The 140731-nt window shown below is 35.1% G+C and overlaps 14 protein-coding genes, 4 long non-coding RNA genes and 5 other non-coding genes across 39 annotated transcripts; 16 read left to right on the top strand and 7 right to left on the bottom strand.

Annotated features, from left to right (window-relative positions):
- Positions 1 to 12981: 12981 nt before the first annotated feature.
- On the top strand, positions 12982 to 14370 carry LOC142538039 (peroxidase 27-like). The gene is made up of 3 exons (XM_075643481.1): positions 12982 to 13258; positions 13329 to 13517; positions 13659 to 14370. The coding sequence occupies exons 1-3, from the start codon at positions 13049 to 13051 to the stop codon at positions 14232 to 14234; spliced, it is 975 nt and encodes a 324-aa protein (XP_075499596.1). The 5' UTR covers positions 12982 to 13048; the 3' UTR covers positions 14235 to 14370.
- A 4572-nt stretch (positions 14371 to 18942) lies between these two features.
- Positions 18943 to 20951, top strand: LOC142538038 (peroxidase 1-like). Its single transcript, XM_075643480.1, has 4 exons — positions 18943 to 19214; positions 19316 to 19504; positions 19909 to 20074; positions 20435 to 20951. The coding sequence occupies exons 1-4, from the start codon at positions 18993 to 18995 to the stop codon at positions 20842 to 20844; spliced, it is 987 nt and encodes a 328-aa protein (XP_075499595.1). The 5' UTR covers positions 18943 to 18992; the 3' UTR covers positions 20845 to 20951.
- A 2982-nt stretch (positions 20952 to 23933) lies between these two features.
- Positions 23934 to 24019, top strand: LOC142538171 (small nucleolar RNA Z157/R69/R10). Its single transcript, XR_012818709.1, has one exon. It is a non-coding gene; the product is annotated as a small nucleolar RNA Z157/R69/R10 (small nucleolar RNA).
- Positions 24020 to 24104: 85 nt separating this feature from the next.
- On the top strand, positions 24105 to 24189 carry LOC142538172 (small nucleolar RNA R11/Z151). Its single transcript, XR_012818710.1, has one exon. It is a non-coding gene; the product is annotated as a small nucleolar RNA R11/Z151 (small nucleolar RNA).
- Positions 24190 to 24213: 24 nt separating this feature from the next.
- Positions 24214 to 26347, bottom strand: LOC142536760 (uncharacterized). Its single transcript, XR_012818448.1, has 2 exons — positions 25574 to 26347; positions 24214 to 25416 (listed from the first exon to the last, which is right to left on the bottom strand). It is a non-coding gene; the product is annotated as an uncharacterized LOC142536760 (long non-coding RNA).
- LOC142538173 (small nucleolar RNA Z152/R70/R12) lies at positions 24238 to 24333 on the top strand. Its single transcript, XR_012818711.1, has one exon. It is a non-coding gene; the product is annotated as a small nucleolar RNA Z152/R70/R12 (small nucleolar RNA).
- LOC142538179 (small nucleolar RNA snoR80) lies at positions 24453 to 24576 on the top strand. The gene has a single exon (XR_012818716.1). It is a non-coding gene; the product is annotated as a small nucleolar RNA snoR80 (small nucleolar RNA).
- On the top strand, positions 24872 to 25009 carry LOC142538185 (small nucleolar RNA snoR137). Its single transcript, XR_012818722.1, has one exon. It is a non-coding gene; the product is annotated as a small nucleolar RNA snoR137 (small nucleolar RNA).
- A 1117-nt stretch (positions 26348 to 27464) lies between the features above and the next one.
- Positions 27465 to 34203, top strand: LOC142536758 (zinc finger CCCH domain-containing protein 13). Of its 2 annotated transcripts, none has more exons than XM_075642080.1 (11): positions 27465 to 27708; positions 29064 to 29174; positions 29267 to 29297; positions 30240 to 30381; positions 30499 to 30555; positions 31426 to 31523; positions 32117 to 32188; positions 32293 to 32504; positions 33043 to 33227; positions 33480 to 33722; positions 33927 to 34203. In XM_075642080.1, the coding sequence occupies exons 1-10, from the start codon at positions 27591 to 27593 to the stop codon at positions 33483 to 33485; spliced, it is 1032 nt and encodes a 343-aa protein (XP_075498195.1). In that variant the 5' UTR covers positions 27465 to 27590; the 3' UTR covers positions 33486 to 33722; positions 33927 to 34203. The 2 variants fall into 2 exon arrangements, with proteins under 2 accessions (XP_075498195.1, XP_075498194.1); XM_075642079.1 differs by having other exon boundaries at positions 33407 to 33722.
- Positions 27943 to 28957, bottom strand: LOC142536759 (uncharacterized). Its single transcript, XR_012818447.1, has 2 exons — positions 28054 to 28957; positions 27943 to 27976 (listed from the first exon to the last, which is right to left on the bottom strand). It is a non-coding gene; the product is annotated as an uncharacterized LOC142536759 (long non-coding RNA).
- Positions 34204 to 36258: 2055 nt separating the features above from the next.
- LOC142536756 (histone-lysine N-methyltransferase ATXR2) lies at positions 36259 to 42449 on the bottom strand. Of its 8 annotated transcripts, XM_075642071.1 has the most exons (16): positions 42296 to 42449; positions 42149 to 42221; positions 41744 to 41829; positions 41360 to 41646; positions 40846 to 40958; positions 40703 to 40734; positions 39728 to 39876; positions 39186 to 39273; positions 38638 to 38686; positions 38488 to 38542; positions 37908 to 37977; positions 37761 to 37830; positions 37567 to 37643; positions 36936 to 36992; positions 36700 to 36760; positions 36259 to 36612 (listed from the first exon to the last, which is right to left on the bottom strand). In XM_075642071.1, exons 1-16 carry the CDS (start codon positions 42380 to 42382, stop codon positions 36575 to 36577), a joined length of 1392 nt encoding a protein of 463 aa, XP_075498186.1. In that variant the 5' UTR covers positions 42383 to 42449; the 3' UTR covers positions 36259 to 36574. The 8 variants fall into 8 exon arrangements, with proteins under 8 accessions (XP_075498186.1, XP_075498185.1, XP_075498187.1 ...); XM_075642070.1 differs by lacking the exon at positions 36700 to 36760; XM_075642072.1 differs by lacking the exon at positions 36700 to 36760 and having other exon boundaries at positions 36259 to 36538.
- Positions 42450 to 43275: 826 nt separating this feature from the next.
- Positions 43276 to 48853, bottom strand: LOC142536755 (peroxisome biogenesis protein 22-like). The gene is made up of 9 exons (XM_075642069.1): positions 48735 to 48853; positions 48444 to 48654; positions 46840 to 47076; positions 46713 to 46760; positions 45549 to 45605; positions 45368 to 45469; positions 44499 to 44564; positions 43817 to 43918; positions 43276 to 43570 (listed from the first exon to the last, which is right to left on the bottom strand). The coding sequence occupies exons 2-9, from the start codon at positions 48534 to 48536 to the stop codon at positions 43313 to 43315; spliced, it is 963 nt and encodes a 320-aa protein (XP_075498184.1). The 5' UTR covers positions 48537 to 48654; positions 48735 to 48853; the 3' UTR covers positions 43276 to 43312.
- Positions 48854 to 49295: 442 nt separating this feature from the next.
- On the top strand, positions 49296 to 52545 carry LOC142536754 (zinc finger protein CONSTANS-LIKE 12-like). Of its 2 annotated transcripts, XM_075642068.1 has the most exons (7): positions 49296 to 49721; positions 49910 to 50570; positions 50730 to 50960; positions 51203 to 51525; positions 51604 to 51784; positions 51963 to 52085; positions 52161 to 52545. In XM_075642068.1, the coding sequence occupies exons 2-5, from the start codon at positions 49935 to 49937 to the stop codon at positions 51728 to 51730; spliced, it is 1317 nt and encodes a 438-aa protein (XP_075498183.1). In that variant the 5' UTR covers positions 49296 to 49721; positions 49910 to 49934; the 3' UTR covers positions 51731 to 51784; positions 51963 to 52085; positions 52161 to 52545. The 2 variants fall into 2 exon arrangements, with proteins under 2 accessions (XP_075498183.1, XP_075498182.1); XM_075642067.1 differs by having other exon boundaries at positions 49296 to 50570; positions 52183 to 52545.
- A 576-nt stretch (positions 52546 to 53121) lies between these two features.
- On the top strand, positions 53122 to 59876 carry LOC142536753 (uncharacterized). Of its 6 annotated transcripts, none has more exons than XR_012818446.1 (4): positions 53122 to 53973; positions 54414 to 54947; positions 55026 to 55256; positions 57489 to 57615. XR_012818446.1 is itself a non-coding variant. In XM_075642066.1 (4 exons), the coding sequence occupies exons 1-4, from the start codon at positions 55160 to 55162 to the stop codon at positions 59636 to 59638; spliced, it is 1185 nt and encodes a 394-aa protein (XP_075498181.1). In that variant the 5' UTR covers positions 55132 to 55159; the 3' UTR covers positions 59639 to 59876. The 6 variants fall into 6 exon arrangements, 4 of the variants coding, with proteins under 4 accessions (XP_075498179.1, XP_075498181.1, XP_075498180.1 ...); XR_012818445.1 differs by lacking the exon at positions 57489 to 57615 and adding an exon at positions 56180 to 56730; XM_075642066.1 differs by lacking the exons at positions 53122 to 53973; positions 54414 to 54947 and adding exons at positions 57975 to 58511; positions 59510 to 59876 and having other exon boundaries at positions 55132 to 55256; positions 57489 to 57910.
- Positions 59877 to 80180: 20304 nt separating this feature from the next.
- On the top strand, positions 80181 to 85025 carry LOC142538037 (uncharacterized). Its single transcript, XR_012818634.1, has 2 exons — positions 80181 to 80265; positions 84778 to 85025. It is a non-coding gene; the product is annotated as an uncharacterized LOC142538037 (long non-coding RNA).
- A 1541-nt stretch (positions 85026 to 86566) lies between these two features.
- On the top strand, positions 86567 to 89212 carry LOC142538036 (uncharacterized). Its single transcript, XR_012818633.1, has 2 exons — positions 86567 to 86655; positions 88964 to 89212. It is a non-coding gene; the product is annotated as an uncharacterized LOC142538036 (long non-coding RNA).
- A 3867-nt stretch (positions 89213 to 93079) lies between these two features.
- On the top strand, positions 93080 to 96614 carry LOC142536752 (putative monoterpene synthase 8). The gene is made up of 7 exons (XM_075642061.1): positions 93080 to 93238; positions 93439 to 93706; positions 94741 to 95107; positions 95220 to 95438; positions 95553 to 95691; positions 95819 to 96070; positions 96175 to 96614. The coding sequence occupies exons 1-7, from the start codon at positions 93095 to 93097 to the stop codon at positions 96472 to 96474; spliced, it is 1689 nt and encodes a 562-aa protein (XP_075498176.1). The 5' UTR covers positions 93080 to 93094; the 3' UTR covers positions 96475 to 96614.
- Positions 96615 to 105880: 9266 nt separating this feature from the next.
- LOC142536751 (beta-amylase-like) lies at positions 105881 to 109688 on the top strand. 2 transcript variants are annotated; one of them, XM_075642059.1, is made up of 8 exons: positions 105881 to 106258; positions 106425 to 106490; positions 106566 to 106964; positions 107295 to 107459; positions 107555 to 107818; positions 108412 to 108621; positions 109031 to 109270; positions 109367 to 109688. In XM_075642059.1, the coding sequence occupies exons 1-8, from the start codon at positions 106112 to 106114 to the stop codon at positions 109562 to 109564; spliced, it is 1689 nt and encodes a 562-aa protein (XP_075498174.1). In that variant the 5' UTR covers positions 105881 to 106111; the 3' UTR covers positions 109565 to 109688. The 2 variants fall into 2 exon arrangements, with proteins under 2 accessions (XP_075498174.1, XP_075498175.1); XM_075642060.1 differs by having other exon boundaries at positions 106123 to 106258; positions 106429 to 106490.
- Positions 109689 to 112375: 2687 nt separating this feature from the next.
- LOC142536749 (formin-like protein 3) lies at positions 112376 to 118123 on the top strand. Of its 2 annotated transcripts, none has more exons than XM_075642057.1 (8): positions 112376 to 113166; positions 113961 to 114666; positions 114748 to 115110; positions 115221 to 115350; positions 115429 to 115628; positions 115765 to 116000; positions 116628 to 117510; positions 117899 to 118123. In XM_075642057.1, exons 1-7 carry the CDS (start codon positions 113029 to 113031, stop codon positions 117483 to 117485), a joined length of 2631 nt encoding a protein of 876 aa, XP_075498172.1. In that variant the 5' UTR covers positions 112376 to 113028; the 3' UTR covers positions 117486 to 117510; positions 117899 to 118123. The 2 variants fall into 2 exon arrangements, with proteins under 2 accessions (XP_075498172.1, XP_075498173.1); XM_075642058.1 differs by having other exon boundaries at positions 114748 to 115181; positions 115292 to 115350.
- A 1188-nt stretch (positions 118124 to 119311) lies between these two features.
- LOC142536748 (STOREKEEPER protein-like) lies at positions 119312 to 120792 on the top strand. The gene has a single exon (XM_075642056.1). It carries the CDS (start codon positions 119438 to 119440, stop codon positions 120443 to 120445), a length of 1008 nt encoding a protein of 335 aa, XP_075498171.1. The 5' UTR covers positions 119312 to 119437; the 3' UTR covers positions 120446 to 120792.
- Positions 120793 to 122556: 1764 nt separating this feature from the next.
- On the bottom strand, positions 122557 to 123784 carry LOC142538035 (protein VASCULATURE COMPLEXITY AND CONNECTIVITY-like). Its single transcript, XM_075643479.1, has 3 exons — positions 123555 to 123784; positions 123242 to 123444; positions 122557 to 122966 (listed from the first exon to the last, which is right to left on the bottom strand). Exons 1-3 carry the CDS (start codon positions 123651 to 123653, stop codon positions 122786 to 122788), a joined length of 483 nt encoding a protein of 160 aa, XP_075499594.1. The 5' UTR covers positions 123654 to 123784; the 3' UTR covers positions 122557 to 122785.
- Positions 123785 to 124851: 1067 nt separating this feature from the next.
- Positions 124852 to 125841, bottom strand: LOC142538034 (uncharacterized). The gene has a single exon (XM_075643477.1). The coding sequence runs from the start codon at positions 125839 to 125841 to the stop codon at positions 125005 to 125007; it is 837 nt and encodes a 278-aa protein (XP_075499592.1). The 3' UTR covers positions 124852 to 125004.
- An 870-nt stretch (positions 125842 to 126711) lies between these two features.
- On the bottom strand, positions 126712 to 140462 carry LOC142536747 (histone-lysine N-methyltransferase ATXR3-like). The gene is given in 20 exon segments (XM_075642055.1): positions 126712 to 127047; positions 127228 to 127527; positions 127623 to 127731; positions 127807 to 128054; positions 128214 to 128267; positions 128347 to 128472; positions 128554 to 128721; positions 128917 to 129012; positions 129084 to 129183; positions 129829 to 129929; positions 131073 to 131183; positions 132523 to 132594; positions 132705 to 133761; positions 134062 to 134162; positions 134273 to 134785; positions 134929 to 135287; positions 135599 to 136741; positions 137342 to 137398; positions 137696 to 138530; positions 138532 to 140462. Coding segments are annotated over 20 exon segments (7095 nt in total). The 5' UTR covers positions 139900 to 140462; the 3' UTR covers positions 126712 to 126870.
- Between the last annotated feature and the right edge of the window lie 269 nt (positions 140463 to 140731).

Below are 140731 nucleotides of genomic sequence, written 5' to 3'. Positions count from 1 at the left end.
ATGGGCAAGGGACCGAAAGAAATGGCGACAATCATTTAAGTTGGGGGGACCAATTAAAAGAATGAAAAAAAAACGTGGGTGATGCAGAAGGAAATTTCGTTTTGTTTTCAGAAAACGCGTTTTTAACGCGTTTTCACACTGACAGAAGGCTCTATAAATAGAGCTCCCCCCTTCATTCTGAAATCATACCTTCTTCGAGTTTTCTCTCATTTTATAAGCATTTGAGTGCTTAGTTCTATAATATTGTGAGGTGTTTTGTTCTCCTGTATTAAGAGAGTGTGTGTTCTCTTTGGAAACACAGTGAGTGAGTTGTACACCACAAAATATTATAGTGAAAATCTTTTCATCTTGCCCGTGATTTTTACCCTAATAATTTTTAGGGATTTTCCACGTAAATCTCGATGTCCATTTTATTCTTTATTTTCGGATTTTATTATCTCAAATTCCGTACGTGAGACCAACAAGTGGTATCAGAGCCTTGGTTTAAAATTTCTTAAAATTCTAAGTATGCTCTGTGGTTGCAGCCTAGATTGATATTCCACATCAGAAAAGATTTTTTGAGATTTTTTATTTAAGGCGGGATTAATTTTGTCCAGTCTACTAAATTGTTGTAGACATAATGGCGGGAAGGTATGAGATAACAAAGTTCAACGGAAGCAATTTTATGCTGTGGAAAATAAAGATACAAGCAGTTTTAAGAAAGGAGAATTGCTTGGCGGCTATTGGAGATAGACCGGTGGAGATTACAGATGATGGAAAGTGGAACGAGATGAATGATAATGCTGTTGCCAATTTACACTTGGCTATAGCTGACGAAGTTTTGTCAAGTATCTCTGAGATAAAAACAGCCAAAGTTATCTAGGATACTCTGACAAAGATGTACGAGGTCAAGTCGCCACACAACATGATTTTCCTAAAGAGAAGGCTTTATACTCTTCGGATGGCGGAATCTTCATCGATGACCGACCATATCAATACACTAAATACTCTATTTGCCCAACTCACTTCCATGGGGCATAAAATAGGGGAAAATGAATGTACTGAGCTTCTACTTCAAATTCTACCAGATTCATATGATCAACTTATCATCAACATTACCAACAATATTCTTATGGGCTTTCTAAGATTCGACGATGTCTTAACTGCGGTTCTCGGAGAAGAAACTCGGTGCAAGAATAAGGAAGACAGGTTGGTAACTTCGAAGCAGGCAGAGGCTTTGCCGATGATAAGAGGAAGATTTATGGACCGTGACTCCAGTGGGAGCCAAAGGCGAGGTAGATCAAAGTCGAAAAGTAAGAAGAAAAATATTTACTGCTTTAAATGTGGCGGTAAATGGCACTTCAAGAAAGAGTGTACGGGTATCGATAAAAGCTCTCAAGAAAATGTGGCCAGTACTTCAGGCAGTGGTGAAATATTATTCAGCGAAGCAGCAACTGTTGCAGAATGCAGACACAAATTTTGTGACACATGGATAATGGATTCAGGTGCGACGTGACACATGACGTCTCGGAGAGAATGGTTTGATCATTATGAACCAGTCTCAGGAGGATCTGTATTCATGGGAAATGACCATGCCTTGGAAATCACTGGGGTCGGTACTATCAAAATTAAAATGTTTGATGACACCATTCGCACCATACAGGAGGTACGACATGTGAAAGGACTGACGAAAAATCTTTTGTCCTTGGGGCAATTGGATGACATCGGGTGCAAAACTCGTATCGAGAACATGATCATGAAAATTGTGAAGAAATAAGATGTTTTCCAGATCTTCAAAGATTTCAAAGCGCGGGTTGAACTTGATTCTGAAAAGAAAATAAAGTGTCTGAGGACTGACAATGGAGGAGAATATACCAGTGACGAGTTTGATGCATTTTGTCAACACGAGGGCATCAAGAGACAGTTCACGGCGGCTTACACACCTCAACAGAATGGAGTGGCGGAGCGGATGAACAGGACGTTGTTGGACAGAACAAGAGCTATGTTGAGAACTGCGGGTCTAGAAAAGTCATTTTGGGCGGAAGCAGTCAAAACCGCTTGTTATATTATCAATCGTTCTCCTTCAGTGGCGATTGATCTGAAGACTCCGATGGAGATGTGGACCGGGAAGCCGACATATTATTCTCATTTGCATACATTTGGAAGTCCGGTGTACGTTCTGTACAATGAGCAAGAAAGATCAAAGTTGGATTCGAAATCCAGAAAATGTATCTTTTTGGGTTATGCTGATGGAGTAAAGGGGTTTCGCTTGTGAGATCCTACTGTTCACAAGCTTGTCATCAGTAGGGATGTTATCTTCGAGGAAGATAAAGTAAAGGGAGACAAAGGCACACCGAATTCAGAAACTACTATTTTTCAGGTGGAAAATAAGACGGACGAATGTCAATTTTCTTGTGAAGCAGTACCAGAGCATGAAGAACAAGAACATGTTGAGTCTGAGGTTTCCAATGTGAGGCAGTCAACTCGAGACAGAAGACCACCAGGTTGGCTTTCAGATTATGTCACTGAAATCAATATTGCATATTGTCTATTATCAGAGGATGGTGAGCCATCGAGTTTCCACGAGGCTACTCAAAGCTCGGATGTATCCCTGTGAATGATAGCAATGCAAGAAGAGTTGGAGGCATTAGACAGGAATAAAACTTGGGATCTTGTTACACTACCACGAGGAAAGAAAGCCATTGGAAACAGATGGGTCTATAAGATCAAGTGTGATGGCAATAACCAAGTGGAGCGGTATCGTGCTAGATTGGTGGTAAAAGGGTATGCTCAGAAAGAAGGCATTGACTTCAATGAGATATTTTCTCATGTGGTTCGGCTTACAACAGTCAGAGTGGTGCTGGCATTGTGTGCGCTATTTGACCTACATCTAGAACAGCTAGATGTGAAAACGGCGTTTCTTCATGGAGATCTTGAAGAAGAAATCTATATGCTCCAGCCAGAAGTTTTGCGGAAAAAGGCAAAGAGAACTTGGTTTGCAGGTTGAAGAAATCTATGTACGGTCTCAAACAGGCGCCGATGTGTTGGTACAAGAGATTTGATTCCCATATCATGAGCCTTGGATACAACAGACTGAGTGCAGACCCTTGTACGTATTTCAAGAGTTTTGGTGATGATTATATTATTTTGCTGTAACGTCCCAGATTCGACGACTGTCCTCATTGTACCAAGACGAGTCTTTCCAGCGTGCTTATGTCCTCACTCACACGCACCCTGGGAACACTTCCCAGGAGGTCACCCATCCCAAAATTGTCCCAAGTCAAGCACGCTTAACTTTGGAGTTCTTATGTGATGAGCTACCGAAAAGAAGATGCACCTTCGTGATATGAGTAGTACAAATCAAATCTTTTAAGCCATCTTCAACTGTACAGTCCATTACATTGAACAGTATCGGAATCCCTCTCATTCAGGTGTGGGATCGGTTCATTCATGTTTCCTCCACCTAGAAGCCTGCCAGGAGCCGCTCATTGTCCGTGCAACCTCATGGCACCGGCGATCACCCCCCGCCCTCTTCAGCCCCGGGCCTCACACAGTTGGCTAGGGAATTTGATATGAAGGACTTGGGACCAGCAAACAAGATTCTAGGGATGCAAGTTCATCGAGACAGAAGTAACAGAAAGATTTGGCTTTTCCAGAAAAATTATTTGAAGAAAGTCTTGCAACGCTTCAACATGCAAGACAGTAAGCCAATATCGACCCCTCTTCCTGTTAACTTCAAGTTATCCTCCGAGATGTGTCCTAGCAGTGAAGCAGAGAGGATGGAGATATCTCGAGTACCGTATGCATCAGCAGTGGGAAGTTTGATGTTCGCCATGATCTGTACAAGACCGGACATTGCTCAAGCAGTGGGAGCAGTTAGTCGGTATATGGCGAATCCTGGAAGAGAGCATTGGAGCACTGTTAAGAGGATCCTTAGATACATTAAGGGTACCTCGAATGCTGTATTATGTTATGGAGGATCGGATTTTACACTCAGGGGCTATGTCGATTCAGATTATGCAGGTGATCCTGATAAGAGGAAATCTACTACTGGTTATGTGTTTACACTTGCAGGAGGAGCAGTAAGCTGGGTTTCAAAACTGCAGACAGTTGTGGCGTTATCTACAACAAAGGCAGAATACATGGCAGCTACTCAAGCTTACAAGGAGGCAATATGGACTAAAAGGTTATTGGAGGAGATTGGGCACAAACAAGAGAATGTTCCTTTGTTTTGTGACAGTCAGAGTCCCTTGCACATCGCAAGGAATCCAGCCTTTCATTCCAGGACTAAACACATTGGAGTACAATTTCACTTTGTACGAGAAGTAGTAGAAGAAGGAAGCGTGGATATGCAGAAGATCCATACGAAGGATAACATGGCTGATTTTCTGACCAAGCCAGTGAACACTGATAAGTTTGAGTGGTGTAGATCCTCAAGTGGCCTAGCGGAAACGTAAGCAGCAGGAAATGGCAAAATTGAAAGGATGTGTGGAGATGTGTTTGATTTTCAATCAAATCTCCAAGTGGGAGAAATGTCGGCAATCATTTAAGTTGGGGGGACCAATTAAAAGAATGAAAAAAAAACGTGGGTGATGCAGAAGGAAAATTCGTTTTGTTTTCAGAAGACGCGTTTTTAACGCGTTTTCACACTGACAGAAGGCTCTATAAATAGAGCTCCCCCCTTCATTCTGAAATTATCCCTTCTTCGAGTTTTCTCTCATCTTATAAGCATTTGAGTGCTTAGTTCTATAACATTGTGAGGTGTTTTGTTCTCCTGTATTAAGAGAGTGTGTGTTCTCTTTGGAAACACAGTGAGTGAGTTGTACACCACAAAATATTATAGTGGAAATCTTTTCATCTTGCCCGTGGTTTTTACCCTAATAATTTTTAGGGGTTTTCCACGTAAATCTCGGTGTCCATTTTATTCTTTATTTTCGGGTTTTATTATCTCAAATTCCGTACGTGGGACCAACAAGAACTTGGAGTGGGGATCCACCACGTTTTTAAGGGAGCTCCAAAGGATCAATTTGCTATTGTTGAAATTTAAATAATTATTTATTAACTTTATTTTGCTTGTACAAATCCGTTTGGGAAATTAATCTCCTGACGTTAATTTATAATTTATCACATTTATTCAGGTTCCAAGATATTATCTTGCTGAATCGGATCAAATTGGAGATCTTTATCACAAAATTGATCGTCGAGACGATCTTATAAGAGTTTTGTGATGTTTGACTCGTTTTTTTTTTCAGATTGATAAGATCGTAATAGTTCGTATTTTTATTATCAAATTTTTCATTGTTTTCACTTTCAATATGTTTAATTGATATATTTTTGTGTTATTTTGTTGTCGTGGGAAGTTTTATAATCTTTCGTCCAATGACAAGCGATACAGTTGAGTAGTGCAGCCATTTGAATCAAAACTTGGTAAGATTGAGTTTCTTCTTTAGTAGATTCATTTTAATTAATTAATTCTTTTTAAATTTATTATTTTTCCTTACTTGATAAATTTAGTTTTATGATTTTATTTTGTCATTATCCAACAAATCATCAATTTTTAATTATTTCTTCTCGAAAGAAATAAATCTTCTGTACTTTGTAGATCCAACTATACTCAATATTAAACTCATTTTATTTAGAGAAAATGAATTTAAATTTAGTGGCTCAAGTACATCACATCACATATATTAAAAATTAATTATAAAAAAGTTTACAAACAAAAATTATATTTTGTTTCTTATTTCATATTAAATAAAAAAACGAAAAGAATTTATTTTAAATATAAGAATTAAACTATATTTTGAAACAATCGAAAAGCCATAGAAGTGAGACAGAAATATTACATAAATTCGGGTATGGAAGGGATGTGGATGAGATTAAGATCGGAGATATGGGACGAAATCGACCCACACTTTAGAATAATTTAATGTTAATTCTAAAACGATTCCGATCTCGGGATCTGAAATCTGGCTCGAATATCTATGCATGACGATTAAAAATTGAGTCTTCCGAGGAGGAATTCTATGTTCTGCTTTGAAACTTTTATTTTATCCTTCTCTGAAACCCAAAAAGGAAAATTATATAATTTTAGAAAAAAATCATGCGTCATATCTTCTTCTCGCAGTTCCCAAGAGATCGAACTTTTACAAATTTTTAGACGAATTTGAATATTTACAAGAAATAATCCATATGACTTCATCGAAGTACAAGTGAGTGTTAAACGATTAAGATTTGCACAAATCAATCCTAATAACTAACTCAATGGAAGATGAATGGTCGGGATAGAAACTAAATCGTTCCAGCATGTCTTCAAATCATAATCAGCTACCCAAAGTCCAAACTCCTTATTGTTTGAAATTGCATGCATCATACCGAAATCACACTGCAGTTTCCGATCCCCTGCACAAGCAATGCGATGAGTGATGCATGCGTGGATTCTTGGCTGCTGGTTTTCTCGTCTGTTACCACCAGAAATCCTCAGTGCGTAACTAATAAACAATCATTTATTGATCAGCATATTCCCATCTACTTGATTTTATTTTTTACCAGCAGCTCGAACACATGCATCTTGTTCGTGATAATTAATAGCGGCCAAATATTAAATTTAACGTCATGAAATAGACAAAAACATACCAAGTTAAAGGAAAAAAACATGCTCAAAACTAACCATCTTTACAATTTTCTTTTTAAGGTTCAGGAAACTGGATATGATCCATTATCTATGTGAGGAAAAGTGAAAGGAAATGGAAATTAATTTTCCTCTTTTTGTCCAACAGATATGTTTAGATCTACGGAATGTTGAGAAAGTAACATTATTTTGTGAAATATATGTTTTTTGGTCGTCATATTAGGTAAACGCAGCGCATGCAAAGGGAGTTTTAATTAGTTATCTATTAGGGTATTATAATTAAGTAAAAATAGTCTGTGTCCATTTTTTTGTCTTGGTCCATTGAATTTTCAAAGTTTGGTTTTGTAAATTTATTTTTAGTTTTCAGCTATTTTAGTTTAATTGCCGATGTGATACTGAAAAATGATTTTGTGACACAAAAAAATGATGACTTGTTCAGAATAATCGTAAACTAAAAGTTCAGTGTATGAAAACCAAAAGTTTAAAAGTTAATAGATAAAAAAAAATATACAAAAAAATTATTATGCTTATAATCAAACTTAATCTAGCGAACACACCCCCAAATCGAAGCAGCAGGACCACGGTACCATATAATATAATCTTATATGTTACTATGTATTCACGATCAAATTTGAAATTTGATCAAGTTTTTATGGGCCTTTCGTTCGATTTATCTGGGCCGCTTATCTAATGATTTCGGTTTTATTGGGCGTTTAATTTCATACTTGTAAATTAGTGATCTTATAACAATCTACAGAATACATACATACGATGAGCAGCTTGCTAATGCTTGAAAAATCAACCGTGGAGATGGTAAGATTTAAGAGCTTGTATATTTTCGAGTTTGACAACGACATTCGATCACGTCTTCGGATCGAAACAATATGTTGCTAGCTAGCCGTTTTTAACTTTAAAGTTCTAATAAATCCATGCATGTTAGAGATTGGGCACAGATGGAACTTTTTCTTTGCTAGGACTGGACTTGTGAACTCGAAAAGGTTCAGACACCGGAGTACCCGCACACGCCTGTATATATTCTAACTAGTTAAGTTTTTAAATATATATATATCGTGTGGGTCGATAGGTTTGGAGACGATATTTAATTCATCCGAGACGTATGTGTTGTGAATAAATAGTACAAAAACTCTTCTGAGACGGTCTCACGGATCAATTTCGTGGGTCGAATATCTTATTTGGGTCATCCATGAAAAATATTACTTTTTATGCTAAGAGTATTACTTTTTATTATGAATATCGATAGGATTGACTCGTCTCACAGATAAAAATTCGTGACACCGTCTCACAAAAGACCTACTCAATAAATAGAGATTCTATAGATTTTTTTGTCCTAATTAAGACATGTTAACCACAAATATGACTTGATTAATAACGATTATTAAAATAAGCATTTAACTGGCTCCATTTTTTTTTCTTTGTATTGCTCCATCAATATCTGATGCGATTTCCATATCACACGTACGTTTAGCATTATAAAAACTTGTGGAAATCGATGTCCTAACTATATATATATATAGGGTGTGTTTGGTATAAGTGATGAGATAAATAAATGATTGATTATGCTATAGATAACAAGATTGATATATTATTAATCAAACATTATGTGATACTATTAAGATTGTTTGGTTCAACATTTTGAATATGTAATTAACTTTTAAATATTAATAAATCTACTATTATACCCTTGCTAAGTTTACTTATTTGTTGTACACATCTGGAAGCAATACATAATATTAGATAATAATAATAATGTTAATAATAAAGATATTAATAATTTTTGAATTAATAAGTGTAAATATCCTAAAATTATATATAATAAAAATAAAAATATTATTGATAAGCATAACCAACATTAAAATTTAGTTTTTATTATTTTATTAAAATATATACAAATAAATTATTTTTTCAAAATAAAAATATATCTTTATATTTTTTAACGTTTAAATCAAATTAAAAAATAATTATTTATATTAAATATTAGTATCGACATTTAACGTACAACACTCTAAAATAAACTTTTTATTCAATAAATAACTTAACCCACTACTTGGATTCAATAAGAGGAGAAAAATGTAATTTATTGAGTTTTGATAGTGTATCCCACTTGATTTGTTAGATTAATAATCAAATAGTTATCCACAAAATTGGATATTAAACCGGGTCAAAATAATTATTAAAACATCTTAATACTATTTATCTATTCTTGTTTAATCTACTCAACCAAACACACTTTATATAGTACAAGGAAGTTCCCTAGACCCTAAAAAAGTTTACAAATATGTGGGATATTGATTTGAATTCAATTTACTTATTACTTATGTCCAAAATTCACATATTATTTATTCAAAAATCATTACTTTATTTGACGTAGAAAATTATTTATATTTATTAACTATCATCCCTTATACAAATGACAAAAACTTATATGAGACGGTCTCACGAGTCGTATTTTGTAAGACGGATCTTTTACTTGGATCATCCATGAAAAAATATTATCTTTTATGCTGAGAGTATTACTTTAATTTTATTGTAAATATCAGTAAGAATGACCCATCTCATATATAAAGATTCATGAGAGCGTCTCACAAGAAACCTACTCTATACAAATTACTTTTGATCATTGGAGCGATAAACCATTTCATTCACTTGATAACAAGTTTTTAATAAATGTATTGGCCACCTATAACCACTACCTCCATACTTTCACAAATTTATTAATTCGAATTTTCAAAATTATGATAGTATTTCGTTTTCTTTTTTTCTATGAATAGTGTTTAAATTTAATTATGATTTTATATGTATAAAAACTAATTGGATTAATTACAAGTTATGCAAAAAATTAATCGGACTCGATCAATTTTTCATTTCGGTTGGTCGGCTCGTACGGGATCCCCTAGCCCTGTTTAATTATCTTTCTAGCACAGTTCTTTTCAAAACTTAATATTCAAAAAATATTATTTTCCAATAAGGATCCGAATCATGGACAACCCAGAACATTAATTGAATAGCGCGAACCATAGTCAATATGCATAGCACTTTCCTTAGCATTATTCTCTCCACGGGCAGTCAAGAGTCCGGGCTCTCATGCAAGTTCCCGGGATCTTTCCACCTGGACTACCTCGAGAATTGCACCACACTCGAGTATATGGATATGATCAATCTTATATGTCAGAATAGTATGGGTTTTGCGTGTCATGGAAGTTATCAGAAAGTATGGGCAGCTAACATGCCATATTTAGTAGGTAGGCACTGAAAACAATATGCCTACCACATTTTCTACTATAAATACCATGTATATTTCTCATTTAAGGATTCTAAAATTTTCTACGCTCAAGCACACATATATTCTCACATATATTGCTGGTGTGCTTCATCTCCTACCTGATGACTTAAGCATCGGAGTGGCTACGTCGGACACTCCTTCGGCGTCCATTCACGAGTTCCTTTATTGTTTGCAGGTATCATCGAGACCATTACCTTCACTCAATTTCCTAAACATTTAATTATTTTCGTTATCCTATGGATTGCCCAGTTATAGCGTACCCGATTCATTCGGATAATATCATATATATATATATATATATAATATCATATATATATATATAACTCAAGAAATATTTTGTTTTTATTATGGACAAAAGATATACAATGAAGGAAAAAATTCAATATATATGTAGCTGGTAGCCGACTGACGAATGGGGCTGAACCAGGATATGCATATTATTAGAGACTGAGATCTCATTATTTGTCCCATGTGTGCTACAGCTTTGCTAAAGATTCCTCGAGATTTTAATCCTCACTCATTTTTTGTCTCCTATTTTATTAATTCATATACTAGTTCAAGAATTAATACTATAGAGTTATTGAAAGAATAAATTATTAATTATAAACACGAGTTAATAAAAGTTTTGTATAATCAAATATTAAATATGAAATCTCGAGATACCATAGATAACAAGAGTTTTTGTATAATCTGTTAGAATATATTATTATTAGCTCTCAAAGGATATATATATTATGCATTTTATTCTTTTTTTAGTTTAAGTTAGCTATATAAACATCATTTTTTGTAATATTTATTATTGAATTTGTAGGACCGAGCGTTTGCCGCTTTACCAAAAGCTATAGCTGGTGGTAATGGTGCAACTCAAATCTTTTAAACCGCACAACAGTTCAAGCACCACGGTTCGATCGCTCTACCAAGCAGAGACAATTATTGCGCCCAACAGAATTCATAAGACGTGCAACTTGAGTTTTCACTCTCTGTTTTTTCATGGTATCAGAGCCTCTATGTAACGATCATAGACCATTAGACGGAACCAACATGAGCCTCGGTCCATATCCATGCACCACTACTGGTCATGGGTCGTTAGGATGGTCCAACATGAGCTGTAGCTCATGCCCATGCACTGTCACTCATAAAATATCCACTTCTAGATGCCCTGAGTTCAAGTGTTGGGGGAGACGAAAGAAACCATTTTCCAAGAGTGATATATTTTATGAGTGACGTTGCATGGACATGAGATCATCCTAACGACCCATGACAGTAGTGGTGCATGAGTATGAGCCGATGCTCATGTTGGTTCAGTCAAATGGCCCATGATCGTTACACTCTATCTCATGGATTTGTCAATTGTAGAGAAGAACGGTTAATCACTTATCTTTGTAATATTTATTATTGAGTTTATAATACTGCAACTTGAGTTTTCGTCCTCTGTTTCTTAATAATCTACATTAAGTATAAAACATCGAGAGACCATATATAACATTAATTAGTTTAAAATGCTCTCACATGTTACTACATAGTAATAAATTAATAAAAATTGTTTAAACATCAAATTTCATAGATGATATTATTAAGAAAATTATTCGAAGAGAATACCGTTGCCCGGCGGCTCTTAAAGTATTGTAAGAATCCTCAACCACTTTGTTCTTAAACTAATATCTGACAACTATGCTTGTTAAGCAAATATGTGCTGTCTTAATTTGTCGTGGCTTTTTAAACTAAGCGTAATTATTGGAGAATAACAACTCGAATATTACCAGTAATTGAAAGTGATTGTTTAGGCCTTAATTAATTAATTGGCTCCCCTCGTGTCCTCTCAGTAATTGTAAATTAAAATATAATCAATATAATTTCTTAAAAAAATTGTCCAATTCATTGATAGGACACCAAAAACAGAACAAATATAGAGAAAAAAGGTAAATGTCAGAAGAACAATCACAAATGGTATCGGGAACGTACATATTATTTTGCGAGTATAAAAATTAATTATACTGCGTTATATTTATTATTTAGTTTTACTGTGTTTAATCTTGTAACTTATAAAAGTTTGGATTTCAAGTTTGATTTTTTTGGGTTTTAGTCACTTTTTAATTTTCTCGAAACCACTAAATCTACCGAATATTGTTTATTTGAAACCAATAATCTTCTAGGTAGCTCATGTACACAAATAAAGCTTGTATTATGTATATTAAAATATACAAAAACAAAATAAATGAAAACGACAACTTGAATTTTTCTCCAAATTTTTAAGTATTGGGAATTGTTTTGCTATATTTTTTCCTTTATTTTTGGTCAGATTAATTTTAATTTAAGTAATATATGTTTAATTCTTTTAACATGTGCCACATAGGAAACAATTGGTGCCAAAGAAATCACATTTGATTGATTTAATAGTTTCAGGTATAAAAAAGGCAAAAAAAAAAAATCAAATTATTATATTAAAACTAAACTTTAATAAGTTATATAACTAATTAAAACCTAAAATATTTCAACTTACTACAAGACTAAAATTCTAAATTTTCTTATACAACATTTAGAATACGTACAAAACCTTAATTTAGTTTCAAGCAAAACATATTTTTTAGACCAGAAAATCGGACTCCAGTAAATTAATTTAGGAACAAGGCTTGCGTGACACTTACCACCCATTTTTATGCCTCAATCAGGGCAACATTGCACGACAAAATAAGATTATTTTTCTTGCATCACATATTTAATAATGTCTGCCATAATTATTTCAACCGATGTAGTATATTAATATACTATTACATAACCATGAATCTTACATTTTTTTTTAAACATGATCTCAATCACCATTTTCTCACAAATGTTAAAATAAAGATTATATCCTGGCGTGCCAGTGCCACAAGGTTTATATATATATATATATATATATATATATATATATATATATATACTGGCAGTACTTTCACTAATTAATATCTTTTAGTTCCTTGATTATTATGAGATCATATATATTATTAATTAACAAAGGATTAGATAGGGTAACATGGGAAGATTAGTCAACCCTGTAGTCCAATTTACTGAGTGTGATAAATTCTTGAGAGAAAGTTATATATGTATGCATGAACCGCAAGAAATGCCAATCAAACAAAAACTAGCTAGGGTTGAAACTGATGGCTCTCACAAAGCATTTTCTTGTGGTGTTTGCCCTCTTGTTGGTTTCTAACATCTGTGATGGCCAAGGTTTGAAGCTCGGATATTATCGTAAAACATGTCCGAAGGTCGAGGCGATAGTTAAAAAAGAAACTACTAAGATTATTACTACAGCTCCCACTCTTGCTGCTCCATTACTCAGAATGCACTTTCATGATTGTTTTGTTAGGGTACGTTCTTTCATGTTTTATGCACATGCATGCATGCTTCATATCAATAGAATTGATATCTGATTTGTAGGGGTGCGATGGGTCTGTGTTGCTAAATTCGACAAGAACTGCTCAAGCTGAAAAAGATGCAGTTCCCAACCAGTCCCTAAGAGGATTTGGATCAGTTGATAGAGTAAAATCTGCGGTGGAAAAGAAGTGCCCCGGTGTTGTTTCTTGTGCTGATATTTTGGCTTTGGTGGCTCGTGATGCAGTCTCTGTTGTAAGAAGTCTTTCAATGCTCTATTAATTTAATCATTCGATGTTTCTGTGTGTTTTTTTTTATATCCAACATTGTTAGATTTCAAACAAGTTTTGGATAATATATTAACGTCTTTAAGCATGATCATGCTGCATTTGACAGCTGAAAGGACCATTCTGGAACGTTCCCTTGGGAAGAAAAGACGGGAGGGTATCAATTGCAACCGAGGCCCTGAACAATCTGCCGCCACCATTTTTCAACATCACTCAGTTAAAAGCATCATTTGCCTCAAAGGGATTAAACGCGAAGGACCTCGTAGTTCTATCAGGCGGCCACACCATCGGTACTTCACACTGCTCCAGCTTCACCAACCGCCTCTACAATTTCACCGGCAGAGGAGACAGCGATCCCGCCCTCGATTTGAACTACGCCGCACGGTTACGTAGAAAATGCAGCCCCACAGATGTGAGGACTCTCGTTGAAATGGACCCCGGAAGCTTTAAAACATTTGATGAAGATTATTTCGCGTTGGTGGCTAAGAGGAGGGGATTGTTTACTTCTGATTCGGCCCTTCTTGCTGATCCACAGATTCGGGCTTACATTAATCGTCAGGTTGCGACGAAGGGATCGACTTTTTTCAAAGATTTTGCGGACTCCATGATGAAAATGGGAAAGATCGGAGTGCTGACAGGGAAGAATGCAGGTGAAATCAGGAAACGGTGTGCTTTTGTTAATTAGGAATCGTTTCTCGGTTTCTACTTTTGTATTTAATTTGCTTTATTGTTTGTAACAAATTGTGTTTCTTTGTTGACGCTCCCATGAGATACGAGGAAGAAATAACGAAATTAATGCTTCGACAAGCTTTGTCTGTCAATCTCAAAGAATATATCAAAAAATATTTCACTCGATATATTAAAATTGTTCTACTTTTATTTAATAGATAATATTATAAAACTTATTTTATTAAATTTAATTTAACATATCTATTATTAAAATATCATATCGATTTATCAAAATTAAACCTTGCGAATTATTAAAAATAATTATTTATATTTTAGCTATACTTTTAAGTTTTGAGATGTCACTATCGCTACTAACATAAAAACATGAAAAAATAATAATTAATTTAAAAATAACAAATTTTCATATTATTTCAAACCACGCAACGCAATACACTGTGGAGATGAACATTAGTATGTATTATGTTCCGGCTAAGATAATTCAATTCCAACCTGAAAAAGCTCAGCTTTTTTCCAATAATTTTATCGTTTCCCAAATTTATTATACTTCTATATTTTAGGAAAAATGGTAAATGTTTTTCTACTAAAAAATTATCCATATTAACTTTGAAACGATATGTTTGAAAAGCTTAATATTCTGAAAATATGAAACACGGTGATAATATTTGATCCCTAAAAATTATGGACCCATGGGGTAAGAGTACTTGGAAAGTGATATTTTTAATCTTGTATGTTTGTCTCCTTACAACTTTAGTACTCTTTGTTGTCAAATTTTAGTTTCAGTGCAATATATTTGGTTTTTTATATTGTTACAATTTTAACCTTTTTTTCTGAGATATTGCCGAGATGACAATGATATGACGTTGACATGACGTTGGTGTGTTCAGTGTCACATCATAACACCTAATGAAAATGAACTAAAATTGTCAAATATTGAAATAATCATGACTAAAATAAAATTCAACAATGTAGTTGACCAAAATCACAAATAATGAAACATGTCGGGCCAAGATTGCGATTTTCCCTTAGAATATATATGTATTGCAAAGTTTCTGATCTATTTCTCCTTGATACGGTTGAAGATATTTGTTTTGAGTTAATTTAAAGTAAAAATTATAATTTCAGTACTGTAACTTGGTCTGTTTTGAGTTTTATTCTGGTAACTTGTCAATGTTTGGTTTAGTTCAATAACTTGAATTTTTTTGCTCTTTTCCACCCAAAACCATTAAACTTATCAAAGATTGTTTATTTGATATTGGTACTCTTCTACATAACTCATATAACGATAATAAAACCTTTATTATACACATTAAAAATTTATCTAAGCAAAGCATCAAGCATTTTTTCCCCGATTTTAAAATATTGGGTGTCATTAATTTGATTTAGTTTTTCCCAAGATTTTTGTTTAGATTTATTTTAATATATGTAATGTAGTTTTATTCTCGTCACATAAACTACGTGTGACAATATCAATGTCAAATACGTAATATTTGATAAGGTCAGTGTTTTTTTGCCCAAAAAAGACCAAAAAAAAAAACAAAAACAAATCAAAGTCACTGGAATCTAATCTTGTCTACATAAGAGTTGACTGATCATAAGAAACCATAAACTTTCGTGCATTTGTAATATAATTCTCTATTAGCAAAAATTTATGTGAGACTGTCTCGGGTCGTATTTTGTGAGACATATATCTTATTTGGGTCATCCATAAAAAATATTACTTTTTATGCTAAAAGTATTATTTTTTATTGTGAATATCGGTAGGGTTGACCCGTCTCACAGATAAAGATTCATGAGACCGTTTCACAAGAGACCTACTCTTCTATGTTATGTTATACTATATATATCTAGAACTGGCTAGATTATAATACAGTGATATAATTAATTTTTGTTTTGTTTGTCATCTTGGTTAACTAAGAACGTAAATATGTGTATTTAATATTAAATTTGGATTAGACACGATGATTACGGTAATAATTTATATGTAATATCGCTTGTATTTCGAGTCTTTAAGTTTTTGAATATTCATAAGATTATTTGACTATTTTTTTAACAAATAAAAAGGTGTTCGTCACTTCTAAAATTTAATATTAATTAAAGCCCTTGAAGACTAGGCACTAGATAATTGTTTTTCCTAAGGAAAAGAGGAATGTGATTTATTCCAACTAACACATTTTTGCCCCCGAAGAATCTGCGTTTTTGCGTACATTATTAGCATTTGAACTAGTAATTTATAAAATAAAAATAAGATTTAGAATATACATTATAAAATAAAATAAGATGTAAAATATTTAAATTATATCAATCTCATGCAAATCTCGACAATTATTCTATTTTAAAAATATATTTCGTTCATATTCTTTAATAGAAACATCGTGCCACTCCATCAAAAGAATACTAAATTTTTGCCAATCGATGTGATTTTAATTTGTATTTGTTTGTTTATTTCTCCTTTTTCATTTCGATCATGATTTTGATTGGTTAACTAAGAATAATTAAAATGACGAGGTCTTAATTTAATCGAGAAAACTAGACCGAAACTGCAATCTTGCTGTAATGAGCTCGAGTATATGCTGGCCCAACTCAAATTAATTACTACTTCATCTCGAACCGAACTCGATCTTGAGCTTGATAAAGATTTAGAGGGAATCACAAATACTAAAAGTTTTTAAATGTGAAACAAAATCGAATACGAAAAAATAAAACTCGAATTCAAGCAACTCCAACAAGCTTAAACTCGTGCAGCTTGCTCGAGTTGTTGGGATCAACATTAAATAATATTCCGATGAGATCAAATTAACTGGCAATTTTACTAAAGTTATTTCATAAATAAGTTGTATTATTTCATGATGCAAGAACGTGCCTTTCATTATTGGTGTATATATGTTTATTTAGATTCCAACTATTGCTCAAAACAAATGGAGAGGTCAACTGGTGGACTTTAGAATACATAGAGCCGTGAGTTTGTAATCAAGTGATCATGAGACTGTGAAAAGTTGATCAAGAAGCTTGATTTGTCCGTGCCTAACGATATTTGTGTCATATCATCTTCACGTCGTATTGTAAAAGATGCATATAAAAATTTGTTATGATTATACTAAGAAAATTTCGATCTACGAATTAGCTCAATACAAAGTTGTAGCTTGAGTTCATATTTCTTATCTGTTCATGCGCCGACGGTGCTTGCATGATTTATTTTTTTTTTACCTAATTTTATATATTATATGATAAGATAATTGAGCCCTTAATTTTGTGAGTCAAGTCAAATATAAATTTTTAAGGTTAATCGAGTGATACTAATAATTTTATTGAGATTTATATAACTGGTTCATTTATATAATTATCATATTATGTAATATATAAAAATAAATAAAAATATTTATTTGATTTTAATTTCTACCTACAAGTGAAATGATAGAACAATAGGGTTTAAGATTTTTATATATTGAGGACAATTAAGTCATTTGTGGTATTTTTATCTTTAGATTAAAATTATCACATATCATAAAAGGGATATTTTATCCTTATATAAAATTATTTATCACGGGATCATGGGCTTTCTAAAAATATACCATATGTGGGATAAGGAGAATTATTTATCAATCTATCTCTTATCCCATGTACCAAACTATACCTTAGAGTACTATTATTCTAAAGTTATATTCAATTACCTTGTTCATTCTTACGTGTCATTGACCTCATATGTAAGCTGATCAAATGTAGATTGTTGGATATATACTTGGAGGATAGGCGAACTCAACTAACCATTACAAATATGAGAAAAACCTCTTCAATTTATATGATATCGTACGTAGCTACATCTATCTGCAGCTCGGAGAAAACATATATAGAATCTCACACTAGCTTCTAGTTAGATGATCAATTAGTTAAGTTGCACGAGGATGTTGGCTTTCGATGGAGGTGTAATTTTTGAGAGCATTACACAATGTGTAGTTGTTATCTTTGGTGCGAAGGATCGTGTATTGATTTTTTGTACATATTTATTTTATTAAATATTTGGCTCGAATTCTATAAAATTATTTTATTTTTTGATACTTCGTGTATCTGGAATTCATCAATCAAATGAAAAATATGAACTAAATTTACATAGATTAACTCAGCATTGAGCACCCAAAGCACTAATTAGATGAGTTCAAATTAATATATGAAGAACTAAACATTTTAAACTGAAGTAATAATTCTTGTCGTATAATAGAATTTTGGTTTTTGTACACTAATTTTTAATTTTTCTGTTATTTTGATCCAATTATTTATGTGATATATGGAAGTCAGTATTTTTCGATATCATTTCAGCATTAATAAGTTTCATGAAAAGTTATGGACACACTATATTGTACATATTTTTTTTGCATCCTCAAACATTAATTAGTTTAAGTCTTTAACATGCTTTTAGAATTCCTTCTAATAATTTTCATGGCCAGATTAAGTTACTTAGTCAAAGAATCTTTAATATTTGATATTTTTTTGAGTAAATAGAAATTAATTTAAACGAAAAGGCCACACCACCAATCTCCAATTATTTTTCAGAAACAATAAAATAATAGTAAAAAAGTCAGCATCGTTTCTACAAATTTTCCTAGCATGTGTTCGCTGTATGAATGAATAATTATGAATTTATGAGTGTCGAGCACAAATTGAAAGAATTCTCCAATTATTTAAAGGGTCTCTGAGATTCATTCCAGTACTATCTTCTTTCAAATATCAAGATTCATACTAGTTATATTTTAAATATAACATGGCAAATCATGACATTATTCCAAAGCTTTTCTCGACTTTTTTTGTGGTGTTCGTATTGGTGCAGCAGGCTAATGCACAGAATCTGAAGGAGGGTTATTACTATAAAACATGCCCTTCGTTCGAGAGCATAGTGGCCAACGTGACTGCTCGATACGTCGGTCATGTGCCTGGGTTCGCTGCTTCGTTGTTGAGAATGCATTTCCATGATTGTTTTGTTAGGGTAAGTGATCTTCTTGAATAAACTGATTGTTTTTAATATATTTGGTTTTTTTTTTTTTTGGTTCTAAAAGTAATAATGAATGTATATATATATATATATAGGGATGCGATGCATCAGTGCTTATAAATTCCACGCGAAACAACACGGCTGAAAGAGATGCAATTCCTAATTTAAGCCTCCGAGGTTTCGAAGTAATTGATGCCGTGAAGTCTGCTGTGGAGAAGGCTTGTCCAAGAACAGTATCCTGTGCTGACATTCTTGCTTTAGTTGCACGAGATGCAGTCAAAGTGGTAAAATCTTTTTCTATACATTTCTTGCAATAAATTTGTTTATTATGATGTTCGGGATCGAGTTCCAGAATTTTGTACAGACAATATTCTTAGAATGAATATGCAATAAGCTCTTGATATACGAATACCCCTACCTATATCATATAAAATAAATTTATTCTGATATATATAATCGTTGAGTTATACTATATCCAATATATATGGATCTGACGTGAAATTCATATATGACCTATATATACATATTGTTGAATTCATAACGATATCTATACTTACAAGGGATGCAATTCATCCTATTAACCTTAGATATCGTTAATCGACACACGACGTTTTTCATATAAAATAATTTTGCATAATCCATCCTTCAAAATATTTCATCTTTATGCTTAATTTTGTACGTAATGCAGATCGGTGGACCATATTGGCCAGTTCCATTGGGAAGAAGAGATGGAAGGAATTCTACTGAATTGGATGCTTTGATCAATCTGCCGCCCCCATTTGCCAATGTCACTCAGCTCATAGCAGCTTTCGATGCAAAGAATCTGACTGTTAAAGATCTTGTAGTCTTGTCAGGTGAATATATATTAAAATTTTCTATTTTTCATTTTGTTGTTTTATAAAAAAAGCAAATATATATCATTTTTTATATCTGCCAAGTCACCATGTCTACTTATATGTCCACCAACGAAGTCACACTTATCTATTAGATATGACGAAGGATATCCAAATTGTACATCTAATAGGTGAGTGTCAGGTCATTGGTGAGAACAGAAATGAGCATGGTGGATGAACAACAGATAACATATTAAAACTATATATATCACTAGACTTGAATTCAACAACTTGGTTGATACTCAACACAAACACTAATATATGATGTTGAAGGAAAATGCATTTCTAGCAATAAAAAGTGGAATTTTCTGGTATATATAGGAAGTCATACTATTGGGATCTCCCACTGCTCCAGCTTTTCGAGTCGGCTCTATAATTTCACCGGCATAGGTGACTCCGATCCAGCCCTGGATCCGAGTTACGTACGAACTCTGAAAAGATCATGCCCACCTCCAAGACCTAACAACGTTGTTGAAATGGATTCCAAGAGCTCCACAAACTTCGACATTGATTACTATAAGAATGTGGTCCGAAATCGGGGACTTTTCCAAACAGATGCAGCACTACTGAATAACAAAATAACCAATGCGTATGTCCAGTCTCATGCAGTTTCATCTGGTCAATCAAGCTTCCTCCAGGATTTTGCAGCATCAATGGTTAAAATGGGGAAGATGGAAGTACTTACAGGGTCTGCAGGAGAAATCAGAAGGATTTGCTCAGTTATTAATTAATTAAATGATTTTTTCATGGGTTTAATTTTTTTTAATATGATTCTACAATATTTGTTTGTTTATGTTGTTTAGACATCCGACGTATTTGGGATTGTTTCTTTTCAAAAATGTGGTGTTTTTTTATATGTAACTTCTTGGTTGATTTTGTTATGTAAAACATTCATTATCGAAATATTATTTCTTTTTAATGACATAATAAAATCAAGTAAATGTTTAATAGTAACTTTTTAATTTTTTTGAATGTACATAGAAAATAGACACGCAATTTTTCTCTAGCTCCATCTGTTCCAAATTTCTAAATCCCTTATAAAACTGTGTTATTGAAGTTTGTCACACGGTATTTTGGTGGAGAAGAACTAAAAGAAAAAACAATGACTAATTTATTGTCCTATATCTGCAACTTGAAAAAAAATTGACTGAAAATTACCTGTCAAAAAATGTAATTTCCTTGGAATAATTAATGTGTGGTAAATGCGATTATCCTAGTCAAGTTTAGGTAAATTCCATTACTAGCTAGAAGGATGAAAATAACATTCTTCCCGATGGTGTATGTGTATGTCACGTCCCCGAAACTCAAGATTGACAAAAGTGTTGTTTAACAATCATACAATCGAAAACAATCAGTCCTCGTAGCACATTGTAAAACCAAAATCAGTTTATAAATCATAATTCAAAAGAAATAACATTGTCTTTACAACCCAACCGAAATCGTAATAATGTAGAAGCGTCTTACAATTTATTTAATCATAAAATTCAAAATATAACTCTATTATTGATCTTGCACATCACCAACCCCAAAAGTGTTCGGGCTCTTCTTCCTCAATCTGTTCTTCGGTTTTATCTGGGAGGGGATAGTAAGGGGGTGAGTATTTTGGAAAATACTCAGCAAGTGGAGGCGTATCGAGCACAATATCAAAACATGCATAAATTTCGAAACAGATGACTTGCATACATAATTCATAACACATGCATAACATTGATCAAGCACTGAGATTCATCTATTTTCTATGGTTTATTGATATCAGTCCCTAATTTTTACTCTTTAAGGGGATGATGCCATATAGCGGTTATATCCCCACCGCGTAAGGGTCATGTCATAGTTGGGATTCTCACCCATATACAGTCGACTCCTCAGAGTGCTAAAAACCGTATGACAACTAACACAAGAAACGAAGTAGGAGAAGAAGGTGTACTCGACCGTATTTTCAAAAAACGAAGAAACATGCATAACGAAATTTAATCTTTAAAACAAGTCCACTTTCAGTATATCTTGATGCTAAAAACATGGAGTGCACGGCTTTGGATTGGATTGCTTCTTGCACCTTCGTTCGGGCAGCACTTCGGCTTGATTTAGCCTAACTTCGGGACGATTTTTTAGCATAGTTTTGGCTAGGGAATGCTGCTGGAATTTCGAGATTTGTAGCAACGGAATTCTAGATTTATGGTGTAGGGAATGCTAGGCTTGATGTGGTATTTATAGGGGAGGAGGATGGAGTTCAATATGGTAGTCCAATCATGCCCAAAATTGCTTCAAATCTCTCAATATTTGACTCATAATATCCTTGCTATTTTCGAAAATTTAGCTACCTAAGTTGTGAGATTTATTCCTTGATCCATTCCATTGCCCTCCATTGATTCGAAAATATAGGTGGCCAAGTCAATGATTTTGTGCCAAAGTTTGATGGGTTATTTCCAATTGGCCTAGTATCTAACCATCACAATGATTAGGCATTCAATATGGGAGGAATTTCAAAATTTTCTTGCAATCCTTATGCCTTAATTCCTCTAAACTTGTATGGTATTCCAATCTTGTAAATTTTCTTCCCAATTTTTGAAATTTGCATTCCTTGGTGTAGGTATTATTCTCTTGGCCAAGAAGATTTTTAAACAATTATTATCCCATATGCATATCTTATTTTAATACAATCACATATACATATCTTATAATAAAAAAATCTTATGTTAAAAGATTTTCCCTACAAATATTAATTATATAGTTTCAAAAATTCGGTTCTCACAAACTACATCAACGAAGCTATTGCAAATTTTCATAACAGAGTGAAATATTACAAATGTTAGAATGAAATACTCGATCCCTCACAATCCCGACCCCAGTATAACCGATAAAATAATTTTTATAACTCATACAAGAGAACCCCTCAACACTCAAGAAAAAAACTTTTTCTTGCTTCTGTTGGGATGATCTTATATGCAAATGATGCACTTATTTATAGGTACAATTCACTCGTATGAACAAAAGAAGCTTTTTCCTTTTCTGCATACACCAACCAAATTTAACATTGTTTATTGACAAAACGCATCGTTTACATTTGCATTCTTCCAATCACAATTAAATAAAAGTGGCACGTCTCACATAACATTTCTCACATTTCAAGACTTGATTTCAATCATGCAAAACCCATCATGAAGTGATTGTAGAATTGATTGTCGGAATCATGAGTAAGGCCTTAATATCCTGTGGGTCTTGAATTCAAATTTTATTTGTGTGAGTATTTCAGATATGAAATCTCCCCACCCACATTGCATAAAAAAATTCAAATGTTCATAATGTGAAAATATTTATTAGTGAAATGAACTTTATATCATGTAATAAAAAACAAAGTCAAACTACATTAAGACATTTAATGGACTTATAAATTTAAGAATAACTTTTTTCCTTACAATTAAATAATAATCCATTGGTTTTTTCCATCAACTGAGCCAACGGTAACTTAGGAAAATTGAATTAGAACATCGATTGAACGAATTTGTAGGGCAGAAATATGAAATTAATTTCTTGATTTTTAATGGGCCTGAGGGCTCTAATTTGAGACTCGTAAACAAAGTAGATTAAACAAGCCCAATCATCAGCCCATATGGTGTATGACGACCCATGGCCCTCATTCAAGAACCCTAACAAAACCCTAGCTGAAGCGGCGTCATTCTCGAACAAATTTGTATATATTTGGCAGCGGCTATGATCATCTGTATATTTTTTTCTCCCTTCTCTTTTATATGCTGCAAATTATCAGTTGCAATCTGACAAATTTAAAGCACAATTTTTTGATTTCTTCTACATTATTTACCCACTGTGTGCGCTGATGATTCAATTTATGTGGACTAGAGTTTCTGATCTAGAAGTTGAAGACTAACCCTTGGCTGTCTGAGCACATTCTTTAGTAATTGTTGTTGTTTGGTTTGTTTATTTCGTAAAATTAGCTAGTTTTTTGTTGAAAATCCTGTTCCTACTTTTATTGGTACGGCGTATGATGAAAAATCAATTATCTTAGCGGATTTCAATGAGATTATTAATCAATGATCTGATTGTTACACACACTGAAGCCGTTTTTTTTCATTTTTATTGATTTGTTTTTCGTAATTTCTTCGATTTTTCCTGCGATGATGAGACAAGGGACCGTTTGGTGTTTCGGGGCAGTGGATTAATCCGTGAGCCCAATTTATTAACGACTTCTCCTTCCACTGAGCAAAATTTGAATTTCTTTTGATTCTTAGTTTATCTTTTTCTGCTTGGATAACTGAGAATTTACATTTAATTTTTATGTAATCGAGTTCAAGTTTGTATCTTTGGGGTTGAAAATGCACCCTTTACCAATTCCAGAGGATATTTCAGTTCCTCTTGATATAATGGCTTGGGTGCTAGATCTTGAGATGTGGCTATCCTGATCAATGGATTATCTATGCCATTAGATCCCGGAAACACCACATAAATATCAATCAAATACTTACAGTTTTCATTTCAAGAATCCAGCTTTTTTCTTTAATTTTTATAATGATATTAAATTTCTATTTTTGATGTTTTGACCTGCTTTTGAGGTGTTGCGCCAATTGGTATTTTGCCATTTGGTCGTGTCAATGAAAGCACTGATTGATGATAATAGTTTAAATCCACTATTTGAGCTTACCATGGCTAGCAGCTGCTATAATTTTTTTGTAGTTTGCATGATGATCTTGGCTGTTTCATTTTAAATTCTTGAACATAGATTTTCTTGATAAAGTAGTGTGAAATGTTGCTTCCTACTTGGGAACTCTCTTAGTGATTAAGTGAGAGATGTTCATGTTTCAGAAGCATAGAGTAATGCAAGGTTTAAACAGCATGATGTTCTCTTTTTTTGTTTCATCATGTTACCTGTCTCCTTCTACATTTTGAATCTGTTCTCTTTTTGTTTAGCCAGTTATTATGATTGATTCTTGCATTGCATATATGTCAGATAAAAAAATTGTCACTTTCTCCACCGCATATGAATCGGTTATGGAGTATATATATAAAGAATAGTTTTCATTGAACGTTCCTTTGGCTCAACCAAAACTGTAAAATAGCACTTTTTCCGAAATTTATGGTTCGCCCTTTGCTTGACAACGAGTTTCTTGACGTTAAAATAAACATGGTGGTACGTGGAGGCTCCACGGCTGAGATCTTTGTATCATAGAATTGTGTGACATTGTTGCTAAGATGTACTGAAAATGGGAACAAGGTCAACGGCAAAACTGCACCTTCAAATACTGCGGCATGAGAACCGCAATGCGGCTGGAGCATAACTCTAGGAAAATAACCTGTAATTAACGAGGCTGCCTGAATTTAACCACATTTAGGAAAAAAAAAACATAAAAAACAACCCACCAATAAAATTTACTAAACCGAAGTACAATCATGTGATGTTTCAAATTTCCCTCAATCGCATAAAAATTTTAACTTTCAAATGAGAAGTACCTGAGGTTTCAATAAAATGATAAATTGATTATAGCTTGGACTTCTTGGCGAGATTCTTACAAATGACAGAAGAACAGTTTCTTTTGATAATTTGATCTTCATTTCTACATATACAGCCAAAAGAAAACATGTTTTCCAAGAATTTTTTTCTTGCGTACATATGCTGAAACGTTATAAGACACAGTTAAGTAAAACAATTCACAAAAAGGTTTGTACCAATGAAATTGGATAATTGGAATTTGAAATGATGGAACATTCTGAAATTTTTATAGAATCATCAATGGCAATGCCAAATTATGAATTCAAAGAAAAATACATAGACTACCTTGGAAACGTGAGCTGTTCCGACCAAATAAACATCGCAAACGCCACCTTCGGCAGCCGACTCGCACGTGAGGGTCACTACACTCCTCGAAAGATCCTCAGGCAGTACTTTCCTCGCATAATGACCACTACCATCACTTCCCTGTTCCGCCCTCACTATTATTGAAAGCGTCTTCGGCCAATGCCATGGGTTTATCGTCAACGTGAACAAAATCATTGACGCCAGCGGGCGACGTGGGAGATGGAGGGTCCATTGCACGACGGCGAGAGGCGATAACGAGGGATCTGATAGGTAAACAGTGACGACAGGAACGGTGTCGCGTTGACAGTGATTACAGAGGGAGATGATAAAAGGAGACAGGATTTAAAAATTCGGAAAACTTTCATGGGTTTGTCACACAAAATCCGACTGCTCCATAAATAATTATTTTTAATAGTTAATTATTTTATTTCTCTTGTACTGGATTTCCTTTTTATTTATATCATTTTATTTAAATGATTTATAATAATAAAACAAAAATGTATGAGAGAGCTTTTGTCTATGTTAAAGTGATTTTTTTAAAATTATTTTGAAGTGTGTGAGAAATAAAAGTAGAAAGTGTTTGAAAATAAAAGTCTAAAGTTAATATGGACTAAAATTTAATTATTTGGAAAAAAATTGCTCCTAAGATTAATTTTTAATAAAATAAAAATAATATCTTTAGTCTACATTTCATTTATCTTTTTAATTATCTAAATTTTGGCGTTCACACAAAATTGATAATGTATTTATATAATTAATTATTATTACATTTTGAATATTTTGTATGAAAATTAATTTATCTTTTTGGACAAAAAATTCTGAAAAATGCTTACCAAAAACTCTTCCAAACGGTCCTTAAATTTATCTTTTGTGTGAAGGAACGTGCGTTACTAGTTTATGAATAGTTTTTCGGATACAATTTTTATTGTTTTAATTTTCTATAAACCAATAGTGTAAAAATATTATAAATAGAGAAAAAAAGATAGTTTTTAAGTAACTATTTTTATATAATAACAGAAAAAAACAGTAATAAAACTATCTCAAAGTTAATTTTATTAGAAAAATCATTGATTCTATTTTATTTATAAAAAAATATTATTTTTTTATAAAAAAATTATTTTTAATTGTGAATAAAAATGGTTCAATTCGTATCTACTATTTTATTTGATAAATTAGTTTGATAATCGGTTCTATCTTATTAAGTTTGAGACTCTAACTTTTGATTTAATGGTTTATTTTAATAATTATACATATTAATAAAATGTTAAAAATTTTAATACAAGTCACGTGTGGTTTAACGGAAAAAATCTTGTTTTTTTACTAATCAAACTGTATGTTCATTTTTTCTTTTTTTTTTCTATGTATTTTTTTAGTTCACGTATCAAAATTATTATATAATTTATCACAATTTTTTTATAATTATATATTATCATCATTTAAATATAAATCAAATAAATTATAATATTTTTTTTATAAATACGAACTAATACATATAGATAGATTCGACATGCTCAATACCCGGATACAGACCAGATTCCAGACTAGAATTACTGAAATTAGGGTTTCTGCGAGCGAGCGAACGAAGATCGAACTGGAACTGCAATAGGCACTTCCACTCGGCTGTTTTAACTTTTCTACGGGGAGACGTGAATTTCTATTGTACCTGGCAAGATGGTTGAGAGGAAACTATACAAGACGAGGCTATGCCTGTTGTACCAAAGAGGCCGTTGCTCTCGCCAATACTGCAACTTTGCTCATGGCTCCGCTGAGCTCCGTCGCTCCTTTAATGGTGATTTAGAATTTTTGTATTTTTACCTTTTTTGCATCTTCTCTTATCTACACTGCATGACTCTTACCACAGCGATTACACCAGGTTATCCAAGCCTATCTGTTGGGGTTACGAATCCTTCATTTCGATTTCATTTTAGCTATTTGTCGTTTCAATACATTTAAGGCAATTCTATTGATCCAAACTCTTTATACTACACCTTTTTCCTGATTCCGCTCGTTTCTTATTCAGTTGGTTTGGAAATTTACAACGATGATGGAGCTTTATGCTTGAGATTCTAAGTGGTGCATGAAACATGTAAAGTAGATAAAATGCTTATGAAATGAACGAATGTTATAATTCCACATAAGTGTAAACAAATTTATAATTTTTATTGAAGGATTGAAGGTAGTAATTCCACATGTATATAAACTCGTTTCTTATGGATTGCAAAGTGAGCATGACCATATACATCCGTATACCTAATTATCGATTTCCTATTTGTTGGTTCGTTAATCGAAGAAAAAAACTATGTGCATGAAACTTATAGTGCGGATTCTGGAGACTTTGCTAGTGTATATTCACTGACTCGGTATCTGTCATCAGAATGGATTTTGCTGGTTGGTTTGCCTTTATGCTGCTTTGATGTTGTTTCCTCGGCTTCTTGGTTTATTTTAATGCATCTTGACACAGCAAGTGTTATAAGAGGGATCAGAAATAATTTCCAGGGGATGTCTTTCACAGTTCTCATAGGTCATCAGCTGATTTGATAAATCATCCAAATATCTGAGATATTTCAGCAGTTAGTAGAGAATGTGGTACTCTCTTCATTGATTCTCTATGATCGACACCGCAAAAGACCATCCAAATATATTATCCTATTTTAATTCTGCAGCGTATACATTATTCGAGAATGTGGTATTATCTTCAAGTGATGTATATCCTTAAAGGAGAGGGATCTCTCGGGTTTCTTGTCTGGTAATTAAACTTGCACGTGGAAGGCTATAGTTAAAACATTCTGTGGACATGAGAAGAATTCAGCAGCATTGCTTTATATTCTTTCTACAAAAGAGGCCGAGGACATCTTATCTTTTGAGTTGCTTCCATGATTCTCAAAAAGGATTTTTTTCTATATATAAAAGCTCAAATACCGGTATATTGTTATCTATCTCTATATGAAAGTCGTGAATTCCATGGCTTATATGGAATCTGCAAGAAGGCACTATAACTTGTCATAATTTTGTTTCTCATGTTATTCCCTGTGATGATGGTAAGCTACTTCATGTTAATTACTGTCTTATGGTTTTCTGCTCGTGCAACATGTGAAGTTAGTGATTATGTCATTGCTATAGCTTTATTTTTTGTTCAAATTGCAGGTAGGCAGGAGTATGGTGGTAGAGATTTGAGAGAAAGTCTTGGCAGAAATCGTTCTCCATTGCACAAATATTCACCTAGGAAAGATGACCGAGCAAAACTTTCATCTCATGGTAAGATGAAGCATTTTTGCATGTGGATCCAGTTTTGTTATCACGATGATTTCCCATTGTCTTTGTTGATGTTTGGTTACTATGATCTGCAGGAAATAGTCCTCGCTCTCCTATGAAAAGAATGTAAGTTCATTTAAATTGTTTCTGCTCCTTCCTTTTTGACTGTATGATGGCATCAAGTTTTTAAATTGTGTGGAAAACTCATTTGTTAGGGGTATAGTTGATATCATGTTTCAGAGGCCATCGATTTCTTTAAATTCCCAAACCATAAGTTTGAATTTTTTTCTTTCTTATATCATATCGTGAGAAACTGCCATCAATCTCATGGAGCAAAATTTTAACGCTAGCTAAATTTCACACTGCACATATTATATGATCACTCTTGTGACTTATTGTTTTTATTGTTTGAACTTCAAATTTTAATGAACTCTTACGTTTTTATAGATTTATTTAATGGAATTAACTCGCTTCCTAAGTTCAAAGTGCTTATCATACCCCAAAATTATATGTAAAAGGCCAGAAGAAAAGTATAGCAAACCCACATACATGTCTTGTCACAAGCATACTTTGTATGGATTTGTAATCAGGATTTTTTCCTCTTTTCAACATTTTGTACTTTCATTGCACCTGTTGGTATGATTTATCTCCACTTTCTTCTGAAAAGAAGACTAGTGTATATGTTCTATCTACGTGCAGCCCGTGATCAGGCATCTTTCCAAATTTGTTTTGTTTTTGAAGCAATGACCCATACTTGAAGAGGAGGGACAAGCCTGTAGAAAAATAGTACCTAAAAGTTGAATTTGTTCATGAATTATTTTCGCCTTCGTAGTTCACATTTATTTTTTTGTATTTTCTGTTTACGCTTCACTAGCACCTGATTTATTTTTTTAGTTATATTCTCTCGAGAACATCAAGCTGTGTGTGCTCTTCTTAACATACTTTGTCTGCTGATGGTATTTAGTTGCACTTCCTGTCTTTTTTTATGAGCTGAACATGATTCACTTTACCCAGTATTGGCCTTCTTTAATTTTTCTTGCCTCATCTGCTAATTCTGTTCATGTGCAGTGACAGAAATCACAGGAAGAGACAGCGATTGGATGGAACCCATGATTATTCTGGCAGTATGAGAATGTCGGATGGGAATGAAGATCGAAACAGAGAAAGAACATGGACGCCCTCTGATTCCAAAAATCTTCTAGATGAACAGGTTTGATGGCTACTTTCTTTTGGTTTTGTAAGTAGCAGCATCATTTGTTTCAGTGTTTGGGGTTATAATTTTGCTAGTGGTATTATTTTCATCTTTCTTTTGTTCAATTATGTGCAGCTGAGACACATGCTTACTGAAATTAAGATACTTGACAATGACAAACAGAAGCTTGAGGTTAGTTAATTTGTTCGAGGTTTCTTCTCTTGTGTCTCTGTTGTGGTGGAAATTAAATGGTATGACATCAATTTCTTTTATTTGGGTGTGATTAATACACCTTTTTCCCCCAGTTTTTGTGATATACTTTCTGTTTTCTTTTTGTATCAAGTAAAAACATTCTATTTTGTTAATTATTATTTTGTATTGTATACAACTTGTTTCAGAAGTTTTATCATATATATAACACAGACAGTGAAGAGGCAAGATGAAATTTCGTCTGAGGAAATTGGCTATGTTTAGACTGCATTTATAATAATAATAATCCTTTGTATTCCTTCATCCAGAGGCCATATAATGGGGATATATTTTTGTCTTTCCATGGATTATGTCGTATACAACTTGTTTCAGAAGTTTTATCATATATATAACACAGACAGCGAAGAGGCAAGGTGGAATTTCGTATGAGGAAATTGGCTAGGTTTGAACATCATTTATAATCTTTTGTATTCCTTCATCCAGAGGCCATAGACTGGGGATATGTTTTTGTCTTTCCATGGATTAGAGTGAAGAGACACATCACGCTAAAGCGGCCTTATTAGCTATCTTCTTTATTTATTTACTTAGTTTACTATATGTTTCCTGGTGCAATCTGAGGATTTGTTAGACAATAGCATCGCTTCCAGCTCCTTTGTTGTGATTTTTAACACTAACATAGCATAGAGAATGGGATTCAACTTTTTTTATACCTTCATAGGAAATATCTTATTTACTTCTTTGTTTCTCTCTTTGGGTTTCATCATGAATAATTTCCTCAATTTAAGACAATTATTATTGCGCACTTTACTTGCCTCATAAATCTTGAAGCATAACCTTGTCATGTATTAAAAGATCTTCCTGGAAGAGAAGGTTCAAGAAGCAGATGCTCTTACTTTGAAAATTCATGACCTTGAGATGCAACTTTCTAAAGAGAAAGAGGAAGCCAAAAGGTATTTTGCTATAGTTGAGGCTTTTGTTGTTTTCATCTTTGGTTTGATGATCTTTTGGATTGGAGGATTTGGATTTGATGGAGCATTTGAAGGGAAGATTAGAAATGAGTCCATATTACGATAGATTTGAAATCTACCGCAATGCCTCAAAAAATAACCAGCTGTGATTTGAAATCCATTGTTTATAAGATTTCTCCAAATAAACCAGTGGATTTGTTATTATGGATTTGAAATCTTTAGCTTCAAATTCATCAATCCTAATACAATATTAGGGAATTTTGTACTCCAAATACTTGGGGGAAAAAAATTATTGATGCTGATACCATTTTGAAGGTTTGGGTAAGATGGTTATGCTATCATTTAGGTACCTGAGTCTGCGTTTTATTATTCTTTTGAATTTTTCAGGATAATTCTTGTAGTTGAATCTGAAACAAAATGTTCTTGTAAAAATCATTTCTCACATGATCAATTTTTAAAGATTTTTATCTTTCTTTGGAATAATTTTTGCCAATGGCCATGTCAACTTCACACCCAACATCTCTTCTTTCTAAACCCTAGTTTTGTTTAATTATCTGCTTCTGTTTATTTTCCAGGGTTAATTCAAAAATCAAGAAGTTCGTAAAAGCACATAATAGACACTTGCGACTACAAGAAGAATTGAAGAGGCATGTTTTGGTTTTGATGTGTTCGTTTGTTCCTGCATCGCGTTGGTTTCTGATTTTAGCAAGGAAGTTTCTAGAGTGAATTACTATGTATTTGGTTTTTACAGGTCCCATGCTCAAGTTCTGAAGTTGGGTGACCAGCTGGACTTTAATGCTGCCAGACAAGGATCAAACGAAGAAGATTCAAAAATTAATGCCGTGAGTGAAGATGAAATTGGTGTTAATAATGCAAGCCCTTTGAATGAGTGTCAGATTAATTCTTCTCCAAGCCAGAAAATGTCACGAGGCTACCTGGAAGCCCATGATGCATCAAATCAAGGTAGTATATAAATACATTCATATAAAATAAAAAGCTAATTGAAGCCTATTGACGAATGATTCGTATCCTTTGGTGATTGATGCATGTCTTTACTTATTTACGATTTCAACTATCATGTAAACTCCAAATTTGTGTCTCTGTGTCAGGTTAAGCTTCTCAGTTAGCGTGGATCTTCTTGCTTTTCTTTTGTCATTATTGCAGCCAACGGAACCATAATCCCTTGTATTAGAAGATGTAGAGCATAACTTTGGTTGTCCATAACTTCTTGTCTGTTTTTAGTTTTTTCGAGTCTCCAATTGATTTATCAATTTGGACAGATGTCAAAACATAAAATGAAGGGAACAGTGGCTACATTCTGAGTCAGATGTTATCGATGGTGAATTGTGATGTTGAACTTATCTCGTAGGATTTGAGTCATTTGAGCGTCCTTTGACTTTTTAAATACAATCTTCAGAATAACTTGGTTTTCTCATCATCAGAGATCCATCCATTCATGTATTTCTTTACTGACAATACATACATTTATCATTGAATATAGTCAAAGGAGATCGAACTGAGATCAGGGGAACTAGGCTGGAAAAGCCTTCTCGCCACACCGAGCATCGTGAGCGATTGGTCTGGAGCAAAGAGTCCGATGCAAATAATAGGTGTGGCCCCTTGGCTAATGAAGACAAGCCTAGGAGAGAAACATACCAGCCTCCTGATGTTGCCTCAGCGGATAAGGTACCTCCCCTATTCTCCAGCGACATTCCTGTCATCTTATTCTATATGATCATATTGCAGTAAAGTAACATCCCCTATTCTAGATTGTATTACTAAAATCATGATTGGTTTCTAATTTATCCAATTTTGTCCCATTAAAGTAGTTTATGGCATTGAAATGTAATTTGAATCTTCAACAGGATGACTTTATAGTTTCCGTTAAAAGTTGGCGATGATCATGAATTTTATGCACGGTATTGCTATTATCATCAGCTCTAATGAGGACTCTGTTGTACCTTTGTGCTATAAAAGGTACCTGAGATGGGCCTTGTGCTGCCATCAACTGGTTTAGCGGCTCATGCAGTTGATGAGTATATTGAAGATCCTGAAATGGATGAAAGGTTTCAAGTAACTAGAGCTGCTTCGACTAGAACTGAGACAGATGCTACATTGAAGTTCCCGATGTTACCCTTTCCTCCACCACCACCTCCGGTACCTCAGAATGTCTATTCACAGGTTGGCTTGATTTGATAATAAAACATTCTCGCCCGTTCTTTTACGAGAAACATGCATTCTGTGAAGTCATATATCTCTATGCTTGCCATCTACCTGAACCTAGAATTATGAATTATTACATAAAAGTAAATCTCAACCTAGTCAAATTCTACGTCACTTATATTGTACTCGAGTTGTGTTTTTGGGACCTTCAAATTATTGCAGTACGAAGGCGATGACGAACATGTGGACATCGATGAAGCGGACGAGGAGACAGTGGAAGTGGATATCATTTGAGTTCGATGTTTCCATTGCCATTTCTTGAACGCGAGTAAACTTGAAGACCTCCAAATTGATGTGCATAAGTTTTAAGGTTTTTCCCTCCGGTTTTGTATGAATTAACCTGGCTTACAGATATGGTTGATATGATTCTGGAAAAGTTACTGAAGAGCACTTTGCTATCTTTTATTTTTTGCAATATTATTTACACGAAATGCCGTTACTCGTGCCTTTAGTAAGTTGAGGTATATAAATTCAAGTCGAATTATGCAGGAACGTTCCGTGAAACCAGTATTTCATTTGTGGAGCCCTTAGCTCCTAATCGTTACAGCGGAAAATGAGTTTAAATTTTCTTTACAACGAGCCCAAAATATTTTTTTCTATAATTTGAATATTAAAAATAGTATTTTATCTCATGTCATAAAACTCGTCCACACATAATCAAAATCAATCATATACAAACAACTCATATCTTCGGGACATATCTCGGTATATAGATACATATATATATACTGGGAACAAAACATAAAACCTGAGCCTAAACTGTGATTTCCTCTAGAAGTACCTTTCTCCGGCCTCTTGAAATCCTGGAGTACCTGTCATTGTCCACACACAAAGACAACAACAGCCCCCTTTGGGGGTGAGCAAAGCTCCGTATGGAACAACAATCATATATACCACAGATATCTAAACAATGATATATGGTATGCAATGCATGTATGTCGTGGAGGTATCAGGTCAAATGCCCATCCACTGAGCACATGTCAGAATCAAACGAATCGCTATCAAATCAATGTTCGAGCTGACACACCGGCCTCAATCAGGGATACTCGTATGATAGCGTCGACAAAGCGCCATCAAATCTCAAATCTCAATCAATCGTCGGGGCCACAAATGTCTATGTTTTAAGGGTCATGTAATACCAAACATAGCATTGTGTTTACAAACCCCAGAATCCAATCAAATCATATCAGGGTATCCAAGGATCATAGCTCAACGTGCATGTCATATATCGATGTATGCATTAAACGATATGTGTTAACAAAACATTTATTTTATACATCGATATTCGAATCACAATGTCATGTATGACACATAAACTCAACAAATAAGACATATAGACATGTATTCTCATTCCAATCAATCAAATCAATCCAACATATATAATATAATACAGATACCTGTCGTATGCTACCCGGTCGCAACATAGCTCAATTCTTCGTTCCAAGTTGATGTAGCTTGAAGATATCAGTATAATAATCTATCTACATCAATAACATATTCATTTCAATCAATAACATGATCCAAAATCAATAATATAAGTTCCAAATATCTTTTGAAACTTTGAAAATTCATATCAAATCAAAATCATAACATAATTCAATTCCGACTTCGAATACAAGTTTCTTGTCGGTTATTCTACCACATATATGAATCTCGACTTCAAATACATGCTATTCCAGCACTTTCATATTTAGAGCTGCTGAAACTAGAAGAAATTTACCTCAAAAGGAAGCTCTCGACGCGAAGATTCTGAATATATAATTTGTTTCGCGTTTGGACAGCGTTTCGAAATCGATTCGGACGAAATAAATCGAATTCTCTAACTTTCCTCTCGAAGTTGCTGAAGGTAATGAAGAAAGAAACGAAACAGAAGATTTATTCTTATCTCCACCGCCTTCGCGCTCGGGCGGTGGAATTCTCGCGCCCGAGCGCGAGACATTCTGTCCCCGAGTGTGATTTGTACCGCGCTCGGGCGGTCACAAACTACCGCTCGGGCGCGGAATGTTCTGTTCGAGCCTCAATTTGTTCCACATTGGCGCTCGGACGGTCATTTTCTACCGCTCGCGCGCCACACGTTCTGTCCAAAATATCGGTTTTGTATTATATTGACGTCCTACTTTTCCACTCGAGCTCTTACAACTTCAATTCTGTTAATTAATCAATATCTAGTGCAATATTTCATTATCACACTTATTCTCATTTTCAATGTCATGATATACCTCATATACATAATCGCATGACAATTTCATAAATTATCGATAATCAACATAGGATTTACGATAATACGATACACGGTCCTTACATCATTGGTCAATACCATCCTAATACTAGCTATTTGGTGACATATTGGTCAATACGAACCTAAACTTGGGGGCAATTCTTTGATATGAGTCCCCAATCTAACAGCTTGTGTGCTTGTGAAATGCTTTCTTTCGTGCTAACCAAAAAACATACCAAAATAACAGTTGACAAATTGATCTCATTTTGTAGACAATTTCTAGCCATAAAACTTCGAACTTTAAAAAATACCCTACTCGTAATAAACACGAAAGTATATATTCCCCTTTAAAATATCAGGTCAAATCTTCGCCGGATTTAAAGGGATGGAACGATATTCGAATTAATCTCAGTCACATGCTCATGTAACAAAGATTGCCGTTGACCAATGCTGGTTTCACGGAAAATCAGCAAGAAAATTATCTTGAGGAATCTTGAAGATGGCACATATCTAACCAACTTGTGGCTCTTCCTCCAGGCATCTGGGGCATTTACATCTGAAGCCATAGTCAGCAAGCAATTCATGTCTCTCTTTATACGGAACATCCTCGTCTATGTACGAAATTGTTACCTGAAAAATGAGCAACATTTTAAAATGCGATAGCTCGTGATTCATTATCATAAAAATACAAGCCTAGACTACTACTGTAAGATACACCTGAAAATCCATGTATAAATTGTTTTAAGTTCTTTCTGACCCCATTGGATGTATAAGTTGCCTTGAAAGTCGAGGAGCAAAACACGAATTTCAGAATGTTTCATCACTGCTGAAAATTGTACATCTTATTGTGCATGTGAATTCTTTAAGAAATTTTCTAATTAGTTCATTTCAACCTCTCTCATTCAATTAGCCAGGTATTGAACCATGGTCAAGATTTTGAAATGACTGATTACCTCTTCTCCTTTACAGATGGGACGTAGAGCAACTATAGTGGCTTGGCCATCCCTGTCCTATTAAAACAAAAGCATGCTTTCATATCAAAATCCTCTTGAATTCCAAACAAAATAAGAAGGGGATTATTCTTATAGTATATACTTGAGAAAACAAGGACCGCTAAAATTACCGAGCAAGTTATTGAGTAGAAGTTGGACGATTTGAGGAATATAGAGCCACAATGGAGAAAGAGATATTAAGAAAGTAAAATGACAATGATGCTTAACATTACTTTCTTTGTTTCATTAAATGAGTAGAAGGGGTGGTGTTTCTTTATGCTCAATCGGTGACCGAAACATGACACTTGTGCAGAAAGGACGTTAGGAGAGAAATGACAATGATGCTTGAGATTATTTTCTTTGCACCATTAAAATGTGTAGAAGGGGTAGTGTTGGTGTTCCATTAAAAAATCACATGAAACACCATAATGTTTCAAAATGGAAGACTAAATAAGCAAATTCATCATCCACCGAAGGAAAAAAGACTTGGCACGAGACGTATATTACTAATCAATATACTAGTCAAAGTTATCGCCTATCAAACATTTCAAAAAATCAATCTGAAAAGGGATAAAACGCTGCTGAAACATACCTCATCTCGCTTAAATGCTTTTGCATTAGGAATACAAGAATGATTAATACAACTCTGGAGAGGAAAGAACGCGGTCCCTATGCAATTTATAAAAGTGTCGAACTTCCATAAGTTTCGACTCTAACAAAGTGAAGAGAGGAATATAAAATCGCATGTTCTGCTTACGAAGACAACTGATTTAGAACATCTTCTACCTTCACAAGAAATTGCATAGTCATCCCCAAGAGCATCGAGAAAAGGTTTTGTGATCCTTTCAGCTTCTGTCTGAAATAGGATTCTAATGAAGTTAAAGCTTTTGCGCAGGAAAAACCTTGCTGATACCTCATGTTCTAAGTTCTAACCTTCTGAGAGGATGGAAGATCATCGATGTACAAAAAGTAATCCTCAACCGGAGATGCTACAATCAAATCACTGCAAGAATTTCATATCAGCTTTAACACTTGTATGCATATAACAACTAACAAGCATAACCGAGCCAGAAGGAAGCTTGTAGGACAGTCGCCTCTACAAAGTAGTATAATGTTACTGTTGAATATCTGAAGATTAGATAATTATGTTATTTGATTTGGTAGTTAATTAGATAAGTGTTTATCTGCAGCGTAGTTTTTTAAAATTTAAATTAGATTAGATTAGATAGCATTTTATTTTGATAGGAGATGTATAAATGTGTGGTGAACGCATATGTAATCAATAAGTTGTCCAGAATATTTTCTTAACCCAAAAACCACAACTACATATTATATATACAAAAAGATCTGACTTCATCCCCTCTAAATTTTATGATTTTTAGTTCTTCCTCTCCCCCCCAGCGAATCTTCTTGCTCCGCATGAATGAAGACTAAGAATTAATCTAGTGTGTGCACATGACATAGTTCACCACATAAAGTGACAGCAAAAAGACTGGTTTCACTACAAACTTACAGGTTATTAAGCTCAAACATGCCGATAATATGACCGTAGATTTCTAGGGAGAATACTTGGAAAAGTTAAGGACTTCAAATTTCAATCAAAAAATGCAGGGCAGTGGTTTTAAGATAGGAGTTGTAACTGATTCAGAAGTAATTAGGATACATGGAGCACATTCCTTCTCGTAGATGGCTTCCTTCAGCAGCTGCAGAGACTGAAAAATAAAAAGCATGACATTGGAGTATCTTTTGTAAGTTATGAGAGAAATAAGGACCATGCAGCAAATTATCAAATCTAAAAAATAAGCAAAAGCTTCAGAATTTGCACTAATTTCTACTTCCATGTAAGGAACACATTCTTCAAATTGAAATCAAGAAAGATCAATGTTTGGTGTTCCACCAAATAAGTATTTTGATAAGACATGGGGATTCGGTTATATTACCATTGGGCTTATGCTAGTGAGTTGAGGTTAGCGATTTCTAATTAGTGATTGTAAATACCAGTCAATGTAAACATTTAGATATAGATGAATACTGAATTTGGTTTTTCTCGTCTCATTATCTGCTTCTCTATCCAATCCCATTTTTAATCCCTGCTTTCTCCTTTCTCTTAAATTCTAGGAGCCCACTCGCTCAAAAAATGATATCTTAATACCAATTTGGGTCATATCATATTTACTTCATATTTTTTAAATGTTAAGAATGATTGATTACCTCCGACGCCAAGTCCTTCACTTGTGTTCTAAATTCAGCTTCATCACATGAATCAACATCTGCTGGCAGAGCAATACAATCCCACCACCTAGAGAAAATGACACGTGTTCAAAAACTATACCATGCATTGATACCAGAAATACTTGACATAGGAAACAGTATTACTGTACTTCAATACTATATGACTACCTTCAATGTTCATTTTCTTTTAAGATAATTAATTTAACAAGCTCTAATTTGTATGTTAGTGAAAAAAAGCCGAGTCACGAGAGTCCCTTTGAATGAAATGTCAATTGGTATTTTAATATATGTGAAAACTTAATTTAATTGTAAAAGACTAAAACATGGTGGCAGTGAGCACCATGTTTTTCAGTCATCTGCTGAAGACCATGCTTGAGAACTACAGAAAGTACTTAGAGCATGTTGTGCAGTTTTTAGATTTTCAACACAAGGTTTTGATGATACTAATTTTTTACATTCATAAAATACACTATTTTAATACAGAGCAAGGTATGCTTCCGAAGACTTGTCTACAGAAGTACCTTCTTTTGAATCCCATTGACACAGGTTTCCATGCCTCCACTAGCAAAGGCAAGATATGTTTCTGTAGATTTGGGGGGTCATGCTTCTCCTTCTGTTCTACAAGCGCCGCTTTCAACTTTCTATATCTCAAAATGGCAAATGATATTGCCTGAAGCATAATCCATGAAAGAAAACTATCAGTGAGCCTAAATAGATCAAATTTGGCGGTCATGGAACCAGATCACATGCACATTAAATGGTGGTCTAGGAGCCTAGGACTGTACGCACGAGACAAATATTGAGTTAGTTGAAAGGCATTATGCATTTACGTGGATTTTTTATTTGTTGGAAGAAATTGAATCCCCATTTCCTATCCTGGTTCTGAACTGTAATGGTTCAGTGTCTGTGAGTGCAAATATTAAGTTGTTCCAAATAGATCATATTTCATATTTCTAAAAATATCATTAGAATGCCCATTCATTGCACCGATTCATATATTAAAATCTACTCGAAAAAAAAACAGTCTTGGAAATCAATTTTCGATACCTTTTAGGACTGGTTACCAAATTTGTCAAGCTTTTAATTCTGAATTTGAGTAGCAGAATAAAGTTAAAGCACAGTGTATCTTATCAATGTTCTATTGATGCTATGTTATATTGGCTGTGTAATATTTACTGCATTTTTTTTTTGTGAAAATTGCAACACAAAATGATGCATCTAATCAAAGGATTCTTCATCTCTACTATCTGAAATATAAAGAATGGTGTTTACGAAAATCCAAAATACAAACTTCCCGAGTGACCCCATTGGGCCTCACTCTATCATGCACACATGGTGATAATATGATTTCATTTATCAGAATCCTCAAGGTTCAATCTCTACAAACATAGCATGACATTGATCCACAGTTTGTGACTCAAACTTCGCTAGTCATTACAAATTTTAGAGATTTCAAAGGCAATAAAAAGTTAAAGAACAAAAAATACAGAAGTTACCTTGGCAGCACAAATGAAGATATCGTTTGTTTCTGGAAGGAAAAAATGATAGAAAGACAGAAGTTGGCCGAGGGAGAAAATAAAAGACACAAAAGCATGTGGAAGGAATGACGGAATTATGTAGTTTATTTTAATAGCTTTACCATTAGCATGCTTTATGAATTTCAAAAGTGCTTCTAAATTTGATGTTGATGATCCATTTCCGATGCAAAGCAAAGAATGGAACGAATGCCAGTCAGCTTCTGCACAAGATTTGCTACAATACTGAATCTTGTTAAATCTTGCGTTCAAATATAAAGAACTGTTGGTGTAACAGTAACAACAAAGGAGGCAGCAGATACACATTTAATGAAAAGTTCCATTTGAATTCTTAGTATTCTAGCATATTGTATCTATAAAGAAGGAACCTCATTAAAATCGCGCAAAAAGCCAAAATCTTGATCAAGAAAAACTATAAATTCACAATCATATTGATTATTACCTGAATGCATAAACCTCATTCATGACAGCAGTGAGTAAATTTTCATAAAAGGATCAAACCATTGTATTCTTAGACATAACAACCTTCAAGTAGGAATGATAAAAAGTCATGTTTGCTGCTTTAGAAAAAACACCTACCACCATTCATAAAAAGAACCACCTAATCTGGCAACATACCTGCAATAATATGCTTCTTTGCATCCTCCCAGACATGGAACAACTGACGGCAAGGGGAACTCTGTTGAATAAGGCAACTGCAAGCCACAATTCATTAACGAATCAATGACATCTCGAGGAAGAGGGATTTTTTCATTTGAATCACTGGAAGAACATCCTGCCCCATTAAGTGACCCACATTCATCAACTGCAGAGACACCTATATCATGAAAATATAGTTTCCTCCCAATTTGAAGCTCTATCGAGCCAATGAATTGAAAGCAAAAGCTACACACCAAACAATCAATCTGCCACAATTAAAGAAAAGTATCTGAAATTAAGAGATCGGCGGAGAAATTTATCACAAAAAGGTGTACAAAGAAACATTGTGGCACATTCCACGACCTTATTAGAAGAATGCTGGGAACCAACGAGCATTTGATCCTTTAAGATAAGGTCACCTTCTTCAAAACCCACCTCGCTAAAAACTCCTGAAGTCAGCCAACTAACCCGGGTTAAATTTTATTTTTTTAAAAAAAGATAGATATATAAGCACTAACAGGCTGCGAAGAGTGCAAAACAGATTCCAGGGGGGAGGCGACCAAGCACGTCCTTCGAAGAAAATAAAATTCAAATGTAGCTAATAATATTTCTAAAAATTTAACCTTGGCTCCAAAATAAGTTTATTCGCTCTTAACTAAATCCAACCTCATCAGTTCAATGATAGGAACTCAGTGAAACAGAATTAAACAGTTCAAAATATAGTTAAGCAACAATACAGGCAAGAAAGATTAAACCCAAAAGAAGTACCTTTTCCATGCTGGCCATCTGGTTTGACTTTAAGTCTACATCGTCTTTCAGATACAAGGTCGTCGAAATATTCCTGTAAATTTTTTGTCAAGAATTAACTACTTCGCTAATAAAGAAAAGACAAGCATGCCTTAAATATTTTCGTGCCTGAACATGGAGAGGAGATGGAGGTTTCAGAAGAACGGAGATCTCTTCCAAGAAATCGTGGTCGATTGTAGAGATGGCAGCCTCCATCGCAAAGCGTGCGGTATGTTGGACTCTGTTGTTGCCGCAACTCGTCCCTCGTCCCTGTGTATACACGGCCCCAACAATTAATCAAATTTCATTAAATAAGTTTATTTCGTGAAACTAATTTTAAAATAAGAAAATGAAATAAAATAAAACTGATTATAATCTGCAATGTGTTCTAATTTTTTTTTTCCTTAAACAAATATTCACTTATTTAGAACATTTATATGCCCATAAATTTAATTTATTCAATTTTTTTTATATTAAGGTACAATAATTGTCTTGCATTTGAACTCTTTTTTGGTTTAATAGAATTTGAGATGTGGTTTTTACCATCCACTATAAGCAAAGTAATAAATGATCGATCATATAACATATTCGATTATTATGGAATGCAACGAGTTACATTATCTTAATGTGACGCTTTAACTGATGTATGGTTAAAAAATTTGAATTACGTTCTTATCATTAGCTATAATTTTTCGTAAAACAATAAAAATTCGATTTTATATTTTGTTTTTATCAATTTTGATTTATACTCTAACTCAACATCAAGCATTGGATCAAAAAATTAAAATTTTGATGGATCACACCAATTCAATTAAAAGATTATCAAAATAATTTTATTGGAATAATCGATTAGAAAGTTTTCAACCTCTAAAATATTTTTAAGCATATTATTATTATTGAAATAAGAATCAAATGAAGTCTTAACATAAAAAATTATTCGATGAGTTTTGAAGATGGGAAAGTGAGTGATGTGAAACCAAAGCAATAAGCAAGGAGCAAAGTTTCTTCTGATTCAAATGACATCTGTTGTATGACAAATAAAACCGATTTAGCACAAGTTTACGTTGCTAACTTCTTTACCCTTGAAAGTAAAGTGTGCTACAGATAGATTATTCTGAATAATAACAATCTTTTCCGCAAGTGTTCTTACAACAAATTTATTTGATAAACATAAATATGGAACACAGGAATTGGCGTACAACTGCTGGGAATTAAGGAACCATACATTACATTTACCAAACTCCAAACAAAGAAGAAAAAGCATGAGAAAAATGTGCAAGAACCTAGGTTCCCTCGCATCAGGACAATTCCAAAGTATCGTTCCAAGGACGCAGCAGTGACAACGTTGGAGGGGGGCCGTTCGAGCTTGACAGAAGAGATGTGAAGCAGATACTTGATGAATCTCTGGGAAGTGGGAAGGTATAATCGATTCAAAACAAAGGTTGTAACTCGAAAACAGGAAATTTTTTGTCAAATTTGAAAATTATAATACAATAGATAGAGAGGCCAACACAAAATTAATCGTCGATTTCCATATCGATAATGGTATTTGGAAACATCTCAGTCAATTCATCGTTACTATCGCAGAACTTGTAGTTTTTCACTATATGAATAGGATGAATATGATGATTTGAAAAAAGTAGCACATACCGATAACTGGTTAACAATTTCAGGATTGGAGTCTATGTGCCAATCTGGTTCAAGTTGTCTGACAAAAGACGATCGCCCGGTCTCCGTGCTACAGAAAAGCACCTGCAGGTTCATTAATTAGATAAATGGAATAAAACGGGACAGTGGTTCAAAAGTTTGAACCAGTGTTTGGCACGTGAAACTGGCTGATTATGTAACATAATTCAGATCCCAGCGAAAATGCAAGATGTTAAACCGCAACTGCCTAACCCATGTACACAAATTACTTCTGCAAGGCCACAACAACGAACAGCAACAGCAAGTAAATCATACTTTATGCAAACTAAATATATGATTAGACTTTTGACAAGTGTAAGACAGAATGTCCAAAAGAGATCGCCTAGTAATCATGTCAAGCTTCAGGGACAAAATACAACCAAAGCACTTTTATACAGTGTAGGATGCCGCAGCCATGCAAATGGTACTAAATTGTGCTAAAATCAAGTAGTACATAAATTTAACAGTTTACTTCGCAGGATGATTGTATGAAGTGAATGAATATCAATCACATTGAAGATAATAAACGTACAGCACATTCTTAATGTACTTCACATAAAGCATGACCCGAAATAAAATTAAAGGACCTGTGCAAAAATTGAACCGAAAAACTTTTTATGCACGAAATATCGATATTAAGCAATACCTTATCTTTGACCAAACCACCAGAAGTAAAAACCCCAGCCTCTTCCAAAGCTACGAGAACATTCTTCTGCATTATTTTATTCAGCCTATTAGTGAATTAGAATCAGAAGCTCATATCAACAACAAAGTTCAATAATAACAAGTGCATAAAAGCTTCATTACGATGTATCCTGACACTCTTCAGATTTGATTTGCAGAATTATTCTGCTCATTTATTAAATACTTGTCTTATATTCTTATAGACTTAAAGAGTATTGGTACATATTCTGAGCTATATCTATGCCTCAGCTCGCCTGAAAAGGAAACAGCCAATGCCATAAGTATCCTCACAAGCAAAGAAGGTAAGGTACTTCAATTCCCCAACTCTGAAAAAGTTTCTCTACATAATCATTTGAACGTTATATGTGATGCCAAAAGGCATTTCTTTTTACTCAAAAGTTCACATAAACATTTAAACATCCAAATGAATACAAAAGCTTGTGCTTCAGTTTATCAGATATCTAGCTGTATGTAATAATTTGGCAGGGATGGAGAGACAAATTTTTCAACATACCAAATGCACAATAGGTGTGGTAATACAATTCAAAATGTGAAGCAGTCCATTCCTCCAAGAAAGAAAAATAAAACTACAGAGGTCACCGCCAATATATCCAAAATCAACTAATGATTGTTCCAAAATGTTAATGAATTAATAACTGCAGTTCGGTCAAGCATGCATGCAGTTATCTGCAGTTATGCTGACAACTTCAGTCTTTTATCAGCATCTGTAAAGTTCTATCTCAACCGTGTATAATCACTGAATTACCAAAAAAAACATATAACAAAAACTTTTAAAAATACACTTAGGGGAAGAAATTGTTTCTAACTTACTTCGCTTTGGTCATCCAACACTCTTTCCATGAGATAGAGATCACAAAACTTTGTGACCTCAAGCAAAACCTCCAAAATTGATGATTTGACAGTTGCTTGCTTCTGGCCAAAAAGAAAGTCCGCCAAAAATGAGGGATTCGTGATGATGACATCATGTAAAATGATTGGAAACTAGGATTACCTGCAGCTCCTCTGGACTGCTTTCCTCGAGAATTACATCAAGCAACCGGCATGTTACCTGTATCGGTTAAGATGTTGGAAAAGAGCCAAGTCATTTCCATGAGAGTCAAAAATCGTTCAATCACAAAATCAGAATTCAATTAAGTGCAGATTTGACATTGGTTTCAAGCTTTAACAAGTACCACCACCTTATGACCATGTACATAGTTCTGCAGGAATGGGAATTGAAATACATCGTGTCTTGGAGTACTAAAACTGCGACATTAAGGTTGAGGAAATTATAGGAATAGTAAAAACTTCAATAAACATTGGACTTACTTACGTGCCCGTTGCACTAGTTACAACATGGTTTGTAACTTTACTTATGTGCCAGTTGCACAAGCGCAACATGGTTTCTTATTAGCAAGAGGTAGGGTTGGCACCAAAAATGAGCAACTCTGCCCATGGGAACCAAGTAATATATAGCAAAAAGCACAGAGACTAAACTATTTCGCATTCTATAAATTCTACCGGGTATCAAAATGCATGCTCTTCTCTTCCAAAATTTTCAACGTTTGTAATTTCATCCACATAACTTAATATACATCTAAGATCTAACTCTTTTTTACCTATTTAGTACAATAACCATGAACCCACTTATCAATAAAATTATTACTCTCTTAACTTTTTCAAGTGATGCCTACCTACCTATAAGGGTTCTAGTTTTTCTTCCACTATTTGGATGTCACACATGAGGAGCCCCAAGACAATAATTAGATCTAGCTCAATACACTCTTTTCAGTCTATACTTAGTATGTATTCTTCCTACTTTCTAGTCTACCACTGCAACAATTGAATCCCAGTTAACTCCTCTGTACCATTTTATTCTTAATTTCCTATCCTTGCTGATTGCAGAAGTCTAATTCATTGAGGGAAGATACATCCACTACATAATATACTAAGGTTCGCTTTTTACTTGAATACGTAGAGGGCAAAAATTTATGTCGGAGTTTCCTGAATTGATATCAGGGAATATCTTACTTCCATATGTCAACTATCAAGTTATTTCAGCTTCAGCTAAAGAACCAGAGCAGGGAAAGACCATGCTCATCAACTAGCAATTAAATAAGTAACCACACATGCACACATCAAATGAAAGCAGGTCAGCTACAAAATGCATAACTACCTTCCTTCCTTCACTCAACCTTTGTCTAACTATTTGCGCAAGAGTTGGCTGCAATTGAACCAAAAAAGCAGTTACAATAATTCCAAATACTGTGCAAAATTAAAATATTAACATATAGTTGACCAACCTTCACAGGCTGAAAGAATTCATCGATCACATTTTGAGTTCTGGAATCTTCTGAAGGATCGCCAACCTGTGAAGATGCATCATTGACATTTGCATGACTACTAACACCAGAACTGCCAGTTGTTGATGCCTGCCTTTTAGGTTGACTTCTTGGAGGCCCCCTAGGAGTTCTCAATAGTCTCCAAGTAAAAACTAAAGCAAATGCTAGCCCTGCTATGGCCCCAACAGATCTTGAATCCTGTGGTCCAAACAAGTAAGAAATATTAACTAGTAAACCAAAATGCTATTTTCTTCTCTTTTGAGCGCAATTTTCCAAGTACAAATGAAATCGTTCAAACAACAAAGAATTTTTTAGAATCATATTCTAACAGTTAATTTGCAAACCAAAGGGAGCTCTAAGACGCCAAAATGCTCTTTGCACTCGATTCGTGAGGAATAAGAACTCCAAAAGGATTCTTCAACTCATAGGCCGAGATTAAATGTTCCCCACACAAAGTTCATCCAGAATACCTTCAAATGTTTCCCATAAAAACTAACTGTTTGATTACTAAAAAAACTTGATCTTTCTAAATAGCTAGCAAAAACTCAAAGTTGCCTTCACTGGCATAAGGCCTTCTTCAAAAACCAGTCAAGTGTTAAAAGAACATTTGTCATATCTTATCCATGCAAACAACAGAAGACTTGGTTATCTTTATTGTTTTCCCATTTTCCTATGTATCAAAGGCTTGATTAATCGAAAATGAGTGCATAAAGGTATACTAAAGGAAGGGAACAAACTTGAAAGGGTCTCAACAGTTGACATTAGTAATGATTGGATCCAAACCGTTTATTAAAGAAGATTTCGTATTCTCTTAAGAACAATGAATATTTAACAACTAAACATTGATATCGCAACTTCATCTCATAAAAAATGCCTTGGCAGCTATCGTTCCTCTTCATCGATCATAATCATTAATCAGCATCAATGAGTCGTCTCCTTAGATCCAAGGATAAATGTTGCTATTGTAACATATTAGGAAATCAAAACTTGTTCTTTACCAGTCGACCATTAAACATTTCTCTCTTTCATCACAACACCAAAAAACCACTCAATTATTCGTGTTTAGATATTTCGGCACGGAAAGTGTAACTAGATTCAAATAATAAGAAACATAGCACACATTAATCTGCATGCATACCATATCACCTTCTCGTTTTTTTCTGATCACAAAACATGAATCTTACTGCTATAGCAGCATGCCATTTTTTGGTGCGACGCACTAAAATACTCCACAGATTTAGTCACTAAAAAACAAGACAAAACTTCAAACCACGCAAAATACGACAAAAATCGCAGATTTCGACTTATAAACTAATAAACCTAAATATTCAGCTAAACTTAATGTCTAAAACCAAATCTACCGTCATGACAAACAAAAAGAAACCCAACATCCACCGTAAAAACGAAAAAAACCCTAAATTGACAACAAAGAAATGCTGAAATACATCTGGAAAATACAGCGAAAAATACAGGGAGAGAAAATGATCAAAACTTAAAACACACACGATTCGCCAAAACCAAAGAACTTGAAGAAAAAAATAAAACCGAATAGAGAGAACTAAAACCATGTGTCGGAAGATATTGGAAATCTTGACTGTCAGAAAAGCTCCAACACGCTTGACCAACCGCAAAAGATCTTCTCTAGAATTATCGGCCATGAGAACTTACAGCAATTTCTTCTTATCTGAATCAATTGAACAAAACCCGATTGACCCTTTTTTGGATTTGGCGAAATTCGAAATTGAACTTCAGCTTCCGGGATTTTAGTCTCTCAATCTGTTAATTAACCATTTCTGTTAAATGATAACATCACGGCACAGAGGAAAAGGAAAGCTGAAGCCTGCAAGGAGAGAGACCGGGACAGGGGAAGGTGCTGTTGTCTGAGAAACGAATTCCACCTTTTCCAGTGGAGCAGTTTTTACATTTTCCATTTCATTTTTTTAATCTGGTTCAAAATTCATTTTTTTTACATGGATTTTTTTTTTTAATATCCTATGGAGAATACTCGGAAGTTGAGTCCATACATGGGGAATTCCGATGAAATCATTGGTCAAACCCTCGGTCTTGAATATTTTTAATATAAAGTAAATATTATCGATAAATTCATCGTTATCATCTGAAACTTGACTTATGAAATAATATCACGAATATACACACTCAGTATATCAAAATTGTTGATGTGACGAAATTTTAACTTTTAGTATAAAGTAATCAAACGACTTCACAAACACACACCCAAAATTTAACAACAATATTATCATTAAATAACGTGACTATCATGTTAGTTATTATATGATTTCTCAAAAGAACCTATAATTAATGTCTTAAAAGATTTATGATTAAAAATAAAATTGAAATATCAACTCCAAATCGCTTTATGTATGTTTAATGGTAATAGTTACACGGAAATGAAATCAAATCCCAAGCCATGTCCGTCGAGTATACACTTCAGATGTTTTTCTTACTATAATACGAGGAGTATATCCATACAGAAGTTTGGATGATTCAACAGCAAAGTTGTGGCCAGGACAATCCCACACCTCAGCATATATTGAGCGAGTCTCAAGCTCAGTTTTTTCTTTCTTCAAACATTTTCCAGATCAGCAATCAAATCTGTTCTCAGAACCCACATTTCTCCACGTTTCTGTAACCCAGATCATCGGAAGCACGTGGATAAATATGCACCAGTTCATCATCAACCTATAAATCTTTGTCTGTTCCCTGTTTTCTGTTCAAATATAAATGCATTCTTGTCAAATCAAAAATAATAAAAGTTTTTATCCATTCGAATCAGTTATCTGCATTGTTTCCATCAATGGGTTATGATCATTCATTGGATGTTGGTTAGTGATGGTCCATTTAACTTGTTTCAGTGCCTTCTTTTTATTTGCGAATAAGATTAGTGGGATTCCCGCTTTTATGTTGAAAATTCGTTTGATGATTTAGTTTCTGCCTTTTTCCGGTTCATGATCCCAGCTGTTTCTTGATTAAAAATAAAATTATATAGTGATTTAATGATGCATTGTCTTAGTGGAAAGCAATAGATATTGGTAAAGATGGCGGGTCAGCCTGTGTGCGACTTCTGTGGGGTGGTGAGGGCAGTAGTGTATTGCAAACCGGATGCTGCCCGGCTGTGCTTGCAGTGTGATGGATGTGTTCACTCAGCAAATTGTTTGTCAAGAAGGCATCTCCGATCCCTCATTTGTGATAAGTGTTATTCACAGGCTGCGATCTTGCGGTGCCTCGACGAGGAGCTTTGTTTTTGCCAGGCCTGTGACAATGGCTGTCGTGTCGGTGGTGGTGGCTGCTCTGGCCCGGGGCATGATCGCCTCAAGTTGAACTTTTACAGTGGATGCCCTTCTCCTGTCGAGTTCTCCAGGATTTGGTCACCCGTTCTCGATTCTAGTAAATTGCTTGAGGGGATTGTAACAGTTGATGGAAAGATTGAAATTGGAGGATCGTCGTCTTCTGGTGGTGGTGGTGGTGGTGGTGGTGGTGGTGTTGGAGGAATGGTGGCGAATAGGCTGAACGAGATTGCCTCTTGTGTCAAGTTCGATTCATGGGCGTTTCCACCGCCAATACCACCTATACTTCTGCCTAACTTTATGTCCTCACAAGTTTGGAATCAGAAATATGCATCATCGAACAGAGATCAAACACCTTTCTTCTCTCAAGCAACCACCCTGCAAAAGGTGATCCAAATCCTAAGTAATAAATTGGAAGTAATCTAAAATTCATGGACAAGAATTTGAAATGCGTGTAGTTTCTTTGGACTAATGCTTTATAACTTAGGACTTGATATTAATTCTGTGCTAAATTAGCATTGACTTCGACTTGGCTATATATACCAGGGGTGTGTTGAAAGTATTAAGGATCTCGGGCTTCATGAAAGTGATGATATACGTGACAGTATTGACATGGATGAAATTGCCCTAAACTTCGAGAGTGGGTATGAAATGTTGGAGAATTTGCAAAACCAGACAATAGAGATATCTGACGGAGGAACATGTGGTGGCTTGTTGATGGAGAAAAACTTGTCGGTCACTGGATCCAATACCACACATATTGAAAGCACTTTGGAGGTTCTGCTATAACATTTGTCTCTCTTTATATTTGTCTTATCGTTTACTTTAAATGTTAACTCGTCGTACTACAATATGTCATATAAATATTGTTGGGGCCAAGAATTATCCTGCTGTCCAGTGCGACTGCTGATACAGTCTGACCACCACTACCAACCATAAAGGAAGTGCTTAAGTCCACACATGTATGCATGCATTTCTTTTCTTGATGCTGCAAATAATGCATCCTATGTTATGATTAGGCATCCTCGTCCGTACAACAAGAGGGCTTGTGTTTTCCAACCACTTCGACTAATTTGATCCCCGCGATGAATAGCAATTCTAATTGCATGTTTATGAATTCAAATCTCTGCCCTGGTTTTGCAAGTGGAGGAGTCCCTTCAAGCATGTCGCTATCTTTGTCTAACATAACCGGGGAAAGTAGCGCAGCTGATTATCAAGACTGTGGGTTATCGACTTTATTTCTGACCGGTGAGTCCCCTTGGGATTCTAATTTCGAACCAAGTTGTCCACAGGCGAGGGATAAAGCCAAGATGAGATACAATGAAAAGAAGAAGACAAGAACGTAAGTGCTTCTATGGTCATTTCAATCTTGTCTTTCTAATGCATTGTGCTATATTATTGAATATGCATCGGAATGTAGGTTCGGAAAACAGATAAGATATGCTTCTCGTAAAGCGAGAGCCGATACAAGAAGGCGTGTTAAAGGTAGATTCGTCAAGTCTGGTGAAGCTTTTCACTTGGACCCTGCTGGACCAAGTGATTGTTAATCTATGTCACCGAATTTCTCCCTGCCTTAGTAGATGCATTTTCTTTCCGTAGAGGTATATATCATACATTACCCTACTCTAATCTCAGACTTCGTAATCTAAACAATAAGATCAATAAATAATATTGCAACAATTATTTGATTTTAGTTATACGCCAATCCCCCAAGTTCTAGTTTACTTCAGACACAACCCTTCATCTTAATATATTTCTTTGACATATTTCTGCTGACAGGAACTTGCAGTGTGCAGCTGAACCTATGAAAGCATGTTTCATTTCATCAAGACGTAGATCTAAGATCCACCGCGCATTCTTTTCTCGAGACATCCCTTAGCCTCAATATAATCATTCTGACAGGTACTACCACACACTTCGATTATAATTCATGAAAGCATATCGATATTTTGTTAGCGTAATCTCCGTCATCTTCAGTCTTGAAGGTTTCTACTTTCAGAAGACAAGATTATTTTTCCTGACAACTCTTTGCCGAAAGATCTTCTCAAGTGATATTGTGGTTCCTACCTAATATACACGTCCGCTTCAGTATTGATCAAACACCAGTTCTTGATTATGGTCCAACCAGTTTAGATATAAAGCTGTGTGTAATAAATTTGAATAGATCTAAGACTTGTTTATGTGATCGAGATCAGCCACTGAATTTTGGTTGTTTCACCGTAGAATTTCTATTTTTGGAATATAGAAAAAGGGAATCCCAGTTTAGATGGATCCATTTTTTGTTTATATTTACAAGAAAACTGTATAAACCACACACAGATATTATTACAAAACAATAATATATGACCAAGAAATATTGGTCTGAGCATTTATTTTTCATGTCAAGCACTAACATATACTTGCTGCCTACCTATTATAAATTATACACACTAATGTCGCCGTATTTGTACAATTGATTTTTTTGTCTTTTTTTTTAAATTATAATTTGTGATTTATAATTAATTTCTAGAATAAGGTTAGTGTGGCTATTTGTATTATAAAAGAGGGGTAGTTAAAGTTGGCCATGGGTAATATGGAAATTATCAAAGTTGCGAAGGATAAATTAGTAATTATTGAAGCTTGTCATACCCTTATCAAAATTGCACAAATTAAGTATATAACGTAATACAAAAAGATAGCTCGAACAGAATGACTATTGAACCCTTAGCTTTGGATAATTACGTAGTAAAATATTTTGATCATGGCGTGATTAGTAGTATTAAATATAACAGTGTAATAACCGTTAATTAATGAATAATTATAATAATACTATATTTAAGGAATGAGAAATCATCTAATTAATATTTTAATTTTTAAGAGTTCGAATTGAAAAAAAACATAGGTAAGGGGGCGAAATGCGATTTAACGCTTTCTTTTTTTCATTTGTACCGGCAACCAACCACAGCAAATCCAACATCTCGATTTGTTTCTGTCGATTCCTCGTCTTTCTCAATTTACCCACACTCACTGTGTGTTTTCTGCGTGCCAGATTCGAGAAATGCCCATAATTTCGAGACCCTTTGCAGCATCGCGCGTCAAGGATTCCCTCCTCCTCCTATCCGCCGCCCTCTCCATCTCCCTCCTCCTCTATCTCCACCACCTCCACGTTCAACCACCGGATACCGCCTTCGAAGGCACCGAAACCCCACCGTCACCGCCGTATCCTCCGCCGATCACCGTCAAGAACCTACTATTCTCGATAGCCTCATCTGCTTCCTCTTTCGCCTCCCGCGCTGCTTACGTCCAGATGTGGCATAACCCCATTTCCCACCTCAATACCACCTTCCTTTTCCTAGACCTCCCCGTACCCAATCCCTCCTCCTTCTCTACACTGCCTCCGATTATCATCCCCCAGAACTCCTCCTACCTCACTGCCGGCCACCGTATCGCCCGCATTGTGAAAGACGCTTTTGCTCTCAACATTCCCGACATTTCCTGGTACGTTTTTGGGGATGATGACACAGTGTTTTTCACTGACAATTTAGTGAAAATCTTGTCCAAGTATGATCATAGTAGGTGGTACTACATTGGTTGTAGCTCTGAGATTTACGAGCAGAACGAGAAGTTTTCCTTTGACATGGCGTTTGGCGGCGGCGGTTATGCTATTAGTGCACCTTTAGTTCAGGCAATGCACCGGGTTCTAGATTCTTGCCTTAATAGGTATCCCCATTTGTATGGAAGCGATGCTCGGATTTTCGCTTGCGTGTCTGAGCTCGGTGTCCGGTTAACAGTTGAACCCGGCTTCCATCAGGTGTGATGTTTTTTGATGTCATTTCCCATTATCGTGTAGTATTTTTTTGTCTCGGAAGCCTTATGTTGGTGCGATGAAATTTATATGCAATATATCATAAATATGTTTTTAATACTTAGTTGCGCTTTTTATTGTTCTTTTGTTGTTTGCAACCTTACTTGATAAATTGGATTTATGTTATGTACATTCTCAAGTAATTATCGTAAACAATTATGCCTAGCACTGTTCCACCCATGTCTTGTATTCATCATTCTCCTTTACTTATAAGTATCTTAGATTCACAGTGGTATGTATTTGCTAACGAGCAGATCAAATTTTTTAGCATTTTTTTGGCCCTGTATTCACTTACTTTGTTGGGTTAAGAAGTTTAGATTTATTCAGTCAGAATCAGCTTCTATTCCGTGATTTGTCCTTTATTTCAGTTGTCTATTAATCTTTAGGTTGACATTCGAGGAAATTTGTTTGGGATGCTTTCTTCACATCCATTATCACTTGTTGCTTCGCTTCATCACATAGATGCTGTGGAACCAATCTTTCCTGGCATGAGCAGAATTCATTCTTTGGAACATCTGTTCAAAGCTGCACATTTTGATCCAGCTAGGATATTGCAGCAAACTGTTTGCTATGATCGTACCAATGAACTCACAGTTTCGATTTCATGGGGTTATGCTATTCAATTGTATGAGGAAAATATGCTTCTTCCGGAAGTTCTCTCGCTTCAGAGAACTTTTAGACCCTGGAAGAGAGGCAGAGATGTGGCTTCAAGCCATTTTATGTTTAACACAAGAGAATTCCGGAGTGATCCTTGCGAAAGACCCGTCGTCTTTTTTCTAAATAATGTAGTTTCTGATAGCACTGGGATCTCGACGAACTACACGAGGCATGATGATGGAAAGTGTGTTAGAAGAAAAGCGATCAAGAACTTGAAAGTTATTAGTGTTTTCTCGGTCAAGCAAAACTTTGATATTGAACAGGTATTAAATTTGGTATTGGTGACAATTTTTTTTTTACATAGCTTCATTATGATTCATTTAATTTTCCTTCTATTGCAGTTGAAGGCGCCCCGTCGTCACTGCTGTGATATTTCGGTATCTTTTGATGAAACGATGATTATCCAAATCAGAAACTGTGGAACTCATGAACTAATTTCTATGCGGGGATAAATTTTATCTCAAAAGGACGCTTCATGTTACGGAGTCTTTTGGCAAGAATCATACTCCGGATGTGTCAACCATGCCATGCTAACAATTTTACAGGGAACTGTGCTTTTCAGCATTCATCAAGTAAGCAAATACTTGAGTATAATTAATTTATATAAAATCATGCCATTAAGTTCTTGGGAGGATGGGAGGAAATAAATCTTTTGTGCAACAAATTCCCAGTGTTAAATCATCCAAAACATTTATTACGAGATTGGATTACATGATATGGATTTCTTCCCTAGCTTCTAGTTGTCTTTTTATTATTTCGTTTTCTTAACTTAAATATTTTTCTATTTTAAATTTGTTTCCTCTTTGATACACTTCTTTGTTTGGTTTTGATAACAAAAACTTGATGTTGATAGATTATTCGACCAATGAATCTGCTTTTTTCAACCATGGTTTGACAAATCAAATTCACCTTGCATGTTATCTAACTTCTATCGCTGATTGCATTTTCTTAGATTTGAAATTTATCTCTCTTTTCCACTCTGTTGAATGTTTATTTCGCTTATCCAACTACTTAGAGCCTTAAAATATCTATTCCAATATGATATGTGTGTGTGTGTGTGTGTGTGGAATAAGATATTAATTACTGATCTGTGTTCGTGTGCAAGAAAGGTGTGCAGTTACATGATAGAAAATTAAGGAAAGTGAGAACTGATGTGTGATGCTTAAAATGGGATAATGGTAGTTAATATACATTGGATTGTCTTAGAGTTCATTGATAGTGTTCTCTTATCTGTTGGCATCATTCTTTGTTTGATAAATTCTCATGGCGTGACAAATTTGTTTTATATTTTGGCTTTTGCTGAGTTCAACTTTTTTGGCTTTGCAAGCAGCCTCTCCTTAGTCCTAATTACCAATTGGTCCATCGAAACATGTAGATGAGCATTTTCTGATAGGATCAACACGAATTTCGATTTGATCTGATCAATTTTCATTTGCTCAAACTGGTCATTGCGAGTATCCACTGGTTGACATCTTAGAATTTTATGTTACTGTAGATTACACATACCGGAAATCTATTGTTTGGAAGCTGGAATCTCTACAAAAGAGAGATACCATCAGCTTAAATCTGAATCATCCAACTAACCGACAGACGCCTGAAAATTTAATAACTGGGATAATGTACAATTACATTAGTCATATGTTTGCATGACCTAAAGCACGATAATTTCCGAAGAAGGCAAGAGGCAGATGTGGTGGAGCCTAACATAGGAAGATCAATCTCACCAAGGTAGCCCCGGGACAGGTTTTTGAATCTGGAAAAATGCTGTTTGAATATCTTTTAGGAGGAATCGTTTTTGAGTTCTTGCAATTGGCTTGATGTTGTTTCTGCTATAGCTCGCAGAGGTTTTCGAAAAATTTACTTTGGCCCTTGTACTTGTAGGTTTAACACTTATTTCTTCCCCGAATACATGTAAATTTTATTTTATCTTATTTATTCATATATTATGGTTCGCCAGCCTTCAACAAGGCATAGACTAAAACTTGCGCTTTACTGCACGTTATGTGATATATTTATTTACTTTCGAGTGTCATTTACTCTAAAACCTCTGACTTCTTATGCTGTTTATGATCTAGCATGTGTATTCATTATTTTGTTACGAGGTATTGGGATTGGCATTCACATTATTCCCAATAAATCGCTCTCTTTTTATATGATATAAAATTATGAATATAGCTGATCCACCTTTTGACATCTGTGGGATAAATTTGATAGTTACCTTCTTTTTCCTTAATTGATAGTCAAGTTAACACGTGAAATGCATCTAATTTTCTCGGGGAGGAAGATGTCAGAAGTCTGGCAACCTTAGTTAGGCCGATGATTTTGGGTAAAAGAATAAGCTACCAAATTTTAAGAAAGAATCCAAAAATTGAGTAAGAAGACCGCCAAATTTGGGAATTTATTTCAACACCTTCGAAGGCGCTGTTGCTTGCTGCCTTCTATACAGAGAGAGATGCAGTTTTTTAAAGCACCCTCCAAATCAAAATCCAAATCCAAAATATCAATTCGTCTAATATTACTCATAACTTCGTGTTCTCTTTGTGCTATATTATACATCTCTTGTAATTTTATCAGCACCCCTACTGAAAATATCCGTTTCTCCACTTCACAAAATGACGTCTCCTCACCAATGTCCCTCGAACATCTTGTCTTTGGCATAGCCTCGAACCAGAAATCCTGGATTAATCGAAAAAACTATGTCAAACTCTGGTGGAGGCCTCAAGAAATGAAGGGTTGTGTTTTCGTGGAAGAAAATATTCCACCAAGTAACACAAGTTCTGATCTTCCTCCCATATGCGTTTCAGGAGATACAACCCGATTCCGCTATACGTACCGGAATGGTCTCCGATCTGCCATTCGTGTCGCACGGGTTGTGTCTGAAACTTTTGCCCTTAACCATTCAAATGTGAGATGGTTCGTGTTTGGAGACGATGACACGGTTTTTTTCCCTGAGAATCTTGTAAAGATTCTGTCCAAGTATGATCACGGTTTGTGGTATTATATTGGCACGAATTCTGAAAGCTTTGTTCAGAACAAGCTGTTTTCGTACGAAATGGCTTTTGGCGGAGCCGGTTTTGCTATTAGTTATCCCTTGGCGAAGGTGCTGGCTAAGATCTTTGATCCTTGCCTGGAAAGGTATCCGCATCTGTATGGAAGTGATGGTAGGATTCATGCCTGCGTCACAGAACTTGGTGTTGTCTTAACGCACGAGCCTGGATTCCATCAGGTATGAATTTGCATAAAAATTTTGCAAATATAAATTCTTCTTCTTACATGAAACTCAAATTCAGATTGATTTTCGAGGGAACATGTTCGGGTTCCTTGCCTCCCACCCGCTCAGCCCGCTCGTCTCCCTCCATCACTTAGACGCCACAGATCCAATCTTCCCTAACATGACCACAATAAACTCCCTGCACCACTTGTTCCAAGCAGTAACCATCGATTCGCAGAGAATTCTGCAACAGACCGTCTGCTACGATCGTTGGTTTTCATGGACAATCTCCATCTCCTGGGGATACGCTATTCAAATCTTCCCACGCAATGTAAACTTGCACGATGCACTGCGCACACGGGAGACTTATGTCCCGTGGAGAAAGGGCGGCGGGGCAAACAATTTGTATGGGGTGGACACAGCGGGGCTTGAGGCAGATCCATGTCGCAGGCCGCCTGTGTTTTTCTTGGATAAGGTGTGGTTGAGCGGAGATAGAGTGAGGAGTAGCTACAGAAGAATGTATGGTTCCGAAAACTGCGCATTCGACACGGGTTCTCCCAGGAAGCTTGAACAAGTGATGGTTTTCTCCCAGAAGATGGAGCTGGATTCCAAACAGGTAAAAACTGGATGCTCGGTTTCATTGGTGAACAATTCATAACATATAATTAATATTTAGTATCTATATGTCAGGCCTTCATCCAATTTCCATTTTTTGATCGAAAAAATGGATGACTCAAAATACCATTTTTCTTATTTTAATAGGTCTATCTTTCTTCTTTAATGTATACTAACGACCGTTTGCACGTGTTGTGATTTTTTATATTAACTTGTTTCTAATTTAATAATGATTCGTTTGATAATTTTTTGTGTTAAGAATTATATAATCATTTAATTTAAAAATTCAAAAGTTTGAATAAAGTTTAAAGAAAACATTTTAGTAGTTTTAATATTTTAGAAAGTTGATATGATGATGATAAAGAATACATAAATTTACTAAAATAGGTTTTTATAATATTTTTATTAAATAAATAAAGCATTTTCATAATTTTAAGAGGGTATTGCTAATATTTTATAAAAAAAACATCATGACACCAAAGTTAGTTAATCTATGTTGCAAAGTTCGTCGCAATAGTATATATAATATGAGTAAATCTCTTGTGAGACGGGTCAACTTTGTCGATATTCACAATAAAAAGTAAGACTCTTAGCATAAAAAGTAATATTTTTTCATGGATTACCCAAATAAAATATATGTCTCATAAAATACGACCCATGAGACCGTCTCAAACAAGTTTTTGTCATATAATATATGTGTGTCTATCCACATGACTGACTAGCTTTAATCTCTTGAACGTTTGAAACTCTTTGTAAAACTAAATTTTCGAAAATTACGTTAAAGAATTGGTGAGATCGATCTATATTCATCGTATCGATGTGCTATTGAAATGGGTTTTTTTTTATACTTTTATTGCAAAGATGCATGAAATTTTATCCATGTAAATGAAATAAAAAAAAATAAATTATTATTTATGATAATTCTAGACGATTAGTTTTATGGGTGCAAATGGTTATAATTCTTTTCATGCCATGATTCTGTCTTGGTCATACTGTCAGCTGCACGCGCCGAGAAGACATTGTTGTGATGTGATGCCTTCTACTTCTTCTTCCTCTTCTTCTTCGAAAGTGATGGAAATTAGCATCAGAGAATGCGGTGATGAAGAGATAATTTACATGCATTCTTAGTCGTGACACTTATCAGTTTCTTAAAGCAAGACAAGGTATGTGTTCACTAAGATTTGATATTTTTTTTGTCCACGTTATAATTAAACACCATGAAACATATGCGCGAGATTTGGTAAACATGTATTAATATCAAGTGTTATGGTTGTTGGTAATAGTTCGAAGAAAATCGCGACATAACCACGTCGAGAGTTAGGCCGATACCGATAATTAGTTGCATAGATATCACCTCTTGAGAATATATTGTGTCTCTTTCAAGAATGAGGGTCATGCTCGTAAACTAGATTTGAGTTCCACTAATTTATACATCTACTCATGTAACATGTATCCAGCTCCTGCATATGGCTTGGCCTAGTAAATTTCATCGTAATCCCTCAATTTAAGTTTCTCTTTCATAAAATAAGGCTCATCCCCATTGTATTTTTGACCCCAATGCCCATCTTTTCGTCCCTCCCCCACTCTACAAAGTACAAAATCCCAAATCTACTTACTTTTAGGGTTTGAGCTTTCAACCTTCCTGTTTTCCAATAACTAGTCAGAACCCATCAAATTTCAATGGAAATATAGCGACTTAATGCATGGAAAAATAAAATTTCAAGATTGTTGCTTTTGTTTTACTAATCATACCTCAGCCCAATAATGATCCTTAACCACACCAACATCATTTAAAAGGCGACTAAATTTTGGTTCGACGCCTTCATTCACAAGCTACCTTACCAATTATGTAGGTAATATTGCCCTCTGCCCAAAAAAGTCGCCTTGGATATACTCCAGTCAAAATTTCATTCTTTCCACAATTTTTCCAATATTAAAGTAACAAAATTTGTTTTTTTTTTTTAAAGGGAAAAAAGCACAAATGATATTTTTTTTTTCAATATATATTAAATTATGTAAAAACCACTTGCTCGTGCAAAAATTCTCGTCTTTCTAACTTAAAACAAAACACAATTATGTTTAATACGACATGACAAATCTTAATTTTCTATCATAACTACTTAATCATTTCACCTTCTGCTCTCAAATTTTTAAGAATAGGTCTCTTGTGCTACGATCTCACGATTCTTTATCTGTGAGACGGGTCAACTCTACCGATATTCACAATAAAAAACAATATTTTTAGCATAAAAAGTAATATTTTTCATGGATGACGACCCATATAAGAGATCTGTCTCACAAAATACGACTCACGAGACCATGTCACACAAATTTTTGTCATTTTTCAATAGCCCAACTTGAAAAATGACTAAATTCTGGGGTACAAAAATAAGTAAGCAGGAATAAGTTACAACTTACGAGATTAGCTATTTTATAATTCAATTTCATGAAAATTGGCATCGATTATTATTTTCCTAGAAAAACCATGCAGTACATCAAAGTATTCAATCGCATCAACAAATTCATCGTTATAAAATCAAGAGGCTGGAGTTAAATGAATTGAGTCGGTTCGAAAAATATTTTATTCTTATTCGAATTTATCGAATTCGAGTTGAAATCGAATCTGTTCGAACTTTTTTCGAACCGAAATCGGATTCGAATCTGTTCGATAATTTGCGAGCCGCTAGCTAGTTTTAGTGTTTTATTAATATAATATAATATAATTATATATTAAATAAATAAATTTCGAGCCTTTCGAATATTTATTTTCGAGTAATAGTTCGATAATATATTCGAATATTTCGAGTCAAACTTGAACTCGAGATTTAATTTGTTACGAATTCGAGCGAAAATTTTTAAAATTTTCGAAATTCAAACTGAATTCGAACTCGAATAAAACTAGTCTAAGCTGAATTTGGCTTCAAATTTTCGTTATATTTGACTCGATTAAATTCGATTACACATGGCCAGTGACAATTTGAAAAGAAATCCAATTTTAATATACAAATTGACCGACAACTTAATTATATCCATAAAACAAGAAGCCCAAAATTCTAAAATAAAAATTAAAAAAAATAGTTAAACAAGAACTAAGAATTACTCACCGGACCCGGGGTTGGAGGTACTGGGCTAGGAGGACTGAACACAGACGGGGAAGCCCCAAAATCTCCCCCCGTAGGCGGAGGCGGTGGAAATGACGGTGGCATTGTAAATGGCGGGGGAGGAGAATAGAATTCCGGCGGCGGAGGAGAATAGAGTTCCGGTGGCGGAGGAGGAGAGTCTGCAGGGAGAACAGGGCTTGGATTATCAGTCGGGGACGGTGGCGGAGGGGATATTGGATTCGGATTGTTCGGAGGGTCGGGAGTGGTATTAGCGGTGGGGTTGGGAGTGTAAGTAGCGGTGGGGTTGGGCGTGGGATTAGGGAAAACAACAGGTGCGGCTTGTGGGCAAGACTCAGCAGTACATTTATAAGAATTTCCGCCGTGAATGGCGTGATTCCTCAACAATCCGAATCCCAAAACAAGTCCGGTCACCACCAGAGCCGTCACTATGAAGATGAAGATCTTGGTAGCTTTTCCAACGTAACACATCTCTGATTCTCTCCTCTTCAGCTGCTGCACTTTTTTCAGCTTTAATCTAATACGTTGCCAAGAAAAGTAAAATTTCGGGGTAAAGAATAGCTAATTATGAGTTGGTTGCTCTCGAATCTTCTCATTTGGTGGGTTTTTTGAGCCATGCCTGTTGGTATTCTGTGAAATTGTGCTAGGAATATTGGGAGGGAAACGGAGGAGACGACCGAGTTGGGTGGGGTTGCGTTGGCATTCACGTGAGTACAATTTTTATATATTTCATCACGTCCAACCAACGAGTGAATGTTAACTCTTCATGCCCGGTATGTTAGCTGTTTGGGTTGGGCTTGAAAGACACTGAATCAATTTGATCGACGATCGAGTCCTAATCTATGGTCAGCCCTATCAGAGTAACTGGACGCCGTAGGGTTACCTGAATGCTTGTACAGCCCTAACCTGGATTGGCCAAGATTTCTGGCCCAATTTCTATCGCTGATTTGGACTGGACGTCTTTGTATTAAAACTGTGGTTTCACCTTATGAATTTTTTCAACTCGAAATCGAATTGATAAGTCATATTAATAAACAACTCAAGAAAAATTGGGCCCAAAGCTTTGGGTTTAAGCCACAAATATTATCTTTTTTCACTGTTATTTTTTAAAATTTTTTCCATATTTAAATCCAGTTTAAATTTTATTCGAGAAATTTAAAGCGTTCTGTCTAAAAACAATGAGGTCATAACGATTGCTATATCGAAATAATAAAATAAAAAATTATATAAAGTATATGACAAAAACTTGTGATGAGACGGTCTCACGGGTCGTATTTTGTTAGACGGATCTCTTATTTGGGTCATCCATGAAAAAGTATTACTTTTTATGCTAAAAGTATTAGTTTTTATAGTGAATATTGGTAAGATTGACCCGTCGCACAGATAAAAATACGTAGACCGTCTCATAAGAAACATACTCAAAATATTTTATGTAGTGTTGTCCTGACGTATAGATTTTATTATCTAGCTTTTTAAAACAAAATAATATGAATTGATAGTGTGTCATCGATAAGCTTGAATAAAATGAATACATAAAATACTTAAATTTAAAAGCATTTAAGTAACAAAAATTTATCGCTAAACTTTAGGACAAATGGAAAAAAAAAATTAATATCTTTTTTTGTTGGATTTCTTTCAAAACTTAAATCTCCCGCATGATCCTTTCCCAATCCCATGTTTGCCGCCGCACTTGAGTCATGCCTACAATGTAAACTCTCATTTAACAATATTACTTTTTTAAAAAAATAAAAAAACATATTTTGCATGGACTCCGATTTCTTTCAAAACTTAAAATCCACAATGTTATATAATTTCAATAGTAATTATGTAGTTAATCTATATTTCATTGAAAGTAATTATCTTCATATCTCAATTTCATTATATCACATAAGACTAACGCGGTAAACGAATCTAGCCATGAACAACTTCTACGTCACATCTCCTTTCATTTATGAAAAGATTCCACTAAAATAACGTGAAAATTACAAGTATTCTGCAACAAGTCACTTCAACACGACTTATCACTGACCTACTAAAACTCATAGCTAATTCAACACATAAATAATCTGATCTATCATACTCTTGTTGTTAGTTACATGTATTTTTGAACAAAATACACTAGCACAAATAATCCTTAATAATATGATAATAACAACCAAGCATGTGCTTCAAAGTATGAACTGCTTCAAAGTATGAACAATCAGTTCGGCTTTGAAAGCTTTGATCGCAGAAAGAATCGTGGACAAGAAATATGTAGTGAGACTAAGTGTTCACACAACTGATTTATTTATAAACACGACTTCCAAACGCTCGACTTCTAAATCTGATAGTCGTTTCTAAATATATAACTCGTTGCGCTACACCAAAGTCATTTATGAAAAATAGTATGATTCTGTAGTGAGCATGGACTCTGAAAATTAAACGGACTAAAAAGATGTTATCTAACGAAAAATATCTTATAAGTGAGCTGAAAATTAAACGGACTGAAAAGATGTCATCAGCTGAGCTCTGATCTTTAAAATAATTTTTTGGAAAAACTTAGAGAATATCTATTGAATTTTCTTGACTGATTCAATTCTGATAGAGTAATTAGTAGTCTTTGTAAATCAGTGACTTTTTATCATTAGTTAACTTCCAATACTCAGTTACTCTCGAGTTCAATTTCACTTGGGAAAATATTTACGCATGATTATTCGGCTCCGTCTAGGATTTCGACAGATTTTTCTATCAAAATAGTATTTTTTTTTTAAATTACCGAAACTTAATTAATCTTACACTTATCAGTATTTACCCTATGTAGCAACTGAGTGCAATATTATTCCAAGTTCCGACATGATCATCTAAATTCAATTCAAGACTTCGTGATATTTTCTCTTGTTCTGTTTTCCTCATGTACAGATTTCATTGGTGGGCACTGATCAATCACCATAATATTGTAAATCTTTAAAAATCAGTTCATCATTTGCTGAGTGCACATGCATATGTCCCAACGTAACATTCATCAGTCTTTTTCCGTCTTCGTCTTGTTTCATTGCGAACATATACACACTATTCCATCATTTCACAATCGGATAGAATGATTTTATTTAGTTTGTAGAAGAGTTTGTGTTGGTCCACATACGGTAATTTGAGATAATAAATATGAAAATAAATAATAAATTGGACACCGAGATTTACGTGAAAAACCCCTAAAAATTATTAGGATAAAAACCACGGGCAAGATGAAAAGATTTCCACTATAATATTTTATGGTGTACGGAAATTGTCGCACAATTTCATCATCCAATTCCCCCACCTTCGTTGACCAATGCTCACCCACCTAAGTTGACCATTAGTTTTGCCGACATTTCTATCACTTGAAGATTTGATTGAAAATCAAGCACATCTTCACACATCCTTTCAATCTTGCCATTACCTGCTGCTTACGTTTCTGCTAGGCTACTTGAGGATCTACACCACTCAAACTTATCAGTGTTCACTGGCTTGGTCAAAAAATCAGTCATGTTATCTTTTATATGGATCTTCTGCATATCCATGCTTCATTCTTCTACTACTTCTCATACAAAGTGGAATTATACTCCAATGTATTTCATCCTGGAATAAAAGGCTGGATTCCTTGCGATGTGCAAGTCACTGTGACTGTCACAAAACAAAGGAACATTATCTTGTTTGTGTCTGATCTCCTCCAATAACCCTTTAATCCATATTGCCTCTTTGCAAGCTTGAGTAGCTGCCATATATTATGCATCCGTTGTAAATAACGTCACAACTGTTTGCAGTTTTGAAACTCAGCTTACTGCTCCCCTCGCAAATGTAAACACATAACCAGTAGTAGATTTCCTCTTATCAGGATCACTTGCATAATCTGAATCGGCATAGCCTCTGGGTGTAAAATCTGATCCTCCATAACATAATGCAGCATTTGAGATACCCTTAATGTATCTAAGGATCATCTTGACAGTGCTCCAGTACTCTCATCCAGGATTCGCCCTATACCGACTAACTGCTCCCACTGCTTGAGCAATGTTCGGTCTTGTAAAGATCATAGCGAACATCAAACTTCTCACTGCTGATTCATATGGTACTCAAGACATCTTCATCCTCTCTTCTTCACTGCTAGGACATATCTCAGATGATAACTTGAAGTTAATAGGAAGAGAGATCGATATTGGCTTACTATCTTGCAAGTTGAAGCATTGCAAGACTTTCTTCAAATAATTTTTCTGGGAAAGCCAAATCTTTCTGTTACTTCTATCTCGGTGAACTTGCATCCTTAGAATCTTGTTTGCTGGTCCCAAGTCCTTTATATCAAATTCTCTAGTCAACTGTGCCTTCAATCCTTGGACCCGATCTTTGTTGGGGCCTTCTACCAACATATCATCCACATACAACAACAAAATAATATAATCATCATTAGACCTCTTGAAATACGTACAAGGGTCTGCACTCAGTCTGTTGTATCCAAGGCTCATGATATAGGAATCAAATTTCTTGTACCAACACATCGGCGCCTGTTTGAGTCTATACAGAGATTTGTTCAACCTGCAAACCAAGTTCTCTTTGTCTTTTTCTGCAAAACCTTTTGGCTGGAGCATATAGATTTCTTTTCAAGATCCCCATGAAGAAATGTTGTTTTCACATCTAGCTGTTCTAGATGTAGGTCAAACATCGCACATACTGCCAAAACTACTATGACTGTTGTAAGCCGGACCATAAAATAAAATATCTCATTGAAGTCAATGCCTTCTTTCTAATTATATCCTTTTGCCACCAATCTAGCACAATACCGCTCCACTTGGTTATCGCCATCACACTTGATTTTATAGACCCATCTATTTCCAATGGCTTTCATCCCTCGTGGTAGTTTAACAAGATCCCAAGTTTTATTCCTGTCTAATGCCTCCAACTATCCTTGCATTGCTATCATCCATAAGGATACATCCAAGCTTGGAGTATCCTCGTGGAAACTCGATGGCTCACCATCCTATGATAATAGACAATATGCAATATTGCTTTCAGTGACATAATATGAAAGCCAATCCGGTGGTCTTCTATCTCAAGTTGATTGCCTCACATTGAAAACTCAACATGTTCTTGTTCTTCGTGCTCTGGTACTGCTTCACAAGAAATTTGATCTTCATCTGTCTTATTTTCCACCTAAAATATAGTAGTTTCTGAATTCAGTGTACTTTTATCTCCCTTTACTTTATCTTCATCGAGGATAACATCTCTGCTGATTACATCTGTTCCGCCACTACATTCTATTGAGACATGTAAGCTGTCGTGAATTGTCTTTTGATGCCTTCATATTGACAATATGCATCAAATTCGTCACTGGTATATTCTCCTCCATTGTTAGTCATCAGACACTTGATTTTTTTACAGAATCAAGTTCAACCCGCGCTTTGAAATCTTTGAAGATCTGGAAAACATCTGTTTTCTTCTTGATTGGATACACCCAACATCTCCTAGAAAAATCATCAATGAACGAAACAAAGTATCTCGCTCCTCCTAGGGATACAACTGGTGCTTGCCAAACATCCGAATGAATAAGCTCCAATACGCTTTTGCTTTTGGCAGTAGAAGTGTCAAAATTTAATCTGTGTTGTTTACTAGTAACAAAATGCTCCCAAAAGGGTAATGACACTTTTGTAAGTCACAGCAGCAGCTTTAGTTCTGAGAAAATTTTCAACCCCCATTCTGACATACGTCCGAGCTTTCTATGTCATAACGCTGTTAATTCTTCTCCTGAACCAATTGATGCAACAGCTAGTTTCCCCTCTTTGTGTGTTTCTTTCAAAAGTACCCACAGATTTGCATCAAATTTTTCCGCCTTCATAACCACAAGTGCACCCTTCACAATTTTCATGATCTCGTTCTCGATTGCACCCAATGTCATCAAATTGCCCCAATGACAAAAGATTTTTCGTCAGTCCCTTCAGATGTCGTACCTCTTGTATGGTGCGAATGGTGCCACCAAATATTTTTATTTTGATAGTATCGATTCCCGCGATTTCCAAGGCATGATCATTTCCCATGAATACAGATCTTCCTGACACTGGTTCATAATGATCGAACCATTCTTTCTGAGACGTCATGTGCCACGTCGCTCCTGAATCCATAATTCATGTGTCACAAAAAATTTTCATGCCTTCTGCAACTGTTGATACTTCGCTGAATAAATATTTCACCATTGCATGAAGTACTAGCTACATTTCCTTGAGAATTTTTCTCGATACTAGTACACTCTTTCTTGAAGTACGCTTTACCGCCACATTTGGAGATCGAATATTGTGGTTGAGGAAATTAGCAGCAGTTTTCAGGGATTAGGCTTGGTTTAGGCGGTGCATTATTGCCTTAATGGTGAGCCTTAATAGCTGGACACGTGATGGTTGAAGGTGGACCGAAGCAATTAAGGATTGGAGCCATATGTTGGAATATAATTGTACAAGGGGGAATGCTGAAATTTTACAGCATGATGATGTTTAGCCGAGAAGCTTAAGGGTTAGATCTCGAAGTTTATAGGCTTTAAATGAGGTTAGTAAGTGTGGTAAAAAGTTTGGGGAAATTTTGATTAAGTTTCGGTTCGATTCCGGTTAAAACCGAGACTCCGGTCCAAGTTTTAAAACAATTTGGTTAAGTAATGAAATGAGCTCGAGTTTAAGTCTAGGAATACTTATAATTATGTTTTGGGATATTTTTAGGAGTTTGGTAAGCTTCAGATCAAAATAATGAGTTTTTGAATTATCCGGGATTTAGTCACCGCACGAAACGTTAATTAAAGGATTAATTGAAACGCCTAGATTTAAGCTTAATAAAATGATGGGAAATTATATTTAAGCTCAAATAATTATTAGAAGTCTAAGTTTTTAATTTGGGAATTTTATGCTAAGGTTTGATTTAATTCGGGATTAAAACGCATTCTGATGTTATATTTAAGGATTAATTTAAAAGTTATCGATTTAAGCCAAATAAAAATATGGGAAAATTCTTATAGGCTTAAATAATTATTTGGGACATGTTATAGTCAATGGAATTAAGAAAAGATCACAAACGTGAAATTTTACGTCTAGGGGTGAACCGATAATTTTTGGGTTTCCAGGGACAAAATGGTCATTTTGCACCCGGGATGAGATTTTGGTCCTGGCAGCACCTTGAGCACATTTTATCATGTTTTAAATGTTTATGCATCATGAATATGATTTTTGTGAAATTATGAAAATACGTTGCATGCTTGATTTTAAAGAAAAAATTGCGTATATGCATGATTTTATTAAGTGATGAATATGATGATACGTTTTGAAGAAAGTGATTTAGTTGTGACTAACACGATGATACGATGACATGATGATATGATTGGAGATATCGTGAGGGAAAAGGCCCCAGAGGGAGCCCGTTTACGGGAGAAGGCCCCAGAGGGAGCCCGACGATCGTATTTCCATTGACATGATATGATGATATGATATGCCAAGGCCCAGTTGACGGGTGAGAGTGTCGCTGGTGTCCCCGCCGCCCAGTACTGTGGTTACACGTAGATGGATCCATCGACTGACATGATGACATGATGATACGAAAGTCACAGCTAATGAACGAAATTCAAATTAAGATTTTAACACGTATATGTTGATACGATGATACATACTATGATTATTATCATGTTTTGAAAGGATACGACATGTTTACGTATATGATAACATGAGATGACATGTTTTGACACGTATATGATGATATGAGATGACATGATTTGACACGACATGATTTTATACGACATGTCTATGTTCATGTTTTAAAGTTCATGAAAGGTATGTTGGCATTATGATTTTACACAACACGTTTACGTTATGCTTTTAAGTTCATGAAAGATATGTTGAGTATGATATTTTTCACTGCTGTGTGCTATGTATATGTACTTGTTATTCCTGGTACAGGCGTGTTGAGTCTTTAGACTCACTAGGCGTGTGTGATGCAGGTGAGCTAAATGGTGAGGAGACTGGAGGTGCCGAACTCTGAGTAGGCAGACTTGGTGGGGTGACACGGCCCGAGGACCACATGTTTCCGCATTTCGATTTATGAGATTGAGAGGAGATGAATATTTTCATACGTTGATGATTTTAAGAATTTTATACGTTTATGTTCACGTATGATTTTAGACGAGTTGGGTTATTTTAAATTGCGTTATTTTTACTGACAAATATTTAAGATCATTTCTAAAGGTTATATTTTTCTATTAAGATTTTTATTCCTTTACGTTTACGTTTGATGTTGGTCATTTTAATCTGTGATATTTTTATGTTAAAATAAAGACGATTATTTTAAATGATATTTCGAAAATGCGAGCTTTTATTTAAAAAAAAATGTCCAGTAGAATTTTAAAAATGAGCGAGACGTTACACTTTATTCTCTTTTCTTAAAATTACTTGTATCTTTATTTTCCATAGCATAAAATTGCTTCCATTGAACTTTGCCCGCCTTATGTATACAACAATTTAGTGGACTGAACAAAATAATCTCGTCTTAATAAAAAATCTCAAAAAATCTTTTCTGATTTTGAAGATCAGTCTAAGCTGCAACCACATAGCATACTCAAAATTTTAAGATATTTTAAATCAAGGATATGATACCACTTGTTGGTCCATGCGCGGTAATTTGAGATAATAAATATGAAAATAAATAATAAAGTGGACACCGAGATTTACGTGGGAAACCACTAAAAATTATTAGGGTAAAAACCACGGGCAAGATGAAAAGATTTCCACTATAATATTTTATGGTGTACAACTTACTCACTGTGTTTCCAAAGAGAACACACTCTCTTAATACATGAGAACAAAATACCTTACAAATATTATATAACTAATAAGAGGAATAAGAAAACTCAAGAAGAAGCTTGAGAATGTGATGCTTATGAATTTCAAAATGAGCACCTATTTATAGGTGCATTACTATGTGTGAACAAGGAAATTGTCGCACAATTTCATCATTCCAATTCCTTCCACCTTTGTTGACCAATGCTCACCCATCTAAGTTGACAATTAGTTTGCCGACAGTTTGAACGATGAAGGAAAATGATGGATGTTTTAACTTTATGTAACGTCACGAAATTTTGAAGTCCACGTGAACCACATGCATGCAAATTATTAAATTTCTTTGGTATTTTATTAAATTCTTTCAAAGCATAAAATGCATATTTATTTTATTAATTTGTGTTTAATTATTTTTATGCATTTTATGCATTACTATTGCATGATAGAATATATTTCACGAAATTTTAAAGGTATATGCATTAAAGATTTTTAAGTTTCATTTCGCGCTCGAACGAGGATCGCAGACCGGAGAATTTTGAGGAAAATTATTTTAATTACATGATTTGTTTTTAAATATTAATTTAAGATGTTTTAAAGGTATTTTTCAAGAATTGATATTTATTGGGTATTTTTACCCGCAAGAATTTAATTTTTAACGGTACGTAAATTTTATCGAATCGGGTGACTTTTTGAGGGTTCGGCTAATATTTTCAAAATCTTTCCAACATGAAATATTTTTCGGGAGCATGTTTGGATTTAATGGGCCTACTTTTAAGTTTATTGGGCTTAAAACTCTTTTAATTCCTTTTAATTTAAAATAAGGGTCCATTAACCTATTAGATAACTGTTTTATTAATACATATTGACCCTACACCATTATCACTTTCCCCAACAGCCGACATCCCTATTAAACATTTCCTTATCCTCGGTTTCAGAATTTAAAACCAGCTGGTGGCCTTGGTTTTCAATCATTGCAAAGAAAATCCTTCGGCGTTGCATTGTTGCTCCATCCTTCGGCCGCCTCGCGTTTTACTCTTCAAGGCACGCATTGTATCATTATTTCTGCATCATTCACCTTATATTACTGATATATGTGTGTTTATGTATGTAAAACTCTCGATCCAAGCATGTGTAGGGAGTATTATCAAATTTTCATGGGTTTCTTGCATTCTTATGTTACTGCTCACATTCTTTTCCAATTTGTTGCAAGGGGCTGCTGTAGTTTCCTTTGCCAGGGGACCAAGACATGTCTTGAGTTAGGGGATGTGGTGTTGGAGTTGAGATTTAAGGAGTTTGGGTTGTAGATCGAGAGTTTTATTCCATGGGTGTGGCTCGATTCTTGGAGTAGCGGCGTGCAAGGGCCGTCCAGCAACACAGGGATCTAGCCGAGCCTTAGACTAGGTCCTGGTGGGTCTGAACCACTGCCTAGGAAGGCTCGAGCCTAGCTGGAACAAGCCTTGTAGCCGATCGGGTTTGAGTTAGTGGGTTTGGGCGCGAGGTGAGCTTGAGGAGGAACTTCGAGCAGACGAGCTGTGCTTCTTGCATGGGAGTGTAGCCGTGGTTCCTTTGGGTCCAGTACAGTCCTAGGATGGTCTAGGAGAGGTGGGTCAAGAGATGGTTCGCTTGGTTTTGAGCTAGGGACAAGAACGTGTATGTTGGTCATTTTAATCTGTGATATTTTTATGTTAAAATAAAGACGATTATTTTAAATGATATTTCGAAAATGCGAGCTTTTATTTAAGAAAAAAATGTCCAGTAGAATTTTAAAAATGAGCGAGACGTTACACTTTATTCTCTTTTCTTAAAATTACTTGTATCTTTATTTTCCATAGCATAAAATTGCTTCCATTGAACTTTGCCCGCCTTATGTATACAACAATTTAGTGGATTGAACAAAATAATCCCGTCTTAATAAAAAATCTCAAAAAATCTTTTCTGATTTTGAAGATCAGTCTAAGCTGCAACCACATAGCATACTCAGAATTTTAAGATATTTTAAATCAAGGCTATGATACCATTGTTGGTCCATGCGCGGTAATTTGAGATAATAAATATGAAAATAAATAATAAACTGGACACCGAGATTTACGTGGGAAACCACTAAAAATTATTAGGGTAAAAACCACGGGCAAGATGAAAAGATTTCCACTATAATATTTTATGGTGTACAACTTACTCACTGTGTTTCCAAAGAGAACACACTCTCTTAATACATGAGAACAAAATACCTTACAAATATTATATAACTAATAAGAGGAATAAGAAAACTCAAGAAGAAGCTTGAGAATGTGATGCTTATGAATTTCAAAATGAGCACCTATTTATAGGTGCATTACTATGTGTGAACAAGGAAATTGTCGCACAATTTCATCATTCCAATTCCTTCCACCTTTGTTGACCAATGCTCACCCATCTAAGTTGACAATTAGTTTGCCGACAGTTTGAACGATGAAGGAAAATGATGGATGTTTTAACTTTATGTAACGTCACGAAATTTTGAAGTCCACGTGAACCACATGCATGCAAATTATTAAATTTCTTTGGTATTTTATTAAATTCTTTCAAAGCATAAAATGCATATTTATTTTATTAATTTGTGTTTAATTATTTTTATGCATTTTATGCATTACTATTGCATGATAGAATATATTTCACGAAATTTTAAAGGTATATGCATTAAAGATTTTTAAGTTTCATTTCGCGCTCGAACGAGGATCGCAGACCGGAGAATTTTGAGGAAAATTATTTTAATTACATGATTTGTTTTTAAATATTAATTTAAGATGTTTTAAAGGTATTTTTCAAGAATTGATATTTATTGGGTATTTTTACCCGCAAGAATTTAATTTTTAACGGTACGTAAATTTTATCGAATCGGGTGACTTTTTGAGGGTTCGGCTAATATTTTCAAAATCTTTCCAACATGAAATATTTTTCGGGAGCATGTTTGGATTTAATGGGCCTACTTTTAAGTTTATTGGGCTTAAAACTCTTTTAATTCCTTTTAATTTAAAATAAGGGTCCATTAACCTATTAGATAACTGTTTTATTAATACATATTGACCCTACACCATTATCACTTTCCCCAACAGCCGACATCCCTATTAAACATTTCCTTATCCTCGGTTTCAGAATTTAAAACCAGCTGGTGGCCTTGGTTTTCAATCATTGCAAAGAAAATCCTTCGGCGTTGCATTGTTGCTCCATCCTTCGGCCGCCTCGCGTTTTACTCTTCAAGGCACGCATTGTATCATTATTTCTGCATCATTCACCTTATATTACTGATATATGTGTGTTTATGTATGTAAAACTCTCGATCCAAGCATGTGTAGGGAGTATTATCAAATTTTCATGGGTTTCTTGCATTCTTATGTTACTGCTCACATTCTTTTCCAATTTGTTGCAAGGGGCTGCTGTAGTTTCCTTTGCCAGGGGACCAAGACATGTCTTGAGTTAGGGGATGTGGTGTTGGAGTTGAGATTTAAGGAGTTTGGGTTGTAGATCGAGAGTTTTATTCCATGGGTGTGGCTCGATTCTTGGAGTAGCGGCGTGCAAGGGCCGTCCAGCAACACAGGGATCTAGCCGAGCCTTAGACTAGGTCCTGGTGGGTCTGAACCACTGCCTAGGAAGGCTCGAGCCTAGCTGGAACAAGCCTTGTAGCCGATCGGGTTTGAGTTAGTGGGTTTGGGCGCGAGGTGAGCTTGAGGAGGAACTTCGAGCAGACGAGCTGTGCTTCTTGCATGGGAGTGTAGCCGTGGTTCCTTTGGGTCCAGTACAGTCCTAGGATGGTCTAGGAGAGGTGGGTCAAGAGATGGTTCGCTTGGTTTTGAGCTAGGGACAAGAACGTGTATGTTGGTCATTTTAATCTGTGATATTTTTATGTTAAAATAAAGACGATTATTTTAAATGATATTTCGAAAATGCGAGCTTTTATTTAAGAAAAAAATGTCCAGTAGAATTTTAAAAATGAGCGAGACGTTACACTTTATTCTCTTTTCTTAAAATTACTTGTATCTTTATTTTCCATAGCATAAAATTGCTTCCATTGAACTTTGCCCGCCTTATGTATACAACAATTTAGTGGACTGAACAAAATAATCCCGTCTTAATAAAAAATCTCAAAAAATCTTTTCTGATTTTGAAGATCAGTCTAAGCTGCAACCACATAGCATACTCAGAATTTTAAGATATTTTAAATCAAGGCTATGATACCACTTGTTGGTCCATGCGCGGTAATTTGAGATAATAAATATGAAAATAAATAATAAACTGGACACCGAGATTTACGTGGGAAACCACTAAAAATTATTAGGGTAAAAACCACGGGCAAGATGAAAAGATTTCCACTATAATATTTTATGGTGTACAACTTACTCACTGTGTTTCCAAAGAGAACACACTCTCTTAATACATGAGAACAAAATACCTTACAAATATTATATAACTAATAAGAGGAATAAGAAAACTCAAGAAGAAGCTTGAGAATGTGATGCTTATGAATTTCAAAATGAGCACCTATTTATAGGTGCATTACTATGTGTGAACAAGGAAATTGTCGCACAATTTCATCATTCCAATTCCTTCCACCTTTGTTGACCAATGCTCACCCATCTAAGTTGACAATTAGTTTGCCGACAGTTTGAACGATGAAGGAAAATGATGGATGTTTTAACTTTATGTAACGTCACGAAATTTTGAAGTCCACGTGAACCACATGCATGCAAATTATTAAATTTCTTTGGTATTTTATTAAATTCTTTCAAAGCATAAAATGCATATTTATTTTATTAATTTGTGTTTAATTATTTTTATGCATTTTATGCATTACTATTGCATGATAGAATATATTTCACGAAATTTTAAAGGTATATGCATTAAAGATTTTTAAGTTTCATTTCGCGCTCGAACGAGGATCGCAGACCGGAGAATTTTGAGGAAAATTATTTTAATTACATGATTTGTTTTTAAATATTAATTTAAGATGTTTTAAAGGTATTTTTCAAGAATTGATATTTATTGGGTATTTTTACCCGCAAGAATTTAATTTTTAACGGTACGTAAATTTTATCGAATCGGGTGACTTTTTGAGGGTTCGGCTAATATTTTCAAAATCTTTCCAACATGAAATATTTTTCGGGAGCATGTTTGGATTTAATGGGCCTACTTTTAAGTTTATTGGGCTTAAAACTCTTTTAATTCCTTTTAATTTAAAATAAGGGTCCATTAACCTATTAGATAACTGTTTTATTAATACATATTGACCCTACACCATTATCACTTTCCCCAACAGCCGACATCCCTATTAAACATTTCCTTATCCTCGGTTTCAGAATTTAAAACCAGCTGGTGGCCTTGGTTTTCAATCATTGCAAAGAAAATCCTTCGGCGTTGCATTGTTGCTCCATCCTTCGGCCGCCTCGCGTTTTACTCTTCAAGGCACGCATTGTATCATTATTTCTGCATCATTCACCTTATATTACTGATATATGTGTGTTTATGTATGTAAAACTCTCGATCCAAGCATGTGTAGGGAGTATTATCAAATTTTCATGGGTTTCTTGCATTCTTATGTTACTGCTCACATTCTTTTCCAATTTGTTGCAAGGGGCTGCTGTAGTTTCCTTTGCCAGGGGACCAAGACATGTCTTGAGTTAGGGGATGTGGTGTTGGAGTTGAGATTTAAGGAGTTTGGGTTGTAGATCGAGAGTTTTATTCCATGGGTGTGGCTCGATTCTTGGAGTAGCGGCGTGCAAGGGCCGTCCAGCAACACAGGGATCTAGCCGAGCCTTAGACTAGGTCCTGGTGGGTCTGAACCACTGCCTAGGAAGGCTCGAGCCTAGCTGGAACAAGCCTTGTAGCCGATCGGGTTTGAGTTAGTGGGTTTGGGCGCGAGGTGAGCTTGAGGAGGAACTTCGAGCAGACGAGCTGTGCTTCTTGCATGGGAGTGTAGCCGTGGTTCCTTTGGGTCCAGTACAGTCCTAGGATGGTCTAGGAGAGGTGGGTCAAGAGATGGTTCGCTTGGTTTTGAGCTAGGGACAAGAACGTGTATGTTGGTCATTTTAATCTGTGATATTTTTATGTTAAAATAAAGACGATTATTTTAAATGATATTTCGAAAATGCGAGCTTTTATTTAAGAAAAAAATGTCCAGTAGAATTTTAAAAATGAGCGAGACGTTACACTTTATTCTCTTTTCTTAAAATTACTTGTATCTTTATTTTCCATAGCATAAAATTGCTTCCATTGAACTTTGCCCGCCTTATGTATACAACAATTTAGTGGATTGAACAAAATAATCCCGTCTTAATAAAAAATCTCAAAAAATCTTTTCTGATTTTGAAGATCAGTCTAAGCTGCAACCACATAGCATACTCAGAATTTTAAGATATTTTAAATCAAGGCTATGATACCACTTGTTGGTCCATGCGCGGTAATTTGAGATAATAAATATGAAAATAAATAATAAACTGGACACCGAGATTTACGTGGGAAACCACTAAAAATTATTAGGGTAAAAACCACGGGCAAGATGAAAAGATTTCCACTATAATATTTTATGGTGTACAACTTACTCACTGTGTTTCCAAAGAGAACACACTCTCTTAATACATGAGAACAAAATACCTTACAAATATTATATAACTAATAAGAGGAATAAGAAAACTCAAGAAGAAGCTTGAGAATGTGATGCTTATGAATTTCAAAATGAGCACCTATTTATAGGTGCATTACTATGTGTGAACAAGGAAATTGTCGCACAATTTCATCATTCCAATTCCTTCCACCTTTGTTGACCAATGCTCACCCATCTAAGTTGACAATTAGTTTGCCGACAGTTTGAACGATGAAGGAAAATGATGGATGTTTTAACTTTATGTAACGTCACGAAATTTTGAAGTCCACGTGAACCACATGCATGCAAATTATTAAATTTCTTTGGTATTTTATTAAATTCTTTCAAAGCATAAAATGCATATTTATTTTATTAATTTGTGTTTAATTATTTTTATGCATTTTATGCATTACTATTGCATGATAGAATATATTTCACGAAATTTTAAAGGTATATGCATTAAAGATTTTTAAGTTTCATTTCGCGCTCGAACGAGGATCGCAGACCGGAGAATTTTGAGGAAAATTATTTTAATTACATGATTTGTTTTTAAATATTAATTTAAGATGTTTTAAAGGTATTTTTCAAGAATTGATATTTATTGGGTATTTTTACCCGCAAGAATTTAATTTTTAACGGTACGTAAATTTTATCGAATCGGGTGACTTTTTGAGGGTTCGGCTAATATTTTCAAAATCTTTCCAACATGAAATATTTTTCGGGAGCATGTTTGGATTTAATGGGCCTACTTTTAAGTTTATTGGGCTTAAAACTCTTTTAATTCCTTTTAATTTAAAATAAGGGTCCATTAACCTATTAGATAACTGTTTTATTAATACATATTGACCCTACACCATTATCACTTTCCCCAACAGCCGACATCCCTATTAAACATTTCCTTATCCTCGGTTTCAGAATTTAAAACCAGCTGGTGGCCTTGGTTTTCAATCATTGCAAAGAAAATCCTTCGGCGTTGCATTGTTGCTCCATCCTTCGGCCGCCTCGCGTTTTACTCTTCAAGGCACGCATTGTATCATTATTTCTGCATCATTCACCTTATATTACTGATATATGTGTGTTTATGTATGTAAAACTCTCGATCCAAGCATGTGTAGGGAGTATTATCAAATTTTCATGGGTTTCTTGCATTCTTATGTTACTGCTCACATTCTTTTCCAATTTGTTGCAAGGGGCTGCTGTAGTTTCCTTTGCCAGGGGACCAAGACATGTCTTGAGTTAGGGGATGTGGTGTTGGAGTTGAGATTTAAGGAGTTTGGGTTGTAGATCGAGAGTTTTATTCCATGGGTGTGGCTCGATTCTTGGAGTAGCGGCGTGCAAGGGCCGTCCAGCAACACAGGGATCTAGCCGAGCCTTAGACTAGGTCCTGGTGGGTCTGAACCACTGCCTAGGAAGGCTCGAGCCTAGCTGGAACAAGCCTTGTAGCCGATCGGGTTTGAGTTAGTGGGTTTGGGCGCGAGGTGAGCTTGAGGAGGAACTTCGAGCAGACGAGCTGTGCTTCTTGCATGGGAGTGTAGCCGTGGTTCCTTTGGGTCCAGTACAGTCCTAGGATGGTCTAGGAGAGGTGGGTCAAGAGATGGTTCGCTTGGTTTTGAGCTAGGGACAAGAACGTGTATGTTGGTCATTTTAATCTGTGATATTTTTATGTTAAAATAAAGACGATTATTTTAAATGATATTTCGAAAATGCGAGCTTTTATTTAAGAAAAAAATGTCCAGTAGAATTTTAAAAATGAGCGAGACGTTACACTTTATTCTCTTTTCTTAAAATTACTTGTATCTTTATTTTCCATAGCATAAAATTGCTTCCATTGAACTTTGCCCGCCTTATGTATACAACAATTTAGTGGACTGAACAAAATAATCCCGTCTTAATAAAAAATCTCAAAAAATCTTTTCTGATTTTGAAGATCAGTCTAAGCTGCAACCACATAGCATACTCAGAATTTTAAGATATTTTAAATCAAGGCTATGATACCACTTGTTGGTCCATGCGCGGTAATTTGAGATAATAAATATGAAAATAAATAATAAACTGGACACCGAGATTTACGTGGGAAACCACTAAAAATTATTAGGGTAAAAACCACGGGCAAGATGAAAAGATTTCCACTATAATATTTTATGGTGTACAACTTACTCACTGTGTTTCCAAAGAGAACACACTCTCTTAATACATGAGAACAAAATACCTTACAAATATTATATAACTAATAAGAGGAATAAGAAAACTCAAGAAGAAGCTTGAGAATGTGATGCTTATGAATTTCAAAATGAGCACCTATTTATAGGTGCATTACTATGTGTGAACAAGGAAATTGTCGCACAATTTCATCATTCCAATTCCTTCCACCTTTGTTGACCAATGCTCACCCATCTAAGTTGACAATTAGTTTGCCGACAGTTTGAACGATGAAGGAAAATGATGGATGTTTTAACTTTATGTAACGTCACGAAATTTTGAAGTCCACGTGAACCACATGCATGCAAATTATTAAATTTCTTTGGTATTTTATTAAATTCTTTCAAAGCATAAAATGCATATTTATTTTATTAATTTGTGTTTAATTATTTTTATGCATTTTATGCATTACTATTGCATGATAGAATATATTTCACGAAATTTTAAAGGTATATGCATTAAAGATTTTTAAGTTTCATTTCGCGCTCGAACGAGGATCGCAGACCGGAGAATTTTGAGGAAAATTATTTTAATTACATGATTTGTTTTTAAATATTAATTTAAGATGTTTTAAAGGTATTTTTCAAGAATTGATATTTATTGGGTATTTTTACCCGCAAGAATTTAATTTTTAACGGTACGTAAATTTTATCGAATCGGGTGACTTTTTGAGGGTTCGGCTAATATTTTCAAAATCTTTCCAACATGAAATATTTTTCGGGAGCATGTTTGGATTTAATGGGCCTACTTTTAAGTTTATTGGGCTTAAAACTCTTTTAATTCCTTTTAATTTAAAATAAGGGTCCATTAACCTATTAGATAACTGTTTTATTAATACATATTGACCCTACACCATTATCACTTTCCCCAACAGCCGACATCCCTATTAAACATTTCCTTATCCTCGGTTTCAGAATTTAAAACCAGCTGGTGGCCTTGGTTTTCAATCATTGCAAAGAAAATCCTTCGGCGTTGCATTGTTGCTCCATCCTTCGGCCGCCTCGCGTTTTACTCTTCAAGGCACGCATTGTATCATTATTTCTGCATCATTCACCTTATATTACTGATATATGTGTGTTTATGTATGTAAAACTCTCGATCCAAGCATGTGTAGGGAGTATTATCAAATTTTCATGGGTTTCTTGCATTCTTATGTTACTGCTCACATTCTTTTCCAATTTGTTGCAAGGGGCTGCTGTAGTTTCCTTTGCCAGGGGACCAAGACATGTCTTGAGTTAGGGGATGTGGTGTTGGAGTTGAGATTTAAGGAGTTTGGGTTGTAGATCGAGAGTTTTATTCCATGGGTGTGGCTCGATTCTTGGAGTAGCGGCGTGCAAGGGCCGTCCAGCAACACAGGGATCTAGCCGAGCCTTAGACTAGGTCCTGGTGGGTCTGAACCACTGCCTAGGAAGGCTCGAGCCTAGCTGGAACAAGCCTTGTAGCCGATCGGGTTTGAGTTAGTGGGTTTGGGCGCGAGGTGAGCTTGAGGAGGAACTTCGAGCAGACGAGCTGTGCTTCTTGCATGGGAGTGTAGCCGTGGTTCCTTTGGGTCCAGTACAGTCCTAGGATGGTCTAGGAGAGGTGGGTCAAGAGATGGTTCGCTTGGTTTTGAGCTAGGGACAAGAACGTGTATGTTGGTCATTTTAATCTGTGATATTTTTATGTTAAAATAAAGACGATTATTTTAAATGATATTTCGAAAATGCGAGCTTTTATTTAAGAAAAAAATGTCCAGTAGAATTTTAAAAATGAGCGAGACGTTACACTTTATTCTCTTTTCTTAAAATTACTTGTATCTTTATTTTCCATAGCATAAAATTGCTTCCATTGAACTTTGCCCGCCTTATGTATACAACAATTTAGTGGACTGAACAAAATAATCCCGTCTTAATAAAAAATCTCAAAAAATCTTTTCTGATTTTGAAGATCAGTCTAAGCTGCAACCACATAGCATACTCAGAATTTTAAGATATTTTAAATCAAGGCTATGATACCACTTGTTGGTCCATGCGCGGTAATTTGAGATAATAAATATGAAAATAAATAATAAACTGGACACCGAGATTTACGTGGGAAACCACTAAAAATTATTAGGGTAAAAACCACGGGCAAGATGAAAAGATTTCCACTATAATATTTTATGGTGTACAACTTACTCACTGTGTTTCCAAAGAGAACACACTCTCTTAATACATGAGAACAAAATACCTTACAAATATTATATAACTAATAAGAGGAATAAGAAAACTCAAGAAGAAGCTTGAGAATGTGATGCTTATGAATTTCAAAATGAGCACCTATTTATAGGTGCATTACTATGTGTGAACAAGGAAATTGTCGCACAATTTCATCATTCCAATTCCTTCCACCTTTGTTGACCAATGCTCACCCATCTAAGTTGACAATTAGTTTGCCGACAGTTTGAACGATGAAGGAAAATGATGGATGTTTTAACTTTATGTAACGTCACGAAATTTTGAAGTCCACGTGAACCACATGCATGCAAATTATTAAATTTCTTTGGTATTTTATTAAATTCTTTCAAAGCATAAAATGCATATTTATTTTATTAATTTGTGTTTAATTATTTTTATGCATTTTATGCATTACTATTGCATGATAGAATATATTTCACGAAATTTTAAAGGTATATGCATTAAAGATTTTTAAGTTTCATTTCGCGCTCGAACGAGGATCGCAGACCGGAGAATTTTGAGGAAAATTATTTTAATTACATGATTTGTTTTTAAATATTAATTTAAGATGTTTTAAAGGTATTTTTCAAGAATTGATATTTATTGGGTATTTTTACCCGCAAGAATTTAATTTTTAACGGTACGTAAATTTTATCGAAACGGGTGACTTTTTGAGGGTTCGGCTAATATTTTCAAAATCTTTCCAACATGAAATATTTTTCGGGAGCATGTTTGGATTTAATGGGCCTACTTTTAAGTTTATTGGGCTTAAAACTCTTTTAATTCCTTTTAATTTAAAATAAGGGTCCATTAACCTATTAGATAACTGTTTTATTAATACATATTGACCCTACACCATTATCACTTTCCCCAATAGCCGACATCCCTATTAAACATTTCCTTATCCTCGGTTTCAGAATTTAAAACCAGCTGGTGGCCTTGGTTTTCAATCATTGCAAAGAAAATCCTTCGGCGTTGCATTGTTGCTCCATCCTTCGGCCGCCTCGCATTTTACTCTTCAAGGCACGCATTGTATCATTATTTCTGCATCATTCACCTTATATTACTGATATATGTGTGTTTATGTATGTAAAACTCTCGATCCAAGCATGTGTAGGGAGTATTATCAAATTTTCATGGGTTTCTTGCATTCTTATGTTACTGCTCACATTCTTTTCCAATTTGTTGCAAGGGGCTGCTGTAGTTTCCTTTGCCAGGGGACCAAGACATGTCTTGAGTTAGGGGATGTGGTGTTGGAGTTGAGATTTAAGGAGTTTGGGTTGTAGATCGAGAGTTTTATTCCATGGGTGTGGCTCGATTCTTGGAGTAGCGGCGTGCAAGGGCCGTCCAGCAACACAGGGATCTAGCCGAGCCTTAGACTAGGTCCTGGTGGGTCTGAACCACTGCCTAGGAAGGCTCGAGCCTAGCTGGAACAAGCCTTGTAGCCGATCGGGTTTGAGTTAGTGGGTTTGGGCGCGAGGTGAGCTTGAGGGGGAACTTCGAGCAGACGAGCTGTGCTTCTTGCATGGGAGTGTAGCCGTGGTTCCTTTGGGTCCAGTACAGTCCTAGGATGGTCTAGGAGAGGTGGGTCAAGAGATGGTTCGCTTGGTTTTGGGCTAGGGACAAGAACGTGTATGGGCGATGGGTTTGGAGATCGAATATTGTGGTTGAGGAAATTAGCAGCAGTTTTCAGGGATTAGGCTTGGTTTAGGCGGTGCATTATTGCCTTAATGGTGAGCCTTAATAGCTGGACACGTGATGGTTGAAGGTGGACCGAAGCAATTAAGGATTGGAGCCATATGTTGGAATATAATTGTACAAGGGGGAATGCTGAAATTTTACAGCATGATGATGTTTAGCCGAGAAGCTTAAGGGTTAGATCTCGAAGTTTATAGGCTTTAAATGAGGTTAGTAAGTGTGGTAAAAAGTTTGGGGAAATTTTGATTAAGTTTCGGTTCGATTCCGGTTAAAACCGAGACTCCGGTCCAAGTTTTAAAACAATTTGGTTAAGTTATGAAATGAGCTCGAGTTTAAGTCTGGGAATACTTATAATTATGTTTTGGGATATTTTAGGAGTTTGGTAAGCTTCAGATCAAAAAAATGAGTTTTTGAATTATCCGGGATTTAGTCACCGCACGAAACGTTAATTAAAGGATTAATTGAAACGCCTAGATTTAAGCTTAATAAAATGATGGGAAATTATATTTAAGCTCAAATAATTATTAGAGTCTAAGTTTTTAATTTGGGAATTTTATGCTAAGGTTTGATTTAATTCGGGATTAAAACGCATTCTGATGTTATATTTAAGGATTAATTTAAAAGTTATCGATTTAAGCCAAATAAAAATATGGGAAAATTCTTATAGGCTTAAATAATTATTTGGGACATGTTATAGTCAATGGAATTAAGAAAAGATCACAAACGTGAAATTTTACGTCTAGGGGTGAACCGATAATTTTTGGGTTTCAAGGGACAAAATGGTCATTTTGCACCCGGGATGAGATTTTGGTCCTGGCAGCACCTTGAGCACATTTTATCATGTTTTAAATGTTTATGCATCATGAATATGATTTTTGTGAAATTATGAAAATACGTTGCATGCTTGATTTTAAAGAAAAAATTGCGTATATGCATGATTTTATTAAGTGATGAATATGATGATACGTTTTGAAGGAAGTGATTTAGTTGTGACTAACACGATGATACGATGACATGATGATATGATTGGAGATATCGTGAGGGAAAAGGCCCCAGAGGGAGCCCGTTTACGGGAGAAGGCCCCAGAGGGAGCCCGACGATCGTATTTCCATTGACATGATATGATGATATGATAGGCCAAGGCCCAGTTGACGGGTGAGAGTGTCGCTGGTGTCCCCGCCGCCCAGTACTGTGGTTACACGTAGATGGATCCATCGACTGACATGATGACATGATGATACGAAAGTCACAGCTAATGAACGAAATTCAAATTAAGATTTTAACACGTATATGTTGATACGATGATACATACTATGATTATTATCATGTTTTGAAAGGATACGACATGTTTACGTATATGATAACATGAGATGACATGTTTTGACACGTATATGATGATATGAGATGACATGATTTGACACGACATGATTTTATACGACATGTCTATGTTCATGTTTTAAAGTTCATGAAAGGTATGTTGGCATTATGATTTTACACAACACGTTTACGTTATGCTTTTAAGTTCATGAAAGATATGTTGAGTGTGATATTTTTCACTGCTGTGTGCTATGTATATGTACTTGTTATTCCTGATACAGGCGTGTTGAGTCTTTAGACTCACTAGGCGTGTGTGATGCAGGTGAGCTAAATGGTGAGGAGACTGGAGGTGCCGAACTCTGAGTAGGCAGACTTGGTGGGGTGACACGGCCCGAGGACCACATGTTTCCGCATTTCGATTTATGAGATTGAGAGGAGATGAATATTTTCATACGTCGATGATTTTAAGAATTTTATACGTTTATGTTCACGTATGATTTTAGACGAGTTGGGTTATTTTAAATTGCGTTATTTTTACTGACAAATATTTAAGATCATTTCTAAAGGTTATATTTTTCTATTAAGATTTTTATTCCTTTACGTTTACGTTTGATGTTGGTCATTTTAATCTGTGATATTTTTATGTTAAAATAAAGACGATTATTTTAAATGATATTTCGAAAATGCGAGCTTTTATTTAAGAAAAAAAATGTCCAGTAGAATTTTAAAAATGAGCGAGACGTTACACTTTATTCTCTTTTCTTAAAATTACTTGTATCTTTATTTTCCATAGCATAAAATTGCTTCCATTGATCTTTGCCCGCCTTATGTATACAACAATTTAGTGGACTGAACAAAATAATCCCGTCTTAATAAAAAATCTCAAAAAATCTTTTCTGATTTTGAAAATCAGTCTAAGCTGCAACCACATAGCATACTCAGAATTTTAAGATATTTTAAATCAAGGCTATGATACCATTTGTTGGTCCATGCGCGGTAATTTGAGATAATAAATATGAAAATAAATAATAAACTGGACACCGAGATTTACGTGGGAAACCACTAAAAATTATTAGGGTAAAAACCACGGGCAAGATGAAAAGATTTCCACTATAATATTTTATGGTGTACAACTTACTCACTGTGTTTCCAAAGAGAACACACTCTCTTAATACATGAGAACAAAATACCTTACAAATATTATATAACTAATAAGAGGAATAAGAAAACTCAAGAAGAAGCTTGAGAATGTGATGCTTATGAATTTCAAAATGAGCACCTATTTATAGGTGCATTACTATGTGTGAACAAGGAAATTGTCGCACAATTTCATCATTCCAATTCCTTCCACCTTTGTTGACCAATGCTCACCCATCTAAGTTGACCATTAGTTTGCCGACAGTTTGAACGATGAAGGAAAATGATGGATGTTTTAACTTTATGTAACGTCACGAAATTTTGAAGTCCACGTGAACCACATGCATGCAAATTATTAAATTTCTTTGTTATTTTATTAAATTCTTTCAAAGCATAAAATGCATATTTATTTTATTAATTTGTGTTTAATTATTTTTATGCATTTTATGCATTACTATTGCATGATAGAATATATTTCACGAAATTTTAAAGGTATATGCATTAAAGATTTTTAAGTTTCATTTCGCGCTCGAACGAGGATCGCAGACCGGAGAATTTTGAGGAAAATTATTTTAATTACATGATTTGTTTTTAAATATTAATTTAAGATGTTTTAAAGGTATTTTTCGAGAATTGATATTTATTGGGTATTTTTACCCGCAAGAATTTAATTTTTAACGGTGCGTAAATTTTATCGAATCGGGTGACTTTTTGAGGGTTCGGCTAATATTTTCAAAATCTTTCCAACATGAAATATTTTTCGGGAGCATGTTTGGATTTAATGGGCCTACTTTTAAGTTTATTGGGCTTAAAACTCTTTTAATTCCTTTTAATTTAAAATAAGGGTCCATTAACCTATTAGATAACTGTTTTATTAATACATATTGACCCTACACCATTATCACTTTCCCCAACAGCCGACATCCCTATTAAACATTTCCTTATCCTCGGTTTCAGAATTTAAAACCAGCTGGTGGCCTTGGTTTTCAATCATTGCAAAGAAAATCCTTCGGCGTTGCATTGTTGCTCCATCCTTCGGCCGCCTCGCGTTTTACTCTTCAAGGCACGCATTGTATCATTATTTCTGCATCATTCACCTTATATTACTGATATATGTGTGTTTATGTATGTAAAACTCTCGATCCAAGCATGTGTAGGGAGTATTATCAAATTTTCATGGGTTTCTTGCATTCTTATGTTACTGCTCACATTCTTTTCCAATTTGTTGCAAGGGGCTGCTGTAGTTTCCTTTGCCAGGGGACCAAGACATGTCTTGAGTTAGGGGATGTGGTGTTGGAGTTGAGATTTAAGGAGTTTGGGTTGTAGATCGAGAGTTTTATTCCATGGGTGTGGCTCGATTCTTGGAGTAGCGGCGTGCAAGGGCCGTCCAGCAACACAGGGATCTAGCCGAGCCTTAGACTAGGTCCTGGTGGGTCTGAACCACTGCCTAGGAAGGCTCGAGCCTAGCTGGAACAAGCCTTGTAGCCGATCGGGTTTGAGTTAGTGGGTTTGGGCGCGAGGTGAGCTTGAGGGGGAACTTCGAGCAGACGAGCTGTGCTTCTTGCATGGGAGTGTAGCCGTGGTTCCTTTGGGTCCAGTACAGTCCTAGGATGGTCTAGGAGAGGTGGGTCAAGAGATGGTTCGCTTGGTTTTGGGCTAGGGACAAGAACGTGTATGGGCGATGGGTTTGGAGATCGAATATTGTGGTTGAGGAAATTAGCAGCAGTTTTCAGGGATTAGGCTTGGTTTAGGCGGTGCATTATTGCCTTAATGGTGAGCCTTAATAGCTGGACACGTGATGGTTGAAGGTGGACCGAAGCAATTAAGGATTGGAGCCATATGTTGGAATATAATTGTACAAGGGGGAATGCTGAAATTTTACAGCATGATGATGTTTAGCCGAGAAGCTTAAGGGTTAGATCTCGAAGTTTATAGGCTTTAAATGAGGTTAGTAAGTGTGGTAAAAAGTTTGCGGAAATTTTGATTAAGTTTCGGTTCGATTCCGGTTAAAACCGAGACTCCGGTCCAAGTTTTAAAACAATTTGGTTAAGTTATGAAATGAGCTCGAGTTTAAGTCTAGGAATACTTATAATTATGTTTTGGGATATTTTTAGGAGTTTGGTAAGCTTCATATCAAAATAATGAGTTTTTGAATTATCCGGGATTTAGTCACCGCACGAAACGTTAATTAAAGGATTAATTGAAACGCCTAGATTTAAGCTTAATAAAATGATGGGAAATTATATTTAAGCTCAAATAATTATTAGAAGTCTAAGTTTTTAATTTGGGAATTTTATGCTAAGGTTTGATTTAATTCGGGATTAAAACGCATTCTGATGTTATATTTAAGGATTAATTTAAAAGTTATCGATTTAGGCCAAATAAAAATATGAGAAAATTCTTATAGGCTTAAATAATTATTTGGGACATGTTATAGTCAATGGAATTAAGAAAAGATCACAAACGTGAAATTTTACGTCTAGGGGTGAACCGATAATTTTTGGGTTTCCAGGGACAAAATGGTCATTTTGCACCCGGGATGAGATTTTGGTCCTGGCAGCACCTTGAGCACATTTTATCATGTTTTAAATGTTTATGCATCATGAATATGATTTTTGTGAAATTATGAAAATACGTTGCATGCTTGATTTTAAAGAAAAAATTGCGTATATGCATGATTTTATTAAGTGATGAGTATGATGATACGTTTTGAAGAAAGTGATTTAGTTGTGACTAACACGATGATACGATGACATGATTGGAGATATCGTGAGGGAAAAGGCCCCAGAGGGAGCCCGTTTACGGGAGAAGGCCCCAGAGGGAGCCCGACGATCGTATTTCCATTGACATGATATGATGATATGATAGGCCAAGGCCCAGTTGACGGGTGAGAGTGTCGCTGGTGTCCCCGCCGCCCAGTACTGTGGTTACACGTAGATGGATCCATCGACTGACATGATGACATGATGATACGAAAGTCGCAGCTAATGAACGAAATTCAAATTAAGATTTTAACACGTATATGTTGATACGATGATACATACTATGATTATTATCATGTTTTGAAAGGATACGACATGTTTACGTATATGATAACATGAGATGACATGTTTTGACACGTATATGATGATATGAGATGACATGATTTGACACGACATGATTTTATACGACATGTCTATGTTCATGTTTTAAAGTTCATGAAAGGTATGTTGGCATTATGATTTTACACAACACGTTTACGTTATGCTTTTAAGTTCATGAAAGATATGTTGAGTGTGATATTTTTCACTGCTGTGTGCTATGTATATGTACTTGTTATTCCTGGTACAGGCGTGTTGAGTCTTTAGACTCACTAGGCGTGTGTGATGCAGGTGAGCTAAATGGTGAGGAGACTGGAGGTGCCGAACTCTGAGTAGGCAGACTTGGTGGGGTGACACGGCCCGAGGACCACATGTTTTCCGCATTTCGATTTATGAGATTGAGAGGAGATGAATATTTTCATACGTTGATGATTTTAAGAATTTTATATGTTTATGTTCACGTATGATTTTAGACGAGTTGGGTTATTTTAAATTGCGCTATTTTTACTGACAAATATTTAAGATCATTTCTAAAGGTTATATTTTTCTATTAAGATTTTCATTCCTTTACGTTTACGTTTGATGTTGGTCATTTTAATCTGTGATATTTTTATGTTAAAATAAAGACGATTATTTTAAATGATATTTCGAAAATGCGAGCTTTTATTTAAGAAAAAAAATGTCCAGTAGAATTTTAAAAATGAGCGAGACGTTACACTTTATTTCAAATTCTTCACAACTATTATTGAAACTATAACTTTAATTTTCTCATGTATTATATTCATCCAATACAAATATATCAAGTTTACAATAATATCTCATATTCAAGATCCAATTGTAACAAATTTTTCTGCATCTAAAAATTTTTACTCGACATCGTATAAAGAAATTTTGAAATGCATTCGAATTTTATCCATTTAATTTGCTCATCACACAATATATCTATATATATATATATATATATATATAGTTTTGTTATGTTGTACGCTAACCGTGTCAATTTTTGCGGTGACACTAATTTATTATACATCCAATAGACGAGTATCATCTCATTACTTTATATAAAGATCAACATATTGATGAAAAACATTACAAAAGTCAAAAACAGTATATAATAGTTCCAAACGGATATAACAAACCTTCACCACAGCATGAACATTACTTTAATTACTAAAAAGACACATCTATATTATATAACAGAAAATCCCAAACTTTTTTTCTTTTGAAAAATAATAATTAATGTTTTCTGAATTTAAATAAAAATGTTATCGGTTTGTATCAATTATTCACATTAAATTAAAGACGGCAAGAAACCATTATAAGAGGGACCCCTTTACTTGGATGAATATGATTAAATAAATTTGTGTGATTATGACACTCACAAATCTTTATATGTGAGACGGATCAACTCTACCGATATTCACAATAAAAAGTCATACTCTTAGCATAAAAAATAATATTTTTTTATGGATGACCCAAATAAGATATCTATCACATAAATCACTATATGTGAGACCGTCTCATACAAATTTCATATAAAATTATATGAGTCCGATGTGGAACAATACTAGATAAATAATAATATATATTACTTGATTAATTAAATTTGATAAAGGTGGTAAACCATAATTTTAACCTTTTCAATATTTTTTGAATTTAAATAAAAGATAATTTTGTGTGCAATGGTTTTATTGATATATAACAAATAATTAACATGTCGATAAATAATAATTATAACAAAATTATTTGATTGGATATGTTAAAGTAGGATTATTAATCCAATCAAGCGGACTAAACGAGCCAGGAAGATATATAACAAATTAAATATTCGCTAGGAAAAATGAAAGGGATAATAGCTAAAATAGTCTTCTTGTTTTGTTTATTTCGTGTTTTGGTTATATAATTATTCAAAATTTGGGTTTTAGTTCTATAAATTAGTTATTTTTTTCGGTTTTTTATTTTTTTTTCTAAAGTCCTTATATGAAGCTAGGAAATGACGTGTTCGCGAAAATAACAAAAGCCAAAAAATTACAAATTTAAAGGACCTGTAAAGCACAAAATAGACAAACATAGAGAATTAGTTTGATTACGTAAGTTGGTTATTTTTTTTGCATTTGGTATTTTTTCGCCGACATATCAGCATTTCTCGATTACATATCTATATTTTTCATCACCACGTTAAAACTATAGCAAAAAAGAACCAAATGCCAAAAATTAACCAATTTTGCATAACCAAAACACAAAGTTAGAGAAGTATTTTGACTGTTATTACAAAATAAAAAGTCAGTGTCCCCATGAGATGATCTTGGGTTAAAGATACGAGTAGATCTCTTGTGAGACGGTTTCACGAATCTTTATCTGTGAGACGGGTCAATCCTACCGGTATTCACAATAAAAAGTAATAACTTTAGCATAAAAAATAATATTTTTTCATGGACGACCCAAATAACATATTCATCTCACAAAATACAACTCGTGATATCGTCTCACATAAATTTTTGTCTTAAGATATATATCTTAATTTAGTAACATTAGGCACTCTTTTATCTAACCAATCAGCGCGGCGCCAATTGCGTACAAAATCTGTGAACTGTCGTTTGATTAATGATGAATTATTATTTATTTTTTACAAGATTTACTCTCAAAACAGATTATATAATTAATTAATATCACAGCAAAAAACATATTTGGGGAATGATAAAATTTAAAATAATAATAATAATAATGATATGAAAATAATTTTTTATCTCTTTTTTTTAAAAAAATGATAAACACATGACTACAGATGTATATGGCCGCCGAGCTGCCACGTACAATCAATGTGACCCTCTCGAGAGTTTTCTTATATGGACCATATAATTCATGTGTTGTCGATTATTATCTACTAACCAATTAGAGGAACACACGTAGTGCTTTCAACACTTAATAAAATATAAAAACAAAAACTCATATGAGACTGTCTCGTTACGTCAATTTTGTAAGACAAATCTCAAACCTGATTCGAGCCATGAAAAAGATTAAATTATATATATTTCATGGTTCAGGTCGGATTTGAGATCCGTCTTATAAAATTGACATATTATCTCATATATATTACGCAGATGCACCATATCCAGGGGCGGAGTCAGGATTCAAAATTATCTGGGACTGGCTCCATCCCATGTGGTATTTAATAAAATAAATAATTAAATAAAAAAATTAAAATAAAAAATATGTAAACATTGACTTCATGAAAACATAAAACAAGAGTATTTAATATTTAATACCTTCAAAAAGAAGGTTAATATTGAATGGAGAATGATACTGACTTGCCGATGTATGCTTTTTTTGTTGAAAAAATGAGTCGATGGTTTTCCTTTTCTTCATTCTTGAGTTTCTTTTCTCCTTGGTGCCGCCTACAGCATAAAATGTCATTTTAGGTTAACTTATTATGGCTAACTGAATAAAATCAACATTACCAACATTAAATAATTGCTACTTTAATCCAATAAACCTCGAACAATTATAATTATTTCAAAACAATTCCGAAGTTAACATTTGACAATTTTAAGGCATAATATATTTAAATATAAAATTTTTAAGACTTATAAGTTCGAAAATCCTATTTACATAATTCTGAATTTTTCAACAATTCTTACAAAATTCCATAAATTCGCATTGATATTTTCTATAGCATCTAAACATCCAAATAATAAATAATCAACATGAAAAATCGATAATCCCCAATATAAAATCTGAAAATTCGAAATAATGCTCAAATAAATTCCAAAAAATTATAAATACCATCAATCGGCTCAAATATAGTACTTACAATCAACAATTTAATATATATCAATTATCGGAATTCAAAAAAACCAAAATACCCAATTTTCGAAACACTAAAATCTGAAATTACTTTTAAAATTCGAAATCTAACTAAGAACAACAAGAACGAACTGTGGAAAGTCTAACACTAAGATTTTCTCATGATTTTCGGTGAAAACGGCGACCGATGGGCGACGACTGATTTCAAGACGACAAAAAAACTTCGAAATTTTGGTATTAAAAGAAAGCTTATGCCGTGAGTTTTCCGAATCTACAATCGATTTTGAAAAATGGCGATCGATGATGAAGTTACGACCATTTAAAGTAATGAAAATTGTGATAGTTTGAGAGAAAATAATAGAGATGACAGAAAAATGAAAAGAGAAAAAATAGATTGGGTTTTGGAGCTAATCAATAAAATTTTTAAAATAAAACATATTTATTTTTTTTTGGTGGCGCTGAAGCCCAATCCATCCTCACATATACCTCCGCCCCTGACCACATCTCTATATTATTAACGATGCAGTTTAAAAATAAATAACTCAAATTAATTATTATTATTCTATTAGTTTTTTATTTAGTTAAACAGTACGTACGCCTGTCTCGCGTATAAAACGCATGGAAGGATGCATAATTATGAAGACATCACCAGCATCACACAAAATCATGTCATCAATGCAGTGCATTTCTTTCAATTCCATTTGGCTTCAAAATCATCGCAGCCATCCAAAGTTCAAGTTCCTAGCAATCGCATCACCTCGGGTGACTACTCATTACTCCATTATGATTTCAAAATCAGTATTAAGATTAATGTTTTACTGATTAATTTATATGATTTCTAAAGATGATCAAATATAATCTTGTTTTCTTTTTTTGAAGCATAGCTAGCTGCGGAGTTCAGCCTCTGTTTAGCAATCATTTAAAAGGTTTTTTTTTTTTGTTTTTTCCTGCTGAAATATAAGAGAATGGGCCGGGAACAGAGTACCATAGCCATGGAAGAAGTGAAAGAAAAGACAAGAAAGGAATTGAAAAGATTGTACTCTTTTCAGCCAGTAGAAGGGATGCAATTGATAGACAATCTTCAATGGCTGGGAGTTGGATACCACTTTGAAGACGAAATCGTTTCGTGGTTAGAAAAGCTAAGCGTGTGGGATTGTGGAGAAGATGACCTCCGTGCAACCGCTCTTCGTTTCCGGCTGCTCAGGCAACGACTCAGACCAGTTAGCTGTGGTAATTAAGCGCCAGCAAATTCTATCAATCATTTTTTTTGGCGTAAATTGCGACTATTTTCTCGTGGTTCACGTGTTCGAAAAACTTTTTCATAGGGATGAGATGACTAATGGTTGTTAAATTTTAAATTCTATAATCTTTTAATATTTTAAATTGATCTATCCGGGTTAATATCATACTATTTTAAAATTATACAAAATTTACATATACATTTTTTATAAAAAAAATTGGATCACCCGGGCTTAAAAGAGGACGTGGCTCCGCCCCTGATGACATCGGTCTCGTCCCGTAAACAATCTCTGCTATTCTCGTTTCGATAAGAATTGAGAACTATTTTTCTACCGATTTCGTATTCTAAAATATCGAGACTCGAATATTCGAGAATACCCTGAAAATTCAGGTGGGTATAGAGATAATATTCTTATAAATACAAGGACATGAATAACAACATGTTTTATTCACTCTTTTAAGTTTAGGTGAGAGTAAATGATGATAAACTCTTTTTTATTTTGTATAATTTTATTTTAATTATAATATTTGTTTAGGTGATTTTTCTATTTGGATGAATTAATTAACAATTTAATTTAAATCTTAATATTGTCGGTTAACTCCTTTTAAATATGTGAGCCAATTTCCATATGTTCTTTGAAACCAATATTATTTTATTTGAAATTACAATCTTCCAACGTTTAGGGGAAGTTGGTGAAAAATTCCTAATCAAAACATTTCTTTGGGTTCACTCCCTACCCACAAAATTGTAGTACTATGTCATACAAAATGTGGTACACTTCATGTAGAAATGTGGTACACTTGGAAATGTGGTACTAAAAAAATACAGTGTTTCGAAGCTTTCTCTGGATATTGTCAAAAAATTAACTTGATTATTTATCTTCTTCGGTTACAATACTTAATGATTTTGAAATGCTGTAAGATGAGAAGAAAAGAAGACATGATCTTTAAGTTTCAATTACGTTTTGCATCAATGGTGGAAAAATATTGACATATGTCCGCAATACTAAATTTACATGAAGCAGAAGTTTTTGATAAATTTATGGAAGACGACAAGACTAGAAAATCCTTGAGCCCAGACGAGGGACTCCTGGATTTGTACGAAGCATCGTATTTAGCTGCAAGTGGTGAGGACATATTGTCGGAGGCCATGAAATTTACAGAAACTCAATTAGCATCATCAGTTAGGGCGGCAGACGACAATCTATCCCGGCGGATCCGCCAAGCTCTTCAGCTTCCGAGGCACCTTAGAATGGAGAGAATAGAGTCAAGACGGTACATTGAAGATTGCAGCACGCAAATCCACCGCATTCCACATATTCTTGAACTTGCAAAGTTAGATTACAACAACGTCCAGTTGTTGCACAAGATGGAGCTTGCAGAATTCAGAAGGTAAACTTATATACAATCTGAGATAACCATTGTTCATGTTTATGAATATATGTTTCACGTGAATGAATATAGTTTACATAATTTTTTAAAGAAAAATGTAATTTATTTTCAGGTGGTGGAAAGAATTAGGCCTCGTCGATAAATTGAGCTTTGCAAGGGATCCAATAGCAGAATGCTTTTACTGGGCCGTTGGAATTTTCCCAGATCCCAGATACTCCGGTGTTCGAATGGAGATAATGAAAACGGTAGCCATTTTAATCACCATTGATGATGTCTTCGACAAATGTGGCACCATAGACGACCTTTCACTCTTCACCCTCGCAGTTCAAAGGTAAAAATCGTTGGATGGAACTCTTGGAAGAGGAAAAACAGATCAAAGAATCATGTTTATATTTCCAACAAAAAATAAAATTAAAACATATAAAAAAATCATTATTTGTTGCAGATGGGATGTGGACGCAATAGGAAATCTACCCGATTACATGAAAATATTATACCTGGCATTGTACAATACAACCACAGAGATAGCCCAAAAGATTTTGAATGAACACGGGATAAACGTTCTCCATTTCCTCTCAAGAGTGGTAATTAAACACTATTTAATTTCGAATATGACGTTCGATTATATATGTATATATAAATATTTTTAATTTGGGCTTATTTAATTACGTTATTGGGAGTAAAGTGACATACTGACATTTGCTGTGACAGTGGATCGATACAGTTGAAGCTTATACGATCGAGGCAAAGTGGTCCAAAAATGGACAAATACCAAGTGTGGAAGATTACATAGAGAACGGAGTTACGACAGGAGGGTCGTACATGGCTTTGGTGCATGCATTCTTCTTGATGGGAGAAGGAATTACGAATCACAACATACAATTTATGTGCAAACCATATCCTAAATTATTTTCAACTTCAGGGAGGATTCTTCGACTTTGGAATGATCTTGGCACTTCAAAGGTATAATTTATGCATTGTTTTGTAATTCAAGAGACACGTCTATTCATGTAAATTATATATAAATCCAATCTTTATATGTTCCTGTGAAATATTTATGTACTTAGGAAGAACAAGATTTTGGGGATAACGTGTCGCTTACACCGGTGTTGATGAAGGAAAAGAATCTGTCAAGTGAAGATGAAGCAAGAAAATACATCAAACAATTGATTAGGCAGTCGTGGTGGGAGATGAATACGAATCTGTTGGATTCCAGCATATGGCCCTCATCTCTTATCAATGTCTGCTTTAATATGTGCAGAACCTCGGAGTCCATTTATCACCATCAAGAATATAGCTACTTGTCTAGTTTTAAAAGAACTGCCCAAATTAAACTTCTGGAACCTATAACGATTTTAATTAGCTAATGCATGTATGCCGTTTTTATTTGTATTGAACATTTTCATGTATACTCTCTTGCTTGTTGTAATGTCCATTTAACACCCTTCTCCATTGTAAGTGAACGGATCCCACGCATATTTGAAAATATTTTTTTTCTTTTTCTTAACGGTTGGATTTGTTTGTTTTTTTAAAAATTTGTTTGGTTAACATCTACATTATTTAATAAATATATTTAAAAAAAACATTAATATTATTTTTTTAAATTAATTTTATTTTATTAGAAAGTAAGATTATTTTAAAAATTAGAATAATGATTTAAGTAATGTAAAACATATTTATTTAATATGAAAAAATTTTAAGATGATTGAGTGGACTGTGAGATCCATAAACAACGAGTTTTAATGTTAAAAGGAATGTGAGTAAAAGAGATATGTTGCTATAATGAGTATGTGGCAGTGGATCCCGCGATTTTTGATGAGTTGGTAAGTGTTATTGCGGATGTTCTTAATATGTGTTGAGTGTTATAATTGAAAATTATTTAACTATTCAACCAAATTTTCAGTTGATCTCTATAATCGTTTTTGTTGGATTATCAAGTGAAGTTTCAACTTAGAAAGGTTCGGCCATCGTTTTATTTCATATTTATCAACATATATTTTTGGTTTGGTTGATTAAATAAATTAATATTATTCAACCACTAATCAACCCAATAATTAAATTAAACCAATAAATAGTTACAAAATATATAAATTTCTTACATCTAACCATTTTTTCATTATTCATATTAAACGACTTGTCCAACCTTCAAGTTTCTCATTCATTAACTAATACTTAAATTGTTTTATTGCTTTTACATTTCCTCACCAACATTCAGAAACCTAAATTAAATCAAACAGATTATAAATTTAAGTAATTTCTTATCAAAACTATTTTCTTTTTTTCATATTAAAAAAAAATAAATTTCAACACTCTCGAGTTGAAAGCTATAAGAAAAAGAATTGACAAATTCCACCTTTTCTACTAGTGTTATGTCTTAAGTTATCATAATAAATTTTATTTAAGGAAAAAATGAAATGCTAACGTTATCCCATATATCTTTTACCATTCATAAATAGGGATGGCAATGGGACGGGACGGAGGCATATTTGCCATCCTCATCCCTGTCCCCGAATTCCATTTCCACCCACATATTCGTCCCGATCCCCGTTTTTTCGGATTCGGGGAATTCCCAAACTCGAAATTTCGGGGATCAAGTTCTCATCCCTGTCCCCATCTTCATTTCAAAAATATTAATATGGTAAGATGACGATGAATTCGTAAATTTTCTCAAACCAAAACTTATTATTATCTATTATTATTAGCGATAATATTAATATTAATATTTTAAAAAACAATAGTATTATTATATTAATAATACTATTATTTTATTATTGATATTATTTTGGGAGCGAGTTCGAGGATATGGATAGTAATCTCGTACCCGTCCCGAACTACATCGGGGATTTTAAAAAATTCCCGAACCCGAACCCGAACCCAAACTCGAAAAAATCGGGGATCCTCATCCCCGTTTATGAAATTACTTCTATTTGAATATATATCGAATTTATTATTAAAAAAACGGTACAAATACATAAAATATATACCACTAATATATGTAATAACTAGCTTATCATTTTCAAAATAGCAGGTATATATTAATCAAATATTTTATCTGGAGGCTTGCAAGATGAATTGTTTTTTAGCTGTATTATTAAAGCAAGAATATGTCGATTATAGAAGATATCATCTTTTATTTATCGAATTATCGTTATATTAATATTTTTTTAAAATTCATCACAACTTATTTTTAATATTAGTCCTCTTAAATTGCACTGTGATTTTTCTCAAATTTCTATCAATTAAACGTTTACTAAAATAATTTTTTTAAAATATAAATTATGATTATAATTTTACAAACACGTTTACTAGATATATAAAATGCGTCTTTCAATGGATGTCATTGTCTTGATCAATAATTTTCCCCCATTTTCTATTAAATGTCTATAATTATAACATAAGTGCAAACATTTCAAAATATATAATTCTCTACTTTAATAAAAAGAAAAACAAATATCCCATTAAGGGTTTTCTTTTTAAGGCAAGTTCATACTAGAAAACGTGTGAATATCTTATGATAATAATCTATACTATTTTATTAAGTTTGAGACACTTAGAGTAACTAATTTTGGTATCATGGTCTGTTTTAATAATACATATATTAATAAAATGTTAAAATTTTAATGTAAGTTATATGTAGTTCAGCGGATAGAGTTATTTTTTAATTTATATAACAAAATTACACTTTAGTCCCTCACTATTTCTTATAATTATATTTTGATCTTCATTTAAATATAAATCAAATGAATTATAAAAATATTATACAAGCACGTAACGCGTGCATCAGTGTACTAGTTGAAATAATGTGGGCCTACTCAATCAATCTTCTCTATCTTAACTAATAAGTTGTGCTTTGTTATGTTATGTTTTTTTAAAAAAAACTTATGTTATGTAATTTGTGTATTCTTATTATATGGTAGATAATCAAGGGTAACCCTATCAAATGTGTTTCGGAGTGAGACGATTCTGAGTCAACGAGTCCAATGACCGACCCGAGACAGATCTCGAGGTTGGGTGAACTAACTCCAGATCCGCCCCGTATATTTTTATATATATGTATATAATACATTAAATTATATATATGTATATACATTATTAATAATTTATTTAAAAATTTTAAATTAAATATATAACGGGTCTTTGGATTAAATTCGAGTTGGACCCGTCGGAATTTGAGGCAGGGCAAGGTGGGTCTAAAAAAGACGAGTGAGTTCGAGTTCGAGTCTTAATTTTCTATGACTAGACGGATCCTCAAAGTTTGGCCAAATTAATTTCGTTGCCTTCCTTATACATATGTTATTGTTTATTATCCAGTTATTTTGTCTTTTATGATTGTAATTTTACAATTTGTAGCATATGAGTACTCGATTTCAAATCGATTTAGGGAAGTTGTAGTAATACATACATACATACACATATATATACGTAAAAAAATTGATATAGTATTTCCCATGGGCTCTAACGATGGTTGAATAATAAATATCATAATATTATTTTCTGTTGTGAAAAAGTAAAAATTTATGATAAAAATTAAAAATCTCAAACTCTCAAAATTTACCAAACTACACACTTTATAATATTTTTCTCTCTACTCAATCGTGATTTTCTTCACAAATGAGAGATCTATTTATAGGAAATCTTTACAAATAATCCAAAAATAAAATACATCATTACATACATCATCACACACTAATTTTCAATATTTACAACTCTTATTTTCAACATTCAAATATTCAACATTCAAATATTCAATACACACATTTTAAATATATTTTTCAACACTCCCTCTTGTGATGATGATCATAATGATTGTCTTCATTACGTGTTTTTATACTGCCTCGTTAAAAACCTTACTAGGAAAAACCCATTGGGATAAAAACCATAGCAAGGAAAAAAGAGTGCAGTCACGTAAACTCCCCCTCATGTTGACACGAACAATTCTTCACAAATTTCGTAGATTGCGCATCCCAATATTATATATATGTTTTTTGAATATTGACGTAGGAAGCGCCTTTGTGAAGAGATCTGATGAATTTTCACTTGATTGAATGTGACGAACATCAATACATTTATTCTTCTCAAGCTCCTTGGTGAATGCGAAGAACTTAGGAGGAATATGTTTAGTTCTGTCGCTTTTTATGTATCCTTCTTTCATTTGAGCAACACATGCAGTATTATCTTCATATAGTATCACAGGCTTCTTGTCGAATGATAATCCGCATGAGATTTGGATATGTTGGGTCATTGATTTTAACCACACACATTCACGACTTGCTTCATGTAGTGCAATAATCTCGGCATGATTTGATGAAGTTGTTACGAGCGTTTGTTTCTGTGAACGCCAAGAAATTGCAGTGCCTCCACGAGTAAAAACATATCCAGTTTGGGAACGTGCCTTGTGTATCAGATAAGTATCCAGCATCGGCATAACCAATTATACTTGGATTAGCATCTTTTGAATACAAAAGTCCCAAGTCTGTCGTTCCTCGTAGATAACGAAATATATGTTTAATTCCGTTTCAGTGTCTCTTTGTTGGATATGTGCTAAATCTTGCCAACAAATTTACGGCAAAAGATATATCAGGCCTTGTACAATTTGTAAGATACATAAGGGCACCGATAACACTTAGATATGGTACTTCTGGACCAAGAATATCTTCATCTTCTTCACATGGTCGGAATGGATCCTTTTCTATGTTTAATGATCTAACAACCATTGGAGTACTTAAAGGATTTGATTTATCCATATTAAAACGTTTAAGGATCTTTTCTATATAATTTGTCTTGTGAGCAAACATTCCACATTCTTTTTGTTCAATTTGTAAACCCAGACAATACTTGGTTTTTCCAAGATCCTTCATTTCAAATTCTTCCTTCAAGTATGACACAACTTCATGAATTTCCTTATTCGTTCCAATGATGTTTAAATCATCAACATATACAGCAATAATTACGCATCCGGATGTTGTTTTCTTAATGAAAACACAAGGGCATATTTAATTATTTACATATCCATTTTTCATCAAGTGATCACTTAGTCGATTATACCACATTCGACCAGATTGCTTTAACCCATATAATGATCTTTGTAATTTCACAGAATAACATTCTCTGGGTTTTGAACTTTGTGCTTCAGGCATCTTAAATCCTTCAGGGATTTTCATATATATATTACTATCAAGTGATCCATATAAGTAAGCTGTAACAACATCCATAAGACGTATTTCTAAATTTTCAGATACCGCCAAGCTAATCAAATACCGAAACGTAATTGCATCCATCACGGGAGAATACGTTTCTTCATAATCAATTCCAGGCCTTTGAGAAAAACCTTGTGCAACAAGTCGAGCTTTATATCTCACTATTTCATTTTTCTCATTTCGCTTTCGAATAAAAACCCATTTGTATCCAACAGGTTTTACACCTTCAGGTGTAAGGACTATAGGTCCAAAAACATTACGTTTATTTAGCGAATCCAATTCAACCTGGATGGCTTCTTTCCATTTTATCCAATCCTGCCGATTTTTACATTCACCAAAAGATTTTGGTTCATGATCTTCATTATCATTTATGATGTCGATTGCCACATTATAAGAAAATATATCATCAATTTCTTCTATATCTTTTCGGTTCCATATTTTTCCAGTATTAATGTAATTGATAGAGATTTCATGATTCTCGTCAGTTTGTGGTTCTGACAGAATATTTTCATCATCATATGTTTCTTCAGGAACACCATTCTCTATTTTGTGATCATCATGTGTTTCTTCAGGAACATCATTCTTTATTTTGTGATCATCGTGTTTCTCTATAAATTTTCTTTTTCGAGGATTTTTATCCTTGGAACCGACTGGCCTTCCACGCTTCAGGCGTTTAATGACATCATGAGTATCTTCAATTTGTTTCTTTGGAATTTCAATTCGAGCAGGGGCATTTGCAGCATGTATATATGATTTAGTTACCCCTTTTGTGTCAGCAAATGCATCTGGTATTTGATTGGCTATTCTTTGCAAGTGTACAATTTGTTGTACATCTTTTTCACATTGTTTTGTTCTTGGATCCAGATGTAACAACGATGATACATGCCATGTAATTTCTTTTTCGGTATGTTTCTGTTCTCCCCCTAACATTGGGAAGATTTCCTCATTAAAATGATAATCAGCAAAACGTGCTGTGAACACGTCGCCTGTCTGAGGTTCAAGATATCGAATGATTGATGGACTATCATAACCGATATAAATTCCAACCTTTCTTTGAGGTCCCATTTTCTTTCGTTGCGGTAGTGCAATAGGCACATACACCATACATCCAAAAATTCTCAGATGAGAAATGTCTGGTTCTTTACCAAATGCAAGCTGCAATGGGGAGTATTTATGATATGCACTTGGTCTGATGCGAATTAATGAAGCAGCGTGTAAAATTGCATGTCCCCATATAGAAATAGGGAGCTTTGTTTTCATAATCATTGGTCTAGCAATCATTTGCAGACGTTTAATCAATGATTCAGACAATCCATTCTGTGTATGTACATGAGCAACATGATGCTCAACAATGATTCCCATAGACATACAATAATCATTGAAAGTTTGGGAAGTAAATTCACCAGCATTATCAAGTCTAATTTTCTTGATTGTATAATCGAGAAATTGATTCCTCAATTTTATTATTTGAGCAAGTAATATTGCAAATGCAACATTTCGAGTTGACAATAAACATACATGTGACCATCTGCTAAAGGCATCAATCAATACCATAAAGTATCTGAATGGTCCACATGGTGGATGGATTGGTCCACAAATATCACCCTGAATACGTTCAAGAAACATTGGTGATTCAGTTCGGATTTTGGCTGGAGATGGTCTTATAATAAGTTTTCCAAGAGAACATGCTTTACATTGAAACTTATTATTCTGAAAGATCTTCTGGTCTTTCAGCGGATGACCATGTGTATTTTCTATAATTCTTCGCATCATTGTTGAACCAGGATGTCCCAATCGATCATGCCAATTGGTTAATATTGAAGAATTATCAACTACCATGTTTGATTCAATCGGACTTATATGTGTATAATGCAATCCAGTAGGGAGCATTGGTAGTTTTTCAATCACATATTTCTTTCCTGATTTATATGTGATAAGACACATATATTTCTTATTCCCCTCATTCATTGTTTGAGTATCATACCCATGGGAATATATATCATTAAAACTCAACAAATTTCTTTTCGATTGTGGTGAATATAAAGCATCATTGATCAAAAATTTTGTACCATTAGGAAAACAAAAATTGTGCTTTACCACATCCTTTAATCAAGTCTACAGGACCTGATATTGTATTCACCGTTGTTTTGTTGGTTTAGTTCCAAGAAATATCTTTTATCTCGGAGGATAGTGTGCGTTGTACCACTATCGGGTATGCAAACTTCAGCTTTGCTCATAGCATTTTCCATTTTTTTGAACTTCAAAAAAATATGCAATGAAATAAAATTACTGGCAATATATATTTAAATATAACACATATCATAATTATACAATAAAACATTATATGGATACATGAAAAATAAATTATTGTACATTTATATTCTACCACTATATTGTTCATTTTCAGAGAAATCATTGAGAAAATCTGCAGCATCAATATTGTTCATTTCTATTCCCACCAACATATTGATCATTTCCAGAGAAATCATTCATAAAATCACCAGCATCAAAATGAGTTGAATCATTCAAATGGTAACTGCGTTCAGTGAAGTTGGTCTCCTTTTCTTTCCCCTTTAATGATTTTTTATAAAGTTTACAAAGGTGTTCAGGGGCTCGACAAATTTTGGACCAATGTCCTGGAGTACCACATCTGAAACAAGAACTTTCATATCTTTTTGAGTGATTCTCATTAACACTTGTATTCTCATGATGCCTTTTATGTGGATGGTTTGGGACGCTCTTTTGAGATGAATTATAAAATAACTATCTCTATTGTTTTCAAAACCACGGCCTCGACCACGACCACGGCCAATTCCACGTCCACGACCTCGACCTCGACCAAAACCTTGTCTTTGAATTTGATTTTGGTTTCCAGGTTTAAATTCATTTTTACTTACAGCATTTACTTCTGAAAATGCTGTTGATCCAGTGGGTCGGGACTGATGATTTCTCATTAATAGCTCGTTGTTTTTTTCCACCACAAGAAGACATGCGATGAGTTCAGAATATCTCGCAAATCCACGTACTCTATATTGTTGCTGTAGAGTAATATTTGATGCATGAAACGTGAAAAATGTTTTTTCAAGCATTTCCGATTCTGTGACCTCATGTCCACAAAATTTTAGCTGCGAGATTATTCGATACATCGCTGAATTATAATCGCTGACTTTCTTAAAATCTTGGAATTTTAACATATTTCATTCATCACGGGCGGTCGGAAGTATAACTTCCCTTATATGTTCAAATCTTTCTTTCAATCCTTTCCACAAAGTCATGGAATCTTTTTCAATTAAATATTCACATTTCAATCCCTCGTCGAGATGTCGACGCAAAAATATAATGGCTTTTGCCTTTTCTTGTGATGTCGATATGCCATTTTTTTTTATTGTCTCACTTAGACCCAATGACTCAAGATGCATTTCTACATCGAGAGTCCATGACATATAATTTTTTCCCGTGATGTCGAGCGCAACAAATTCGAGCTTTGTCAAATTTGACATGGTGGTACTAAAAAAATTACGATGCATTTTATTAGTTAATGAATATTGCAATACAAAGTAATGGATAAACAACAAGTACAATCATTTGTAAAAATAAAGAAAACACACGAGGAGGATATTCTCCGATAAATAAAAGACTCGTGAGTATGATAACCAAAATAATTAAAAATAACTTTGAGAAAGCCATCTTCTTTTTTCTTCGAAAATTTAGTGAAGAATAATTTTTAGAGAATAAGAGAAAGTTGGAGTGATTGAATGTGTTTATGAGATCATATTTATAGGGCAAAAACTAGCCGTTTTGTTACCGTTTATGACCGTTGGTGTATAAAAAAATAAAGGTATGTATTTGTATAATTTTATGGTAATAATATGGTGTATATAATATTAGACATATTTAAATAATTATGTATATCATATCATATTATTATAATGATGTGTCATAAGATATTTTATTTAAAAATCTTATAGGCTTTTATACTTGTCGTATCCCTTACCGGGAGTGTGGGATGTCGTCTTAACATCCTCCCAGGATTTATAACAAGTTTTTGAAAAATTTATTTTTATTATTAATAATAACATTATATTATATATTAAATATATACACAATAAATAAATAACAGTAAAATAAATATTATTACTTTTGTTACCTTTTTCTTCTGTTTGGAGCTTGGAAAAGGATGAAGGACTTTTAGAGCTTCGTGCTGATAACGTGTTGTGAAAAAGTAAAAATTTATGGTAAAAAGTAAAAATCTCAAACTCTCAAAAGTTACCAAACTACACACTTTATAATATTTTTCTCTCTACTCAATTGTGATTTTCTTCACAAATGAAAGATCTATTTATAGGAAATCTTTACAAATAATCCAAAAATAAAATACATCATTACCTACATCATCACACACTAATTTTCAATATTCACAACTCTTATTTTCAACATTCAAATATTCACATTCAAATATTCAATACACATTTTAAATATATTTTTCAACATTTTCCTTATTTTGCTAAATTTATTACAAATGAAAAAAAAAGAACAAATTAAGGAAGGAAAGTGGACGGTCGTGTAGGAAGATAAATCAGAAAAGGCCGGAGCTTGTTTCAAGATATCTTTCTTCTTCTTCTTCTTCTTCCTCCCCACCCCACTCCCTTTTACCCGCCACTATGAAAACACCAACCAACTCAGGAATCATGCATCAATTTATCAAATAAATTCAACTGTTCTTAAATTTTAGTAAAAAAAATACAACAATATTCAATTATGGCTAGTACTATTGTGTCGCCTAAAATTGGGGGGATTGCCCAAAAAAATGGCTATAAACAAGAACGGAGCTGGAGTGCCGAGTAATATGAAGAAGTTGGAGTTGCAGGGGGTCAAGGGTATTCCTAACTTCAGCTCTCAGAGAATGGCCAACGGCACTCCTCAGGCCGTCGTAGCAGAGGCTCCTACTGCACTGGTACATTCCATTTTCTTCGATTTTGTGTGCGGTTCGAGATTTCTCGATAGATATATTTTATGTGTGCATGTGGGGTAATGGGGACAATATATTGCTAGGCTAGCTGTTGACCCAATTGATTTCATTAAATAAACTAACGATTCTCGTCTCCTTCCCTTCCCTCAAGAAAGGAGCAAGAAAATTCGGCAACGACATGCTCGTTAATTACGTTCCAATCTACGTGATGCTTCAGGTAATTGATTGATTGAATTAACCCACATTCCTTCTTCTCTGAAGCTAATCCATTCTTCTGCATTACTGCTCGCAGTTAGGAATCGTGACAAGAGAGAACGAGTTCCCAGACGTTGATAAAGTGGAGAAGCAACTCATGCAACTGAAATCAGCAGGCGTGGATGGGATAATGGTGGATGTGTGGTGGGGTATCATTGAAGCCGCAGGTGCCAAGAAGTACGAGTGGGGTTCATACAAGAAACTGTTCACACTTGTGGAGAAATGTGGGTTGAAGATTCAGGCGATAATGTCGTTTCACCAGTGCGGTGGAAATATTGGGGACGCGGTGTATATTCCATTGCCGGAGTGGGTCCTCGCCATGGGCGAGAGTAATGGAGATGTCTTCTACACCAACAGTGCTGGGAATAGGAATCCCGAGTATCTGTCGCTTGGTGTGGATAACCAGACTCTCTTTGATGGGAGAACTGCTGTTGAGGTATTATATGTATAGTTGCTGCGTTGACAACTTACATTCTGTTCCTGTTGGTATTCTTTGATGTTGGAATTGGCTTCATTCCGGTAACTTGAATCGAAAAATAACATTTCAAAGTTAAATCTTTTTTGTATGATCGTGATTTTAAAGGGGCCTGCTCTGTTGTGTGATCATTCCAACCGAACACTGATTAAGGTACCTTGTAAAAAATGACTTGTTCCAAAAGACTGTGGTTACTAAAAAAGCACAAGTTATACTTGTGATTAAATCTCTTCTTAATAGTTCAACTGGCTAATCATAATTTTTTACTGAAATCCATATACATATATGCAGATATATAGTGATTTCATGGCAAGTTTCAGAGAGAACATGTCTGAATTTTTCGATTCCGGAACAATAGTAGACATTGAAGTAGGAATGGGCCCTGCAGGAGAACTCAGATATCCTTCTTATCCAGAAACTCAAGGCTGGAAATTCCCTGGAGTTGGAGAATTCCAGGTTACGTTTTACTTACATAGGATTACACCTTAACTATATAAGATAAAGTAATCTGAATCCTGTCAATTTTGACTGAAAACCTGTGATTTTCGTAGTGCTATGACAAGTACTTGAAAGAAGATTTCAAAGCTGCTGCAACCAAAGCCGGGCATGAAGAATGGGACCTCCCAGATGATGCAGGGACTTACAATGACACACCTGATAAAACGGTATTCTTTGGACCAAATGGGACTTATTTGACAGAAAAAGGGAAGTTTTTCTTGACATGGTATTCGAACAAGCTGCTCGGACACGGTGATCAGATTCTTGATGAGGCGAACAAAGTTTTCCAGGGAACCAATATCAGACTATCTGCGAAAGTAAGTTTCAAACTATATAAATCACAAGAAATTAATTATCAAAAGATCTGAAACTGATCATTTATTTCAAAACCATATGAGCTACACAAACGGATAAATTGACTAGCTATTAGCTAATAGTTGAATGCGATTTTATATTTTCAGAACCACTTGTTCCAAAAGTTCTAGCTAATTTCACAGAGGCCAACAATTGTTTTACACATTAACACTCACATATGCAGGAGCATGTTTTGTGGGGGTATTGTGCAACCAAGTTTCAGAAATGAACACTCTAGATCTACTTGGTAAAATATAGAGGGAATTGTGTATCATGAATTTTATCGGTTATGATAACAGTCAGACACCACATATACCAAAAGTTCGAGCTCATGAAATGTGTTCCAAGAATAATTTTATGTCTCAGCATGTATTATATCTTGTTTCTGAAATCATGTAGATTGTCTGAACAAATGAAGGGACAACCTGTTAGAAACATGAAACCAAAATCCTATCTTGTTTAAAATCTTATGCATAAACAACTCAAACAAATGATAAATATATTTTCCGCTATTAAAATATTTGAATCTGACCGTAGCTCGTAGCTTGGATAAAAGGTTTCAGGTATCCACTGGTGGTACAAGGATGATAGTCATGCTTGTGAGTTAACATCAGGATACTATAACGTGAAGGGCAGGGATGGATACCGTCCCATTGCCAGGATGTTATCTAGGCATTATGGAACACTGAATTTCACATGCCTTGAGATGAGAAACTCGGAGCAATCAGCGGAAGCTAAAAGCGCACCTGAAGACCTTGTTAAGCAGGTTCCGCCGGTCAATAAGTTTTCAGTTATCATTTACAATATAGAAATTTCTATATACTATGTACGAATTCTAGAAATGTTATGCTCTGTTTGTGAGGTCGTGTGATGTGGAAGTTGCCCTAAAATTTCACTGATATGCTGCCATAAAAACTTTCGCACATAGAGAGGAACAAACAGGGGTGATCACTTCTCTTGAATGAAGTTATTTTCAAATTAGATATGATTTTTTCTGAAAGCTCCAGGTTTAAGAAATGCCAAAAACTGTAGCACGTAGATAGGAACAAACAGGGTGATCACTTCTAGAGATGTTATGCTCTGATTGAATTTTTTGGTTCAGACCCTAGTGATAAGGTTTGGCCAAGAAAGCCAAGAAAGAATTGTACTAAGCTACCCTTGTACTGTTTATGCAGGTCTTGACTGATGGATGGACTGAAAAAATTGATGTTGGAGGCGAAAATGCTCTCTCGAGGTATAATCGCACAGGCTATAATCAAATACTTCTAAATGTTCGGCCAACCGGTATCAGTAGAACAGGTCAGATAGATTATAAAATGGCCCAAATGACGTACCTACGTTCATCAGACGAACTATATGCAGGAAAGAATTTCAGGATATTTAAAACATTTGTCAAGAAAATGCATGCTGATCAGGTAAGCATTATTGACGTTTTCTTTAAGAAACCAGTACATGTGCTGATTTTCAGCAACGAATAAAGGATCTGAGAAGTTCTTTTTTCTTTTTTGCAGGAATATTGTCGCGAGATGACGGACATGCCTACTTTGCAGAGATCGAAACCAAAGATTCTGACAGAAGAAATATTGGAAGCGACTAAATCCATTGAGCCATTCCGATGGAACGAAGAAACAGACACGAGTGTTGGTGGAGTCTTGGCAGATTATTTGGACAATCTGTTCGACAAGGTCTTCTTTATTCTTAACTGGTAAAAACATCTCAACAGATTTAAGGCACTTGTACTTATGAGTCGGTATGGCTGTCGAGGTGCTGAGATGCTAAGATATTCATGTACAAATAATTCACATTTCTCTGCATTTTGTTGCTTAGAAATTAGAAATGTGTTCACGTCGATTCTGATATATATATGGCAAAATGTCTACGTATTTTTAGTCAAGTATCTTTCGATAAATCAATTATAGTTCTATAACTATGTGTGGATAATCAATTTTAGTTATTCTCGTAAAAATCATATAATCACTAATATCGTTGTTAAAATTTTATAATTAAGTCGTTTAACACACATGTATGTGACACAATAAATATTTTAATCACATAATTATAAAATTTTGATAATAATATCAAGTATTTAATTATAGGATTTCGACGAAAACAATTAAAATTGATTGTCCGAAAATAATTGTCGGACTATAACTCATTCAATAAAAGATATAGAATTAAAAACTTTGTACTCTTATATTTATATATTTCTGAAATTAATAGTTTGCCTAATATATATCAGCAGAATAGATTCGTTTCACAAATTCACGAATAAAAATATGTAAGACCGTTTAACAAAAGATCTGTTCTTAATTTTGTTGCCAAGTTGTCAAACTAATTACAGTAAATAATGTAAACAATCAATTAATTGAGGTGAAATTGATAAAAAGAAGATATTGAGGGTTTCACATCATCCATATGCAATACACCTCAATTAATTGATTAATTAAGGAGATTACTAGTTTTAGTTCGATTGTGAGACTTTTTTTTTTTTTACCTAAAATATCTCAATTATTTTATTTATCCAAATCAAAGATACCCTACATGCATGCACGTCCGATACATAACTATGTTTCAATATATTTTGAAATCAAATTTTTTATTTTTACACTTGGTTTTAGATAGTTGCTGCATGCAATATCTACTCTTTTTTCTCTAAGAATTGGAATTCGACTACCGTTTAAAAATGCGTCAATACTCGTACGAAAATAAATCTTAACGATAAAATACGAAAGGCGATTTTCCATTCATGGTGAAACTATTTTTCACGACACACGACAAATCATCGTACATCATTTAATGTTGGAGCTCGTCTCTAAATTGAATGTGTGTTGACTCCTTTTAACGCCCATAAAAGTGAAGGCAAAATTAAGGAAAAAACACTCATCCCTTTTCTCTAAATTCTACTCTTTTTTCTTCATGGGTCGCAAGAAATTAACTTGCAATGATACGCCAAGCGTAAAGATGGGATCGTGAAGATGTGGCCGTTGTTATGTTTTCCCCGGCCGGTAGGCTTAGCAGTACCTTTGCCAGCAATGGAAGGTTGGTTGGTTGGTTGGTTGGTGAAAAACCTGTTACATATGTGTTCTGTTGCGACTTGAATCCAATATTTAACAACTAAACTTGATTTTTCTGGTGTTTTGTTAACTAGGGTTGAGGATATCTTCCTTCGTTTTGTGGATAGGCCCGATGAACTTAGAGGAGGGTACGTATTTTTTCTCCAAGAACTCGGGTTTATCTACGTTTTGAGATTGAAATTAAAATTTATATATATATATATATATATATATATATATATATATAGTTTGATATTGTTTGTCCCCTCTGAAAATATCTATATATATATATTTTTGGCAGGCCTATTGCCACTATTCTAACGGCTTTCACTTAATTTCTTGACGTTAGAATTTTCTTGAAAACATCAAGAAATTAAGTGAAAGACATTAGAATAGTGACCATGCATATATACATATATAGGTATATGTTTATATACTAGATAGGATATATTATGGGATTTATGCAGTTATCAACTTTTCTTACACCCTAGGCTCATGGAACAGCTTCCAATTTCCGGCTCCGACGTTTTATGTGTATAAGATAACAACACGCGCTATAGTATCATGTTATTACTGCCACATTTTCAGGATGAATTCAGGAAAGGATGGCGATGAAGGTGGAACAATGGGGCCTCAACTGAGCCTGAGTTTTATTGAAGCTCAAAAGCAATGGAAAAAAATCAGCAACGGGATCGTGAATCCGAGTAGGTCTCTTGTGAGACGGTCTCACAAATCTTTATCTATGAGACGTGCCAACCTTACCGATATTCAGAATAAAAAGTAATATTTTTCATGGATGACTCCGTCTCACAAAATACGACCTGTAAGACTGTCTCACACAAATTTTTGTCTATTTTTTTTATTCATGTTTGACAGAAAATGGCATATTGTATCTCTAATTACAAGAAAACAATAGATATTGATTTGAAAGTAAATTCTAGCTCGTTAATAAACTAAACAAGTTTCCTTCACAGGAAATCATGCATTTGCTATTTTGGGTACGGTTTTTGAATTTCGTGACAAATTGATATATCTAATTCTCCGTGTAACACAATATATTGTATTATTTTAAAATATAGATTATGTCTATTGTGAGATGGTTTCACGAATCTTTATATGTAAGACGGGTCAATCCTACCGATATTCACAATAAAAAGTAATACTCTTAGCATAAAAAGTAATATTTTTTCATGGATGACCCAAATAAGATATATGTCTCACAAAATACGACTCGTGAGACTGTGTCACACAAAGTTTTGCCTTAAAATATAACGAAAATTTAACTTTCGGCACGACTATATAATTTTAAAACAAAGATATACACACCTAATTCGGCTAGATTTTTATATTATAATAATAAGTTTCTGGTTAAGATTTTATTATATGTAATTCTTTAACATATTCTATGTTAATAATCTTATTATTAATATTATATTATTATGTAAAAGTAATTCTCCCGTAGTTCGGCGCACGTTTCTATTTCGTCCCCATTACAATCCCTCTCTGTTGCCTCCGAAAAACATGCAGCGTTCCAAATAACAAAACTCCAAACACAAAATTCTGACCCGAACTCTTTTCCAGAAATCCTCTCGTGAAAGCCATTGAAGAATCCATTGATGCATTATTTAATTTCAAGATCATCATATTCTTGATGAAGGCGACAGCTTTTTGGAATACCTTTGTTTTATTTTCTTGATTTTCTTTTTCCAAATTTCAGTTTCTGGACCAAAAGGCGAGATTTTTCTTGGTTCTTGCTGTGCACGGTGCTTGCATAGAAGGGCAAGAATACGAAGAGCCATACGCGATATATATGTGTTCATGTATCTCGAGGCGTATCGATGCGTTGTTGGGAATTTTGTGACTGGACCGAAAAAAGAATTGAGGCCAACCAATAATATTGCCTTTGCAATTAATAATAAGGAAAATATCTCATTTATGGTTGGAATTGATAAAACAAGGGGGTGAAAAGTTTCTTGATTTGTATGTTTTCTATTGAAGGCCGGGAGACCAATCGAGAAGAAACCTTATTTTAAAGACACGTAGCTATCACTTGAGCTATCTGTGTTTTTGTTTTGTCCATGAAATGTGAAGGGGAGGCTCGGTTGATCATTTGAGAAACAATGGAAATTGAAAGAGTCCGTTTTGTGGCTGTTTTTGTTGCTTATCTTTGTGTTTTTGCAGAGGGAAATAGGAAATTAGCAGAGAGCTTTATGAAAAATGGAGTTTCTTGGGATTTTCAAGAATTTGATGATGACAAGGTATGCAAGATTTGAAGTTGTTTTCTCTCTTAGTTTGCCAGACATTGTAAATTCTCTCGTGCATGATTCGTTACAATAAATGTTTGTGTATGGAAATATTGATAGTTCATCATCATCATTTGATTGCAAATCACCACAGAGTTATTTGCTTCTGGATTGCGTTTGGATCTTCTGTAAACCATCCAGCCCTCTGTTGATCAAGAAGTTTAGTTTGAAATTCTTGGGACATTATTGATATATTCCAAAATTGGTGATGCGGCTGTATAGATAGATACTTTGAAGATCATTATTGTGAGTTTCAGCAATTTTTCTGCTGGTGGTTAGACTGAATGTTGAACTTTAACCTTTGTGAAAACCTTTGAATTGCAGCATGGACTTCAACATTTTTTGAGAGTTTAGTGTGTGTGTTAAGATCTTTGTATCAGGTTTAAAGAGGATTATGGTTCTTAACCTTGATAGAAGAAACCTTATCAATGATTTAAAATACAGCAACTAATATTTTCTGTCAAATCCTGAGCTTAAAGTGAAAACATGAAATTAGTTTATGATACATGGCAATATGGACTAATTCAATTCGTGAAATTATTTTTGAAAAGTAGTGTTCGTCAAGGTATAAAGTAGTTGTGTTGTGCCTGAATAGTTCTTCCTTCACATATGCAACTGCATGCATATATCAGAAAAGTGTAATTGCCATTGAAAATACCGGATTGCAGAATAGTTCATGAGTTCTAATCTATATTTTGGAGAATTTGTCATGTTGCTTCCTAAATAGTTGATGAAATGATTTATGACAGGTTGAACGAGTATGTTGTTATTATAGTGAAGAGTTAAAAGATAGTACAGAGGTTGTCAAGGTCTTGGACTTGGATTCATCTCAGCCAACAACATCCAGGCGCAAATGTGATTCAACTTTTTCAAGGGAGAAAAGTCTACCAAAGGCTACAGCAGATTTGCCATCAAACAAGAAGAAAACTATCTTGTATTGCTTGAGACAGAAAAATCTTACATTTGAAAAATTAAGAATTGAGCAAGAAAATCAGTTCCATAAAAACCAGGAACTTTTGTCTGGTCGGGGTAGTGTTCCAAGAAGGTGCCTAAGAAGAAGTCTTCAAAATCGGGTGGTAAGAACTACTGTTCTGACCCCAGGTCCTGCATTATCACCAGCTAATTCTTCTACGGCACCGAAAAGTCAGCCCCTCTCTCCTGCTGAGGCCCCAGAGCCATATCCTCCGCCAGATTATTCTAACTCTTCTTCACCATCAGATGTAGATTATACTTCACAAATCCCCAAAAGTATTTCTCCAGTTACTCTTGAAAATGACCACAAGAACAGCAAGTATTTGTTAGCCGCTATCATTACTTGTTCTGTGGCAGGATTTGTTCTGCTATTTATCTCCTTAATATGTTGTATGAAGAAAAGTAGAACTGAGACTGGGCCAAACGATGGTCAAAGGGATGAGAAGCCTCTTCTCAATTTCTGCGCTAGCGACATTTCCGCAGGTATTTTACTCATCGTGGTTGATTATCATAGAGACCAACACTAATTATGTTTCATTTTCATGGCTATGATTTATCTTTCAGGTTCTTCACAAAAGTCGAACAGTATTGGTCATCCAAACGTTAAAGATTTCAAGGCTCATTCAACCATGAGTAAATCGACATTGGCAATTCATGATTCTTCTCAAGCTGAATCTTGGCCCCGAGCTGAACCATCAGAAAAAACTAATGGTGCATTACCACTGCCTCCAGGAAGAACAGAACAGCAACCACCACCTGGAGTACATCCTCCGCCACCACCCCCCAGAGCACCTCCTCTGCCACCCCCTAAACCACCTGCTCCAGCACCTGCACCACCGCCTCCTCCTAAAGTTAGTCGTCCTCCTAATTCGGCAATGCCAGGCAATTTGTTAAAGCCGGCTCATCTTCGAGGGAGTTCTTCAACAGGTGAGGGAAGTGAGCTTTCTATCGAATCTGAAGCTCCCAAAACAATGTTAAAGCCATTCTTCTGGGATAAGGTTCTTGCTAATCCTGATCATTCAATGTTCTGTCAACAGGTGAGGGAAGTGAGCTTTCTATCGAATCTGAAGCTCCCAAAACAAAGTTAAAGCCGTTCTTCTGGGATAAGGTTCTTGCTAATCCTGATCATTCAATGGTCTGGCATGAGATTAAAGCTGGTTCATTTCAGTAAGTAAATATATTGATTTTGAACATTATTTTCGATTTTCTTGTTCATTGGTGAATTGCTGAATTTCTTTACTTCAGATTTAATGAGGAGATGATGGAAAGTCTCTTCGGATATGTGCCAGCTGATAAGAACAAAAATGAGAATAGAAGAGATGTGCCTGTCTTTGAATCTCCTCAATTTATTCAGATTATTGATCCTAAAAAATCACAAAATTTAGCAATTCTTCTAAAAGCGTTGAATGTGACAATAGAAGAAGTATTTGATGCTCTCAAAGAAGGTAACTTTACTAGACTTGGGAACTCTTCAGCTAGCATAATTAGATCAAAATATGGAGAATAATAATGCTTGTTTCTCTTGATGAATAAAAGGTGTACTGCAAAATAATTCCAACATTAACCTTTTGAATTCATCAGGTAATGAGCTTCCCGCAGAATTGATTCAAACGTTGTTGAAAATGGCCCCTACAACTGAGGAAGAACTAAAACTTAGATTATATAGTGGAGATGTTTCTCATCTTGGCCCAGCCGAAAGGTTCCTTAAGGTCATTGTTGAAATTCCATTTGCCTTTAAACGTCTCGAGTCATTGTTGTTCCTGAGCACATTCCAGGAGGAAGTTTCTTCGGTTAAAGATAGCTTTGCAACTCTAGAGGTTCGTGCACACCCCAGCATTATATTTCAAGTATAAAATGTTATTTTCAAATACTTGGGTTGTGGAACAGTTACTTTACTGGAGAACTCATGCATAAAATTCCCAATCTATAACTTGAAGGATGACTGGTAATACTTACAATACTATATGACTAGAAAGAACGATGAAATAAAAGCTTCTTTGATTCATGTTTCGGTACCAACATTCATGATTGTCAAGAATGGGGATCCTCACTTCTTGAAAATGAAAATGAATCCAACCTTGTTTTGTTTTCTAACTTTTAAATAAAAAAACATGGTTGACATGGTTTTGGTAAATTGGAGAGAGAAGGCAACATAAAGCTGAACTAATGTGTTCTGACCACGAAGACTTGCATTAATGACATTATGCCCATGAAGTTAAAAATCTTGTTAATTTCTCTTTCTATAATATAAATTACAGTCATCACGAGTAGAGGGAAAATAGATTGACTTAACAATGGTAGGAAATCTTTACTGAAAATGAGATAATATTAAATAAAAACCATGATCTTAATAATGTCAAGTCTTATACTATAATTTTATTGATTATTATGTGTTCGTGAAAATCGTATTTATAATTGCACTTCTAAATCTTTCGTGAATATAGGTAGCTTGCAAGGAGCTTAGAAACAATAGACTTTTCCTCAAACTCTTGGAAGCAGTTCTCAAAACTGGCAACCGCATGAATGATGGAACTTATCGAGGCGGTGCACAAGCATTCAAGCTCGACACACTCTTGAAATTATCCGACGTGAGAGGAACCGATGGAAAAACTACATTACTTCATTTTGTTGTCCAAGAAATAATTCGGTCTGAAGGTTTAAGAGCTGCTCGAAGTTTAAGAGAGAGCCAAAGTATGTCCAGTGTAAGAACTGAAGATCTCATTGAAGATTCTTCGAGTGAAACAGATGAGTACCACAGAAATTTGGGACTTCAAGTGGTTTCTGGGCTTAGCAATGAGCTTGAGAATGTAAGGAAGGCAGCTTTGATTGATACCGAAAATCTAAGTTCGTCTGTGTTCAAGATCGGGAAATCACTCGTAAGAACTAGAGATTTTCTTGAAACTGAGATCAAGGGCCTAGACGATGAGACTGAGTTTAGTGATGCACTTTCTAGTTTTATTCAGCATTCGGAATCTGATGTAACGTGGCTACTCGAAGAAGAAAAAAGGATAATGGCTCTGGTAAAGAGCACAGGAGATTACTTTTACGGTAACGCTGGAAAAGATGATAACTCGCGTCTCTTTGTGATTGTTCGTGACTTCCTATTGATCTTGGATAAGTCGTGTAAAGATGTGAGAAACTCAGCCAAACTACCATCAAGGGCTCCAATAAAAGAGCCTTTAACAGCATCGCCTTCTCAAGAGTCTCAGCACGACCCTCTACCTGATATTAATCAGCGCCTATTTCCTGGAGTCAGGGAGAGGCAAATGAATGGTGAATTCAGTTCAGATGATGAAAGTTGAACTCCCCATCTTTAAGATTAATGGGGTAAGCAGTCATTTCATTCACTATGTTGATCTGATTTTTCTATCAGCTGTGGCTAATGATGAACAGTTAACACAAGAAAACTTTTTTACAATTGTGGCATGCCATGTTTCTATCCAACTTTTGGGGGCTTGTGTCGTCTTCTTGTTTTATTTCTAATCCAAGTAGTTTCATGTGTTTGCACCGAGTTTGTGCCATGTCACTACTAGTATATATCGGTGCACGAATTGCCATTTCATCATGTTGTACGTTATGACCATTACCCAATGACGTGATGATAATAGATTCATCTTGTGGATCGTGTGTACATCACCGAGTGTAAGAATGAAACAATCTTGAAGTTATCTTACTATTTTTTTTCTCAAGTTCTAACTCTTGATGATTTACATAGGACTCAGTTGTGGTGGTTCCCACATTATTGAGTATTAACTCTTGAAGATACGTGCAGAACTTAGTTCTCTTGATTTACTGTTCTGGTGAACGTGAAATATTGGAGCTCATGTAGCTATATCATGGAGATGTTGAAAGACACTAAGGGAAGCATCAAGGTATTCAATATCTGGTGAAAGAGAGATCTGAATTCGGATAGAGGCATAAAAGCATAGGTCTTGTGTACTATTTTCTGTACATGTGCAAGTAAATGAGTCCATAAATGAACGAGGACCATTGGGTTTGATATGTATACTTGTTCATGTTTGACGAGCATAGAATTTACATTAACTCAAATATATCAACTTTATCTTTGTTTAGAGACACTTGATTTTGATGCTTTAAGGGAAAACTGCATTTTCTATCTTGTTTGAGCAAATTTATATAGATAGAACTGAGTCATGGCATAGAGAGATTAAAATTCCTTTTGGCTGAAAACTCATTGATATTTATTACTAAATAATTAGAAATTATAACCTATTTCATGAATTAATTTTTTGAGTTTTAGATAGCAATATTTCAAAATGAAGGTTTAAAACCTTAAGGATGCATTTGGGGAGATGAGTTTAAAATCTATGATCCGTGGATTTCTATTAGTTTTATTGTTTACAATGAAACAATATATTAAATCGTAAATACACATTTTATTTATTTACACATTAGTAATAAAAAATATAACGAATTTAAAATAACATCATTATCAGGTGAATCAAGTTCATCTATTACTATTATTAAGAATCTCTATGATAGAGACAAAAATGGTGTATTGGTCTGTTTTTTGTTCTTTCAATTTTACCCTTATTTTATACTAATATTAAACTTGTTTTTATTTTTAAATTTAATTTCAACAAACACTTTTGTTTTTGTTATTTTTAAATTGTAATAATTCAAATAGCACTTTAGTCCCTAGATAATTTGTCAAGTTTTATTGTAGTCTATCGATAATTATAAAAAAACTATACACACGCAACACTTTTGTTTTTGTTATTTTTAAATTGTAATAATTCAAATAGCACTTTAGTCTCTAGATAATTTTGTCAAATTTTATTGTAGTCTATCGATAATTATAAAAAAACTATACATACGCAACACTTTTTTTTGTTATTTTTAAATTGTAATAATTCAAATAGCACTTTAGTCCCTAGATAATTTGCCAAATTTTATTGTAGTCTATCGATAATTATAAAAAAACTATACACACGCACCGCGTGTGCAAAGTAACTAGTTATTAATATGAATCAGTATATAAACATATAAAAAATAGATTTGAAATTTATGCATAAATATATGAATTTAGCATATAAATAATGAACTAATGGTTTCTATTCAGTTTAGTTTTAAAACGAATTGATTCGAGCAGAGGAATCCATCGTCCTATAAATGCACGTCAAAACCCTATTTATCACTATCGTCACAATACAGAAGCGTCTCCCAAAACACTAAAAAGGCCATTAATTTATGGCACCCAAATCCCTCTCTAATCCTCGATCTTCGAAAGAGGATGAAGGAATTGGAGCGACCCACCTCTTCAGAAGAACGAGGTGATGGACAAGAATCCGAAGTAGAAGAAGATTCTACTGGTGAAGAAGATGAAGAGTCATCTGAAGAGGATAATCAAGAAAAAGAACCTGAAGTTCTGCCGAAAAGCATAGCCCAGGAAAACGGGTCGGACTCTGAACCCGAATCTGACGATTCCCCTTCTGCCTACAAGATGCAGCCAATCCCCAAGACTTTAGTCACCGCATCAAAACGGAAGAATCAAGAGATCATTAACGGTGGTAATTCTCCCAAAAGCAATAAGAGGACTAAAGCCGAGGAGAAAAAGTCCGATTCTGTTGTTTCATCGACCCCTGGGTATATCACTAGGTTGTGGAGTGATGATGATGAGATTGCTTTGTTGAATGGTATGGTTGACTTGAAGAACTCCAAAAATATGGATTTTGGTGGGGCGTTTTATGACTCCATCAAGGGAAAATTTCAGGTTGATTTTGCAAGGGAACAACTTCGTACCAAGATCAGCAGGATTAAAAAGAGGTTCTTGAATGCGCTTAAGAAAGGACGGAATGGATTGGACCCTGTATTTTCCAAGCCACATGATGTGATGGTATTTGAACTCTCTAAGAAAATTTGGGGCGGCGAGAGTGGCAATAAGAATGATTCTAGCGAAGGGGTTGGGGAGAAATCGAAGAACGACACCATAAAAGAGAAAAATATCGTGTGGGACGAGGAAGAGATAGTAAAAAATGAAAATGATGGTGATGAAGGTTTAATGTGGTCCAAGTACGAATTTTTCAGCTCTTCTTTTAATAATTTGGTTTGGAAGTTTCCCTCTTTGGGGATGTCTGATTATGGAATGAGCCTGGTGAAGGAGAAGTTGAATTTCATTGGAAATGCTAAGGCCAAGGAATTGAATCAGAAGTGGAAGCAAATGGTTATGGAGGAGACTGAGCTCCATTATAGGATGTTGTCTTTGATGAGGGAACAGGTTGAATTGGCGTTGGATCAATGAATGGGTAACTTGTTGGCTGCAAGTTTACGTTTTTGTTCGATATAGACCATTTGAATAGTAAGCAGGAAGAGTTTGTTTCCGTCGAGGATAATGGACCTTTCAATTTTGGAAATTTAAATATCTAAATAGACTTTGTGGGTCATTGTTTTGTTGATGAAATTAGAGTGTGATATATAAAGTGTTGAAGCACTTTAGCCCATGATCTGGTAGTGTCTACCATTACCTTATCTAGTCGTAGAGCTTTCTGTTATGTTCTGTTAATTAGCTGCATTGAAGGGATCATGCCGATATCGTATTTATTTTGTGTTTAAAGTTATCCAATACTCGATGATGACGGGTTGAATTTCCGTTTTGGCTCTTTATTTTCGTCATCTCTTTAATGGTAATGAATAAATTCCGAATCTTTGTGGGTAAGATCTTAAGTTTTTAAAGCTGATTTGCACTCAACTAACCAACCAAAAACCCCAGTTCTTAGTTTTGGAAAATAGAATTGTATCAGTCAAATATATTTCAAAGACCATGTGTCTGCCGTAGCATATACCTTGCATGGTTGCATCATAGTGGGAATGTGTTGTAATGATGATGACGATGAGGATGATGCTTACCCTTAAATACTAGTTGGGTTTCACTGGACGAAGGGCTTTTTCCAAACAACCACCTTTTCCAAATTGGTAGATAATTTCAGTTCCATTTCTCTTTATTTATACTTCATCGTGGTTTTAAAAGCATTTAATTGTTAACTTTCTCTCCATATTTATGTGGGATACGTGAGCATAGTGTGTTTTTTGTTGTTCAATTTTTCCTTTTTGGGAAACCTTGTATCATGGGATTCATTGATTCCTAAGGGCTGCTGTTCGATGTTCAGTAAGTGATAACCACACTCCAGGGGTGAGGATCCAATCTGTCTGCGTGTTACTAGAATTCACGTCTTTCTAGACAAAAATGCAAATTGCCCTGTTCTTAGAGTGGTTTTGATATCAGAGTTTATCATCTCACCCAGTATGCTATTGTCAAATTATAAAGACAATAAGTCCCATTTGTTTCTGTTTTCTTAGCTTTTGCATCTCAAGTGCCTTGAGTTTAGGTGGTCATTTTCATATCTTTGCATTTCCTTATGTTGTTGAATACCTGATGGAAAGTTATTACCTATTGCATTTGCTTATTTCTGCGATTGCTTAGCCTGCTGACATAAAATGTTGAAAGAATGTATTTGTCAATATGCCAAATGCTAGGTGTTTTCATATGTTGCATTCAAAACGCATGGGCTTAGGACATCATCATATTTATATGGTGAGATACTGTAAGAATAACCGAGTTGGACTCAGAAATAGCCTTAACCTTCTTTTGACAAATGACAAGAATCTACAACAGTAACTTTCATTATTATCATCTGTGAGGCTTTTTGGTTGCTTTGAATTAAGTTTTTACATGCCTGTCCTTCTCACCAAGCTGTGCAGGTATACATGCTTGTTCTTCTTCACCAAGCTGTGCAGGTATTGTATGCATAAACCGCATATCATCCAGCATTTTCGTGTGAAATGAGAAATTGAGAATGATATGATATCATGAGAAAATTTCGATTCTTGCACAAGGGCGTTGCCCTTGTGTAGGATCCAACGGCCCATGTTTGGCCAAGCATATGAAGTCCATAGTGTAGACGCCACGTATCGGTGGGGCTAAGCCTTAGTTATTTTCAAATTAATCGATTTCATACCGTATCTTGTCAGAAACTGAGGGAATCTTTTGGTCTACTGTTGTTTATTATTTATAAACAAGAATTTAAAAAAGCGATTTTAAAATCTATCCGCATAATCCAGTACAGCTTGAGTTCATCTTGGGAAATTTGAAATTCCAATGTCATTAAAAAAAATGTTAATTTCAAGTTCTTTTGCTGTCAAATTGAAATAGAGTAGATCTCTTGTGAGAAGGTCTCACGAATCTATATCTGTGAGACGGGTCAATCTTATCGATATGCACAATAAAAAATAACACTATTAGCATAAAAAGGTAATATTTTTTCATAGTTGACTAATACAAATAAAAGATTTGTCTCACAAAATACGACCGTGAGGCTGTTTCATACAAGTTTTTGCAATTGAAATATATCGATATAAAACTCTAATCAAAAGTTCCTCTCGCCCTATTTCTCCTTCAAACCATTACACTAGAGACTAATGTAGCATTGAATTGATAAATAAAAAAGACTCAAAAGGTACTGTTATGTATTGGCTCGAGGAGCTCCGAGAACTCAAATAATAATCCAAACACTCGAGCAAAAAGTCTCGTCTTAAAGAAAGACAGTACCAGCCTTAGTTTCAATACACTACCTAAATCTCTGGGCTATGCCGGGAGGGTGGCAGTGGAAGTAACATAATATGCAACAGAGAACAGGGCATGTACCATACACAATATCCCTCCAATCGACAAGAAATGGTGGTGAGTGAAACCACATGATCCTCTTGATTTGTTGTTCGACATTATTCCGATCACCAGCATCGACAATCCAACGGCCAGGATGATCCTAGATATTTAAATTAACCAGATTGATCAAACCATACTTTTGGTACATTGTAAGGCCTTAATATAGAGAAGAACATACTATTCTTTAGTCTTCATTAATGCCAAGGAGCAGACTAATTAATTTAACATGGACAAATTAAGTGGAGGTATAGGAGCAGATTTAATGGATGAATAATTTTTATTTTTTTGTTAAAAATTTAAATCTATATTCAGCCCAAACCTTGTATATTCATGTTTCATTGTAAATTGAAAGTTCTGGAAGTAGGAAGTTCATACCATGTAAAAATCAGACAGGCCACAGACAACTGCTTGCTTGGAGATGCCTTTTGGAACTCTTCTTGAGTGCAGACATTACAGCCTCCAAGCAAATTTGCGAGAATGTGAGCTATGCCTAGAAAGGATGCGGCACATAATCCAAGAATGTATGCATCATGACTTGGCTCTTTGCACTCAAAAATCCAAAGCCTCAAATGTTTTTCCTAAGCAAATCAAGAAACAAAATATACAACCAAACCAAGATAATAATGAAGATGATAATCAGGATCTGTCATATAGGAGGGCAAATCCGATGATAAAAGGGGAAACACACCTGGTTTTGAGCAGCTTCAGCTTTGATTCCAAGAATTCCAGCAGTGACATCCAATGCCACAATCAAGAAACATGCAAAGATGCCGACCAGTTTACTCATTTTTCAAGAATGTAAAAAAGGGTCAAGCTAGCTGATGTGTATATCTATTAGGTATGTATGTATGTGTCTGACGAGTTTTTATCAAATGGTTCGAAGGAAAAGCAAAAGCATATACATGAAATGGTGTGATCAAGATTTGAGTCATGATGAAGAAAGGCACTTTTGTCAACGATGTGGCGACTTTATTTTACTTTGTGCCTACTTTTATTTTCTTTTAAATTTTTTATGCCTTTCACCTTTGAACAAGGAAAGTAGGGTATAAACCAACTAAGGAGTATATGGTAGTGTGGGTTATCTTTAGCATCTTTACTATTAAACCTCGTTTCAATATTTTATTAAATTACTTAACCATTATACGCCTTCTATTATAAAGGTTCCATCACCGAGTATCAGAGAAGATTTGTATCTGACAAATTACAAGGTAAAAGTATCGGAGCATTGGTGCATGTGGCATAGAAATTTCTTTCTTTTTCTTTTGTTTTGTTTTGTTTTTTTATTAACGTGTCCTAAAGTAATTTAATTTACTCTCATAATCAGGAAATTAAACATGAAATTATGCTTTACAGTTCATGCAGAATTATTAAGAGACAATGCTTTCTTGAATTTTGACTTCTGAGAAATTACTAATTTAGAGTGATCAGATCACGACCAACAATCTCAAACTCTTGAAAATGGTCCTAAGAATGTGTTATATCGCATTTTATTAGGGTGGAAAAGAAAAAAAGAAACCGACCAATCTTTTTAGTGAATAGATTGAATAACCACACACAATTGTACATGTAGGTTCAATTCCATGCGACAAAATTCATCAATCATCAATTTCTGTTGAGAAAGACGGCTACTCGAGATTTGTAATGTAATGCTTCTTTGGCACTAAAGTTTTAGAGGTACTAGCAGTTAATTGAAAATGGAACCCAAAAAAGTAACGATAAAAGGGAGTCAAAATTTTTAAAAGAATAACACCAGAGATCAAATGTTGAAACTTGAAGTAAAACTTACATGTTTGTAGATTATACGTAAGTAATATATGATTATATATATTTGATGAGTGAGTATAGTAAATTATTCCTACGAATTAACAGTAACAATTGATTTTACATTTCTACCAATTGATCTCATCTAAAGCACTCGATTACGAATTTGTACATCTGAAATTCGTATCGGATTAGTGCTAATAATGGCGTAATTCCAATCTCAATTAACCAACAAAATGTCACTATCATTTAAGTTTTAAAACCCTAAAATTATACTAATCACAGTTTCAAAACCCTAAAAAGCTGATCACCCCCAAAAGGAAATTAAACAAGAAGATCGGGAGGATGAAGCAAGCAAGCAAGCTAAGAAAGACGAGTTAAAGTGTGTAATAATCCGGTCCCCATGCATTGGTGTTTGAATCAAAGAGAATGCGGCTAAATTGAGCTTTCCTCTCAGCGTTGTTGTTAAGCAAAAGAAGCTGTTCCAGTGAGTAAACGCAACAGCCGTTTGAGTAGAGCAGTGTCTGAGCAATGGGTGAGTGAAGAAGAACTTGTAACAGCTGCTGCCGATTAAGCCTCCCCAAATGATCACCAACAACACCATGGCTTCCGCGATTCAGACTGGATGATGTTGCCCCGCCCCAATGGCTGTCGCTTCCGGTATTAGGCATGGCCTGGAGGATACTAACCTGCGCCTGGAGGAACTTGATGTACTTGTACGCTTCCTCGAGTACGGTCGCCATGTCCATTTGCTTATCCCACGGCAAAAGTTTCTGTAAACACCGAGTCTTTTCGCTTAGCTTCTGCTGCTTCCTCCTCTGATTCCGATTCAGAGAGTCGACCGCAGTGTTTCTAGGCGGCTCGAGGGAGAGGAGGCTCGGTAAGTGGTGGTGAGAAGACGACACCACGTCTGAGAAGAAGTTGTACGGCGGAGCCTCCGTCGAGAAGGCTTCGTAGAAGGTCGAGATCTCCGGGGGGTAATTCTGTGGTTCGTTTTTCGGCATCAGGAGGATATCCTGAGTTTGTGCGGGAAGATCGATGACAGTACCATACGTCGCAGGAGGTGGACGTGGAGAGGATGTACCATAGGGATCGTAAGTGAGCAAGGTATGGAAACTTATGCCTTCGTAGAAACCATTGATGTAAGCCTCTCCGACTGAGGGCGCCGCCGTGTGGTCCGGCGGGGGTGTTTGGAACTGAGATTCTCTCTCCATTGGAATGTGAGGCATGCGACAGAGAGGGAGAAAGGGCGATATTCATTTATTTATTATTTAATTTTGCAGACGTGGCAAACTTGCGGGAGTTGGACAATACAGAACGATACGTGGCAGTGTTTAATTGGGCTTTCTGTTAGTTCTGTCTGTAGTACAGCGGCCGTTCTCGCCCAGGTGAAGGGAAAACGACGCCAGGTATTTGTCGGACGAATCATGTCCGTTTGATGAGGTTATAATCTGACGGACGGGAATTAGGGGCGTGGGTTTCACACTGGCACTGACGAAATTGTCGGGGAATAACGGTGACATTAATAAATATACAAAATAGATTGACATAAATTACCCTTGAGCAGGCGTGGCCCAGAGTCGGGTCGGATCAAGTATTGCACTTAATCCCGCTTAATATTTCTTAAGAAAATTTCGACAAAATGCAAAATTTCCATTGCACTAGTTGCTTCCTCCCTCGTGTCATGTTTGTGTGTGTGTCATGTGTGCGCGCGCGCGCGCGCAAACACATCACATGCATGATTCACCTATACACGTTGAACTACAGATGAAACACAATTGTTGGACCAGAGATCCAAAAGATTGTAACACTATAATACAATTGTAAAATTAATTTATGATTTCAAGACAACTGCACAAATGAATTTAACAGTCACCACGCAACTTTCCATTAACTGACTGAAAAGTAGTACACCTGGGATTTCAAGACAGCTGCACAAACAATGCACTAGCAGCTAAGAATGAAAACAAATTACAAGCCTAAAAAGAATGAAAAAGACAATATGACAACTGTACAGAAGAATCAACAGTAGACTGAACCAGCACAAACCCATTATACTTTGATGACCGGTTCCCAGCTGGAGCAACATCTCTCTCTAACTAAAACGGGGCACGCCTATGTTTTTGAAAACGAGTTCTCAGATGAGGCAGCGTCTCTCCCTCTAACTAAAACTGAGCCCGGAGACTATCCAAAGGAATGTCACAGTCCAGTCTGTGGTTTCTCCCTAATGTGCCTGCAAAATTTCATCGATCCCACATGGCCTGGAAGATGGAAGGTCTGTGCTTCAACCAATATACCATCTCTTTGTCCAATGGAGCATCATGTAAAACGGCATCTAACATAGGACTGCCGAAAACTTTAACAGGGGTGTTGAATGACCATATTCTGTCCTTAGGCCAGGGTCTATGTGGCTGCTTCTCCTGCCAATGAAGACAAGATATCAATAGGAGGCTAAATGGTTCGCTTCGAACCAGAATCTAACGACAAAAAAATTGCCATTGGTTTGTCCCATTTTGTTCTTGTATTTATATGATGAAATGATGCTCCTAGTATTCTTCAGCAACGACAAAGAAGTGGGGGAAAAAAATAGAAGAATTCACCATCCGAGTAAGCATAAATTTCAGTGTCCTTGGACCATAAACACGTTGGCGTGATGGCTTCTGAGCTTTAGCATAGAAGGAACCCACATCAGGCAAAGACAAACAACCCCTGCTAGATTTTGCTAGAAGAGCGTCTGGTTCAGCATCTTGGTTGTACCAAAATAACAGTTGTCCTAAACAATATGTTTCACTATATGTCTTGCAATATTTGTGAATGCCTGACCCCAACTTATCTGCATACTTGGGACCAAGGTCGAGTGGAGTAATGCAAACAGGTGGAGAAGTTACAGTCTTGTATTCCTGCAAAAAGACAACAATTGGATAAAAAGAAGGTAGATGAAGCCTCGAGAGAAACAGTAACTTGATATTTCAAGCTCAGTATAATAAATACTCACTTTTATTCTGAAAAGTGATTTTGTGTTAGCATATAAGTGGATCAAGTCAGCAGCAGCATCATGCCGACTTTTATAAGTACAAGCAAGGTTCCGAACTTCATCCCTCAACCTAAAAACAACAGATAATATTTTAATTAAGAGCATGTATTTAACATTCAATGTTTCGGCTCCGGTAGCAGATTACCATAATAAAGACTCCCTAAGCTCCATTCTGATGTCGTCGGAACCAGAAGGATCGTGGGCACGAATCTTGGCCTTCATGTCTCTCAATGAAACATCATCCAAATGAGGAGCCATGCTCTGGATAAGTTCCTCCACAAATGAACCCTCACCTTTCCAGATATAAGAAATAGCTGATTCAGGGCTAAGTCTCTCCAGGGGTGGCGGGGCCTTCTTTGGGTCACCGAAAACGCACCTCATAACATATCTCACCTGCACGTATGGTCAATAAACTAGTAATTCTTATTCTGTTCATTCTTCCATCTTTCACATTCTTTATTGACTTTCAGGTTATTTTCCATTTAAAGGTTTTTGGGAAGATTGAGATAGAAGAAAGGAAGGAATATGTTGGCAAAAGATAAAATTGACTACCTTATCAATCGTAAGAGCCAAATTCTGAAGCCTCTGATTGTATACACCTTCTGCCTGCAGCAGTTAATAGAAAAGTGATAAAATCTCTATCCATAGCTCCAATCTATAACCGCCAAACAGAGAGAATGCTTACCTGAATTTCAGCATCGCTTTTCTCGACCTCCATCCGTATATCAGCAAAGTATTTCTTTTTTTCCTCTATATTATGTCTAAGAATCTCGCGAGGAAGTTTCGTCCTCTCAAAATTAATGAACCTTACCTAAATATTAAATATCAATAAGATAAGAAACTATTTAACTCGTATTCGGAAGCCAGAGCCACACAGGGAAGAAACACATACAAGACGTGCCGAGTATGCAATCAACCAATCAGGTAACCCACCAAGCAGACAACTTCCTAATCCAGCTTTACCCAAGTCAATATAGTCTTCTTCAGATACTGAATTTAGTTCACAAGCTTCTAACATCAAGCGGTGTCTATTGAGTAACCCATGGTACTCTTTTAGTACCTGAGCCACAAAAATCAAATCTAAGTTTATGTACGTGGAGCAAAGAAAAACTCCGACCAAGAGGAAAAACAGATGCACTCAAGCATACAAATTACAAGTTATGCAATCATACTTCATAACGTCTAGAAACATGACACATGTAAACCAAATACAGCTCACTATTCACTTCAATAAAAACCCATTGAAATTCTTTACCTTCTGGAAAGCTCCTTCTCCTGTTAAATTTAGATAACTCCCACGACAAACCTGGTTGCCGCACAAACAGACAGAGACTTCATACTCTTCCTTACTCTGCAGAAAATCAAAAATTACAAACAATACAACCATATTTCACAATTGATTAGATTTCATATAGCACTGACCTCTGTAACAGAATTATAATCGAAGGTTATCTCTTCACCATAAGCGATTGGTCTTACAGAATATATTCCAATCTGGTATTGACCATCAACAGCAGTTACCCTGTCCATTCAATGGGAGAAATAAATTAGTGGACTCTGACTTGAATCTTTTTCCATGTTGTGGCTTCCATCCATCTCAAAAAAGCAACAACTATGATCAGAGAAGGTACAAATGCATACTAAACCCAGCCAAAAATTCCACAGCTCCAATTTCACATTATATTTTATTCCCCAGGCTGACAAAAAATCATTTTGAGAAGTTAAGTTCAAGTCAAATCAAGACACCTTACAATTGTTCTTCAAAACTCTTGAACAATGAATGTCACACAGCACCACCCCCCCCCCCCCCCCCCCCCCAAAAAAAAAAAGGAAAAACTTGACAATACTTGTAATAACGGGCAGCATAATGAAATATTAGGGCATCAGCTGTATTGAACCAGCATCCATAATTTTGTTTATGATATCCTGTAGGCATCCTGACTATATCATTCTCTCTATGAAACAAAAGATTATTCATCAATTATAAAAGCAAATTTGAGACATACTGACGTACACAAAAATTACCCAATCAAATTTAAAAGTTTATATTTAGATGGACAGCTTTCCAGTACCATAAAAAATAAAATCACCAAACTTTAAATAGAAGTCAGAACAAGAAACTCGAGTAGAGTGGAGCACTTAAATAACCATTTGAAAAGGTACTAACTTGGCTTGACAATTGGGTTTACAAGAATGACAAATCCGACTCGCGTAGTTTGCTTTGTGCATCGCATCGACAACTACTAAATCATAACCGTCAGCATCACCCTGCATTTCAAGATTCAAATTATCGCATTTGATGCATCATGGAAGAGAAAGATAGGCACTGGGAAACAACCTGTTAAGACTCGATATTTACACTTCCAAGGCTCAAAATACAGTTATAACTGATTTGGAATGTAGGAACACCATTTCCAAAGCATATACATTTGCTTTCATTTTTTTCTAAAATCAATTAAAAAATTTAAATTAGCCAGTTCTCAGTATTTATGCCAAGTTAGGAACATTGGAATTTACAACTGCAGCATCGGCCCTCTTCTTTCTTGAAGTGTCTTCTTCTTTTCATTCAATTTTTTAACATCACGTGTATCTATAGATTTGCTATTCATTTTTTCTAAAATCAATTAAAAAATTTAAATTAACCAGTTCTCAGTACTTATGCCAAGTTAGGAGTATTGGAATCTACAACTGCAGCATCAGCCCTCTTCTTTCTTGAAGTGTCTTCTTCTTTTCATTCAATTTTTTAATGATCCGTGACTTGAAGTGTCTTCTGCAAGCTTTGAATGTTCTAAATTGAATTTAAGTAGGACTCGAGTTTCTATATTGACCAAATTCTGTAGATACACATGATGTTCAAGACTTCAACAAAAATTAACAAATAAAAGTTCCAGCAAACCGTGGGCGCAATTATTCCCAAGGTGTGATGCATAAACATTTAAGAAGTCCTAAATTTGGTATTAATTTCGGTCCTTTTAAAATTATGTTCGGTAGTCCTCTGGGCCCGATGACATCAGCATTCAGTTTGACGCAGATTTTTGCAAGCAATATAGTCAGTCAATGCTTACAGTTTTCCCTCTGAAAAAAAAAAAGAATTCCTACAGTTTCCACTCTCAAAAAAAAAAATTTCCTACAGTTTTCTCTTACGGAGACCTTTAATTCTGTGGCCAAAGTAACTTCTCGCACCTCAACAATTACAAGTTGAGAGCCTCTGTTTTCTTAAAAAAATGACCATTTTTTTCGTCTTCAAACTTTCCGTACATTATTAAAAATCATTACCGAAGTATTTTTAGTGACAACAATCAACGGGTTGTCAAGCCTTTCACATGAGCTGGTGCGGCATCAGTGAAAGTAATGAACAATCTATAAAACTTAAGAGAACTGATTTCGCATAAGTAGTCAAAAGTAGGATACCTTCGGCCTCTCAAGATATATGTTGTAGAACTCTGGTGCTGGATCTTTATTTTTCTTTTGCAAGGAGCGGATACCATCTTGTTTCTCGTACCATTTCCAAGTGGGATAAACCTGAGTGTCAGAAGAAAGAGGGGTTCAGCCATATTAGATTGCTGTCAGCAGCATAGTGGTAGATGGCCACCTCAGATAATAGGGATCATATGACACTTATGATTATCAAAAGTAGAGCCCAATTCACATGTAAACGATCACCTGTGAGACATTCGATGCAAAATTATGTGCATCTTTTTCACGAATGGAGAACATTCACATTATTGAAAGGCAGAAAACAGTGCCTACTTGTAAAAGCAGATAATATGATCACTTCAGAAGTTTGAAAGGAATGTTGTTAATGAACAGCGCAAGTAAACTATTAAAGCCAACATCGAGATAGAACCCATATGGAGGTATAGAAAGGAACTGTATCGCACAAGGCAACTGCCAGCCTTCCTCCTGTTTCCCTCCCCAATCCCCAGAAAGGTCAAAAAGAATTGAATGAAACCACGATGCCTCCTAGGGCCCTTGGAAAACAAGGCTACTTCCAGCCTTCCTCCTCTTTTCCCTCCCCACATCCCCCGAGAAAAGACAGAAAAGGTTCATAAGTACTGGACGAAATTACGAAACTATAATGCCTCCTAGGGAAATTACATGACACGCCCTCGAATGTTTCTCTGCAGCTTAACACATTTCCATATGTTCCATAGTAATACTGTTATTGATTATTGTCCTCTCTAAACTTACAGAGAGGTCCAGACAAACTAAATAGGGTCCCATGTCAGAATCCAACTTTCCCGTTTATCATGTTATTTTGCTGCTAAGTTAGAGATTCCCCATTATATGACGAAATATATTCTCATTTTCCTGGGAAGCAGGAAATTAAAATGCCATATTGGTTGACCAAACACACAAATTATGGAATCATCATTAACACAATTACCATGTTGCATTTTAAATATGTATCTAGGACAGCAATAAAACTACAACACAGGTAATACAATACCAAAATGCAACAATAACTATACCAAATAGTGATGATAATTTAATCATTCCTGGAGAACATACGCGGACACAAAAGGAACCAGAGGTTCAGAAGTTTGGAAAGGCAAAAACTAAACCCAATCTATACTACTTACTGCTGTTTCTCTTTCAAAATTACAATTTAAGCACCCCTCCACCCAAAAACAACATCCATTTTTCTAAATATCTTATCTTATTACAGATAAAAGCAGGAAAAAAACTACCGTTGAATGCAAATCAAATGAGAAATCAGTAGTTGCAAGAAGAAGTACATGCTGAAACCAACCAATTAAAATTAATCATAAAGATTTATTAACGAAAAGATTAAAATCTCATGTATGAACTAAAGAATATAATAAAATTTTCAGTCTCAAAAAAGGCATGCCATTATTACCTCTCCAAGAAATTCAACAACAAAATCATCTTCACCAAAACCAACTTCTTTGTTGCACACAACACCGAGACCCTGATTAGAAAGTCAGGTGTAAAACTTCTAGAATGAGAGCAAGTACAAGTTTTTCAAAAACAGAAATTGTCGAAGCCTTTACTGAAGGAGCTATGATACAAATGTGTTACCTTTCTATACGCAACATAATTATCTTCAGGTCGACTGTCAATAGATTTCAGGATAAGTTCACAGAGCCGAATGGTTCTCCTGTCATGGTTTGCCTCTGCAGTTTCTAATATCTCTACAAATACAGGTTTCAAAGGATAAACCATAGGAGTGTTTCCAGAACCAGTGAAGCTTCTGACTCGCTTATTGAGAATAACAAGGAGCACATCCTCGATGAATAAGTGCTTATCGAGAAGAGACCAATCTGATTCATCTGGCATGGAATCGAGAAGAAGATTATGAGTGTAGGGATCTATGCCATACACTTCTTGTTCTAACACCTCATCTCCCAGGGATTTTCGGGGTTTGTATGCCTTCACTTCAGGAATTTCCATGTCCGAATCCTCAGTACCATTTCTTTGTGAATTTAGCTTATCAGCATAATCCTCAGGCAAAGAAACTTGCATTTTTCTTCGCACTTCTTCCTCATCTGCTACAATCACATAGTGATCAATAACTTCATACTTTCTGGTAACAGGGGGAGCAAGGCTTGATTTAGTCATGCGAGCACCCCATTCACGGTCTTCGGCCAAAGAATCCAACCCATCATCAGCATTAACATATGCATCCCCCCTTGACTCCCCAATTGCACCTTCTGACTGAAACTCCAAGTCACTTTCTGTGTCCGATGCTGTACTCTCACTGTCTGTCATAAACCCATCAGAAGACTTGTCAGAGTCATCGGATGTTTCACTACCCGAGTCTAAAGATTTTTTGTTCAGTTTAGATAATCTCTTTCGGAGTTCTCGATCAGATGCATAATCTCCAGAATCAGAAATTCCATTGACAAATGCATTCCCATTGCTCTTATTCAGGTATTTCCTTTCCGAAAGTTTATTCAGATTCTTCTTATATTTTGAGGAAGCAGATGAAAAGCCAGTATGTGAATCATCTTTCCATGACTTCATAATCTGTTCACGCTCATAAGCTGACTTCGAACCTTTTTCCAAAGTTGTAACTAGTTGAATAAATAATGTAACAACGCGATTCACGTCTCTAGCATCAACATGACTTTTGTTTCTGAGATCACAAAATATTAAAAAAATTAAATAAATACCAAAACTCAGATGATAACTAGCAACGAAAAGCCCCTTAACATAAAATGATGCAAGCTACAGAAAACATGAGATCCGAAATTAATCAAAGATTATGTAGCATGTAAGCAAAGGAAAGACGGGGAAATGGGAAAAGAGAGATACTCCAACTAGAGAGGAGGAAACTCCAACAGCCTTTTCCAACAAATAACTGGCTTGCTCATTACTAAAAGAATAAAAGAGAGTAAACAATGAAGTAAAGATAAACATAGTTGGAATTATTTACTTGATTGCATCCCGACACATACGGCCGATATCATCTTTGATGGAGTTCAAGCCACGATTGACATAATGCCCATTTTTCATTTTTTCTTCAATCTCGGCAACCTAATCAACCAGGATAATGCAAGTCTTATTAGCTTCAAAGATCTATGGCATATTGCCCAAGAGATGAGTATAGGTAGATACGTAACAAAAAAATAAGGTATCACCAGTACCTTCGAATCAAAAAACTCAAAGGTGTTATCTTTCATGATATCTCGTAGGCTTGTAGCAATAAATTCTTCCATCCTCTTATACCCATTTCCAGCTGTCTTCATCGCCAGACGCCTCAACTGTGCATCCCTAGAGAGGATGGATGAAGATTTTCTAGCATCAAAGAGTTTGGATCGTTTATACAAGCTATGCCTGAACAACTGATTTGCTGAGTCCCTCTTATCCGAACTTTCTAAATATTCTTTCAGTCCAGAAGAATCATCCGCCCGATACGAAGTTGATGAACCCTTATCAGCTAACTGACTAAGACTTTTGGTCTTCAATTGGTGACCCTGATTCTTGGCCCAAATGATATTAGGAAACTTGCAAACAAAGTCTTCTAACTGGGTGCAACCTCGAATATCTATAGCTGAGACAGAAGGAAATGACCGAAGAAGTTCCTCCAGCATCCCAGAACTAATGCCAGTACACCCACGTAGAAGTAAGGAAGTTATCCTATCTTTCTTGTAATCATTCTGCATAATAAAATTATTAAGACTCTTGACATCAAGTAAAACTTAATTTCCAACATCCATGTTATCCAGCGTCAACTAAATACAGTTAAAAATGAAATTAATGATATAAGACTAGAAAACAGAGTTTTTAATGACCAGCTTACCATTATATTCAAGACCATGGAGTCGGTGCAATTAGAGGCAATGGCCCAAAAGTCAACCTGCTTAGAGATATCTCTGTAAAACTTTACCACTGATCGCCAGTGCTTACATGTCAAGGCAACATAAATAAGCGACTTAATATCGGATCTAAGAAAATGAAACACTCGTGCTAGAACATGACCATCAAGGAGAGCCCAACTCTGCCTATCAAAGACAGAATCTGATTCATCTCCTTTCATAAAAGTAGCACCAGCACATAAATCATCAAATGCAAATGCATCCTTCCTAAAAGCAAACAGATCCTCTTCATACTCCTCTTCAATCCCATCAATCCTAGCTCGTTTGCAAGCGCGAACATGATCTGCAACATTAGCTGATATAGTGTCTCGCAAGAGGCAGAACTTAAGAATTTTTCTACTCCCAAAACCCAGACTATTCAGTATTATAAAACCCACGTAAGTAGAACCATTTTATATTAAACTTCCAAATCCTCCATGAGTAGCAGAACTCGCAAAAACGTTACAGAACTACAAAGAACTCTTGAGATAGTAAAAGTGGGGAACAATATAATTTTTTGTATTTACTTTGTTTAATCCATAATTTAACAAACAAGTTCAAATGAAAGAAAATTTGATAGCATATTGCATGTAGAGTTTAACGAGAGACTCTTACCTGAATGATAAATCTGTTTTTCCATCTCCTTCTTTGGTTGCCTCGCATTGATCCAAGGATCGAGGGCTTCATTTATAGCAGCAGTAAACTCCCTACTCCTGTAGGACTTCATCACCAATTCGTGAAGCTTGCCTCGACTATATCCGATAAATTGTGGATGCAAATCATGAAATCTACTTGAATTTCTCTGGTTTTTACAAGGTAAATCACCTATTGCTCCTGCAGGAGGAGTAGCATGCTCAGTAACCCCAGATGACTCAGAGGCTTCCGAAAAAAACGTAACTGGGACCCAAATTTTATCATTTTTTCTAAAAACGCTGCTATGCTTCTGGATAACACCTTGATCTGCCAATACTTGCAACTCTGAAAATGGTAGGGGCCCTTGTTCATGCCCAGCACCATCAAGATAGTACCAATCACCTAATTGCAACTGTAACTCATCTACTTTGCGAAGACGGTCCTTTGGTATAATCAAGGTTGTACAGCTCTTCCGCGAATCTTGTTCATGAGTGTTTCTTAAGTGACCATCTTCTGATGATCTCTTGGTATCACCAGTTGTTGAATATAGCCTTGAAGGCCTTGACGAATGTCTTTCATTTCCTCTAATTTTTACACGTGGTTCAGGCACGAACGAACCATGGTCCTTCACCACACATGCATTTATCCTGATCACTGGAAGCGTTGTTCCTTTCACCCCCTTGACAACGGCAGATTTAGTCTGGCCTGATCTGCTTGGATTGTTGGAGTCATTCAAATCATCTGGTGATGTAAAAGCCCAATATGGCAGATCAAGCCTTGTGCTCTGGGAAGGACAGTACAACTCATCTTTCTGCTGCCACCGAGGATCTTCGCAGCTAGACTTGGACATCTGACATAATGGATAACCATCATTGAGGACAAGCTTCCTCTTCCAAGTTCTATCCTGAATAGCTTCATCGTTCCTCTTCCAATCACCACCTGTGCATGACCATTGTCCAGAAAACCATCCATTAGAAGCAAGAGTAATATCCTTATCAGAAAACACAAGTGTGGTGGGCTCTGATTCTGCAGTGTCTTTAGGTGCAATTTCAGAAACACTAGAGAAACCATTGAAACCTCCATCCTCACAAGTTTCACCCATATGCAGTTGTTGCCCATTAAAACCTGTTACAGCCCAAAAAACAATTACAAAACCGTAGCATACAAGATTGTAGCACAGCTCATTACAAAATACATGTGTCTTAAAGCAGTTATGTAAATACAGTAAATTATATGCAAATGCAATAAAATAAATTATCAAAACATAATCCGATAACTGAATCAAATAACAGATGTTCCACACAATGAGCATCAACATTACAGGAAAATTAAATTAATAATCACAGAAACATTAAGACACAATTTCTCTGGGAAATGACATCCAGTCACGCAGAAACCAAAACAACAGTGACTAGTGACTACACAAATATGGAAATTAGTGTAGCAACCAAAAAAAAATCATCCCAGTCGTTAATCAGCTCCTGCATAATCAAGTTCCAGAAAGTAACTTAATGCATTTGAATGGAAGATGCACCAAAGCTTTGAGTAAGATGGAAAGTAGTAGAGTCCAACCTCATGCATTTGATTAAAATAGTAGAGCATTCACACAAATTTTAACTTACTGAGATTTCCAAAACTCTCAAAAGCATGTCACTTTTCAAATAAAAATGGCGAACACGTGAAAGCAAGTTTACCCAGGACAAAACAATGATTGAAATAAAGTACCTTCCATTTTCCGCCATTTCGTCCACTCACCGTGCTCACCTTCCATTTGCAACACTTCTGCATGACAACAATTAATGAGGACAGAAAAATCTAATTAATTTAAATGCACAACAGACAGACCAAACTTAAATTTTCAGTTAGAAGAACAGAATTTTGAATTTTTGCCATAAGAGAATATGTTCTTTTCCTTGATTCATGAACATATAAAAATAGATTGGCCGGGGAAATTAGTTAAAAGTATATGCAACTTCATACCATGTCTTATTCACCTGTCATGTGATAAGAGTACATTGCAAAATGTTTTGATAGACTTAAGGAATTAAGAAAATAAAATCTATATCATTATCTGCGTACCCCCAACTATCTCAAGCTCCTTTCCAGGGATTAATGTGAAACCCTCTAAGAGTGCACCAACTCTTTCATCTATGTAAAGATAATCTGCATGCTGGGATGCAGGAGATATGTCTTCCTCATCACCAAGATAATCAGATACCACGTTTCTATTATCTGTCAACAGATTACCGGGAGCCTCAGGAGGATTCGCAAGTTGAGTAACTGTATCCGGAATAACTGAAGACAAGTTCACAGTAACCAATGGAGACGCTGCATTTTCGATGCTTGTCCACCTGTCACTGTCTGAATGCTTAATAAAATGATCTGATACGATATAACCTTCCCCAACAAGAGTCTTCAGATCGGATAATTTCGAAGGCCCATGTTCCACACCAAAGAGATCCAAATAGTACCAATTTCCTGCAACAGAATTAGCCACTACAGGGACATGTGGAGGAGTGTTGCAGATGTCCATGTCTTCTTCCATGGATGTTGGCTCCTCCAAAACTCTATTTTCCTGAGACAAATCTATGCTTTTAAATGTAGGACTTTGAGCAAGACGTGGATGACATTCACTTTTATCAATAAAGCCATTCTCACCACTAGCATTTCCTTTGTCAAATGACTCTTTCGCAGTTTTTTGAGATTCTGTTTTACCAGAATCCTTATTTGGTTCTTGGCCCTTACTAGCTTCTTTCCCTTTGCTTCCATAATGACTTGACTGTTTCTCGCTTACTCCCACTTTTCGATTAGCTTCTCGCTGGCTACTGTACTTACCTCGACCAAATGGTGACAGGTCCGACAAAGTTGGAGTTAGATCCCTTCCGTCCCGGTTGTGACCTTGGTCATGAGGAGACCTTGTCCACATAGCTAGGACTTCGGTATCTGCCATCATTATGACTGCCCTGATCATTTGGAGACCTACTTCGAGCATACTGATGATTCCTTTCATAAGGGGACCTCCCACAGCGAACTGGGCTGCGACCACGGTGATCATGGTGACGGGCCCAGTCGCGTGGGGACCGCTCGGAATGATGTGGACTGCTATTTTGCCTATCCTTAACTGTTCTAGATGACTCCAAATGCCTGGAAGAGAACCTTTCGGAAGGAATGCTTCGTGAAGAAGATGTAGAATATTTGTAAGGCCTGTCAACAAACCTACCTGAGTAGTGGTCTCCCAACATAGCAGAGCGGATGCCATCATCAGAAAGCTTCCGGCTTTTTGAACTAGAGTAGTCATCATAGTCAACACGATGTTTTCTGTCATTCGTATCTGAATCAGTTCCATGTCGTTTTGTGCGGTTACTTAGAGAGTAGTTTTTGGCATGGTTTTTACCATGGAAATGCTCATTTTTCAAAGAAACATCCTCTCCAACTATTTTGGAGCCGGTCTTGGGAGTTTTCTCTGTTTCCATTTTGGAAGAGAACTTCCTTGAATGCTGACCACTGCCACCACTTCGGCTGAATTCTTTCTCACTGGTGTACTTACTTGAGGAAGGTGGCGTCCACTCACACTCCCGATCACCCTTCCAACCCTTCTCTCTAGAATGCGGTGACCACTCGCGATCAACTTTCCAACTTTTCTCTCTAGCAGGTAGATTCCACTCGTTGTCACGATCAAACTTCCAACCCCTTTCCTTTGCAGATGGTGATGTCCAGTCCCGGTCAAATTTCCAACCCTTTTCCTTCGTGATATCATACCTTCGAGCCTTTGAGTAGCCATAGTCATCACCCCTGTTCCCACCATCACCTCTGCACCATCTATCAGAAACAAACTCACCTTTCTCCAAATCGTCTTTGGATGATCTCAATTCGTTTCTCTCCAGTTCACCTTCGTTCTTTCGCCATCTACCAGGAAGAAATTCACCTTTCTCAATCTCACTCTTTATATCATACCTCCTGCCGGGTCTTTCAGGAAAAAACTCTCCGTTCACAATGGGCAAAGTGCCCAATTCACCTTCCTCCACTTCCTCTTTATTAATGTCATCAATAACCTCGCCAATGCAATTCTTCTCGGCACCTTCCTTCCTCGAGCTGCAAATATTTTTCACACTCAATTCACCTCCGTCTTTTTTCGGCTTCATTTTTTGTTTCACTTTCGCCAACTTGACTGAAGACTTAGAAGAGGAACTGGGCTTTGGCTTGCCGTTAGTCTTACTACCACAAATCGTAAATTTTTCCATAACATGCTGTGAAGCCACGCATGCAACGCCGCCATCGCCCATGGAACGCTCCAAGGCAATCTTTTCTTCAATAAACCCGCGGCAACCACACGCTAATTCTCTTCTTCACCCGGGCTATCTGTGCTCATAGTATGGTTTTCCTCAGAACAGCCTTCAAATACGCCAAGAACCTACGCAAAAACCACAAAATCAATCCAAGAACCACAAGACCAAGTAATCCAAATGGGAAAAACAACCTTCCAAAATTAGAGCCCAAAAATGTAGGGTTTTTCCAACGCGTAAGAAAATACTCCAAACGATTGTAACCAAATAACCCAAACCTCGAAATCCAAACACACGTACAATTAAAATGCGAATAGTGATTGGAAAACTGAGGCGGAGCTAGGGTTTTGAATCTGCAGGCTCGCGAGTCGAACTGCAAAGCTGAGCCGCTAGGATCGAGGGCCAAGTCCAATTCAATTCAAGAACGGAACCAGAAGAGAGAATGTAAAAACTCGGAGCGAAATAGAGAGAGGGAGAGAGCAGACACGGGATCGATTGCTGGGAGAAAGAATAGCAGAAGACGAATCTCTGTAAATCAGTCCTTATTTCTGTTTTTTCTTTTTAACTTCCTTTTCTATATAATAATAATTATAATTATATCCGTTATAATATATGTAGCTCAGCGTATGAAATTTTGTAAAATAAGTAATAAAAATAAAAGTAAAATAATAATAATTATTATTATTATGTATGCAATTTTTTTAATGAGAGTTGGGTTTGACTCTCTCTCTCTCTTGCGATTTTTGCATTGCGCCATTAATTCTTTTTTTAATCAAAATAATTTATATTAAAATGATAGAGAATCCAAATATATTGGACATTCTAAAGATAA

Source organism: Primulina tabacum, chromosome 2 (assembly GCF_025594145.1).
Source record: "Primulina tabacum isolate GXHZ01 chromosome 2, ASM2559414v2, whole genome shotgun sequence".
NCBI classification, from domain to species: Eukaryota; Viridiplantae; Streptophyta; class Magnoliopsida; order Lamiales; family Gesneriaceae; genus Primulina; species Primulina tabacum.
This window is presented reverse-complemented; position numbering and strand designations above follow the sequence as displayed.

Excerpts from the sequence above, each read along its gene's own strand:
- LOC142538039 (XM_075643481.1), top strand. The coding sequence starts at position 13,049 with ATGGCTCTCACAAAGCATTTTCTTGTGGTGTTTGCCCTCTTGTTGGTT. Across the intron at positions 13,259-13,328 it reads TTCATGATTGTTTTGTTAGG|GGGTGCGATGGGTCTGTGTT; the intron begins GTACGTTCTTTC and ends TCTGATTTGTAG. Across the intron at positions 13,518-13,658 it reads CTCGTGATGCAGTCTCTGTT|CTGAAAGGACCATTCTGGAA; the intron begins GTAAGAAGTCTT and ends TGCATTTGACAG.
- LOC142538038 (XM_075643480.1), top strand. The coding sequence starts at position 18,993 with ATGGCAAATCATGACATTATTCCAAAGCTTTTCTCGACTTTTTTTGTG. Across the intron at positions 19,215-19,315 it reads TCCATGATTGTTTTGTTAGG|GGATGCGATGCATCAGTGCT; the intron begins GTAAGTGATCTT and ends ATATATATATAG. Across the intron at positions 20,075-20,434 it reads AGATCTTGTAGTCTTGTCAG|GAAGTCATACTATTGGGATC; the intron begins GTGAATATATAT and ends TGGTATATATAG.
- LOC142536758 (XM_075642079.1), top strand. The coding sequence starts at position 27,591 with ATGGTTGAGAGGAAACTATACAAGACGAGGCTATGCCTGTTGTACCAA. Across the intron at positions 30,556-31,425 it reads ATGACAAACAGAAGCTTGAG|ATCTTCCTGGAAGAGAAGGT; the intron begins GTTAGTTAATTT and ends ATGTATTAAAAG. Across the intron at positions 31,524-32,116 it reads GAGAAAGAGGAAGCCAAAAG|GGTTAATTCAAAAATCAAGA; the intron begins GTATTTTGCTAT and ends TTTATTTTCCAG.
- LOC142536756 (XM_075642070.1), bottom strand. The coding sequence starts at position 42,382 with ATGGAGGCTGCCATCTCTACAATCGACCACGATTTCTTGGAAGAGATC. Across the intron at positions 42,222-42,295 it reads CATCTCCTCTCCATGTTCAG|GAATATTTCGACGACCTTGT; the intron begins GCACGAAAATAT and ends AAAAATTTACAG. Across the intron at positions 41,830-42,148 it reads AGATGGCCAGCATGGAAAAG|GAGTTTTTAGCGAGGTGGGT; the intron begins GTACTTCTTTTG and ends GGCTGACTTCAG.
- LOC142536755 (XM_075642069.1), bottom strand. The coding sequence starts at position 48,536 with ATGGCCGATAATTCTAGAGAAGATCTTTTGCGGTTGGTCAAGCGTGTT. Across the intron at positions 46,761-46,839 it reads AATTCTTTCAGCCTGTGAAG|CCAACTCTTGCGCAAATAGT; the intron begins GTTGGTCAACTA and ends GTTCAATTGCAG. Across the intron at positions 43,571-43,816 it reads AAATTGTTAACCAGTTATCG|AGATTCATCAAGTATCTGCT; the intron begins GTATGTGCTACT and ends CCCACTTCCCAG.
- LOC142536754 (XM_075642068.1), top strand. The coding sequence starts at position 49,935 with ATGGCGGGTCAGCCTGTGTGCGACTTCTGTGGGGTGGTGAGGGCAGTA. Across the intron at positions 50,961-51,202 it reads ATATTGAAAGCACTTTGGAG|GCATCCTCGTCCGTACAACA; the intron begins GTTCTGCTATAA and ends TGTTATGATTAG. Across the intron at positions 51,526-51,603 it reads GAAAAGAAGAAGACAAGAAC|GTTCGGAAAACAGATAAGAT; the intron begins GTAAGTGCTTCT and ends ATCGGAATGTAG.
- LOC142536753 (XM_075642062.1), top strand. The coding sequence starts at position 57,137 with ATGCAGTTTTTTAAAGCACCCTCCAAATCAAAATCCAAATCCAAAATA. Across the intron at positions 57,911-57,974 it reads ACGAGCCTGGATTCCATCAG|ATTGATTTTCGAGGGAACAT; the intron begins GTATGAATTTGC and ends ACTCAAATTCAG. Across the intron at positions 58,512-59,509 it reads TGGAGCTGGATTCCAAACAG|CTGCACGCGCCGAGAAGACA; the intron begins GTAAAAACTGGA and ends TCATACTGTCAG.
- LOC142536752 (XM_075642061.1), top strand. The coding sequence starts at position 93,095 with ATGGAAGGATGCATAATTATGAAGACATCACCAGCATCACACAAAATC. Across the intron at positions 93,239-93,438 it reads TAGCAATCGCATCACCTCGG|AGAATGGGCCGGGAACAGAG; the intron begins GTGACTACTCAT and ends CTGAAATATAAG. Across the intron at positions 95,108-95,219 it reads GAGCTTGCAGAATTCAGAAG|GTGGTGGAAAGAATTAGGCC; the intron begins GTAAACTTATAT and ends ATTTATTTTCAG.
- LOC142536751 (XM_075642059.1), top strand. The coding sequence starts at position 106,112 with ATGGCTATAAACAAGAACGGAGCTGGAGTGCCGAGTAATATGAAGAAG. Across the intron at positions 106,965-107,294 it reads ATGGGAGAACTGCTGTTGAG|ATATATAGTGATTTCATGGC; the intron begins GTATTATATGTA and ends ACATATATGCAG. Across the intron at positions 107,460-107,554 it reads CTGGAGTTGGAGAATTCCAG|TGCTATGACAAGTACTTGAA; the intron begins GTTACGTTTTAC and ends TGATTTTCGTAG.
- LOC142536749 (XM_075642057.1), top strand. The coding sequence starts at position 113,029 with ATGGAAATTGAAAGAGTCCGTTTTGTGGCTGTTTTTGTTGCTTATCTT. Across the intron at positions 113,167-113,960 it reads AAGAATTTGATGATGACAAG|GTTGAACGAGTATGTTGTTA; the intron begins GTATGCAAGATT and ends GATTTATGACAG. Across the intron at positions 115,351-115,428 it reads ATTAAAGCTGGTTCATTTCA|ATTTAATGAGGAGATGATGG; the intron begins GTAAGTAAATAT and ends TCTTTACTTCAG.
- LOC142536748 (XM_075642056.1), top strand. The coding sequence starts at position 119,438 with ATGAAGGAATTGGAGCGACCCACCTCTTCAGAAGAACGAGGTGATGGA.
- LOC142538035 (XM_075643479.1), bottom strand. The coding sequence starts at position 123,653 with ATGAGTAAACTGGTCGGCATCTTTGCATGTTTCTTGATTGTGGCATTG. Across the intron at positions 123,445-123,554 it reads CTGAAGCTGCTCAAAACCAG|GAAAAACATTTGAGGCTTTG; the intron begins GTGTGTTTCCCC and ends TGATTTGCTTAG. Across the intron at positions 122,967-123,241 it reads GCCTGTCTGATTTTTACATG|GATCATCCTGGCCGTTGGAT; the intron begins GTATGAACTTCC and ends TTAAATATCTAG.
- LOC142538034 (XM_075643477.1), bottom strand. The coding sequence starts at position 125,841 with ATGGAGAGAGAATCTCAGTTCCAAACACCCCCGCCGGACCACACGGCG.